Raw genomic sequence first — 144,179 nt, 5'->3', positions numbered from 1 at the left:
AGGGAAGTTAATGTATATTGCCGAAATCTGAAAAACAAAGAAACAACAATGCAAATATATTATTTGCAGATAAACAAGTTTTTTTTTATTGGTTTGCTAGGGAAGCCATAACAAAGTATGACTGACTGGGTGGTTTAAGAATAGAAATTTATTTGCTCACAGTTCTGGAGGCTAATAGTCCAAGATCAAGGTGTCAGCAGGGTTGGTTTCTTCTGAGTCCCTTCTCCTTGGCTTGTAGATGGCTATCTTCCTTCTGGGTCTTCACATGGTCTTCTCTCTGTGCCTGTGTGTATCCAAATTTCCTCTTCTTATTGACACCAGTCATATTGGATTGGGGCTACCCTAATGCCCCAATGACCTCATTTTAACTTAGTTAGCTTTTCAAAGACCCTATCTGTAAATGCAAACACATCCTGAGGTACTAGGAGTTAGGACTTTAGCATATGAATTTGGGGGGGGGTACAAATTACACCTATAACATATCAAACAACTCACCTAAATGATTTAAAATTTCTTTTGACTCAGGAGGAAAATATAGGATAGTGTTGTATTCTTAATAAATTTTACTTATCATGTACAACTTTGATAAAAATAAATACAAAAAAAAAAAAGAGAAGAAGAGAATCCAGAGAGAGAGAGAGAGAGAGAAATTGGAGACAGTAGGTAGACTATCCTTTGAGGGAGGAATGTATAAGGGGAATGGAGAACAGCAGTAACTGGAGAGGTATGTAAGGAGAAGTCATAGTTATTTCTTTTCTTCTCTTTTTTTTAAGATTTATTTATTCATTTGAGAGAGCGAGAGAGAGCACAAGCATGAGGGGCAGTGGGAGAGAGAATCTCAAGCAGACTCCACACTGAGCACAGAGCCCGGCACGAGACTTGTTCTTAGGACCCTGAGATCAGGACCTGAGCTAAAACCAAAAGTCAGATGCTTAACCAACTGCACCACCCAGGCACCCCCATAGCTGTTTCTTGATAGTAGTGTGTATATTTATGGGAATATTCCAAGAGAGAAAGAAAGTTGATGATGTAGGTGATTGAGCCCTCCTCTTGAGAAGAGAAGGGAGCTGGTTGGGTATAGAGTGACTGGCTTCAGAAGACTCAATGAAAGTGGGTCCTGATGCAGAGGGCAGATGTGGGGATAGGAACTTGTAGAAAGTCTTTTGGATCACTTCTATTTCTCAGTGAAATAATATGCAGATCACTTCTATTTCTCAGTGAGATAATAAGCAAAAATAATAATCATCTGAGAATGAAGATCAGAGATGGATCTTGGTAGTTTGAGAAGAAGGAGAAATTGTGAAATAGTCACTTAGGAGAGAGAGTGAACTGACCGGCTAGATGCTGTAGGATTGCTAAGAGCATGCTGGAGTTTGGTGGTCATGAATCCATAGTGAAGCCAGTCAGTATGTGATAATTAATTAATGCAAGGGATGAGAAATGTGGAATGAAGAAGGGAAAGCACCTGGACTGGTTCCCGAGTTTTGCCTTGAACAGTGGTTAGATATTGGTGTATTGAATCGGGATGCAGTTGGAGACCCAGGCGTGGATTAGGAAGTAGAGATGGTATGAATTCAGTTTTTAAGATGTTAATGAAAAAGTGCCTATAAGATATGCATATAGACTGGTATTCAGCCAGAATTTAAATATGTAAGTTCTTAAAAGCAAAGAAAGATTTTAGGCTCAGTGATATCAGTTCACATCAGCAACACATGTAAACATGAACTGAAAGCCATCGGTCAGGTGTAGTGTTTAGAATGAGCCTAATTGTGATGTTTGTTGGTTGTAAGATGTCTGTTGAGGAGGCTGAGTTATTAAGGAAGAAGACATGAGGAATGGGGAGGCACAGAGAAATTTACTGTGGAAGCTGCAAACACAGAGGTTTGTGTACTATCTGACTGATGAGCTGTGCCCAAATATTGGACTGACAGCACCATGGCATTGATTGGGTCCACTAATCTGACAGCTACTCTGTACTTGTGCTGCTTTATTTATTTTTTTTAAAAGAAACCTATATTTATTTAGAAAAAATTTTATCAGAGTCAGATGTCAATTGAACAAATACATAACTGAATATGCTTCCAGCTTACAATACATATAAAAATATTTCTATTATATAGAAGATACTTAATATACATGTGGTAACTGATTGAATGCTTGAAAGTACTAAGAAAAATGTCTACCAAATCTGTTATGTTAAAAGTCTATGACTTTATTATTTTATTTTGAATGAACTATCTCTTCTGAGTGTTCCATTATAGATGTTTAAAACCTGATTCAAAAATATACCATTTCCCTTGTTTGTCAGATTCTTATATTTATTTTCACCTCATTTTTTAAAAACATCAGAATTAGAATAAGTTACAATTTATAAATACTTATCCAGTCTAATTACGGGAACATTCTAAGATATCTAACAGTCATACAGTTTAATTGTGTATCACATACTTAATAAAACTAAAATCTTGAAATGTTTCATAGTTAAATAATCCAAAAAACAATTACAGAAATCAGTAGTGTCAAGATAATGTTTAGAGAATAAATTAAAGCATTCGGTCATATGCCCAATAGCAGAGAAAAAAATGTTTTAAAGGGAACTATGTTAATACATTTTTAATAGTATTCTACATCATAATCTGTAGTATTATGAAATTGATCAGACTGACTTCATATGGTAATGCATTTTGCATACTTTTATTAAATTATATTCAAATTCAGTGCCTTATAATCATTTAAAACAGAAATGTCATTTTAAATTTTATAATGTGCTAAATAGTTAAATAATTTAATATGAAAAATATAATGTACCATTTTGATAATGTATCAGGATTTACAGAAAATTAGTTTCTTTTATCTTTTATTCCCGAATCCCTAAAATAAAGAGTGTCAGCATAGGAAATTCAATTTGTATTTTCTTTTATAAAGATTAATCTTCAGTAGATTTAGGATACAGTACTTTTGGGGATTAAATAAATTTGTCAACTTTGAAAATTAAAATGTGTGTGTTTAATTATCATTTTCTGATTGATATATACATTTATTCTTTTGTGCCATATTGAGAGAGGGACTTTATTCAACCTCCAGGGTAGGTCATATACAACACAGTATTGAAATAGCCTGAAATTCCTTGCTTATTTGTTATGTGTTTGCTTGTGAAGGCTTTTTTTTTTAAGATTTTATTTTTTTAAGACCCAACTTGAGGCTCGAACTCACAACCCTGAGATCAAAAGTCACATGCTCCATCGTCTGAGCCAGCCAGGCGCCCCTGCTTGTTTATGTTTGTTTATGTTTGTGTGTGCATAACTATGGTTAATACAACTTCACATAATCTAATTTGTTTACATGTACTCCTTCACTATTATTAGACAGAGATAACCCCTGCTGTATTTTGTATACATTTTTTTTCTTCCTCCTGACCTACCACCTTTGTACTACAGACTCAGTGTATAATTATTGGACAAATTCTTTCTTTCGCATCTGTATACCGATACAGCTGATCATCTAGTAAATTTTGGCTCACTCTATATACTCGAATAGCTTTGCTGTTAACAAGGCAAGATTTTTAGCAGGTCAGAACACAAAACAAACTTTGGATTTAGGTAATTTTTAGTTCACTCTGCCTTTTTCTAACAATGTGATTCTGAGTAAATGAGTTAAGTTCCCTAAGCCTCACTTTCTCATTCGTGAAATGGAATAATAACACATATAAGGATCCCTACCTCACAGGATTATCATCAGTATGAATTAAATAAATAGGTAAAACATCTAGCAGCATGCTTTGCTTATAGTAATTGGTTATTATATTACCATTATTTTAATTAAGTTCAGTTGAACTAGTTTCTGAGACCTTGTCATGTATATCTACTTAGATGTTGTGGACATGACTTGGAGTGTCTTATTGGCAAAGTGTAGTATCCTCCTTTCTTATAGGTCCAGTTAGTCAGAAGTGCATCGTGATATGGCTTCTTTGATCAGAATCAGTCAGACTAGGAATAGGACCTACCTGATTCAAGTGATACCAGACAAGGTCCCAAAGTAGACGTTTTCAAACTAAAGCAGAAAGAAAGACCTTTATTGAATCTGTCTCTGAGGGCGAAGCTAAAAGCTGTGATGCTCAAAAAGTCCTGGCAGTTTGTACCATACCACATGATGGGATCAAGTTGTTAATTAGAGAGAATATGATTCAAATCAGGAAGAAGCATTGCTTCAGTCTTTTATTCTGTGTTTGTTGAGCACCTGTTTGCTGGATAGTGATAAACATTAAGGGCACAATGGTGAGCAGAACCAGTCAAGTCTCCTGTTTCTTGGAGGGCATTAGCTGATGAAATGTTCAGTGTTGGAGGTAGGCACTGAAGGACTAAATACAACCATGAGTGACTGATTATACACTCTGAAGGAAGGAATAGGGTCCAATGGCAGGATAGGACTAGAGGGTTAGGAACATCTTCTCTGGGTAAGTCACACTCGAGCTGATACAATGAATCAGAAGTGACTATAGAGGCAAAGATGGAGAGGAGCGTGGCTCAGGTGGTGGAGGGGGGAGATGTATAAAGAAAGTGAAGAGGAACAGGCAGTATTTAAAAAACTAAATGAAAGCTAAATTATGGAGTGGTGATTCAGAGTGTAGACTATGGACCCAAACTACTTGGTTTTCAACAAAGAGCTACCAGTAACTAGCTGTGGCTATTTGAGCAAATTATTTAACCATGTTCTGCATTAACTTTATCAAATGTTTAAGGGGATCACACAAGTTACGTAGCAACCTCAGAGTGGTCGGTGAGGACTAAGTGAAATGATATATATAAAGCACTTGGCACAATGTGTTCAGCATATGCTAAGATTCAAATGTATATTTAGAGGGTAAATATGAAGAGGGTAAGTCTAACTCAAGAAGAGGCTGAGAGGTAGCCAAGAGCATGAGAGATCATCTGATTCCCATTATGGAAAGGTCTCCAAGTCTTAGAGTAGAAAAGATATTTGACAGAGATATGATTAGATGTTGGGAAACAATTCCTATGCTGCAAGCCTAGGTGATAGGAGCTTTGATGCAGTGGTGGCAGTTGTGGGGACAGATTTTAGAGTGTTTGGGAAGTGAAATCTATAGGACTTGGACATAAATTGGAAATGAATGTAAAGGAGAAAAAAGTGTCAGGAGTAGCAAGGAAGTTTTGAGATGAGGAGTTAGAAGGACAGGAAATACACATAAGAACAAAAAATACAATGCAGGATAGTAAGTCTTATTGGTCAGATAGGAACAAATTGCTAAGATTGCAGAGGAGGGCATATATTTGTAAGCAATCTGATGATCTTTGGGAATTTGCATTGTAGAGTTTGGGAGTTTGATGCTCTTTTTTTTTTTTTTCTTACAAGCAAAATAGAGAGACTGAAAATAATATAGGGATTATTTTCCTATACTTTCCTCTGAAAAATCAGGTCGTTACTCACACAAAGCACAATTTTAAAATAGCTGTTGAATGGTTTATCTTTGTTTTATTATTTTATCAAAATTCTCCTATACATTGAAATACATTACTCAGTGCTTATTTCCAAATACAAAATTAGAATTAGAAAAAGTGAACATTTCTGATAAGCAAACAGTAGGTATTGGACCCTCTGATCTCACCAAGCAGAGAAAACTCCTCTCTTCTTTGGGGGAAGTGTGCTGATGGGGAAAGGGAAAAGGGTATTCACTCCATGCTCTTTGTTTTCTTCTGGGAGAAAAGAATTTCCTTTCTGTCTATGGAAGCTTAAGGAATAGAGATGAGCTCCCTGGGGAGGCACAACAGATGATGTAGCAATTTGAAACTAAATAATTCATTGAAGTTTCTGGAAACTGAACTTCTGGATATGTGGGTGCCATATTTTATTTTGATTAAAACAACAAAGATGAATGGTATAAGAATACTTTCTTCTTTAAGAATTAGAGTATGCCAACAAAAATCAGTAATCAATGAAAATTTCTAAAATAAAAAAAATCTGCTAATTTACCGTTTTCAGTAAGGCTAAAAGGCAGCACATAGAAGCAAAGGTGAAGATCAAAGCAGAACAAATTTATAGCAAGTGTGTTAAATGAGAACATTTTAGTCATAAAAGAAATCATCAAATGGATAAAAACCATGCTATTATTTAACTATCATGGCTATAATGGCATTATATATATATATATATATTTATATATATATATATATATAAATTTTTGAGAACCTACTAGGTGCTGGGCTAATGCTTATAGAATATAATAGGACAAGAAGTTCTTTCCGTGCTGTAAGAGAAAGAACATGCTAGGAAAGATTTTAATACTAAGTCCATAGTAACTGGCTGTATGACCTTGAGCAAGTTAATAAACTCCCCTGAACCTATGTCCCCATCTGTAAATGGAGTATTAATACCAAACTGTAGAGTATTAAAAGTTATTGAGATAACATATATTAGATATTATGCTTTTAATAAATAGTGGTTATTACTATTATTTGGTCTTCACATTTTATTTTCTGTAAGATTGCATTACAGTCATAGAACTCACATCTTTGGTTCAGAGTGAGCCTACAGTTAATTAAAACTAGACCTTTTTCACATGAACTGATTCAAGTATTTCTTAAAATTTCTTAAAATTTATTTAGAAATACATATCATTGATGAATAAAGATAAGCTATAGTATTAAGCTATAGTTTTATTAAAATGATAAAGTTCTTTGGAGGAAATAAAAGAGAAGAGAGCAAGATCACTCAATCTTTACTTAGGATAATGAAAAAAAAAATCACACTGTGGGCTCCCTTGTTATAGTTGAATATGCAAACCCCTGCTTTCATTTTTTTTTAAAGCTGTGGATTTTTTTAATTGCTTACTTATTTGTTTAATATCATGAGTTAAGATGTCAATTCTTAAAGAATTTATTCTCTAAAATTTTGGAATTTCAAAATTCTAGTTCATATCGATACCATGAGGATCTACAGTGAAAGTGAATTTTCATCATTTTAACATTCACTGACTAATAAGTATTTATATTGTATATATAAATGCAGTATAGTATTAGTTTCTCATTGATGCCTTAACAAATTATCACACACTTGGTGACTTAAAACAATGCACATTTCTTATCTCACAGACTTATAGGTTAGAAAGCCAACGTGGTGTCCCTGGGCTAAAACTACAATGGCAGCAGAGTTGACTTCTACATAGGCTGCTTGTTGGGGGCAGTGGGGTGGGGAATCTGCTGTTTCCAGGCTCATCTGAGTTCTTGGTACAATTCAGTTCCAAGCAGTTGTAGGACTGAGATCACCATTTCATTGCTGGCTTTTGGCCAAGAGTCCTTTGCAGTTTCTGGAGGCTGTCCAGATAACCTTCATCTTCAAAAACCAGCAAAGGTGGGTGGGGCCCTTTCGTACTTCTCACCGACCTCCTCTGTGGCTTCTTCCCTTCTCTTTATTCTTCTAAATTTCTTTGACTTCATCTGGAGAAAGTTTTCTGTTTTTAAAGGCTCATATGATTAGATTGGGCACACTTGGATAATCGAGGATTATGAGAATCTTCCTATTTTAGGATCCATAACCTTAATTACATCTATTAAGTCCCTTTTGTTATGTAACAATGTTACATGTTCACAGGTGCTAGGGATTAAGGTGTACACATTTCAGGTGGAGGCATTATTCTGTCTACCACAAATATGTATTCTCAGATAGTTTTTGGTGTGAATTTTTGATGTGCCCATAGAATCTTAAATTTTTTACTAGTAAACAATTAAGAAAAATATGTAACATACGTACTGCATTTTCATAAGGAAATTTGTAAATCATACTTATATTAGCTAACATTGTTTTATTTCTTCAATTACCATCAAATTACACAAGTTTGGGAACTCCCTTTGAAGTAAATGAGCACCATTTATTCTCAATAAAGCTTCCATTTTAACTAGGCACATTAAATATCATTAGCACAAATTCATTATAAATTACATTCCAGATTTCATACAGGGTTTATTTACCCAGCACTTGTTATATAGGAAAAGTTAACTAAGATAATATTAATATTAGTTTTAGCAAATGCCCTGCAGTTAACTAGAATCTATTCAATATGAGAAGAAATTCTTGCTTTCTTTTGTAATGTTCACAATGGACAAAAATCTAATCCATGTTTAGTTTATACTTATTAATCTAACCATTCTACATTTATTTTTGTTCTAATGATACATGTAAATTCAGAAGCAAATTTAAAATAGATGGACTTTAGATTTCAAACTTCAGTGTTTTATGTCATTGATTATGTTAAGAGATACATAGATTCTCTATAATTACCCAGCTTATCACTATTTTTAATGTAACATTTTACAAATATAATTTGGATTTTTGGCATTAGTCCTTGATTCTCATTTTATCCAATCACCATAGTTTGGATATCCCCTGCAGAGATGGATCCATTCCTAACAAGGGTTTTTTTTTTTTTTTTTTGGAACTTGGTAGTGATTATTATACAGATGACAATCCCTGTCATTCTTTTTAGGCGGTAGCTTTTCAAGGCAGAGTGGTGCTCCCTGATCCTTCTTAAGCCCCTGTTTAAATGTAAATTAGAAGAGACCAGTTTACATTACTTATTCCAGGCATCCATATGCAACACCAGATTGAAAAAAAATATTTGTAAGAAGCTATCCTTATATTTATCTTATGACACTCATCACTATGACATTTTAGTGCTTAAGCTGCCAAACTAGAAGCATTTCAATTATCTACCTAAGGGAGAAACCATCCAAAACAGACAGACCTTTGTCTGTTTCAGAGCTACATTGAGCAAGTGGAGAGCAAGTGACTTTTTAGTGCTCTTGGTCTAATTAGATAGCAGTTTGGTCAAAGGGTTATTTGCATCTTTTCCTGAATAAGAGAAATTAAATGCCCTTAACTGGATTTTGAAAGGCAGATGGGACCTTACATGACCTAATATCACCTTCTCCACTGGAGATTTTAATTTTAAAAAAAGTTCCATCTTTAAGTAAATGAGAGGACAGTAACATCGGCAGAAGGTAATTATTAGCAGCATTCAAGGGCACAAAAGAAAGAAAAGTAGCAAGTACCTCCCTTTAGCCTTTTAATGGAAGGTAAAAGAAAGTGAAAAACAAAAATTAAAACAAAAACAAAAAAAGGAACTTTACCTGTGAAAGGAGAAACGTCCTTCCTCTAAATTTCCATTGAGTTTTCTACTTAAACTTGGTGATTTGGTGTCCTGTTATTTTAGCATTTGGCTGTGGAAATGTTTTTCTTATCAGCAGAAGTGCAGTTATTATCGCCAAATATCATTTGAAAACAAAGAGGCTAGAAGAACAGAACACTCTCCTTGTTGGTATTCAATGAATATATAAAGTCTCATTCATATCACCTACATAAGATGTCACTTAAAATCCTTGAGATCAAATCTCTCTGCTTTCCCATTTATAATCTGTGGAATTTTAATTCCTTTGAGCCTAACTATTCTCAGCTGCAAAATTGGATCAATATTGCTCATTTCATCGGTTTGTTTTAATGGCTAATTGAGATAATACTTGTGAAATCTTTTGCATGTTTATTATCTAAGTGCTCAATAAATAAAGATGCTGTTATTTATTTTACTTGATGCTCATGGCAAAGCTGTGAAGCAGGCAAGGAAGGCATTATTATTATCATTTCACAGTTGAAGAAACTGAGACAGGACTAGTCAGAGGATTTCTTGTACATAATGGAATGTTCGTGATTCTTTCCACTACTCAGTGCTGCTTCTTACCATGCAGTTGCCCATCTAGATGTGAAGGATGCATAATTTAGAGTGTCTTCTTCTTCTTTTTTTAACATTTATTTATTTGAGAGAGAGAGAAAGAGAGAGCACAGGGGGGAGGGGCAAAGGGAGAGAAACTTAAGCAGACTCTGAGCTCAGTGTGGAGCCCCATGACCCTGAGATCACAACCGGACCTGAAACCAAGAGTCAGCCACTTAACCGACTGCACCACCCAGGCGCCTCTAGAGCATCTTCTTGATTTGAAGATGTGCAGTAACCTGTCATGTGCACAGCACACCGTTACACACACTGAAGGAAACAGAGAAGCATAATTGCTTTACACACTTCCTGTTCAGTAGACAAGAGGTCTGTGCTACTTGGTTCCTGGTCCTTCTTGGCTCAGAGAGTTGACTCAAAAGCATAATCATGGGGCTGAGGTCACCATAAATATAATGCTGCTGATAGCATGCATTCACTTACATGTTAAGGACGTGGTGTTAAAGCTGGCTTCCTTCTCTATTTGATAATCACTTTTCATTGCCCATTATTTCCCTCCCCCCTTTCTTTTTCATCTAATAGACTTTTACTGGAACACAAGCAATGAAGCCTGACCTCTCTTATAGATGAATGCATTATTTTCTTCATGTGTTTAGTTTAGTGTCTCTAAAAAAGAGATTTTTTTTTAAAGTGATAGTTTAAATTAAGGGGATGGTAGATGGCTTTCTTATAAAATTTTTCTTCTATAGTTTTTACAACACTTAAAAGAAGCTAGCATTGTCTTTTGAGTGACGTGAGGACATAGCTGGAAGGTCCCTGCAACCTGTGTACATTGCCTCAGATCACATAACATGCTGACATGTGATGACTGGTCTCAACAACATAAGGATATAGGGAATAAGCAGGTAGATTGAATGAAACGTTTCTATGTTGGAGTGTCTTCTGTGTATGTGTGTGAATTAGGTGAATTAGAGCAAAGGGGGCTAAGAGTGGGAGAGAGAATAAAATCAAGATAAAATGGCTCACACAAAGAATCCAAATGCTCCAAAACCCTAAGCCCTGATTTCGGTCAGAATCCAAAGGAGCACACGCTTTTTATGTCTCTTGCTGTGCTTTTCCTTGCCCTGCTTATCATCCTCCTGCCATTCCATTAGATTTGGTTTAAATCTGTTGGGTAATAAGACAACTCTACTGAGCTGTATTTTTTCCTCCAGTTTTATTTCAGTACGAGGTCTATGTAACTGGAAAAATCTGTTTGGAGGCAAATAGCATGACCCATAGCATGAGAATATTTCTGAATGATAGAGAACCGGATTTGTTAGAGCAGATTCCAACAGCTGTCTTTTCTGAGTTGGTTCCTTATAGCTCAGTCTTAAAACATTTATCTATTTGCCAAAGGGACAAGGGCTAGTTGTCTTCTTGTTCTCTTTTTTTCAAATTGAAATTGAATAGGAATGAAACAGGAAATGGCTAGAATGCCCATTCAGCATGTAAAATGGGAACAAAACATCAAAACCTTTTGAGATAGACCTCTGCAAATTATTGTGAAAACCACATGAGATCGTCTTTATTCCTAATTCTAGATGTCTATTGTGTTTTACAATCCAAAAAATCAGACAGAACGCAATGTGCTACTTTGTCGGGATATCTCCATGGGATCATAGGGAACGTTTTCCTCTCATGATAAACTGTGACCATACATCTGGATTTTAGAGTTGGAAGGTGTTTTATACACCACCTAGTTTAACCCCCACTTAATAGATAACAGAGACATGGTAACTTGCCGAATTTTGCACAGCAAGTTAGTGGAAAGCTCTGAATAAAGACAAATGTAAGTTTCTAGCAACTGTATATATTTGAAAATGCTAGGCATTTTGAGGGGGAAAAAACTTAATAAACAATCCTAAAATTATTGTTGAATGGATGACAATGCAGATGCCCTAATTTGATTCATCTAACCATAGAAGCAATCCAACTATTCTTTTCAGATCTCAGTGATGAGTGGCTTTCTGATAATCCAGTTCTTTCAGCTGTACCTCCCCAACATGCCTCTTTATGGTGAATGTCACCTCACAGCTGAAGCAAGTTTATGGGGCACTGCCGTTCCCCGGGCGCTCTTTGTTCAGTGGAGAACCAGAGAACTTCAGTCTCGGGGACTGTGAATCCACCAGCTTTCATCAGTCTGAAATGCATTTTAAATCAGTGTCAGGCTAGCTGCAAAATTTATGTCGCCAACTTCATAGTAACTCCAGCTGTCCCACAGTCCTGTGAGTACCTATACTAATTACATATGATAAAACCCAAGAAATGAGCAAAAACAGTGGTTTTATGCTATGTTTGAAAAGAGAGATGAAAATGCAGACTCAAAAACAGTAATCCTAATCAGTGCCCTAGAGAAAAAAAAAAACAAACCTTCTGGGTATATTATCATGGATGCAAAGAAAATATATACATATAGAAGCTTTATGGTACTATACATACCAAAGTAAAACTATTAAATGTTGGTGTCTCCCCTTGAGAATACTGAAAACCTTTCATTTTCTTTTGTCTGGTATTTCTGAAGCCATCTTTTCTCACATCTGAGTTTGGTTAGTCACTATTTCAAACATTATTATACTGAAAACGTTATTATACTGAAAATTCAAATAAAATGATTTTGCCTTTAGGTCTCAGATTCCACACAGGATTCTTTAATTATTAGTGAAGAGGGTTTGATTTTTTCCATATTGAAACCAGTCTCCTTAGTGCTTCTAGGACTGAAGTATTTTTGGTTTTAATTTCATGTCACTAATGTAGTCATCAGAATTGGTACATTTTTTCCTTCATGATTTCCCTCATTGGCAATTACCTGACCAAAAATGGTAAAGCACTTCATGAAGTAGTGCTTATCAAAAAATTTTCTGAATGTACAATTTTTCTAAGTGTGGTTTTGCTATATATATATATATTGACAAATTGGAACACGACTTCATGGCCTGATAATGTCTGTTACCTAACTGGAATTGTTGGGAAAGTTACAGACTGTTTGGTGTGTGGGAAGATGCTTTAATATTGTCCTAAGTGAAGGGGAAAGTAAGTGCTGTTTATAACCAGAGGGGAAAGTAATAAATAAATAAATCAAGAGGAAAAAGGAAATGTGACTATCTGAGAAAGGGAGTGGAAGCCTAGTTTCACATCACTTGTTCAGTCGCTTGGGAGACAAAGGGAGGTGGGGAATGGAGTGGGGAATGGAGTTTTGTTCAAAACATCAGGAGCAACAGAGGGCACTAGTTAAACATGTAGGTTGTGGAGCCAGAATTCCTGGGTTTAAAGCTTATTTTTAACACTTCCTGGTATGGGAATAATGGCAAACTGCTTAATCTAAGCCTCACTTAGTTCTGCATTGGGGCTAACAAAAGCACCTACCTTATAAATTCATTGGGAAGATTCCATGAGATAAATTGTGTCTTGATCCTTAGTCCAGAGCATGACCCATTCTAAATGGTAGCTGTTATTGTTATTAAACCTCAGGAGTTTGGTATGGTTTTGTATGGGGGGAGCTCTAAGGAAAACTGTAAAGCCAGAGCCAAAGAATATAAAATTAGTTTTGTTGTTAAAAGCGATTTGGTAAGACATATATGCTACTATAGCTACAACGTAAACTTGCTGGAAATAGCTTTGAAAGAGTGTGGGATTGCGACAGCTGATTTTTAAGTTGGAAGAAAAGCAGAGTTATTATTTTTTAGGTCCAAATAGAATTGCCTAATGGATTCCATACATTAGTAATGCAAGACTCTATGCCTGACTTACTTTCCCTGGCTCCATTTGAAGGGAAGGGAATGAGAGATCTAGTAGAAGGTGACTTGGCATGCAGAGCAGCACAATCTTATGCTCATTGTCTCCAAAGATCCTGGTGAGACAAAGAGATGCGGAAGTTTCTGGAAAGGAGACAACAAGTTTTTAATCCATTCCTCTTAGGCCAGAAAAGTCTTGAGGCCATGATTCATCACCAAACTTGGCTTAATTTAAAAGCAACTTTGGTGCTTTGGTGGTCAAACTGTTTTGTGGAGACTAAGTGGTAACATGCAGGGACACTTCAAATAGGGATAGATGAGCAGATTTCCTTATAGGTTACAGTTTCTACATCTTTAAAATTGTTATAATCACAACTTTCTCACAGGCAGGTTGTGAGAATTAAAAGATATGACTTATTTAAAAAAAAAAGCTACCTAACACAATGTTTGGTACACAACAGTTGTGCTACAATTGTTAATTTCCTTTCCTTCATCTATTTTAGAATTTCTTCATGATTCCTCTAGATGCTTTCTTGCTTCTACCTACTGTGACATCCAGTTGGGAGCATGATGACTTCTCATTCATTTTTCTTGCCTGTTTAGTTGATAACCTATTGCTTTTCCTTGGACATTTTACATTTCCTTTGTCTACTTCCTTCCTTGGTCCTCTGACAGGTGTCCTTTTCGATTCTCTTTTGTGCTTAATATCTTCTTTTGGCTCCTCTCGATTCATTTGCCTTCTTCTCTACTCTGCTCTGCTTTAATAATGGGCTGCATCAATGATCCGCATGTTTTCTGGCTTCTGTATGGATTTGGCCAGTGAGGAAAGGGTGCTGATGGAGATCCTTGAGAGCATGTGCTACTGCTTGGCCCGTGAGCTGGATCCCAGCAATCAGAAGCTCCCTACCCCCTCCTCTGTCCTTTCCTGTGTGTTCCACTTGCTTTCCCTGTTCCCAGAAGCTGCCCCAAGGAGATAGTGGTGTGGTATTAAGATCACCATGATGGTATATGTGACTGAATCCAGTTAAGGGCTCTAAGAAACTTTCTAGATTTGGTAGGTTGGTGTGACGATCTATTCTCTGTGGCTGCCCAAGACAAGCATCATATGTAAGTTCCCTTGCTTATTAAACCTGTCACCTACCAATCTGGTGTGGTCTGCTCCCCCACCCCCTGTTTTGGTCTCCCTTACCCTCTGCACAAAGGGGCTGATTTTAGAGTATATGAGGTGAGCTCCCGAGGCAGTTGTATCCAACAAAGGGAAAAGTGACTGAGGAGTTAATTTCCTCAGTCCCCTTCCTATGGGATCACCACGTCTGGTTGCATCAAGTTAGGTGGTTCCCTCCACATGGCTCTGTCTCCTCATTCAGGCCTAATACCTTCTCTCCACTTCCCATCAGATCTAGGGATAGCTCCTCACTGTTACTAGCCCAAGATCTTTATAAATGTCTCCCTTTTAAACTCTTCTCTAATTACCCAATTTGAATGTGCTATCTCTTTCCATCTAGGATGCTTGGAAGGATGTAATGTCTCTGCTCTTGTATTCTACCACTCTTAATCTTTTTTTCTCTATATTAATATAAGCACCTGTGTTACATCTAGAAAATTTCAAATTTGTAAGAAAATCAAAGCACATTTAAATAATACATATCTCAGTTTGGATCACTCAGGTTTCCAGGTTTCACTGGTCTAATTATTAGGTGCCTGAGTGGGTAATCTGTAATTAGACATTCACATACATTTTTCATGTCTTAATATATAAGCTGGAACCTGGCTAATGAAATAATACATAATACAAAATAAAACATATTTTGGAATTTGGAATTTGATATAAAATGGTTTTCTTTCAAGATCTCTTGTTTAGATAGTAGTGGCCATTGTCAATGGACTTTATAAATACGAGGCTCTTAGTTATGGACCTCCAGGATAGAACTATAGTGAGGTTTTATGTTCCATGTGTATTTGTTTAACTATACATTTATATCACTAACCCAAACATTAGATAAAAGGTTGGGTTATTTCAGTAAATTTGGAATTTGTTACTGTTTTAATTTTTTCATCACTTAAAATTCCAAAGATCTGAAATCAACACCTGAGTAGAAATATATTCAAGAACATAAAACATACAAAGAAAGAAGGTTTATTAGAAATTAAATGTACTCTTTAATTAGGTCTGGTGTTCACATCTGAGGAAAATCAAATGGCCTTTAGCAAATATTTTACAAGCATGGTTTTTGTATAAGGAAAGGTAGGTGACATAATGATCAATTATGAGACTGACATGCTATTCTCTTTTATCTTTGGCTGCTCTGCTAAAATTCAAAGTACTGGGTTATACTACAGCATATCTTTTAGGAGAGCTATTAGATGTGTATTGTATTTGCTAATTAGTGTTGGTAGTTCCTCAATTTGTAACCAATAGGGCACTAGGCATTGGATCAGAAAGATATCAGACATGCACTGACATGTACTCTTGTAAAGCAAAAACTAAATGTATTTTCTATTTTTATAGAGAGTAAAAAAATTTTTTTCTTTGATTTATATGTATTCTCTGGGAAAGATAAATGTTAAAACAGAGTCTGACACTCTGGCATACAAAGAACTGTACATCCTTGCCTGTATGATCTCTAATAACATCAATATAACAAATTTAGGTAAAATTCCACAAAGGTTGTCCAAGTGCTATCTTGTTTGTAAATGCAATACTGCATATGTAATATGATATTTGTGTTATTCAGTTATGTGGTAAATTAATGTAACATATGTATGTTATGTTATGCACACATATGCATCCTATTTATTGATTTATTCAGCAGATAGGTATTGAGAATCTCTAACCTGGGCACTAGAGCAGCAGTAGTGAGTTCAACATGGTCTCTGCCCTCATGAACATTACATATGATTAAGCATTTGCTGTAGATGTGAACAATTTTCGCCACAAAGAACGCACCCACTTAGAACAATTTAAAGACAGCAATGGAAAAACAGAAGAACTCTTGTTAATCAAGGACTTTTTAACACAGTGGAGTGCCTCTTAAATGTAGAAAGAAACTAATCTCAAATAAATTTAAATACCATGTCTCAGGGCGTCTTTTTTTTTTTCATTCGTATTTTGAATCAATATTGTTCTCTCCTGCTAACAAAAGTTGAACTTCTCCTTTCTGCTGATCCTTAATTTATAATTTTAAAAATATATTTCAGCTGCACTGTTAACGTTATTACCATCTCTAGCATTATATGGTTTAGCTCTATTTAGATGTCATTAAATAATATCTTTGAGGTATTTAGTTTTCACATATTTCTTTATTTTTCCTAGAAATAATATTGGCCTTTTTAGGTTGCCAGGAAAAATGGTTTCATTTTCTCAATACCATTACCTGGCTGTTAGATTTATATATTATGTACAGTTAAAGACAAACAAACAAACAAACAAACAGTGAATTGGCTGAGTCACCCATTGTCCACTGCTACACATGCAGGAGATGCCCAAATAGGACCTGAGCAAGGTATGCATAATGACAAGCTTGCAGAGGGCAATTCGTGAGCCTTCCGGACCTCCCAAGACAATGTCAAAGATTTTATTAATTTTACAACCATTATAAAAAGAAATGAGAAAACAATAATGGAAATGTAACAATTATTATAATGTGATAATGAAATAAAAAAATAAATTTTTAATGGCACAATAAAAGGAAAACATGGTAGAAAAATGTAATAGAACTACATACGATATAACCCATAACCATACATTTAAAAAGGCATTAAATTGCAACTCTTCCCAGCATGGTCACCCAAGTCGAATATCATGAAATGGCTAATGGTTCACTTGATACTTCCCAAAGTTTAGAGAGCAGCAGGGGTAGAAAAATTCATTTGTCATTTGAACCTTTATGAACGCCTAAGAGAATTACGTTCTCCTCCACATTCACCATGCTGCGGCAGGAAGAGTGGGAGGCACACAGTAGAGCCTGTGACATCCAACGCGAGAACTGAAAGATGTACAGCTGTTGGTGAAGGAAGGGAATGTTGTCATTTAGTGTTGGCGGAGAAACACTATCTTCTGGAAGGGAAGACAGGATCCTGGCAGGAAAGAATTTTAGATCATATAATACTGAAATCACTGATGCTGAAAATAGTACAGAAGTAGCTTTGAATCTGCTCTGCAATAATCAACCCAACATTGGTTCTCCCCATTCCTCATGCATATGTTTGCAAAACCACAGTGCCACAAGTAGAAATTGGTTAGCACATGTGGCTGCGCATAACCATTCACAAGTATGGGAGAACAGATTTCCTCTGAAAGAATTTTGCTTCACTAACCTGAAAGATTGTTTTGAAAAACTTTACAGGCAAAAAAAAAAGTTACAGATATGATTGATAACAACTTTAACAGAATTTTCATAAAGCCTTTAAAGATTAAATAGTGAAAGAAGATCAGAGGTTGAAGGTATTGTTAGGGATTTAAAAACCACTTATCGAAGAAAAAACAAAGAATAAGACACTATGGGCCACTGTGTATATGATGTGAGGTAAATGGATACTCTGAAGACTGTACTGAGAGTAGAGTGGTTCAGTATATTTATGATCTGGGGCAGGGGATGGAGAGAGGAGGAAGAAAGGAAGGGATGAATTGCAAAATCTGCTAGTGATAAAAGACTATTTAGACTGAGGATTGGTAAGAGCCTAGAACCTAATTTCAGATTTAAAATATATATATATTTTTTAATTCTTAAAATATGAAAAGAGTTTAAAAATTCTTGAGAGTGCATACACGTAAGAATAATTTTACTGCTTACCTTATTCGGTAGTTATTATATTCAATCTCAAATAGGCCAGGGTTTTAGTCACTGGCCAAGAAATTTCTGCAAAGTTTGTGAGGTACAGAAATCCTTGGAATGTATTTTACTGGGTGCTTTAAATGTAATATATAAAGCATTAGCGAGGAGAAATTATAAAAATTATAACCCTATAGCCCTTTCAATTTTAAAATGAGTTATCTGTATATTAAGTGCTGATGGTGTAAGTTAAAAGTACATAGAGCTTAAATATATGAGGAGGGCACAGAATGAATGAGTGCCCTTATTTTTCATGTTCTCTGGCCACTTTCAGGCATAATACAGATCAATTAACTTTCTAATCCATTAATAAGGACAGGTTCTCATCTGAATGTGCTCAAATGAAAGTCTAAAAATATCCCAGTTCAAGACTGCAGTGGTTTCATATTTTGCCTATTTGCGTTGACTCACAATTTATTGCTGAAATCAAGTCATACTCTATCCAGGTGTAACCCTTGTGTCCTGTATTCGAGGGCGTAAACTTTGTGTGTCTTCTTGAAAGAAAAAAAGTGTTGTTTTTGTGATTATGGACTTTGTGACACTGGCAAATTTATCCAAAAAGTTTATAGTAAAAAGCCTGCACAGATTACTGGGTGTCTAATGGAAACATGATGCAACATGGAGTGTTAAATGTGCTGGAACCTGGAAGAATCACTTGCTGAATGTGAACGTTGCAATGTCGGTCACATTCCAGAACTAACTTCTGAAAATAAATTACTTGTATCCATTAGAAAAACAAAACAGGTGATAATGTACTAGAGGGGCGGAATTGTCCAATTAAACGGTGTTATTATGAACAAATGATGAAAGAATTCTCTAATGTGCAACTTCTCAGGCATATCTGCCAGCCGTAATGGAAGAGTAACTTGAAGAGATCATGTGATACTCTTTGAAAATAGGAATCAGGGGCGCCTGGGTGACTTAGTCTTGAAGCGTCTGCCTTCAGCTCAGGTCATGATCCCAGAGCCCTGGGATCTAGCTCCGCATCGGGCTCCCTGCTCCGTGGGAAGCCTGCTTCTCCCTCTCCCGCTCCCCCTGCTTGTGTTCCCTCTCTCGCTGTGTCACTCTCTGTCAAATAATTAAATAAAATCTTTTACAAAAATGAAAATAGAAATCAGTTTTTAAAAAGGAAAAAATAGAGAAGAAAGCTAGGAGGAAAAAAAAAAGCTGGGGACTAGTACTTTTAAGATTTAAGTGTAGGAGCTAAGCCTTGTCAGTTTTTATTGCTTAGTAAGATTGAGGAAATAGTTGACAAGTATAGATGGTAAAGAGACTATATTCTGGATACAACCCTAACAGCCTTCAGAGTGTATATCTTTTCATGATATCCTTTTTTCCCCCTCACTTGACACTTTCTCAGAGGATTTAGTCCAGTGTTTCAAGTTTAACTTCCACCTGCGTCCTGACGACGTCTAGACAAATATCTCCAGCCTCAGTATCTCTCAGAAGCTCCAGTTCTGAATTTGACTGGCTATTTGCACCCAGATGTTGTAAAGGCATCCCAGACCTAACCTGTTTGTTGCTTCCCATTTCCTGTATTTCAGAAATTCCTGCATTCATTAGTGTAATTAATGCACCTGCCATACACCCAGTAGCCCAAGCTAGAAGTCTCTCTTGAAGTCAAGCTTAACCCCTTTCCTTTCATAGTTCGCTAAATCCAGTTTATCAGCAAATCTTTTTAATTATATTTTCATAAAAATTTACCAAGCCGACTCTTTCTGTTTTGTTTTGTTTTTTTCTGACGACATTGCTCTAGAGACCTTTATCATTTATTTTCTAGACAATTGCCATAATTTCCAGTTAACTATATTGAGTCTGTCTCTTTCTTAGGTCTGTGTTCCACATTACTCCCAGGAATATTTCTTAAACAGACGCATACATGTCTCTACCCATACTTTGCAAAAACTTTTCATGGTTCTTAGATTAGTAGAGAAGTAGTCCAGAATCCTTAGCTTGTACTCTACACTCCAGGAACATTGGAGTCAGTGGTTATTTCATGAGAATGGAATTAAAAGATTTTATGCCTCATTTTCTTGCTCTAGAAATTCCCTCTGCTTAGAATTACCTTCTGTCCAATCTCTTCTTATGGAACTTGTAAAACTTATGGTTATCTTTTAACTCTCAAACCAAATACCACCTCTTCTGTCAGATTTTTCTGACTCTTCCCTTACAGAGTTCTTTATTCTTCTGTACTCAATTTGCTTAGTACCTTTGTTAAAACATGAACCAAATTGTATTAGAGGTTGTTATTGTTTGTTTGTTTGATTCTGTTTATATTCTTCTCTGTTCCACTATTTCCCCTTGATTTGTTCTTTTAATCCTGTTCTGTTCCTTTTGTGACACTTTGAGATCTTTGTAGTCAAGGACCTTTGTATAACTAGTGCCAACCACAGAATTAAGCATGCACCAGAGCCTCAGTAAAGGTAAAATAGTGAACTCAATAATCTTAGAATGAGAGAGAAACATGAAAATAGGAACCTAAGAGATTTGAGCAGCCACTGCAGACTATGGGAAAAAAATTGTTGAATAGAATCGGTAACATAATTTTTGAGTGATACTGAAGTTCACCTGAAATTAGAAACCTTTATTGTGGGTGTAGGCAGTGCTGGAGTAAGTGTGGCAGAACAAAAAGGGGAGAAAAGAGAATTTAAGGTTTTGGTAACAATGATTTGGTCAAATGATTGTCCAAGAGGTGCTAGATGAATCAAGATTGACCAATTGATCAAAGTGAGCCTGAGAACATGAGCATTCTCCACTTGCATCAGTTTCTGGAGAAGAGGCACCATCTTGGGAAAATTAGTCCTCATGTAACGTTAAGGGATAGAGGTAGTGTTCTAGGAGAAGATTCTCATGATTTCCAAATTTGTTAGCAAACAGATGGGGGTGCTTGTAAAATTGGTGGCAGAGAAGCCAGAGAAAAACATGCTTTGGATTTGGACTTTTGATGATTGGACTGAGTAAATTAATAGGTAGATAGGAGCAGCAGTAGAAATGTAGTTCACAGGGGAAAGATAGGCTCAGTGGTTCAAGTGGGAGTAAATGTTACTGATCTCTTATTTTTTTTTTCCAACTGGACCCTTTCCATTAGCATAAAAATATCTTTTTCACAAAAAAAGTCTAATTTGTCCTTGTTTATTTTAAACTCTCCATCTACCACCTCATTTCTTTCCTTACTTTTATAACAAAACTCCTTGAAAAAATTACATTCACTCTGTTTAATTCTTCTTTTCCATTGTCTTTTGATCCCAAGATTTTGTTCCTATGACTTCATTGCAACTCATCTTTTCAAGTTCACTAAAGACCTTTCAGTTACTAAATCTAACTCATAATTATTTTTTAAGATTTATTTGTTTGAGAGAGAGAGAGAGAGTATGAGTGGGAGGGGCAGAGGGAGAGGGAGAGAGAGAATCTCAAGCAGACTCCATGCTTGACTCCCATAACCCTGAGATCACCACCCCAGCTGAAACCAAGAGTTGGATGCTCAACCTACCCTGCCACCCATGCATCCCTAACTCATAATTCTTGGTCCTCTTTTTAACTAACCTACCTGACGAAGATGATCACTTGATGAGATGATCACTTCCTCTTTCTTGAAATGATTTTTTTCACTTGACTTCTAAGACACCACATTCCCTTGGTTTTCCTTCAACTTCACTGACTGGTCCTTCCCAGTCTCCTATGTTTGTTGCTCATTTCTATTGTAAACCTTTGAGCACTCCAGGGATCAATCCTTGGATGTGTTCTCTATTTCATTAAATTATGCTCATTTCCTAGATTATATTATCTATTCTTGTGGTTCTAATTGCTATTTATCACTGGTAACTCCCAAGTGTATATTTTTAGTCAGGCTATCCCTTTTAATTCTAGACTCAACTGTGTACTTTACATCTTAACTCAGAGAATCAATTGACATCTCACACTTATATCAAAAACCACATTCACAATCTTCCTCCTCAACCTATGCTTCTTATAAATGGTTCTCATCTAATTTAATTATAATTCTACTTTCTAGTTGCTTAGGCTAAAGTTATTATATAATCCCTGGTTCATCTCTTTTCCTCACACCTCACATCTAATCTGACAGCAAACTATATTGACTCTAATTTAAAAATATATCTAAATCTTACCACTTGTTACCATTTTGCCATTCTCTATCTGATCACAGCCACCAACATCTTTCATCCGATTATGTTGCAGTGGCTCATAAATAGTTTCTTGCCTCATTTCAAATTATTTTCAGTATCATGGCCAGAATGAACCTGTGTAAATAACAATCAAAAAGCCTAATACCCCTGTGCCCCAAACCCCCCACCAGCATTTTATCTCCCTCTCTTATTTCACTCTGATTTGTCTAATGTGCCTCTCACGCTCTCCCTAGATACACTGACCTCCTTAGAGTTTCTCAAATATACTAGACAAACTCCTGCTTCAGTACTTTTGTACTTGCAGTTTTCTCTGCCTAGAATGTTCTTCCATAAGATATCAAAACAGTTTGCTGTTTGACTTCTGTCAACTCTCTGCTCAAATCTCACGTTCCAGTGAGGCATTCCTTGGCTACCTGATCTACAATTCTAAAACCTCATGCCTTTCCGTCTTCCCTGCTTTATTGTTTTACTTAGCACTTATCTCTTCAACAAGGACTTAGGCAGGATTTTCTATGAGCAAGGCACTGTTCTAGGCTCTGCAGAAAATATTAGCTTATTTAATGATCATAACAACCCTTTGAGCTTGGCAATATCATTAGTCCCATTTTACAGATGAGAAAACTAGAACCCGGATTGGTTAAGTGACTTGTCCATTGTCAAGGTGGATTCAAACTCTGGTCACATGGCTCTGTAAGCTGTGCTCTTTACAACCTTATTAGGCAGCCTCTTGCCATGTATACATTCTCTCTATATGACTTATTGATTTTTTAGATTCTCTATCTCACCGAGTGTTGGCCAATATGATGTAGGCTCAAAGTGATGGGTACAGCTTCCAAGCTGGGTCCAAAACAAAAACAAAGCAAAAAACACAAGGAAATACAAAATTCCTGATAATACTTTTTGTCCTCTCTTTTTCTCACAGAGGATCTAGTGAAGAATTCTGAGTTCTTCATGGATGGTATGGGACAACTGTGGGAGAGCTGACCTAGAAAAGTGGCTGACCAGGAACATCTGGGTGGGATCATAGCATGAGCAATCCAGAAATTTAGGGGTTTGCCTTCCATGAATAACACAGGAATTATTCCTATAGAAGGGATGGTTGATGATAGTGATTAAAACTATTGAAAGACTCAGAAGGAAAATTGAAGAATAAAGAACTAAGGGCAGAGTCATGAGAAACACAGCTGAGGAACATAAGAGATTGAAAAGCCAACCAAAGAGGAAAAAGTAAAAATAACTTAAGATTGTTCATTGTCACTGAAATCAAAGCATAAAAGAATCTCCAGAAGGAGTAGGTCAAGATCAGTCAGAAAATGCCATTTAGAATTACTAGAAAGAGGTTATTTCTAAATTAATGGAACATAATTGCTAGAAATTTACTTAAAACAATAGTAACCTTTTTAAATTGGATTTTTTGGGGGTTTTTTTGGTGTTAAATTGTAGGAGTTCTTTATATATTTCAGATATTAACTCCTTATCAGATATATCATTTGCAAATATCTTTTCCTATTTCAAAGGTTGCTTTTTGTTTTTGTTGTTGGTGGTGATTTCCTCCACTGTGGAAAAGCCTTTTAGTTTGATTTAGTCCCAATTGCTTGTTTTTGCGTTTGTTTCCCTCACTTGGGAGGGAGAGACAGATCCAGAAAAATATTGCTAAGGACAACATCCAAGAATTTACCGCCTATGTTTTCTTTTAAGAGTTTTATGGCTTCAGGTTTTAAATTTAGGACTTTAATCCATTTTGAATTTATTTTTTGTGTATGATGTAAGAAAGCGATCCAATTTCATTCTTTTCATTCTTTTGCATATAGCTGTATAGTTTCTGCCAACACTATTGAAAAGACTGTCTTTTTCCCATTGTATATCCTTGCTTCTTTGTTGTAGATTAATTGACCATATATGTGTGTGTTTATTTCTGGCTAGAGGACTTGAATAGACATATCTCCAAAGAAGATATATAGATAACCAACAGACATATGAAATGCTCAAAAATCACTGATCTTAGGGAAATGCAAATTAAAACCACAACAAGATATCACCTCACACCAGTCAGGGTGGCTAGTATTGAAAAGAAATAATAGATGTCAGCAAGACTTTAGAGAAAGGGAATCCTTGTACACTATTGATGGGAATGTAAATTAGTGTAGCCACTATGGAAAATAGTATGGAGTTTTCCTCAAAATATTAAAAATAGAAATACCATATGATCTAGTAATTCTACTTCTGAGTATTTACACGAAGAAAATGAAAGCATTAATTAAAAAGAGATGTGTGCACCCCTATGTTTATTGCAGCATTATTTATAGTTGCCAAGATATGGAAGCAACCTAAGTGTCCACTGATAGATGAATGGAAAAAGAAAATGTGGTATTTACAATGGAATATTACTCAACCATGAAAAAGAATGAAATATTTCTATTTGTGACCACATGGATGGACCTAGAAAATACTATACTTAGTGAAATAAGCCAAACAAAGACAATTACCATATGATTTCACTTATATGTGGAATCTCAAAAACAAAACAAATAAACAAAAAACAAATAGACTCATAAATGCAGAGAACAAACTGGTAGTTCTGGGGTGGGCAAGGGGCGAGTTAGATTAAATAGGTGAATGGAATTAAAAGGTACAACTATATAGATATTAAAAACAATAAAAAAAGCATAACCTGAACCTTTTTGAAGATGGAAGCATAACAGCCAATATAAAGAGGTTAATTGAAGAAATAAGGGAGAGGGCTGTGCTATTAAATTATCATAAAAAGTGGGAAGGAACAATGTTTATAGTCTAGGTAAAAGGTGTAAGTTAAAAGAGGAAGAGAGAAACTTTGAAGGGAAAGAGAAGAGAACAGAGAACCATCTTGATGCAAAACATGTCTTATGTTCCATTTTTTTCAAGATAATAAAGAAGCAGTGTTCTGATTGAATTTGGGAACGGAAAATAACACTTACATTGGTTATTATGGATTGGAGCTATGCTGTGAAAGGGTCATGAGAGAATTCTAAAATCTTGATGTGAACTCAGACAGTTTCCAGTTACAAACAAAAACGTAGAATTGAGGAAGAAAAAATGTACACGTGCCATAATATATTGTGGAGCCATTTAAAATACATCCATCTCCATCAAAAACTAATGATGTAATGTATGGTGATTAACATAACAATAAAAAAATTTTAAAAAATAAAATAAAATACATCCACCTCTTCCAATTATAATTAGGTAAATAATTTCACTTGGTTAGCTCTTTTGGTGTGAAAAATTGTGGACAAGTAATACAAAAGACATTTTCTCTTTTATCAAGTGAAATGTCCAATGAATGACAATGATAAGAAAAGCAATTCTTAACCTAATGTGTTCTTATTCAGGCATAATTAGTTGATGAACAATAATTGGCCTTGTTTATCACTTATTGTTGTATCTTTCTTCTCGGAAAACCTCTTCATTAAGCTGCTAGTAAGATTAGGAAAATCATGTTTTTGATAAAATAAAGGCAGAATCAGACAGAGACATTTGGCTTCTGGATCTTAGTTTACCAGTGTGGATTCACTAATCACCAAGGTCCACTCAAGGTATGAAAAACAAAAACAACAACAACAACAAAAAACCACAACTCTATAATTCTAGAAGTAGAGCACTTTTCATTTTTTTTAAACTTAAAGAAAAGATTCCTCAATCAGACAAAAACAGGTAAGCAGGTGCCCATTCTCTGATGTTAGAGGAAAGAAGTATAATACAGCGTATTTTCTAGACTAAGATAAGCATGAGCATCAGTAAAGTCTCCTTCTCCTCTATTCCCCCAGACAAGGACTAAAGGCTACTTCCTTTGATTCTTAAAATGTCCAGCAATAACCTAAATGCTAATCCTGACTTTGAAAATGTTATTATTTTGTTTTTCTGGTTAATACTGAATGACATTTAGGAAAATGCTGTCGAGAGGAAAGATGCAAGTTCTTTGTTTATAGACAAGGATCAATATGATAAATGATGTCGCATTTGTTTTCTAAGTAACCCCTGCAGTGTCTTGAGTGATTATACAATCTGTGTGCAAACTTGGGAACTAATAGTATTGGTATTCATAATACAGCACAATGTCTACTTAAAGCCTAATAGAATTTCCAGTAATATTTTGCATGTTATAAGGAGCGTCTCAGAAACTGACTTGTCTTTTACTGTAAACTAGCTATGTCAACTCCAAGACTCTTGTTTGTGTTGATATAGAGGTCATACCATCTTAGTACAAACTAGAATTTTAATTGTAATCAGTTCACATAACTGTAGCAATGCATTTCAGAAAAAATATTGTGTAGCCTAAATAAAGGAGCATTTTGTTAATAAACTTTGTAACAATAAGCAGAAATAACGCTGTGATTTATTAAATAGAAATCTTACAAGATTTGGTTTAGCAGTAAAAAAAGTATGTCAAGTCAGGAAAAACTGCAAAGGGGATGACTTCAGCCTTGATCACCTTGTTCTGTTCTTTTTGTGGTTTTGAGGAAATGAAATAAACCCTGGTAGGGAGCAGATCAAAAGGTTAGCAAGAGGAGATAGCATCATTCTCTTTCCTGATTAGTCTATGAGGCAATTAAGCAAGAGCTATAAAGTAGAGTTTTTCTTTTCCTCTTTTTTGGGGGGGAAAATATGGCATGTTATATAATCACAATCCTTTTGAATGCTGTTTTACATGTTGAGATGCCTAAGGTCCCTTACTAATTGGGATACCTTTGCATGGGACTCATGTTGGGATGACATAGCTTGCTGATGGGACCATGTGGGGCAGTAAGATACTTCCTTACTTTTATAATTTCTCCGTGCACTCTAAGTTTTGCAGAGGTCAATTAACTCCTCCATCTATTATTAAGCATTGGCCAGATCTGATTTTATTTGTTAATTGTACTTCGTATCTGACATTATAGATCATATGCAAGGAGTGGCTGCCTGTCAGATGCATGAGTCTGTCTTTTGGCCTGGTGCCGTGGGCGAGGGACCCACATGGGTAGGACACAGGAATTTTTTTTAAGACTTATTTATTTATTTAAGAGAGAGAGCAAGTGGGAGGAGGTACACAAGTGGGAGGAGGTACAGAGGGAGAAAATCTCAAGTAGACTCCTCACTGAGTGCAGGGCCCGACTCAAAGTTCAATCTCGCGACCCTGGATCCTGATATCATGACCTAAGCCGAAATCAAGAGTCAGACACTTAACCAACTGAGCCACCCAAGCACCCTGGGAATTTTTTATTCATCTGAAAATTACTACATCAAGCCAGGGGAGAAAACCACCTCTGTTTCAAAACGTGTTTAGGCTTGGTCTGAGTCATTCCATTTCCATATCATAAGGTGGAAAAACATTGGTTTGGATTCAGGAGACCTAGATTCAAATCTTGGCTCCATTATGTAAAAGCTAGACAAATCACTTAACCTGCCTGTGCCTCGGTTTTCTCACTTGTAAAGTGAGGATCGAGTCCTTAGAGTTGTTATGAAAATTAAAGGAGGAAATCTGTAGAAATTTAATTAGCACCATACTCATCCAAAAGATGCTCAATCTGACTCCTGAGGAATTCAGACTGAACTTCCATTTTCTGGAGCATATATAATTATCTGGTTCACCTAAGACACAGGCAGAGTTAGCGTGCCAGCCGGGGACCCCATTTATAGAGCTGGAAAAAATGTAGTCTATGGGATATAGATGGGAACGGCTGAGGCCAGAGTGGAAGCCATAAGCAGATTTTGATCTAACGAAGCAGGGTTTGTTCACCAAGTACGAGTTCAAACCAGGCCAAGAGGACTCTGACTAGGAGCCTGGGTACGGATAGAACTGACACCGATTCAGTGTATCTGTAAAGATGCCGAGGTATCACTTGTGTTGAGGATAGGGGCTTTCTCACCTTTGTTCTGCTTATGAACAGCTCTTGTGGGGTAGGGAGGTTAAAGGCTATGGGTCTGGGCTGTGCAGACAGAGATGGGATCCTGCCAGCACCAATCACAACAATGAAGGCTGTGTACTCTGAGTGGTCTTCCCAGTTGACACAGGCTTGGCGGGGCTCTCCTAGTTTTCCTGGGATCTTACGTGACAGAGATTTCTGAACTAGGGGGACTAATTCTGAATTAGAGGCAAATGACCTCTGACGTTGTCTCTCTGGGAGATCCTCTTTTCCCTGGTGTTAAGTGGTGAGTGGCTGCATCTCAGGAAACAGTTTGGCATAAAGCTTGAACAATAAGCATTAACTGAAGCAACTACAATCAGTAAGTATTAACTAATACAGTTTGGAAAGTGGAACAGACATAAACAAAAGGTGACTATCCATTTAGTATCCTCTCTTCTTTGGATTCTACAGTTTGTCAGGATAGGATATAGGCATCCCAAGAGCGAGAAGATGCTTTCTCAATTGTTCAGGGTGTATTATTTAATGATGCATAATATGTGATCTCAACTGTATTTCCATTTGCCTTCAATAGCTCGGTGTGTACTGCATACAAACATATCTATCTAGCTAAATTGTCCTTGTCAGTACCGACATTATTGAAATATATTTTCAATGCAATTAATATTGTTTTCTTACGAAAAAATGGATTGGTTACAATGGTAAGGGTGAAGTTTACTGACACATTTGCTCTCCTCTTTTCCTTTCTTCCTTCAGAAATTTTGTAAGCATTCCTATCAGCATGAACCAGGTTAAGGACCCCACGGGGCACAGGGTAATCCTTGCGGATAAAGGGTACATATCGAAAAATCTGTTGACTTATCATTTAGCAACAGCTGCCCAACTAGCTTTCTGCGTACTGTGAGAGTCACTGGCTGAATCATCAGAAGTTGATTAATAATCAAAAAAGTAGAATCTGCTAGGGTGTAGGAAATAGGCACTGTCATGCACAGTGCAGATGAGAACAGGCACCAGTTTTTTCTGGAGAGGAGTTGGTCTATATATTAAGTATTTAAATATGGTTAATCTTTAACCTAGCAGTATCACATTTGTGACATTATTCTAAAGAAACAATCAGCTAAATGTGCAGATTTATAAGTGCAAGGATGTTCACTGCAGTATTGTTTATAATAATGGAAAGTTGGAAACTATCTAAATGATCAATAAAAGGGACCCGGTTATGGTGCTTTTATTATGACAAAATAATATGTACACATTTAAAATCTTTTAAAAATGGCATAATGATACAAGAAAATATTCATGAATTAATGTCAAATGAAAAAAGCAAAATAAAAAACTGTATGTTTAGGTAACATTCTATTTTTGTAATAAATATTTATGTTTACAAACTTACAAAAACCTATAGTAACATGTATCAAAAAGCACAAGAATTGATTAGTGCTGCTAAATACTTCTTATGCTTTTGTGTCATAAACATGTTTTAATTTTGTAATCATTTAAAGGTAATTGTGATATCTAAAGCATCCCTTTTTTCTAGAATTGTAAATGACATCATCAGGGATTTTTATCTCTTGTTCATTGCAATATGCTCAACACCTAGAATAACTAACTATAATTAGGTGCTCAATAAATATCTGTTTAATGAATGAATATTCTGTTCTGTTATTCTCAAACATTACTGTACCAGAAATCTAGAACCTTCTTAGGATAGTTGTGTTGAAATGAATAGGAGCTCAAAATGAGCCAGCTCCCCAAAGAGCCTTAATATCTAGAACAATCCCAGAGATTGAAGGTAGTATTTTAATGCTCTAAGATACCCCAGCATAATGCTCTAATGCCCCAGTTTAGTTTATATTACTTGTGTAGTCTAAGGTGGGGACTAGGAGTCAAAAAAAAAAGCAATAACAAATGGCTGTGCATAAAAATGTAGTTCCTCATTCATTTGTATTTTTTATTCGACAAAAATAATTACATGCTTATTTGTATGGTGTGTACTGAGAAAAGTTTTGGGATTATGACAGCAAATATATAAATACTTGTAGTTTATGTTCGTTGCAGTATTGTTTGCTCACATCTCCTGGGTACCCTTTTTATGTTTAGGGAATCTCTCCCCTTATGAAATCTCAATCTCCAAGGTGGATTCCAGAAGCTTAAATTTTAAACTGCTTTTACTACCAGAGCTCAAGAATTTGATGTAGATTTCTCCTATCAAATGTTTCCTAGCAAGATTTTGATTAGGAGACAAATTGCAGGAAGAAGGAAGCAGAGTGCAGTACCTATTTTTTTTGGTGACGGTAACTGAGAGATTACCAGTGTCTTATGGGTTCCAACGGTTGGACGTGGGGATCTATAGGCAGTAAAATCTGGGGTTCCCAGCAGCAGTGGAAAATGATGTCCTGTGAGCAATTGTGTCATTGTAATTTGGCTATTGTCCTGGTTGGATAGCCCCCAATGATTCTTCAACCTTCCCAAAGATCCTGTGAATTGCCTACTATTCCATACTGTCCCACAGTATGTTTCTCCTTCTAAGAGGAATAGAATACCCAATAAAATGCTTCTTTATTTTTTAATTTTATTATGTTATGTTAGTCACCATACAATACATCACTAGTTTTTGAATTGGTGATCCATGATCCATTGTTTTCATACAACACCCAGTGCTCCATGCAGTACATGCCCTCCTTAATACCCATCACCGGGCTAACCAATCCCCCCTCCCCCCTCCCCTCTAAAACCCTGTTTGTTTCTCAAAGTCCATAGTCTCTCATGGTTCGTCTCTCCCTCCAATTCCCCCCCTCATTTTCCCTTCCTTCTCCTAATGTCCTCCATGCTATTCCGTATGTTCCACAAATAAGTGAAACCATATGATAATTGACTTTCTCTGCTTGACTTATTTCACTTAGCATAATCTCCTCCAGTCCCATCCATGTTGATGTAAAAGTTGGGTATTCATCCTTTCTGATGGCTGAGTAATATTCCCTTGTATATATGGACCACATCTTCTTTATCCATTCATCTATTGAAGGGCATCTCGGCTCTTTCCACAGTTTGGCTATTGCGGACATTGCTGCTATGAACATTGGGGTGCATATGGCCCTTCTTTTCACTACACCTGTGTCTTTGGGGTAAATACCCAGAAGTGCAATTGCTGGGTCATAGGGTAGCTCTATTTTTAAATTTTTGAGGAACCTCCACACTGTTTTCCAAAGTGGCTGTACCAACTTGTATTCCCACCAACAGTGTAAGAGGGTTCCCCTCTCTCCACAACCTCTCCAACATTTGTTATTTCTTGCCTTTTCAATTTTTGCCATTCTAACTGGTGTAATGTGGTATCTCAATGTGGTTTTGATTTGAATTTCCCTGATGGCTAAAGATGATGAACATTTTTTCATGTGTCTGTTAGCCATTTGTGTGTCTTCTTCAGAGAAGTGTCTTTTCATATCTTCTGCCCACTTTTTGACTTGATTATTTGTTTTTTGGGTGTTGAGTTTGAGAAGTTCTTTATAGATCTTGGATACCAGCCCTTTATCTGTAGTGTCATTTGCAAATATTTTCTCCATTTCTCTGGGTTTCCTCTTTGTTTTGTTGACTGTTTCCTTTGCTGTGCAGAAGCTTTTTATCTTGATGAAGTCCCAAAAGTTCATTTTTGCTTTTGTTTCACTAGCTTTTGGAGATGTATCTTGAAAGCAGTTGCTGTGGCCAATGTCAAAGAGGTTACTGCCAAAGAGGTTCTCCTCTAGGATTTTGATGGAATCCTGTCTCACATTGAGGTCTTTCATCCACTTTGAGTTTATCTTTGTGAATGGTGTTAGAGAATGGTCGAGTTTCATTCTTCTGCATGTGGCTGTCCAATTTTCCCAGCACCATTTATTGAAGAGACTGTCTTTTTTCCATTGCATGTTTTTTCCTGCTTTGTCAAAGATTATTTGACCATAGAGTTGAGGGACCATTTCTGGGTTCTCTATTCTGTTCCATTGGTCTGTATGTCTGTTTTTGTGCCAGTACCATGCTGTCTTGGTGATCACAGCTTTGTAATATAGCTTGAAATCAGGCAACGTGATGCCCCCAGCTTTGTTTTTCTTTTTCAACATTTCCTTGGCGATGTGGGGTCTTTTCTGATTCCATACAAATTTTAGGATTGTTTGTTTCAGCACTTTGAAAAATGTCATTGGAATTTTGATCGGGATGGCCTTGAAGGTATAGATTGCTCTGGGTAGCATAGACATTTTAACAATGTTTATTCTTCCGATCCATGAGCATGGAATATTTTTCCGTCGTTTTGTGTCTTCTTCAATTTCTTTCATGAGTGTTCTGTAGTTCCTAGAGTATAGATCGTTTACCTCTTTGGTTAGGTTTATTCCGAGGTATCTTATGGTTTTTGGTGCTATTGTAAATGGAATCGTTTCTCTAATTTCTCTTTCTACAGTTGCGTTGTTAGTATATAAGAAAGCAACTGATTTCTGTGCATTGATTTTGTATCCTGCCACATTCCTGAATTGCTGTATGAGTTCTAGTAATTTGGGGGTGGAGTCTTTTGTGTTTTCCACATAAAGTATCATGTCATCTGCGAAAAGAGAGAGTTTGACTTGTTCTTTGCCAATTTGAATACCTTTTATTTCTTTTTGTTGTCACAAACAATTGCTGTTGCTAGAACTTCTAGTACTATGTTGAACAGTAGTGGCAAGAGTGGGCATCCTTGACGTGTGCCTGATCTTAAGGGAAAGGCTCTCAGCTTTTCCCCATTGAGGATGATATTCTCTGTGGGTTTTTCATAGATGGATTTTATGAACTTGAGGAATGTTCCCTCTATCCCTATACTCTGAAGAGTTTTAATCAGGAAAGGATGTTGTATTTTGTCAAGTGCTTTTTCTGCATCAATTGGGAGGACCATATGGTTCTTCTCCCTCCTCTTATTAATGTGTTCTATCACATTGATTGATTTGCGAATGTTGAACCACGCTTGCGTCCCGGGGATAAATCCCACTTGGTCATGGTGGATGATCCTTTTAATGTATTGTTGGATCCTATTAGCTAAGATTTTGTTGAGGATTTGGAATCCATATTCATCAGGGATATCGGTCTGAAATTCTCTTTTTTGATGGGGTCCTTGCCTGGTTTGGGGATTAAGGTAATGCTGGCCCCATAGAATGAGTTTGGATGTTTTCCTTCTGTTTCTATTTTTTGAAACAGCTTCAGTAGACTAGGTATTATTTCTTCATTGAATGTTTGGTAGAATTCCCCAGGGAATCCATCAGGCCCTGGATTCTTGTTTTTTGGGAGGTTTTTGATCACTGCTTCAATCTTGTTACTGGTTATTGGCCTATTCAGGTTGTCAATTTCTTCCTGTTTCAGTCTTGGCAGCTTATAGGTTTCCAGGAAGGCCTCCATTTCATCCATATTGCTCAGTTTATTGGCATATAGTTGTTAATAGTAATTTCTAATAATTGTTTCTATTTCCTTGGTCATGATCTCTCCCCTTTCATTCAAAATTTTATTAATTTGGGTCCTTTCTCTTCTTTTGGGTAAGTCTGGCCAGTAGTTTATCGATCTTATTAATTCTTTCCAAGAACCAGCTTCTAGTTTCATTGATCTGATCTACTGTGTTTCTGGTTTCTAATTCATTGATCTCTGCTTTAATTTTAATTATTTCTCTTTTATAGTGTGGCTTAGGCATCGTTTGTTGCTTTTTCTCTAGTTCTTTAAGGTGTAGAGTTAATTGGTGAATTCGGGGTTTTTCTGTTTTTTTGAGTGAGGCTTAGATGTCTATGTATTTCCCCCTTAGGACCGCCTTTGCAGTATCCTGTAGGTTTTGGACCAATGTGGTTTCGTTCTCATTGATTTCCATGAATTGTTTAAGTTCTTTGATTTCCTGGTTGACCCAAACATTCTTGAGCAGAGTGGTCTTTAGCTTCCAAGTGTTTGAATTTCTGCCAAATTTTTTCTTGTGATTGAGTTCCAGTTTTAAAGCATTGTGGTCTGAGAATATGCAGGAAATAATCTCAATCTTTTGGTATCAGTTGAGATCTGATTTGTGACCCAGTATGTGGTCTATTCTGGAGAAAGTTCCATGTGCGCTCGAGAAGAATGAGTATTCTCTTGTTTTAGGGTGGAATGTTCTGTAAATATCTATGAGGTCCATCTGGTCCGGTGTATCATTCAAAGGTCTTGTTTCCTTGTTGATTTTCTGCTTAGATGATCTGTCCATTGTTGAGAGTGGACTATTGAGGTCTCCTACAATTAACGTATTGTTATCAATATGACTCTTTATTTTGGTTAACAGTTGGCATATGTAGATGGCTGCTCCCATGTTGGGGGCATAGATATTTACAATTGTTAGATCTTCTTGTTGGATAGACCCTTTAAGAATGATATAGTGTCCTTTTGTGTCTCTAATTACAGACTTTAGTTCAAAATCTAATTTGTCTGATATAAGAATTGCTACCCCAGCTTTCTTTTGAGGTCCGTGGCATGGAAGATGGATCCCCATCCCTTCACTTTCAGTCTGGACGAATCTTTAGGTTCAAAATGAGTCTCTGGTAGGCAGCATATGGATGGGTCCTGCCTTTTTATCCAGTCTGCCACCCTGTGCCGTTTTATGGGAGCATTTAAGCCATTCACGTTGAGAGTGATTATTGAAAGATATGAATTAATTGTCATCATGTTGCCTGTGAAGACCTTGTTTTTATAGATTGTCCCTGTAAATTTCTGTTGTATATCACTCTTGGGGTCTTTCTCCTTTTATAGAACCCCCCTTAATATTTCTTGCAGGGCCGCCTTAGTGGTCACATATTCTTTCAGTTTCTGCCGGTCGTGAAAGCTCTGCATTTCCATCCATTCTAAATGAAAGCCTTCTTGGATAGAGTATTCTTGGCTGCATGTTCTTTTCATTTAGTACCCTGAATATGTCTTGTCAGGCCTTTCTGGCTTGCCAGGTCTCTGTGGATAGGTCTGACGTTATTCTGATGTTCCTCCCTCTGTACATAAGGAATCTCTTCCCCCTAACTGCCCTTAAGATGGTTTCCTTGGTTCTAAGATTTGCAAGTTTTACTATTACATGCTGGGGTGTTGCCCTGTTTCCCTTGATCTTGGGAGGGGTCCTCTCTGCCTCTAGGATGCGAATGTTTGTTTCATTCCCCAGATTAGGGAACTTCTCAGCTACGATTTGCTCAAATACATCTTCTAGTCCTCTCTCTCTCTCCACTCCCTCCGGAATTCCAATTATTCTGACATTGGAACGCTTCATGGTGTCACTTACTTCTCTGATTCTATTTTCATGGATTCTGAGTTGTTTTTCCCTGGCCTCCTCTTTTCCCTTTTTATCTATTAAATTGTCTTCCAGGCCGCTTATTCGTTCTTCTGCCTCAGTTACCCTAGCTGTTAGATTATCTAGATTCGATTGGATCTCAATGATAGTATTTTTAAGTTCTGCCAATTCAGCTTTCATTTCTGCCCTTAGAGACTCTATGTTGCCATTAATTGATTTCTCCATTCTAGCTATTGTCTTCACAATTGCTAGCAGAATTCCATCTCCGACATCTTGGGCATATCTACATCCATTTGTAAATCTGCAGCATAAGTCATAATCTCTGAGTCTTTTCTATTTTGGGGGCTCCTCCTCCTAGTCATTCTGTTGATGGGGTTTGAGGGAATGTGTAGAGTCCAAATTATTGACCAGAATCCAAGCAAGATGCACCTGTTTTCTTGGGACCTTAGGGTTGCTGGCCCCTTGTTTTCCCAGCCTGTCTTCTGGGGGAGGAGCCTGTTGCGCTGTTACTCAGGTAACCCTGTTTGGTCGGAGTTGCCCTGCCCCCCTGTGGCAGGGGATGGGCTCAGCGGGAATCAGTTTTGGGGGCTTTTGTTCTCCTGCGGCTTTCCCTGGTGGCTTTCCATGTCTCTTCTGCAAGTCAGAGCAGAAGAGACCGTTTCCAACCCTCTGCCTCAGAGCAGAGACACGGCAGTCTGTTCTTCAGTGAGCTCTCCAGGCCACACCGTCTCCGTTTCTGTCGGTGCTGCTATAAACTGCAGCGGCCTGGGTTGTGCGCCCCTCCGCAGTGCCCCTAGTCCTGCCTCCAGGTCGGCTCACGTCTCTGCCCTTTGTGCTTCTAAAACCGCCAGCCACCCCCAGATCGCATGCATGACCCCGCCGCTCTGAGTTTCCACCCCAGGGGCTGCCCTAAAGTCCTTTCCCCGCCGCTACTGGTCTGCGAGTCTGTGCCCCGTCCCCAGCGCGGAGGCTGTCACTCACCGGCAGTGTAGGATCCCCATGGCCAGGCTCCCTCCCGCTGCCGTTTATCTTCCAATATCTGCCCATGGAATCATGCTCCCCACTTGTACCTCGAAAGCAACCGCCTGCGATGTTCTGTTTGTAGAGATCCAGATCTTCTTACATCTCAGGCTGGTTTCATGGGTGCTCAGAGTGGTCTGGTAGATACCCAGCTCAAATCGGGGACTAGTTGAAATAGGGTCCCCTACTCCTCCGCCATCTTTCCTTCCCTTCTGAATCCCAATAAAATGCTTCTTATGATCTTGTCTTCTGCCTCACTGCAGCTACCCACTCCCATGGTCACACCAAACACTCTGCCACCACCAAAGCCTCAGTTTGAGGTGTCCCATTCCTTACTCACCACGTTTTTCTCCAGGATACTCCTTTAAGTTCGCTGCTTCAATAATTCTTTGAACACTTGGTGCTACCCTTTTCATTGTTTATTGCTACCACTATGTTCTCACTTCCTTCCTTTATTGGTTTATTGTATAGTTCATAATTATAAGAATCATTTTCATTCATTTTTACACATGTTCTTGCTAATCGATCTCACTTTATACACAAAACCTAGAATATCAAAAGTTCCCTTAGTGCTGCCCAGTTAGCCTAATATGTCTTTGTTCAGTCAATCACCTCTTGCACATCTGAGACGATTTCTTGCCACATCTCTCTCCTCTCTTCTCCCCTTCTAGAGGATGTCTATATAGTTATACCACAAAATCTACCACCTACCTGTACCTGCAGCCAAATACTCTGCATCCCTGGCCACTACTGTAGTTGAACTATCAGTCCCTGGTCCACAAAGGCCACCTCATTTTTTTGCATCCTGGATCCCACCATCTCTCACCTACTAACGGACATGGCAGTTAGCTCCTCTCAACCCTACATCATCAACATTTTCTTCTTACCTACATCTTTCCAATTGGTGTAATGGGTTCTGTAATATAGCATAGTGAAACTTACCCATTGATCTCACTACCCTCTCCAGGGAATTAACCATTTCTTCTCTCTACTATAACAAACTCCCTTAAGAGTTGCCATTGTGCATACTTTTCACTTCCTGCCTCTGCAGTCATCCCAGGACAATCTGCCACCACCAGTTTCCACTTGGACCAATGCAATAGCCTCTTCTACGTCTCTTCGCTTTCTCACTGACAAGCAGCTACTCCACTCAAAGCAGCCAGAGTGAGATTTTAGAAATAGAAATAAAGTCAAGTCACATCTTGCTCAAAAATTCGCCATGCTTTTATCTTACTAAAATAAAAGTTGCAAGTCCTTGCCAAAGCTTACAAGAGCCTGAGTTGGCACCCGGCTACTTTTCTTGACCTTATCTCCCATTTCTCTCACCCTCTCCCACTCCCTCTGTTCCTTGTTTTTTTCTTTAAAGCTTACAAATCTGCTTTCACTTCCAAGCCTGTGTGTTCACTGCCCCTTCTTCCTTGGATACTCTTCTATGTATAGTCACTATCTCCCTCATTTGCTTCTGAAATTTGCTCAAAGCTCCGCTGTCTTGGAGGATTTTTGTCCCCACTTTATCTGCAGAAGCAGCCTCCTACCCCCAACACTCTTTCTTACCCTGATTTCTTTTTCTTTAGAGAACTTAACTACCTCTTCTATATATCATGTGCTTACTTGCTTATTATCTATCTGCTCCCACTAGAATATTATCTCCATGAGAGCAAGAATGTTGTTTTGATCTCTGCTGTCTTCCCAGTGCTTAGAGGCATTAGATAAATACTTGTTGAATGAGTGCCTGGGGTCTTACGAGAGCAAGGAGGAGGGAGTGTCTTCTTTTTCCTAGGGGGTTCTTCTCAGTGGAGGTGATTTTTGGAACAAGTATTGAGTAATGAGACATATGCCAGGCAACAAGTAAAGGAGTGAGGAGAGGACATTGTAGAAGAGGGATGGTATATTCAAAGGCACAAAGAAATGACAGTTTTAATTCTAGAGAGAAGAGTACTTTTTTATAGCTAGAGCCTAAGAGTAGATGGAGTAGGGGGTATGACGGAGTTTTCAGAGATAAACTTTGAGTGGTAGACACTATGATAAATGTGTTAGGCTTATTCTTCCCAAGTTTAGCAGTATAACTTCATGAATACTGTACCATTCCAAAGATTTTCTACATTTTTCATATGCTTATTTTATTGAGTATTGGAAAGAAAATTAAACCACTCTATACTGCTGTGGATGAAATGAGGCAGAACTAAAAATCCAATTGCCTAATTTTTGTCTTCCTTTCTGAAAAAGCATCAAATGCTTTTAGTATTTTTCAGCCTCCACAAAGTGGTGTAGCCTTGTATGTAGTCCGTGTATGTGAGCTATGCGTATATGAAGTGGCAAGCAGAGATGAAACCATTCTTTATTTGAATGAACGTTTGTTGGCTTGTGTCAGTCTGATTCAGAAATAGTAAAGGAAAGGATTTATTTTCTCATACATAGTAGCTCTTAATCCTTTGACACTGATAAAAGTTATGGATAGTCTACCTAGAAAAATATGCATAAACACACATAAGCAGTTTTGAATAAAATTTCAGATGGCGTCAGATGCAACCCTGAGGCCATTTATGTATCCTTTATGTCCATCGGCTAGGTTACTATACACCTTTTTAACACATATACCATGTTACACATATGGTAGTTAAGTCAAATAACTATGAAATGAATCAACTAAATATTTTCAAAATTAAACACTTTGGAGAGATTATTAACATATGAATGCTTTTTATATATTGGATGTCATTATTTATCTAGTGTGTTTCTGAATGGTTGATAAAAACATTGGAGTCTCTAAATATATAAAAAAAATCTTGGAAAATAGTCCCTCAATTAAAGAAAAAAACATAGGCATAAAATAGTATTTTAGATTAACTGGATAAAAAAAAACATAGGCAGGATTAGAATATTCCTAAATTATTGGTAAAGTGGTAAACAAAAATCAGTTAAGTGGAAACTTAAGGTATTTAATCTCAAAAGTTTGCCCTATAGATCAAATGGGGATTTTTATTGGTTAGGATATGTTTGGCTGCAAGGATCAAAAATATATCTCAAAATGCCTAACTCTAGAGAAAGTTTATCACTTTACATGTAAGTCATTTGGATATAAGATGACTCCAAGGTCAAGTAGTTCAGCAGCTCAACAATGTCATCAGAGATTAAGGTTCTTTCCATTTTCCCACTGCCACAATTTCAGGGAGCTGCCTCAGTCCTCAGGCCAGCTGCTATTATGGTTGCAGTATGGGTGCCACAGATCCAGCAGTCACATCCAGATATGTTCAACATCCAGTTGAACATCTTCTTTGTGTTTCTTTTGATGAGTCCCTCCCCTTAGACTTAGGAGATCTCTCTTTAGAGCTCATTGGCCAGAATGGGTCATATGTCCATTGTAAACCAATCATTGTTAAGGAGAATTGTATAAACTTGATAGAGGTAAGATGTTCAGGATTTGCTCCTGAGCTGAGAACAGAAATATATTTTCTAAGGTATAGGTACATGGATAAAATTGGGGTTTCTTTGACAAATAAGAAGAGGAAATAATGGGTAGATAACCATTAATTTCTCTTTCAAGAGTTGAACAAAAATATGAAAGAAAAATATTTTCTCAGCATAATAGGTTTAGAATATGTGTCTACAATATTGGCTTCAGTGGGTGGTAGAATAAAAATGTCATGAGATCATTAGTTTGTAGGCATTGATTAATATGATTATTGAATACCAGTGGAAGCAATCATTTTTCCCCCCAGAAATGTTTATTAATATTTAGGAAGTATTATGTTGTGGGGCCCCTGGGTGGCGCAGTTGGTTAAATGTCTGACTCTTGGTTTCCGCTCAGATCATGATCTGGGGGTCCTGAGATCAGCCCTCATTGGCTCCATACTCAGTGCAGAGTGTGCTAAGGTTTCTCTCTCCCTCTCTCTGCTCCTCCCCAAGCTCTCTCTCTCTCTAATAAATAAATAAATCTTTAAAAATCCTTTTCGGTTGTGAAAGAAATAGTAGTTTTCCATTATAAACCAGTACATGTGTGCATATGCGTGCACACACTCTACACATGTATCTACACAAATACATATATAAAACAGATATAAAACAATTAAGAAACATACTTATTCTTCTGTGTGCAGTTCTGATTATTTTTTGTTAAATTTCACTAAAACATTTATTGCAACCTATTAAAGTGATTTCATGAGCAATCAAAAGGTTGCGACATAGTTTGTAACACACTATTGCTACTACTAGTATAAAAACAGTGAAAAGGAGGTAACCTAGAGACTTTGGGGCTCTATCCAGCAGAGATCCTACAGATGTGTTTTGTTAGGGTGGGCAGTGTTTTTTGTTGTTGTTGTTGTTATTATTGTTTTTTATTTTTTTATTAGCCTAAGCTTCACCTCAGAAGTACTGAATTCTGATATCTAAGATAAGGCCTGGACATACATATTTTAGAAAATTCTCACAAAATAAACACAATGTTTTAAGTATTTTGTGAGTAATTGCATCCAGTCCCCTGATCTTCCAGACATTCTACTGGACTGGATATATCCATCAAACTCAACATGTACTAAATTCAACTTATAATCTCCAAACAAACTCATCCAGCCCATCCCTCCCTTTCCCTTCAATGTCCCCATGCCTATATATACATGTTTTGTTCTAGAAGAGTTTCTAGGTTCTACATGCCTACCAGTGGAGGACATCACCATATACTCAGCAGTAAACTGGTTTCCTTTCTCTCATCTCCCTTCCACAAATGAATTAATTAGCATTACTCATTATTTCTGCTATCACTGCCCCTGTTTTAGTTCAAGGCTTCCTCATTCTTTACCTGGACTATTGCATAATCACTCTTAGCAGGTTTCCTTATCTCTCCGTATTCTCTTCAAATCAGTTCCTACAAGCCAGAGAGATCCCCAGAGTCTTTGCTTAAAGTGTTTAATGGCTCTGTTTCCCAATAAGGTAAACTCTAAACTCTTTTTGGCAGCAAAGAGCAAGGTCTTTATGACTATGCTTCCATTTATTTATTTATTTATTTCTCTCACTGTAATCCCTGCAGCTCCCCTTTTTACATATCTTTAATTTAGACTGTTCGCAATATGTACCGGGCTATCTCATGCTTCTGCACCACTCTGGACCATGGTCAGAGCTCCCTCATTTGACCCCCAGCTCTGGTCTTTCCTTTCAATTCGTATTCTGCACATCCTGCCTGTTTTTGGGGAGACATACTTGCATTCTAATTCTGTCTCTGTCCCCTAATCTTTGTTGTGATCTTAAGCAAGTTACCTTCCTGTACCTTAGTTTGGCCTGTTGACTTCCAGGGATCCTGCAAAGTTTAGACTTACATGTAAATTCCACAGCACAATTTCTGGACATCTACGCAGGCATCTTCTAGCCCTTAATTTCACGTTTGTGAAGTTAAAACTAAGTTTTATATAGCAAAATTAACACACTTAAAATTATTTGGCTCTGAACAAATAATGTATTATCTAAAAATACACACTTAATTCTTCTGTGTTTATTTACTGAATATCTGCTTTATGCCAGATCTGGAGGTAAAAGTGAATAAACTTTTGGCGCTTACAAACTATATTTTTTTGCATCACTGACACAAACTCTAAAACATTTACTAGATATTTATATACTTCTGATAATAATCATGACTTGTGTAAAATATTTTGTAGCATGGTATCTTTTTCCCCCCCTTCTTTTGAGTGGCTTCAAAGCTAACACTTGAAAACTGGCTTAGCTTTGTAAACAAAACATCGCCATGCTTTAAAATGGCATGAATTGATCAATTTGAAGGGGTAGTTAGTAAACTGTCGCATTGACTTCACTCGCAGTGAAACAATCTTTAATGATCTATAAAGGAGAGTAAATAGCATTTTAATGAAATTTCAAGACAATGCCATATTTGCAAGAAAAGAAGAATCATAAAAACGGACCACACTGTCTTAGAACAGGAACAGGGCTTACCTCTAAGTAAGATTTAAATGCAAAGTAGGACAAATCCATCAGAAACCTAGATGTTCAATAGGTAGAAATGGCTTCTGGGGTGAAGAGAGATAGTTTCAGGGGCTCATGGGCAAATCTGTCCCTAGTTTATTTTTTTTATCTTTAAGATTTTATTTATTTATTTGACAGAGAGAGACACAGCAAGAGAGGGAACACAAGCAGGGGGAGCAGGAGAGGGAGAAGCAGGCTTCCCGCCGAGCAGGGAGCCCGATGTGGGACTCGATTCTAGGACTCCGGGATCATGACCTGAGCCGAAGGCAGATGCCTAACGGCTGAGCCACCCAGGCGCCCCAATCTCTCCCTAGTTCAGCGAGCACTAGAATCAGGGTGGCTGAGGAGAGGCGTTGCCTTTTGCAAAGATCTGGACATCGTCCTAATGTCACCGTCTTGGGAAAGCAGTACATGCACAGCAGTTGGCACAAAGGGAGATATATACTTGCTATATAGAACCAGCCACTGGATTTAACTTGGATGAGTAATAAGAACCAGGGAATAATCCAAGGAATATTAGAGTAATATAAATATACACAGCAAATAAATTGTTTTATACAGGATCCAGGGAATTTGAATGAGAGAGAGGTAGAAAAAATTAGCAAAGTCAGATTTAAGTTCTGCCTTTAAGGGAAAACAACTAGCGTCTAAGAACTCTGCTATTTCAGAGATAAACTGCTATGAAAAGCGGTTGAAAGCTATGACACAGAGAAGGCACTAATTTCCAGATGACAAAACCTAAGACGTATTGCTCTAGACTGATCCTCTGTCAGAGCAAGATTGAATGGATAGCCTATTTGGTCTTTTCCATCTCTAGCTCTTTTTCATTTCCACTCCCATTATTCTATGAATATACAAGAAAGGGAGATATAATATTGTTAAAGCTCAGGTATGATTTATTGACTCACTGTATCTTTAAGATAACACATGTACATTATGTTGTTATACTTGATAGCACATTCGTTTTCATGAATAGTCGTGAATAGAGTAAACAGACTCATAAAGCCCATTTAAAGTGTCAGCATGTGAGTTACTGCCCGTGGTGTCTTGGGGCTGCATTAACTTATACACGTAATTTCTCTTCCTTCCTCTTCCCTCTCTCCTCCTCCTTTTAATTAATAGATTTTCTCGTTCATGAGCATTTAGCATCAGCCTGTTTGCTTGATGCAATTCCCTTTGGGGTTTCCCCTGTGGATGTAGTAGAAGGACGTAGGGGAAACAGTTCGATGAATCACAATTTGTTGAAGGCAGTTATGGTATCAGCAATAGAGAAATAGAATATTTGCAAAATGCCAGAGGTGAAGGAATAGGACACACATGATTAAAGTTGCCATAAAATCAAAGCTGTCAAAGCAACAAAAGCCGTAAAAAAGAAATATTCTGGCAACGCCAATCTCCCCACGTATCCAAGGGTGCCATGAAGCATATTACTAAAGAAAGTCCATTAGGAGTAGAGGAAGAAATTTTTCCCATTGACTATGAAAACATGCGCTGAACTATAAATGTTCTCTGCCCCAGGTATTTTAGCTTGAGCATCTGGGGACTGCAACCTTAAAACACCACTCAGAGAGCAAACACTGGCAGCACTATTTGAAAGGGCTGAAAAAAGAAGAGGGGAGGAGATGAGGTAGGAACGGTGAATTGAGGAAGGAGATTCAAAGGTTGGGGCTCATTTGGGAGAACTGCGTTAGAGGATCCGGAATCTTGCACTGAAAAGCACCTGTGTTGTCTTTTCATAAGGATAGTATTTCCATGGAGCCAGAAGTATGGAAGATGCCTCCCTTTCCTTCCCAGAATCCACAACTAGGGACCAGGTAGAATCTGCTGAGTGATGTGTGAAGTGTATGTTTAGAGAACAAAATGGTAATTATTCCTTACCTGATGAGATCCAAGCTACTTTGGTGTAAGTGGTTGGTTAGAAAGGGAAATGATCTGTAAACGTCATTGAAGAACCTAAGGACCTAGAGGGGTACAGGGAAGAGACTGCCATGGCTTTTTTTACTGCCTTTGATGGAAAAGCACAATCTGCCTGATTGTGAGGTAGACTCCTAACATGAGAAATAAGTTCTAAAGTCATGGTCAGGGTTTGAGTGGGACAACAGAAAACTAAGCAGCTAAGAAAAGAACAGATTTGTAGTTTGGCTTTAAGCAGAAGCAAACTGTTTTATAGCTCCTGGCGTGCAAAGTATATATATAATTTTTATAAAATTGCACTATTTCTGCCAGGCTATTAGTGGTATAGTTTAAAATACTGTTGTGAAGACATAAAAGTACAGTGGTCCTCACACATCCACGGGGGATAGGTTCCAAGACCTCTGGTAGATGCCCGAAACTACTGGTAATATATATATACTATGTTTTTTCCTTACATATACACACTTATAATAAAGTTTAATCTATAAATCAGGCACCGTAAGAAATTAACAACATGTAGTAATAATAAAATAGAACAACTATCACAGTAATACTGTAAAAATGTCAAATGAATGTGTTCTCTCTCAAAATATCCTACTGTACTGTTTTCACTCTCTTGTTCCTGTGATGGTGTGAGATGATAAAATGCCTGTGTGATCAGATGAAGTGAGGTGAATGATGCAGGCAGTGTGCTACCATAGACCATCCGACCATATGTCAGAAGGAGGATCATCTGCTTCCTGACTGCAGTGGACCACAGGTGACCGAAACCAAGGAAAGTGAAAACATGTGTAAGGGGGAACTACCATATTCCTTGGATGCTTGCTGAACTTCACTGCATTCAGAAAACGTTTTTGTTTGTTTGTTTGTTTTAAAAGATTTTATTTATTTATTTGAGAGAGAGAATGAGAGATAGAGAGCACGAGAGGGAAGAAGTTCAGAGGGAGAAGCAGACTCCCCGCTGAGCAGGGAGCCCGATGTGGGACTCGATCCCGGGACTCCAAGATCATGACCTGAGCCAAAGGCAGTCGCCCAGCCAACTGAGCCACCCAGGTGCCCTCAGAAAACGTTTTTACACTATGAACCCATGACCATTTTCTAATGAGACACTCATTTTCCTTTCCAAAAAACTTTTTTGAAATCTCCAGTAGGAACAGTGATGAGGGAGAGAGGGTAAAAATGCAACGCTGGAAGAAATTGAAAGACCCACTTGTGGTTCATGTGCTCTCCTCCCAGAGGGGTATCCCAGAAGACTGAAAATCCAGGAAACACTGCTGAAAACCAGTTATTGGGACATCAGATATGCCTTGAAAACCCTCAAAGGCTTCAGTCCTCTGCAGATTCTTTCTGTTAATCGCTGTCTTAAACTTCCCAGGAAGATTTCTTTTACTGACACCTATGACTACTTGGGACTACTTGATTGCTTCAAATCTTACAAATAGTGGCCAAAATATAATAACCTTTTTGAAGACTGGCTTTATTCCTAGTGTGGAGTTCGTGAATCCGAAGAACCCAGCTGCCTATGCAGCTTTCTGTATATGGCAGTCAGGGCGAAGGGCTCACCACTTACTAGATGTTTGATCTTGGGAAAGACACCTTTGATTTGATCATCAGCTCTCTTCTTTGCAAAACAAAGGAACTGGCACCAGACATTTTTGTAATGCCTCTTCTCATTGAAAAACTTAACAATTTTAAGTAAATCAATTTCTCTGAATTTGTTTTCTTATCCATAAAATGGGGATATTAAAATTAGTCCATCCTGGGGAACCCTCCTACACTGTTGGTGGGAATGCAAGCTGGTGCAGCCACTCTGGAAAACAGTATGGAGGTTCCTCAAAAAGTTGAAAATAGAGCTACCCTATGACCCAGCAATTGCACTACTAGGTATTTACCCCAAAGATACAGATGTAGTGAAGGCGACATGCACCTTGATGTTTATAGCAGCAATGTCCACAATAGCCAAACTATGGAAAGAGCCCAGATGTCCATCAACAGATGAATGAATAAAGACGATGTGGTTTATATATATATATATATATAATATTCCATTATATATAATATTCCATTATATATAACATTCCATTATATATAAATATATAATATTCCATTTATATATATATAATATTCCAAATATATATAATATTCCATTATATATACATATATAATGGAATATTACACAGCCATCAAAAAATGAAATCTTGCCATTTGCAACGACGTGGCTGGAACTATAGGGTATTATGCTAAGCAAAATAAGTCAGAGAAAGACAATTATCATATGATCTCACTGATATGAGGATTTTGAGAAACAAGACAGAGTATCATAGGGGAAGGGAAGGAAAAATGAAACAAGACAAAACCAGAGAGGGAGACAAACCATGAGTGACTCTTAATCTCAGGAAACAAACTGAGTGTTGCTGGAGTGGTGGGGGGTGGGAGGGATGGGGTGGCTGGGTGATGGACACTGGGGAAGGTATGTACTATGGTGAGCGCTGTGAATTGTATAAGACTGATGAATCACAGGTCTGTACCCCTGAAACAAATAATACATTATATGTTAATAAAAAAATTAAAAAAATAAAATTAATCCATCCTTCTTCCTACAGTGGTTGTAAACCATCCTGTTGCAAACTTTTATAATATTACATAATAATAAGGAATCATTATCATCAGTATCACAGTTATCATCACCATTGTCACATTGTCTTTAACATTTTCCTGTAAATATAAAAAGTTCCATTTGGGAATCTCTTCACTTTCTCTGAATGGATTAAAAGAAAGCAACACAATGAATTTAAAAAAAAAAAACATTTTGTAAGACTTTGCTTTAATTTTTTTCTTTTTGAATATCTGAACTCATCTTGCAATAAAATATGTACTTGTGTGATTGCAGTCATTTCCGTGGTAGCAGATCGGAGGTCACACCCAAAGGTCCGAGACTTGAGTATAAGTTCAAGCAGCAGGAGAAACTGGTTTGGGACCAAATAAGCTCTTATTTAGTAAAACTGTCGAAAAACACTGCCAAGGGAATACAGAAAATAACTGGGGAAGGAAATTGCTTTTGGAATAAATGTTCTGTTCTTTCAAGTTTGCTCTGGTAGAAAAGTGCCCCTTTGAAGAGACTTAATAGAACCATTAGAAGGACCAAACATGAAATATCTCATGAAATCTTTTTGTTTGTTTGCTTTTTGTTTTGTTTTTAATTTTTATTGTTATGTTAATCACCATACATTACATCATTCGTTCTTGATGTAGTGTTCCATGATTCGTTGTTTGTGCATAACACCCAGTGCTCCACGGAGAATGTGCCCTCCTTAATACCCATCACCAGGCTAACCCATTCCCCTACCCTCCTCCCCTCTAGAACCCTCAGTTTGTTTTTCACAGTCCATCGTCTCTCTTGGTTCGTCTCCCCCTCCAACTTACTCCCCTTCATTCTTCCCCTCCTGCTATCTTCTTGTTTTTCTTTTTTCCTAACATATCTTGCATTATTTGTTTCAGAAGTACAGATCTGTGATTCAACAGTCTTGCACAATTCACAGCGCTCAGCATAGCACATACCCTCCCCAATGTCTATCACCCAGCCACCCCATCCCTCCCACCCCCCACCACTGGGATTTAGGGGTTAGGCAGGAGATGATGCAATCAGCTTTGACATGAAGTGTTTAAAGCCCATAGAACATCTAAATGGAGATGTCTAGATAGATATGTAAGCCTGAATCTCACAAGAGAGTTCTTGGATGAGAACAGTTTGAAGATATTTAGGAATATGGGCAAGAGTTAGAGTGATAGAGAAATTACCTAATTAATGTAAACTGTGAAGACAGCAAAAAACACCTCACACGAATATAGAAAGGTAGGAAGCATTGTCATTTAAGGTGTGAGTTGAGGAAGACAATTCCTTCCTTCTCGTTGATGGATATAAAAATGTAATTCAAATAATACCCTAGTTGTGAATTTGATTCAATTATCCAAATAAATAGCAAATTATATTTGTATTGCACAATTTACATTACAAAGATTTATTTCCATTGTACTTAAATATTTTTATTCCCTTTGATTTAAATTTAATCTGTGATTTGATCTTCAGCTTAAAGTCTTTGAAAACTAATCATGGGACGCCTGGGTGGCTCAGTCAGTTAAGCGTCCGACTCTTGATTTCAGCTCAGGTCATGATCTCAGGGTCGTGGGATCGTTGCTCAACATAGATTCGGTTTGTCCCTCTCCCTCTGCTCCTTTTCCCACTCACACACTCTTTTTCTTTCTCTCTCAAATAAACGAATAAATGAAATCTTTAAAAATAATGAAAAAACCCAACTAATCATTATTTTGGTTGCAATAAGTTTCCTAATCTTCCAAGTAGTGCAAAGATTAAAACCTAAATCCCTATTGGAAAACTCCCTAATGGAGTTTTGAAATTTTGGGTAACGCCCATAATACATTCAAATTTAGGAAAATTTGGCTATCTAAACATGGCATCTTTGACTTCAAGTTGCATAACTCTAACAGCTATATCTTAAAAGAGTGTCTGGAGATGCTAATTCATATTCTTGGCTGGGATATTCATCACTATTGTGTTCCATTCATAACAGTCTCACACACACACACACACACACACACACACACACACACAAACACACGGTATATCTGCCCAAGGATATTTACTGTGGTTGTATGGTTGGCTTCAGGGAACTGGTGAGACTATGAGGAAGGAAGAAACCCAAATAGCTGGTAACAGTGATTCTTGAGCCTTGGTGCATTCTTTGTGCATCTCTTTACTGTTTCAGGCACTGTCCTAGGAGCAGTGAATACAGAGACTAGCAGGAAACAGAACTTACACGAGACCTTGTTCTTTTAGAGCTTACAGCATATCTACTTGTGAGTGTGCCTGAAAATATTGCTATAAAACCCTTTCCCTACAATATAAGAATGGGATGGTGCAGCACTTTTGCTGCAGCTCTTTATGGAGCCGTCCATGATAACTCGGCTCTTTAATTCCATCACCTGTTGTTGAAGGTAGCCATTCTGTATGCCAGATGTTCCCTCTCAGTGGTGTAAGTAATGGCTTAGACCAACATCAGCAGCCATAGAATCATTTGTCACTGGGCCCCAGTAGGATAGGAATAAAGATAGTCCTTGGGTTTTCTTTGAATCGTTTTTGCTTCCAAATTTCTGTTCATGGCTCTACTTCTCCAGCCTTGAATATTCAAAATATAGGAGGTATGAGATGAGGCAGGAAGAAGTATGAGGTTGGTTTTAGTTAAGTAAAAGGGACAGCCTTTTGAACTCTACAGACTGTTCAAGTGATTCACCCCCACTTTATTGATTATTGATTTCCACAGATTTTTGCATCATTGTTTTAAAAAGCTAGACTAACTTAAGGTAAGCAACATTATCTATACTACATACTTGTCTTTAAGGAAATGTAATGGTGTTGACACATAAAATGTAAAAGACTTTTAAAAATATGTATTTTAATGCAGTGGTTGAGCTATTAAATAACATTTGTTGTGCCTCCATTTAGAATATTTGGACAAAGAAAAGCCTATAAATTTTTCATATTAGTTTTTCTTTCTTAACATGGGAAGAGAGAGAACCGTTAAGTAAACATACAACCATTTTAATGAAAAATATTTCCAAATATCGAATGAATTTTTCATTGTCTGTTATTTTTCATTTTTACCATGCAGTAGACTGAAAAAAAAAAAAAACACACTTAGAAAACTTAGAAATGATTGAAACTGGAAATGCACATTCTTATTATACTGGCCTACGAATGTCATGATTTCTCCTCAGGGGCTCACCAGCACACTTCAGTACCTTGATAGATCATAGATGTTAGGTTATTATCAAATGCTGACAGAAAAGGCTGTGATTTGAAAGCTTCCTTAAGAATTCTATCTATAATTTCTGTTAACATTTGACAGAGTTTCATGACATTAGAACCACCAAGTTCATTGAAATTCAACATTGGCTGAGTTTCTTGCATACGCTTCTCATTTAGAGGTAACACTTCTGTTTCCTGACACAGAGATTCAAAATGAATACCTCAAGAAGGAGAAAAAAAACAACAAAACAAACTACAAAAAAACTCATTTCAATATAAAATCAAATGTACCAGAACAAGTACCATACTGAGAAACGTTTTTTTTTGGGGGGGTGGTGGGGAGGAAGGAGCAGATTTAATTGGTAGAAAAGAGACTTACATTCAACTTCAAACAACTTATCTTTTCTGTCCTGTCAAGGCAGTACCAAATATTTTGGAAAGTAAATAGTAATAACTCAAATTGCCCTAGGACTGTTTTGTCAAACTCAGTAGTTCTAAAATTTTGATTAAAACTGTACCTATCTCACAAATATTAGCCTTTCCATAGCTTTTGCCACTTGTTTCAAGATACATATATGTAAGAATTTTCCAATCTATTGACTTTCCCCCCTTGCTGTCCCCATATGGGCATATTTATTCAATTTATATAAGCAACCACTTTAAGGTAAACTGAGAAAATTTGATTCAATTTGACAACTCCTAAGTATGGTCTTAGGTACATTTGATATCAGGCTGAAAAATAATCAGAAAGCTTTCCCCCACCCCATGGGGTTTTGGGGCAGAAAAAGAAAGAAAAAAAATACGTATTTTAGATACTACCTCTTCTGAATTAGTCACATGGCCAGAAAAATACCACGAAAACTCACTGGACCAAGATATGAAGTAGACAATGTGCCTGTTGATTTTTAGAAATTGTAGTTTGTTAAAGATGGGCAATATTATCCACAAAGCTAAGCAAATATTTATTTGATGGAGCTTATGAAGAATTCTTATATGAAGAATAAAACATCAATAGTTAAATAAGGTCCTCTTAATGAGATTCTACCCTTTAAAATTGCTCAGAACATGTAGAACATTTTAATCCGTATCGTTATTTTTATACTTCCTAAAAATGACAGGGTTTTCTCTGTTGGGGAGAGATGAAAATTTATACAATGAATACATACTGCATGCCTATTATGTGTCAGGCATGATGCTGTTCTTCTAAATAAAAATTTAAAACTGGATACATAGTCTGGGAACAGATCTTCGTGCACTTTCCATGGTCTTGCAGTTTCCCATATATCAGCTATAATCTCCTACCTTTAAATATGCAATGAACGAGAAGTTAATTTTCAGGTTACAGATACCAATTGATGGTTGTATTCTGAATGTCAGACTTGGAAGTTCCAGATGAAATAATGGTTTATATTACGGGAACAAAACGATAGACCATTTGCAATTGTGACTGTCCTACACAAACTGAAGACCTCATCCCATTGAACCACCAGAAAAAAATGCCCTTTAAATTAGAGTGCGCCCCCCCTCCCCCATCCCTTTATGAATGTTAGAATTGTAACAGAAAGGCCACTGCACCTTTGAAGTGTCTGATGTGAAAGAGCCCCGTTTCTGGTTTCTATTTTGCACTTCTAAGTGTTTTCTAGATCCTTTGGAATGCTTTGCCTGCAATGGCTGTGCCATTCTTGCAACTTTATTTCTAATTAGTTGTTGCCTTCTTAGAGATGAAAGCCCTTTTGCACCTTGAAGGGCGATGTGAACTTAATGAAAATATGCTGATACAAGTTAAAGATGTTTCCTTATGCGAGTAAGGGCGTTGAAGGTTAACCCTGACCTTCTCAGAGGAAAATTGCTGTACTATGTTTCAGTTAAGATTATGTATTACCATATTTCTTTCAGCTAAACCAGGCACATAATTTCAGGGTGAAAAGAGTTGTTTTCTTTAGAATCACTTAAACACAAGTTGGCTTAAATGGATAGCTGCAAAAACAAATCCTTGGCAGCAATAACAATACTAAAAGAGAATATGGAGTGTTATCAAGAGTCACATCGGTGCAGAGGATCCGCCTTCCCATTTGTTTTTCTTTGGCTGGGGAAATAACGTCCCCTCTGGCAATAACTTCTGAAGTTTCTTTATGTATTTTGAAGCATTCAGAGTGGACACTGTGATGTGCTGCCCAGATGCCCCAAAAGGGGCGCTTGTTAGCCCAGCTGCTGGGAGTGCTGCAGACGAAACGCTTTCAGGAATCCCCTTTCGGGACTGCCTCAGGTAGAGAGTGACCCTGCTCACGCCATGCTTTTTTAGGTCAGCCCCCATAAGATGACTGATAATGTGGATGGAGGGACATGAAAGCCTGGTCACCTTAGCCCAGCTTGGAGCAATTTCTAAGGGCCATTCTAGTCTTAGAGCTGCCTGAGAAGAGATGAAAGAAAAGTACAACGAACAGGCATATAAGCATCTCTTAAATTCACCCATTTACTACGTTTATCTTTGTATATATACATACATGTGCAAATTGCTAGACTTCAGAAGAATGTCTCAGGCATTATGATTCATCACCCTGTAATACTTCAACAATTATTTTCCAAAAAAAAGGACATTCTGTGTAGCCATAATAATATTGTCAGTCTCAAGGGATGTAACATTGATACTATACAACTGTCTGATATACAATCCATATTCTAATTTTCCCAGTGTCCTAATAATGTCTTTGATAGCTGTTTTTTCTCACTGAGAATCCATCAAGGATCACAGATTGCATTCGTCTCTTTAAGTCTTCTTTAATTAATTTACAACAGCTCCCCCACTTTCCTCTTTTTTAATCATATTTTTTAATAGTTCAGAAAATTGTTTTGTGGAATGTCACACAATCTGGGTTTGTGTGATTGTTTCCTTATGAGTAAGTTCATATTCAGCATTTTTGGAAATAATACAAAATAGGTGATACTATTGCATTGCATCAGAAGTCCATAAGGTAATTTTGCCTCTTTCCAGGTAACATTAAGTTGATGACTTAGTTAAGGTAGGGTCAGTGAGACTCATTCACTATTAAGATATCTATTATCCTTTATAATTAATACATAACCAGTAGGGAACTTTGTTTCACTGAAGCTTTAAGACTTTGGATTTTATGTTCTCAGTAATCTTCTCTAATGGTTTTAACATCCACTGAAATCCTTGCCTAAATCTATTTTTACACTGGCGTTCGCAAAATAGTGTTTTTACATTTTTCCTTCTACATTTATTAGCTGGAAGTCTTCTGTAAAGACGAGCCTTCCTTCTTTCCTTTTTTCTCCTCTTTTTTTTTTGGCAGAGGGTAGAATTCATGGATTTTTAAAATTTGATGTGTTATAATTTACTAAAATTATTTATCTGTATATGCTTTAATTTCCCTAAATGTAGTCAGTGGAAACCTCTTAAATCCTTTGATAGTTTTGGGGCACTTTCAAGCATAAAAAGCTATTTTATTTCTTTGCCCACATTTGTGATCAGTTATTTCTTCAAATGGTATTTACAAAACAAAATGGCATTTACAGACCAAGATCTGGTGCCAGTTTGTTTATTGTTACTAGGATTCCATTTCTAGGGCTTTTCTTTAAGCAGAGCCAGGAAATAAAAATAAAAATCATGTGTTCTTATGGAGACCTCCAGTTTTTTCCCATCTTTCTCTCATATTTTCTTCTCTCAGTGAGAACTCTGGTTCTAAAATAACATTAATCTATTTACTCACTGGCACTCTGTTTATTTATCTATCTAACTATCTATCTATCTATCTATCATCATCATCAGTCATCTCCTCCTTCTCATCCTTTTCCATCACGATCATCATCTTTCACTTATTAATTGAAAGACTTAAATTCTGCAAACCACACCCTCACTTAGTAAAGATAAAGCTGTTTTTGCTGTCTTTGTAGTTAGAATATATTCAGGATGTATAACTGAAATATTAGGGTCAAAAGATATTTAAATTCATTCTGTTATTCCTATGTAATTATATTGTCCATTTGATATGATTGCATCCATTTGTTTCTGTGTGTAATTAATTTTGCTCTTTTATTACATCTTTATTGATTTATTTTTGAAAATATAAAATGTTTTCGTTACTCAAACTTTATTTTTCTTTTTTTTTTTAAAGATTTTTCTTTTTAAGTAGTCCCTACACCCAATGTGGGGCTTGAACTCACAACCACGGGATCAAGAGTCTCATGCTCTTCTGACTGAGCCAACCAGGCACCCCTAAGATTTATTTTTTCTTAATCCCTGTTCCTTCTATTATTTATTTAAGAATTGTTGTTGGTGGTTTATTTTCAATTTCTTTTTCTTTAGTTTACATAATATTCAAGTTTGACTGCGATTGTGTTTGGGAGTAATTAACATTGTCCAGAAATGTATATCTATATAATGAAGACTTGGTGTTTATCCTTTTAGGGGAGGAGAGAAGAGTCATATTTGAATGAAGGATAGGTACATAAAATGTTAACACATTTTATCAAATTCATGAAAGCCTAAAAATGTTACTTCATTACATAAGATTTCACATGTGTTTAGAAATGTGTGTATGGCTGTCGAGTAGCCAAAGAAGTGGGCTGTGCTGGCTATTGTCTCTTAGCTCCAAACACCCCTTCATGTTCTCTGTGATGCCGGCACTTTCTAAACCATATGTCACCCTTGCCACTTTTTGTCCTATTAGGTTCTACTATAGGGTGTCACAGGAGACTGGAGAAAAGAAGGAAGATGGAGAAAGGGCTTGTTTCTTCTTGTTTATTTTTTCCTTTCTGAGTTTCTCCAGCAACAACACTTTATCCAGACAGTGGGAGATCTTTCTAGTAATAGTTGTTTCAGCTTATCCCTTCTTCCAGTACTTTTAGACTAACCACGAAGAACACTATTTTTTCAGGGGTCTGAGTCCCTTTCATGATGCCCCTCCTCCGAGCTCCTGAGGTTCTAGCACCATCTGGGGAGTGCCCTGTGTTCAGAAAAATGAGTTCCAACTTCGCAAATTTCCTCCTTCAGTTTCCTTCCTTTTCTCCCAGTTTTTTGGGTAGGAGCCACTTCAGGCAGTTATAATCTCTATGTTACCTCAGTGTTCCATGGTTGCCTTTTCATTCTTCCAACATTCATCTAGATAAGCTCCTAAATTATATTGTCAGTATAGTTTACATGGTTTCTGTTTTCCTGAATGGATGCTAACACATAGGTATATCAAGAATATTCTTACTCATTCCCTAGCTTTTCTATATCCACACACACCTGGAGGTAACCGATTTTCTACATTTCGGTATATCTTCCCTATATTTCATTTGGAAAAACAAAAAAGATGTTTATCTGTATTTATAATTAAATTACTTGGCAACTTCTAGATGCCCAGATATTTGGTTAGACATTATTCTGGATGTTTCTGTGAATGTGTTTTTGGGATGAGATTAACCTTTCAGTCAGTGGACTTTGAGTAAAGCAGATTGTCCTCCATCGTGTGGGAGGTTTCATCCAATCAGTTGAAGGCATTAATAGAACAAAGACTGACCTCCCCCAAACAAGAAGGAATGCTGCTAGCTGACTGCTTTGGGGCCCAAACTCTAAGTCCTCCCTGAGTCTTCAGCCTGCCAGCCTACCCCATCAAATATTGGACTCACTAAGCCTCCACAATCACATGAGTTAATTCCTTAAAATAAATCTCCCTCCCTGTTGGTTCTGTTTCTCTGGAGAACCCTGACTAACACACAAACCTTATCCATTTGGAATTTATTATGATGTTTGGCGGTATGCATCCAGTCTTATCTTTATCCAAAGGGTTATCTAATATGTCAACACTATTTATTAAAATGTCTATCATTTCTCAGTGATTTGAGAGGTCACCTTTATCATATATAAACTTTCATAGGTACTTAAGTCAATTTCTAGATAGTCTGTTCTGTTCCACTTGCATATGTATTCTTGCAACAATAACACATTACTTGATAAATTTTAGAAGCATTATAATATGTTTTCATTTCTGGGAGGGCTATTGCCCTTCGCTCTTCTCCCTTCACCCCCAATTTTGTCACCTTATCATGAAAACATTTCAAATGTTAAGAAGAGTTGAAAAAATTCTACAGTGAACACCCATATACCACCACACATATTCTAACATTAATTTTCTTCTAAGCTCACTTTATTACATATATTTATTCATCTATCCATCCCTCTGTCTATCCATCAGTCCATCTTATTTTTTGGGTGCTTTCCAAAGTAAATTGCAGACATCACTATTATCCTCTCAAATACTTCAGTATCCATAACATCACATAGAATTAAATATTAGTTAGAGTTTTCTCTTTTTTTAATAGTAAATTTTCATACATAAATCATTTGCATAAATCATTTGCATACATCTTTAATATAGCATCCAATAAGTTCTCACAAATCCGTATACCTTGTGATACAGTAAAGTTCTCTCATTCTCTCTCCCAGTAAATCCCCAATCATACTCTAAAAACAATTACTATTTAGATTTTTTTCCCCACAGTAAATTAGTTTTGCCTGTTTTGGGGATTCAAAAAATTGAAGTAAACTTTTGTTTCAAGTTTCTTTTACTCAGCAATATGTTTTGATAGTCATCCATGTTGTATGTATGAGTAAATCATTTCTTTTAATTGCTGAGTAGCATCCACTGTATAAATATACCACACTCTGTTAATCTATCTTTTACTGATAGACCTTTGGACTGTTTCCCGTTTTGGACTATTATGTATAAAACTGTAATGAACACTGTTAAATAACTTTGGGAGAACGTATGTTTCATTTCTCTTAGGTAAATACCTAGCAGTAAAATTTGGGGGGCATGGGGCAGGTGAATGTTTAGTTGTATAAGGAACTGCCATTCTTTTACCTAATGTGTGTGAATTTCAGTTGCTTAAACTTTGGTTTTGTTAGTTTTTAAATTTCAGTTAATCTAGTGAGAGTGCAGTAGCAGTCGGGTTCTTCTTTGTTAGGTTTTATTTTTATTAGTTTTTCTTACATTTTTTTCCCAAATGAATTTTAGAATAAAGTTGTCTAGCTTCCAATTAAAAACAAAAACTGTCAATATATTTTTGAGAGATCATTTTAAATCTGTATCATTTGGGAAAGATAAATTTGAAAAGTAATCCTTTCTAATGATGAAGAATACTTTCTATTTGTTCAGGTCTACTTTTGTGTCTTCAGGAGTGTTTATACAGTTTTGTTCTTTTTTTCCCCACACTTCTTATTAAGCTTACTCCTAAATATTTAATTTTTGTGCTGTTATTATAAATGACTTTTCTTTTCAATCAGTTATTTTCTATCTCTCTCTCTATGATTTTGTATACTAATATGTAGTATTAATTCTCTTTGGTTTTCTAGATATATTATCATGCCATTTGTACAGAGATAATCTAAGAGCCTTATTCCCCCCAATTCTTATGATTTTTAATAGTTTTCAGTTTTCTGATTTGCATTGGCACTTTTTTTTTTTGCCCTGAATGTCACCTTATCTGGTATTAAGATTGTTAACCCTACTTTATTTTTCTTTGCGTTTTCTCTGTATGTCTTTCCCTATCATGTTATTTTCAATCTTTTTGAGATACTTTGTTTTCGTTTGTGTTTTTATAAGCTTTGTTCAACCTGAGACTCTTTTTTCTTTTAATAGGTGTCCTTAGCCTATCTGTATTTATTGAGGTGACAGATTTGTTTGGACTTAGTTCTTTCATAGTCTTTTATATTATACTTTCACTTTTTATGGCTTCTTTGATTGTTTTTGTATTATCATATGGCAGTTTTTCTCCTTGGCTTTGTCTTGTGTTTAGATTCTCTCTGATAAATTGTAAGTTGTATCTTTATTGTCAGTTCTTTTAGTGATTACATTTATACCATAATTTTATATAATATACTTACTACTCTGTCTTTAGGTAGTAACTATTGAATTTCCATTTTGTGCAATAACAAAATTGCTATAATTCCCCAATCTCTTCTTTTTATTTCCACTTTGAAATTACAGATAAACAGCATCTTTTTCTTAGTCTACTCTGTACCTTTACATATTTAAACACAGTTCTATTTCTATTATATTTTTATTCATTTTTATAAAATATGTTTTAATCACCAACTTAGGAAGAACTAAAATACTTATATTACTCTCTATCTTATTTCTTCCTTTTGCTTCAAATTTTTTGTTTGTATATATTTGCTTTATTTTTGTGGCTTATGACGTTTTCTTTTGATTTTATAACCATAATTTTATCAAATGTTTGTTCTTATTCCTGCAGTTGAATGAATTCAAAGTATTAACCAATCATTTCCCATAGTTTCTTTATTAATCTTTTCCTTGGCTCCATTGGTTTCCTTAAGGAAGGACTCATGGGAGTTGGAATTCCTGCACATGTAAAAATGCCTATCTTCTGCCTTTGTTTTCATCCACAGTTCATTGATTATAAAGTTTTTGTGTTGTACTTTCTTTCCCTGAAAACACTGTAGCCATCTGCCGACCTCAATTACCATTGAAGAATGCTGAACAGAAGTCTCTAAGGCTGACCTGAATCTTCACTTTGTTGGTGACTTTATATTTTTGACTTGAGGCCTAACAGATCTTTTCTGTTTTGTTGTGTTTAGAGAAGACTGGCAACCGTATGGTCTATGTTTCAGCATTGATTATTCTGTATCCATGTTTTCCTGGATACTGTATACCCTTTTATTCTGTAGGTTAGTCTTACGATTCTAGAAAATATTTTTGAATTACATTTTTGAATATTTTTCCATCCTGATCATTGCTACTGCTTTTAAAACTCATTGTTTCTATATATAGTGTGCATTTTTTCTTTCTCAATCTTGAAGTCCATTTACTTGTTTTGTTTGTTTAGCATGATGTTTTCCTTTGCATTGTGATCAGTGACGCTTCAATGGTTTTTTTTTTTTTCTACTCAGCTTCTTTCCTGAGCTCTCTCTGCTCCTTTTTCTTTGTACCCATCATGTATGTTCCTTAAGCCCTATGTACTGTACTTGCCTTGAACTCTTTGGAGATTTTATTGATTTAAAAAAATTATTTGGCATTGTGATTATTTTTGTTTTCTGTTTTTGGGGGCTTTTTGTTGTTGTCGTTGTTGTTTTCTTCTGGTTGTTGTTTCTACCCTTCATTTATTGCTTTCTAGTATTGGGGTGGGGGCGGAAATTCTCTACTGGTTCAGTCTGATTGTTTGAGTTCTTCCTGGCCTGGCTTTTTGCAGGAAGTTTTTGTGAGAAAGGGATCATAGCAGTCTTGTGGGGTGGTAAGAATTCACTTTAGTACACAAAGAAATCCAAGATGAATGTGTGAGAGATTTATTTTAGTCATGACTTCTCCAGAGCCAGTAAAGATCAACAGTTACAGGAGGCTCCCAAATCCCCAGTTTCTCTTCTCCAATCCATCTCCAATCTCTCCAATCGTGCCAGATATGTTTGTGTGTTTCCTTGTGGAATTCCTGATACATCATGGTGCCATATGGCATTTTCCCACTAGCCTGGCATTCCATTTTTTTGTTGTTGTTGCTGTAAACAGTAAAAATTTTAAAGAAGATCCTTGCTTTTGCTCCTTTGATGAAGTTTTTACTTAGGAATAACTGTACTTTGTTGGCTTCGTTTGGGATCTGCAGACTTTCTCATTTGGTGTTTTCCCACACCTGTCCCCTCTTTGCTACATTTGGCAGTTCTTCAGCAAATATTAAGGTTTAGGGTTACAATGTTCTGTAATTTTGGAAAAACAAAAGTATTTATACTTCTATTTCCTCAGTCATGCTCATTGTTTCTCAGTGATTTCTAAGAGGAGGTAGAAGCAAGACTGTAAGTACTCTGTTCCTTGACTTCTTAATCCTAGGGGACTACAATAAATGTAATGAATCTTCACTAATATAAAGAATCCAACAACAAGGATGATGCTGAGATCCTGAGGTATTTGTAGCATATGATTCTGCTGTCAGCCTCAGAGGTGCTTGAGGTATGTAGATAGACTTTGAGGAATAAACTCAATCTTGGCCTCTTGTATATGTTTGTGAGATGTAATTTACATACAAGAATATTCACCAGATCCTAGTTTTATCTTAATCTTTGCTCCTCACAATTTTTCTTTATCTCTCTTATCTCATAATCCCTATTTACTTTTATCTGACTTGCTACTGTGTGTTGTATCAAATAGGAAGTTTTGACCACAAGTAACAGAGACCTCAACTCAAAATGACTTAAACCAGTAGTTACCAATATTTAAGGGTCCATCAAGGTCACCTGCCCAGAGTTTCTGATTAAGTAGGTTTGGGGTGGTGTCTGGGAATTTGCATTTCTGACAAATTCCCAGGTAATCCGGATGCTGCTGATTTGAGAATCATACTTCGAGTATCACTGAGTTAAACAATTGGCTGTATTATCTTGCTGTAAAGGATGGTAGGATGCTTCAATGGCTCGCTAATGTGACATTTCAACAATAACATTATTCTTTCTTCTCAGAAACATGGATCATCTTCCCTCATGGAGCAAGCTGGTCATAGCATCTCAGGGCACACGAGTCAGTGTTCAGAGTCAGGGGAAAAATAAATGCCTAATCTTCTTGTCTCTTTCAGAGCTACCTTAACGCAAAGCCCTCTCATAGGTAAAAATTAGGCAACACAATCTTTTTAATGCCTATTTACTACAAGGAGGCTGTAACTCATATTCATTGTTAGATTGGACTAACCAAGACTTACCTCCTGGATCTGGCCCCAGTCTAGATAGCCAAATCAGACTAGAGCTGGGGGCTGAAAATGGTGGAGGTTAAGTTGCCTAGATGGGGAAAGTGGTGATGCTGAAAATTAGTGCATGCACAGGTTCGCCGAGGCCTTTTTACTAATGTTTGGGCCCAGTTTTCCCAATGTATTTTCATCTGTTCAGGGGCTAAAATCTAAGTGTTAAATGCCACATTAACACCTCCTTGTTAATTAGCATGAACAACCATGTCTCAATTGATTCTTTTGAATTCACCAGTTCTATTCTTCCTGTCTTCTAGAGGAATCAAACTCTGTACAGTTTTTATGGTATAGTTGTCTTCAATATTTACCTTACTTTTTATTTTTCTATCCTGTTTCTGTAACAAATATAATTTTTTTTTCTGATTCTGGAATAAACTTGGAATAACCTTTCTTCAGCTGAAATTCTATGTTGCTCTTTTTGTTGTTGTTACAAATATTTCACAACTTCATTTGCTCATGATTAATTCACAATGACCTGTTCTCTCCAGATCATATGACTCATTGACTCATTTGTTTTAGAATAAAAGGGCCAGAGAGTTATGTAACAGAACTCAACATATGTGAAATAACTATCATATCTCATTATATTGGCATTTTACTGAAATACACACAAGTAATTAGCTTGATAAAAAGTGAACATACCCCTTTTACCACCAGTCAGATCAATAAATTGAACATCACATGAATCCTAGAAGCTGCTTACATATGCTCTATTAACCAGTATCTCTTCTTTTCTATGCCAAAGGTGACATAGATTAGTTTTGCCTATTTTTGAACATAATACAAATGAAATGCCATAGTATGAACTGTTTTGTGTCACGCTTCTTTTGTCCCATCTTATGTGTGAGATTGATCCCTGGGTTTTCATGTGGCTAAGTGGTTGCACAAATTTACACTCCCGGTGGCAAGTGGAAGTTCCAGTAGCTCCATATTGGGTGAACACTTACTATTTTCTGTCTTTTTAATTTTAACAGTTCTGTATCTAGTGTGGATAACACTAATTTTGGTTTTAATTTACATTGTTCTAATGGCTAATGAGGTGAAGCTTTTCATTCCAAGTTTAATGTCTTTAATACATATAAAACTATTCAGATTTCTGGGTTTTTTTATCAGTTGTGCTAAGTTATGTTTTTATAGTTATCTATCTTTTGATCCTAATTTTTATATATGTTGCCTTAAGGTTGTGTATAACTGCTTCTTTTTATATTTTTAATCTCTTTAAGTTCTATATTGATGTCTCTTTTTCCCTCCTAATATTTATTATTTATATTTGTGTGTTTATTATTTTTTGCTTTTTTTTTTTTGCTAGAGTCTTGCTATTCTTATTTGTCCTTCAAAGAACATAATTTGGATTCATTAATCTTTTTCTTTTGAGGGTTATTTTTCTCTGTTTCACTTTCATTATTTTCTCTTTATTTTCTTCTTTTTACTATCTTTGGGTTTAAGTAACTGCTTTTTTCCTAACTTTTTGTGGTAGATACATATATAGTTTATTATCAGCCTTTTTTTCTTCTTCTTTGAATATGTATATTTAAGGTTTAAGTTAGTTTTGATTTTCATTTAGTTAAAAATATTTCTAATACTCATTAAAATTTATTCTTTACCCATGAGTTATTTAGAAGTGTAGTGCTTTATTTCCAAACATGTCAGGATTTTTTCTTTACCTTTTGTTATTTATTTCTAGCTTGATGCCATTGTATTACAAAAACAAATGATGTATAATTTCAACCCTTTGAAATCTTTTGCACTTGCTTATGTCCCTGCATATGGTCAGTTTTGGAAATGGTCTGCTGTTGTAGGATGCAATGTTCCATACAACAATTATATCATTTGTGATTCATGTTGTGCAGATTTCTATATTTTCACTGATTTTTATTTGCTTGTCTTGTTATGTAGTGGGAGAAGTGTATTAAAGTACCTTTTCAGGATTATATATTTTTGATTTCTTCTTTTGTGTGTGTCAAATTTTGTTTTATGTATTTTGAGATCATATTTTTAGGGGAATACAAATTAATGTTTTCTATCTTCCTGATAAATGTAATATTTTGTTATTATTAACTCTCTACTATTACTGTTTCTATAAGAATTTGCATTCTGCATGCCAAATAATTAGGCTATAAACAACTTTCAATAAAGAATTTGGGTACTATTCCACAATTTTCCAGGATTATACACAAAAGAATTGTGCTCCAGCTCTCTGGTGATATTCAGCTATTTGCTGGACTTCCTGATTGCAGAAGTACCTTAAGTAAAATCTTTATGGTGAATATTTGCATTTGAGACCTTCAATTTCAAATCAGTCGTGTCATCTCATAAGCATCTCTCTTAGTCTACTTGGACAGCCATAACAAATTACCACACACTGGGGGGCTTAACAGAAATTTATGTTCTCACAGTTCTGGAGGCTGGAAGTCCAAGTTCAAGGTGTCAGCAGGTTTGTTTTTCCCTGAGGCCTCTGTCCCTGGATGACAGATGGCCACCTTCTCACTGTAACCTCACATGGTCTTTCTTCTTGTGTGCATGGATCCCTCTTCTTTCTTTGTGTGTCCAAATTTCTACTTCTTAGCAGAACACCAGTCACGTTGGATTAGGTCCCATCCTAATGGCTCATTTTAACTTACTCAAATCTTTAAAGGCACTATCTCCAAATACTACTACATTCTGAGATACTGGGGGTTAGATCTTCAACCTATGAATTTTGGGGGAGCACAGTTCAGCCCACAGTAGCATCATAGCACACTATATCTACTTCTTAAGTTAGTAGAAAGAAATTTTATCATGCACTTCCTCTGTTGTTAAATGTCTTATAAGCTAGTTTATATGATATCCTTTCTTATGTAATACTTTTGTGTAATTAAGAAATTTCTGTCTGTATTTTAGGCGCATTTAAAAATTTTACAGTATCTTACATCTAGATATCCCATTAATTTACTCTTGTAATATTTAACAGCAAATTTTTTTCAGTAATCCACATGTAAAATTCATTGACAATATTGAAATGAAATATTAAGATAGTTGCCTGTATCAAGACATTAAGACAGACCTAAATAATTAGAATATTTTCTTAAATTTTAGATAGTTTAGAATCCATGTTGTCACCCATGTTGATTTAGATCTACTTGTTAAAATAATGAAAATTATAGGGTTTTCTTATGAGGCTAATAAGTCAATTCTCAATGGGAATAATGCATGATTAATAATACAGACATCAGTTTTCATCTCTTATTGCTCATATATTATGTTTATCAAAAGTTGAGTGCTATAAATTCCAGCCTGAATGAAAAAACACCTTAGATGGTATGGCAGATCACTCTGTGTTTTTTAAAAAAAATAAAGCACCTTTCTTTCTTCCCAGCCTCCCTTTCAGTTGGAGGGGGCACACGTGATTGAATTCTAGCCAATGGAGTTTAGACAAAAATGATGGACACTGCTTCCAGCCTTAACCAATTAAAACTTCTATAATAATCCTCCTCTTTGCCTGTTCTTTTGCCAAATGGAGAGTGCCCTATGGATCCAGAGGAGGGCAAAACTGTAATAACAGGAGTCTGGCTCCATGATTGACAATATGGAAGGCTGTTCACTGACCAGGAACACATCATTTATGTGAATAAAAAATAAACTTTATTGTGCTAAGCCACTGAGATTTGGGGTCTGCTTATCACAGCAGCAACCATTTACTTAATGGGTACAGATGGTCAAAGTGCAATTTGATATAACTCATGTAACATTCACTGCTGAAAAGCTTTCTTTTTGAAAGTCTTATTACAAAGCACTTCAGAGCACTTTTCCTTAAATTCTTTCTACTTGATTAAAATGCCATCCATATTCTATGTGATGTTCATGAAAAACTAGATATTTCTCCAACTGCCCCTTCTCCAGTCTTAATGTTCTTCACTTTGTTTTACATTATTTTGCCTCTAGTGTGACCAATTTTTTTCCATTTATTATTCTTCAAATATTCGAATAATTCCCTCCTCTATACATTTACTTTCCTGATATGTCTTCTCCCACATTCTTACTAAAGCCCTGCGTTATCTGGGAAGTTTTGTCACTCTCCTAAACCTCAATGAATTTTTGTGATCCTTATTTTCTGAAAGGTTATTTTGGCACTTACCAAACTGATGCATGTTGTTAGGAGAAAAGAATCTAGTCTTTATCAAGTGCATCTAATATACTACTAAGTATTTTAAATCTATTTAATGGCTACAATCAATTGAGTGCTCACCATGTGCCAGATGCCTGGTAAACAAATTCTCATTCAATCATCAGAATAACACTATGAAGCAGATGTTTTTCACTCCCATTTTATAGAGGAAAAAACTGAGGGATTAAAGAGGTGAAGAAATGTATAAGCCAGTTGGAAATCTAACTTCAAAGATTAAGTTTCCCCACTACATCCCATGCTACTTATCTTTTATCAATAGTTTATTTTTTTAAACTTAAAACACGTCTTTTTTTCTGTAATCAGAAAGTGTGCTGTGCACTTAAGATGCTCAATAAATATTTGGTAATTAGTAATTCATACCCGTTCATTTCAGAGCGGGTCTTTATTTGAGGAAAATGTACTAAGACTTACCCCTTTACTTGACCTCTGGGTCTGCTTTAGTGAACGTCAGTGTCCAGATGCACAATACTGTAATTCTTTAGTCTGGAACCCTAAAACTCCCACCAGGAAGTTCTGTATATTGTAACCCAAATTCCAGATCAGGTACTGGAAAATAGAGATTTCTTGGGATTATCCCATTTTTTAGTAAAGGGGTCAGTATGCACCCGGAACAAATCTAGACCTGGACTACACTTTGTTGAAGTTCAAAGCTCATATATCAATCCATCTCAATATTCCAACCTCTATGCAATAATAAAGCACCGAATTTGCCTGGTTGATTATATAATCTTACACCAATTTCTAATCTATGTTTTTCTGTAAAAGGGAATTAGAAGATGTTTAAATGAAGATCAAAATGAAGAGAATCTAATTAGGCCTACATCCAATTACAATCCTACTTTACTTATTTAACATTATTTGAAAGCTCATCTCATATATTTTGGCTGCTGAAAATACTGAATTATTTTAATTCTTAATAATATCATTACATTCACAATCTGTTATCAGGTTTTCATGAATTTTACATATATTTATTATTTTATGCAATTTATATATTTTATGCATTCCAGTTTTCAGCAGAAAAAATGGGTTGTAAATAAAGTAAGATAATTGCTAATATATATTCCATGACTTTAATGGCCTTTTCTTCCCTGTGGACCATTATTAGTTTTCTCCTAAAACCCTTTTAATTAATCAAAAGAAAATGGGAGATTTCCATTAATATCTGAGCATCTTTTTACCTTAATTCTTTCTGAAGTGCATCTGTGTGATGAATTGTGAGTTTCTGGGCTGACAGGGAAAAAGGGAACCTCCATGTTTTCTTACATAGGTAAAAGATGGCCATTTCATGATCTGAAAGATTATAATAGTGTTTTTGGCCTTTCTTGTAGTAAAATGTTTATCCAGGCTTCTTTGCTCTTTTGCTTGATAGCCCTTGGGAACAGAGTGCTCATACATGTAACAATAACAGATTCACTGACAGATTTTTAAAAATTATCTAAACCAAAGTCCTATCATTTGAACATTTCATTTGAGTGTCAGGAAGAAAGTAAGCATGCATCACCAAGAACTTCACTTTCGAGTGTATACTCAGCCTACGGAACTACAAATAAAAAGAAATGAATGTCATTAACCTATGGATTTCAGAAAAAAACAATAAATGGTCTGTGGGGGTTTTGTTCATGGGAAGGATACTTTATTTAAAATTAATTCCTTCTCCTGATGCCAGAGTTACAAAAAAAGATATAAGGAACCCATTGAGATACTTGAGAATATTGAAGATCCAAATGAAGTAGCTACACTTACATGTGTTTTTCTTCTTTCTGATTTTAATTTGTATCGTTCCCCAAATATAAGAGACATTATCACTTAAAAATGTAAGTGTTCAAGTGAAACAAAATCCCAAATGAGGAGAGGTTATGGAAACATCAGGAGAGTAGAGTCCATTGTCACTGGGTATGGTGCAACCCACAAACGAAATTACCACTAATGTATCTTATATCCCAAACTGAATTCACTGGAATAGCGAAGACAAGTGATAGTCTTTCTGATTTCCTGACTGGAAAGATGAGTGTGAGTCTGTACCTGGAATCTAATTACAGGCAAGCCACTAATAAAACCACAAGATACTTGACAATATGAGAGGGAAAATTGTACAAACAGAAAATTTATGACAGTGATCCACAGCACCGCTGCAATAAAGGAATCTAGTTTGAGTGACACTTCCTGAATAGTAATAAAAAATTAGAAGCCCATTCAACCATCCGGGATATTATCAATATTTACTTCTTCTTTGGTTGTCAGTCTCATGTCATGCCCCCAAACTTCCTTTAAGGGAGAGAAAAGAAATGTAGGTTCTCCTCCCTACATAAATTTAAAACATAAGTCTTTAGCCTTAAGGACTTTTTTAAAATTTTTTCTGCAGGCAAAGGCAAGGGATTTGCTTTTGTTACTCTTGAGTAAAGCTGCTTTGTAGTTAAGAACACAGTTTTAGAGACAGATAAGCATACATTTTTATTCCAAATTTTCTATACGATAGAAGAATGTGATCCTACTTGTTTACGTATTGATTTTCTCACTTTTAGTATGAGGATAATAATTACTTGAGGAAGTACTGAGAGAATTAAACTAGATATTATATTAACTGTGAAGTACAATGTCTTACAAATAATAAACACTCAGTACATGGTAGCTAAAAGAGACAGAATCATTTAATTCTGGTTCTGCAGCAAGTTTTCAAACAATATGGTCTAAGCATTAACCAAAAGATCTGGTCTATTTAAAGCAGAAGTAATGGATTACTTTATGAAAAGTTATATGTAAAATATTTATTTTTCTACATAGAATTCTAATTTACTACTGGTTTAATTGCATAGTTTTAATTTAACAACTCCATAATTGAAGATTGATCTTTATTGTTATTGATCATCAATTGATGAGATTCCTAAGAAGATTTCCTAATTCTAACAGGAATGTATAAAAGTAAAAAGTTAGATACACTGGATGGAATACTATGTAAAATACCTGTTTTGTGCAATGAATAATCATTTCTATCATTTTGTTAAGAGCAGTTAATCACTGGTTAACATTTTTGTTCTTCAGTTACTGAGAAAAATTTTTTCCCCAAGTAGATTTGTGAATTCGTATCTCTTCCCATTCTTGGCCAAGGTTGAGACCAAAATCAAACTTCTTCAAGAAAATGGCATCATATTAGGTATTGGTAGAATTTTAGAAGACTTTACTGACTGCTTAATTTTGGGAAGTAGTATCACTTTTGATAATTGATTGAATTTCAGGAGGCTTTTTTGAGGACTAATATCATGGGGTGTGTGGAAGTGCAAACCTCTGGTCAGCAGCAAAAATCTAGAAAATTCCAAAGTAGTCTAACTGCAGGCTGAAGTAAAGGTACTTCCTGATATACATGGCATTTAGCATGTAAAAGCCAAACAAAACAAACACGAACCAAGTGACATAAATTAGATCTCATCCTCCACTTAAACATAAAAGCCATTCCTCCAAACTTTCACATGACATAATAGGTAGATATATCAATTAAGTAATAAGCAAATAATTAATAACCAATCACAACTCCCCCCCCCTTCTATACTATACTCATCGTGCTTGGCTAATGGGAGGGAAGAATTATAAAGAGGAAGGAAAGACTCTGAAAGAAGAACAGCAAAAATTCATAATTCTACCATCTTGTTTTTCCTTTTTTCTCATCGATGGGTGGAGAATGAGGCCCCACAAAATGATCACTCAAGGAATCTAGCTAAGACCTGACTTAGTCCTCAATTGTTAGATATGAAATTAGTTGTAGAACTCTATCTCTGGACCTCTGCTTTCCTCCACACCATCCTTGCACCTCAAGTGGGCCACAGTTATCTTCCCAACCACGTGGAAAAATAAAAGTAGTAAGTCATGTATTTAGTTCTTTTACCAAATGACTTGCAATTCCATACACTATTATTCCAAAGGAAATTGGGCTATCATTCATTCTACTGTTTGCTATTGACTTGATTTTATTTTACTTCTCTGTAGTTCTTTATTAAAACAGAGAACACTTTACATTCCCCAACTTGGAATGTGGGATGTAAGGAATAGTTTGGAAACCACTACTATAAAATTTCTTGTTCTTCTTTTTCATGTTAGAGGGGAGAAAATTTCACAGTGTAGATTGACATAAACCAATCCCAAATTAGAGGTATCTCTAGAGATCTAATCTCTAACTAGATCTACTTATACTAGATGGCCCTTCTCTGAAGACAGAAGGATTCTGGCCTTGCCCTCCTGGCCGTAGCTTATTGAGCTGGGTGGAAATCTGACCAGGTTAGATCAATCAGATTTGATTGAGAATATATTTGGAATTAGGATTCGGAGACTTTAGATAGGCTCTGGTAGTGCTAGTTCAAAAAGATGGTCTTGATAATTCAGAAAAGTAGGAAAGGGCAGCAAACTATTTTTCATTAGAGCATGTGTCTTTACCTTGCGTATCTAAAACTAGAGAAAATAGGGGCACCTGGGTGGCTCAGTCGGTTAAGATGCAACTCTTGGTTTCAATTCAGGTCATGATCTTCGGGTTGTGAGATCGAGCCCCCTGTAGGGCTCTGTGCTCAGCATGGAGCCTGCTTGAGATTCTTTCTCCTCCTCTCTCTCCCCCCCTCCACTAATCTCTCTTTCTCTCTCAAATACGTAAATGAAGAAAATCTTTAAAAAAATAAAATAAAGAGAAAATAATCTTAAGAGTTTTGGAAGTATTTATATTTTGGTAAGAGCTCCCAAATTCTTGCATGGATAAAACAGAAAATGGGTGTGTTTCTACATAATAGCCATGGCGTCTGAATACTGAAAATGGCTAATGTCAGTCCACGGGAGGGAGGTGTGATCATTAAAGTGACACACCAGAGTTCTGTTTCTATTTGAATTCTTAAGAGTAACATATTAAAGAAAGGTCTTTTGCTTTTTTCTAGTGGCATTCACAGCTGAAAAGTGCCAGCGCAAAAACAAACTGACTTTTATTTACAAATAGTCAAAAATGGTAAAAAAGGCAGATAAAGCCTTCTAAGTTAGGGAAAGAAGTCCTCAAAGGCTTACTTGAGTTTTATCTTCTTATGCCCAAATCCAGATATGAATGTTAAATAAAATATGGGCCATGAATTTGATAATCATTCAGGTCATTTGCCTTTGTCTCTGATATAGCATAAGATGATATAAACTCTGATATAGCATAGATATTAGTAATAGCCTGTATTATATATGATACATATACACAGGAAAATAGTTGTATAGATGTGTATATGTATATATATATATATATAGTCTGTATATTAATGTGATACATATATACATGAATATAGATAATATAGATAATAATATAGATGAAACACATAAATATAGATAATATTTAGATATGTTTCTAATCTTTTTCCCAATAAACGTACAAGAATTTGAGATTTCGGTGTTCTTTTTATTTGTAAAATAATATTTGGGAAGTCCGTAGGGTAAAGCAACAGAAGATGAAATATGTTATCCTTTTTTAAGAATAGCAGACTAAATTGCCATAAAAAGTTTCTATGGCATAGCCTGATTCAAACTGATATAAGCAGATTGATTCAAATAATTCAAGATATACAATGATAAAAATAAAGATGCCCCAACATTGTGTTTTCTTCAAAAGTAAAGATACCCTTCTCCCCTCCTTAACACCTTTTGAAAATATGGTATTTGAAGAAACATAGCCTAGTGGCAGATCGATAAATTCATCAGTGGAATTCAAGGTGAATGAAAAAATGTAAAGAAGACATGGAAGCAACAAAGGGGAGCTCTGCTGGGAAAACTGCCTTGTTGAGAATCCTGACAGAATCTGGAGGTTCTCTTCTGAATATGGGGCCTGATTACCAATCCATTCAATCCCACCTTAATCCGCCGCCGCTGGGTTGGACCTAGAGCAACACAGATTTTTCTGTACCCCCTGCCAAGAGTCTAATAATCCACATCCTTTCTTTTGAAGGGTAGAAATCTCAATAGGGTTGAAAACAAGTCAGGAAAAGGTGCCGGCAGGGGCCTTGTTTCATTATAATAACAAACCAGCTCCTGTTCAAAGAGAAATCACACTGAATTCCTTGCTGTCTTGTCCTAGTTGATTCTTTTTTTATCCTAAATATTTACCTTAATCCCTTTAAACCAAGGCCTTCCCAGAGGGATAGCTACACTTCTTCAGTATCTGGAGACTATTGTCTTTAGTGGTTGCTATGGGTTCACTCTTCTCTTCAGAGAGGTTTTTGTTGCTTCTTTACTTCCTGGCTCTACATTTAATTTTCATTCTAAACTGTTAACTTGAATTTACTTTTCTTTTCCATGTGGGCTTTTTTCGAAACCTGAATATGGAATCCTTCCAATATAGACCATCTGAAATAGCTAAGTAGGGTAAATAGTTATCTATTTTATTGATGTAGATTTTGGTCAAACCCTGAGAGAATAAGACATTCACACTGGGCTTTCTGCTTATGTCATCCTTGATTTAGCCACAGAATCGTTGTCATCCTCATGCCAATCAAGTAGCAACTGATTCTAGTAGTTCTGAATATATAGCATTCTTTTGGGGACCCTGCTTAGACCAAATTGTCCTTCTGTGAAGATGAAGTGAATTCTGGCTTTGCCATACTGGCTCCCAGCTTACTGAGGCTGGTAGACATCTGACCCAGGCTGGATCAATCAGAGTAGATTGAGAAGACCTTTGGAATTGGGATTCAGAGATGCTAGTTAGGCTCTGGTGGTCTTTGAACTGAGTGGGAAGGCTGCCTTTCTGGACAGCTGTGTTCTGTGCCTGGTGAGGCAGTGAGAACTGATCTAAAAGGAAAGAAAAATTAGGCTAATATTCAGAAACTAGCAGGGAAGAATGCAGGGGGGCCCTCAGAGACACAGAGGAAATCAGTTATAAACTTGTGATGGTACCAGTGTATAGTCCTAGTTCCTGGTGAAACCCCCACACTTCTTTACTTTGGGATCTATGAGATAGCCTTGTGTCCCTATAATAAATCTACCTATTTAATTACACTTGCTTGATTGGGTTTCTGTTACATGAAACGAAATACCTAGGAATAAGACTGGGTTTCACAATGGTCGTAGAATCATACTATCTCTTAGCTAGACAGACAGTAGATATCTCATTAAGCTCACTCATTTTGCACCTGAGAAAACTGAAGCCTATAAGTAGAGTCATGTGCTTATGGTTGAAAAAGATAATTAATGGTAAAATGGAGAGTAGAAATACAGATGAGTGGTAAGAAGGACTGGCAACACACAATGCAAAGCATGACTGGGGAAGATCCCTGAAACTCAAGTCAGAACGTGAATGCTAGACCTTTCTTAGAGACTCACTGGCTGTGTAAGCTCGAGTTTGTTTTTGGAGCTTTGAATTTTTATCTGTTAATTAAGGAGGTTGGGACACATGTTCTATCTGGTCCTTTCTAACTCTAAAATCGTATGATTCTTAGCCATGTCCCCAAACACAAAGTGATTTGGGTATCATAAGTAATGATCTAGAAAATGTGAATATGAATGTGGTTGCTTGGGGAGGAACTAAAGCAGTTTACACAGGTGAGTATCCGAGTATTGAAGTGGTAGCACTATTTTGTAGTTCAAAACTTCTGCTCAAGTCAGTCAGGGTGTCCCCAAAGTGGTAGTTTTACTTTTTGGGTTTTTCATATCAAATCAAGTAGTAAACTGATTATATGTGCATTTAGTGGGTTTGTATGGAGAATCTGTCTGGAAAGCATCCAGAATCAGATGCATGCCAAAACGACATTCCTTCTTCCAGATAGTAGGGAAATTGAAAGGTTAACTGTAAATGCATTTGGGCTCCTTGCTCTTTGAAAAAATAGAAGGAACAGTTATAAACCAGTCTTTCTCTCTCCCCACCCCTTCCTCCTTTCCTTCCTTTCTCATTTCTTTTTCCTGGCTAACGATATGTTTGTAGAATGAGTGAATGTATGAGAGCTTTTCTTATTTTTACTTATGAAAGATAAAGAACATAGAGATTGTCAACAGGGTGAGAATTTTCCACCTCCAAAATTTTAAACTCCTGACAACACATAAAATACATGCTCATCAGCATATACATGGGTCCTGGTACAGCATAAAATTACCTCCATAATATATACCGTATACCTTCAAATCCCCTCCTCTGGCATATTGAGATAATTTCCCAGTAGGTTACATCTCTGTCTGATTTCCTCTCCCTGCCCCTTCCTGAGGCCCTTCTCATCTGGCTCGTGCTTTGACTAGTCTACTGAATTGTCTCATTTGTCAGTCAGTAATAAATCTCTGAGTTACCACATTCAGTAACCTTTCCTCACGTCGAATTTGCCTCATCACGTTTGCCAGTTTGGTACATTTGACACTTTTCCTTCTTAGAACTCTTTAGCTTGTGCCTCTTTGCAATTTCATAATTCAATTAAATCTGACTACTCCTCCTTTCTGTCTTCATTGATCTGTCTTCCTCTTCTTATTCCCTAAATATGGCCGTTCTTAAAAGTTTCCCCTTGTTCTTTTCTACCCCTATTAAGCTCTTTGGCTGCTTCATCAACTCCTATGATGTATCTTCACTCTTCAGTGAAGTGTGGAGCAGACTGGGTGTACCTGGGAGAAAGAGCAGTGAAGAAAATTCTGCAGACCTAATATCTTACTCTTGAATTTAAAGTCTTTGGAAATCTTCTTTCAGCTATCTTTAAATTGTATCTCCTGCTACCTATTCTCTGTTTTAGAAATTTTATCTCCCTTTTTCATTTCTTTAATATGTCTTGTGTTCTTACACATATTGTGCTTCCTTAGAGTCCCCTCTCTGTCATCTGCCATCGAGAAGTCCTACCCCTTCTTGAAGACCCAATAAAAACAGGTTTCTTAATCATTCTACAAACTCTTTAAAAAATGTTCTGTTCTAGACTTTGTGCAGTGTGCTGAGGAAACAAATTAATGGCAGTGTCCCTATTAAAACAGAAATATACTATGTGATATAAAAATAGTAGGTAACATATAGCTATATACTACAAAACATATTATCATAAGGAGCTACAGCAGCAGACATCCTAATCCAGCCTGGGGCAGGCCCTCTAGAAGCATGACACTGAAGGAAAAGTAGAAGTCTACCAGATTGGGAAAAAAAAAGCGATTGGGGGGGTTGGAGATTTTTCCATGCAAAGAGACAGCAAGTCTATTAAAACACATGAATTATATGAGAGAGCACAGAATTCGAAGAGTATATTAAGCAGTTTGCTCTAGGCAGAAATGATCTTTTCCCTCTCCCAAGTATTATTCATGCTGCACATGGGACATTTTTAACATGCTCCTTGCATTTTGGTTTTGTCTGTTTCTCTCTAATTCTCATAAAGGCAGCAATTATGTTGTATGTCATTATGCATGTTTCTCTTCCCAACAGAGCAACATACACTTCGTAAATGTTCAATATGTGACAAATACCAGTTGAATGACTAAAAGGTGGCATCGACTGAGTAGGTTACTTATCATTCACAGGTGTAGTTTTCCAACTAGTCCCCCCATAACACACACACACTAAGGAAAATAGAAAACTGACCTTTCCAGGGGCACTGTGTCACTCAAAGTAAAGTGTGAAACTATAGGCAAACTTCACAAAAAGAAAAGGTAGAGGATTTTGATGGATTTTTCACTTAAACAAGAGGGCACATCAGAATCTGAGGATTTTTACATGGAGCGTTTTGGTTTTTTCAGTACAGGAAATTTAAAAGTTATGTAGAAATTTAAAAGTTACTGTGACTGCATCTTGAAAAAGAATGACACCTTCAGGATCCTCTTAAGTGTAGGAATGTCATAATAAAATTTCTATTACCGGAATGCTGTAATTTTAAACTTCTGAAGTTCTAAAGTTTAGGAAATTCATATAGAAGGCTGACCAAGCACCTTAATTCTGCCACTTTGGCCACTGTTTGGATTACTTATAACCCACCTTTGGAGAAGTCAGTGCCTATAAAGCTTATTTTGGGATGTTATGAAAGTGAACTGAGGTCCTCCTGATATATTGTTTTGTTAGGTATCTGACATTTTCTCTTCAGACCAGAAGAACAAAATATGATGAAAGCAGAACAAAAATGGACATTTTATTGTGTTCACATTTTTCTCAGTTCTGCCACCAACCCTCTTTACCACCACCCCACTGAAGCTGTGATCCCAATGTCAACGCAGAACCATATCCTTGTCTTATGGCTGGTGTTTTTTAAGGCTTTCAGGGTCCTAAAGGCCCCAGTTATTGGTAATTGATGGCAGCTAACCTTGAAATCAGTAATTCCTTTCACGGAGGAAATATAACTTAAGAATTACTGAATGGGAAGAAATCAGACAGGGAGACAAACCATGAGAGACTCTTAACTCTAGGAAACAAATTGAGGGTTGCTGGAGGGGAGGTGGGTGGGGGGATGGGGTAACTGGGTGACGGACATTAAGGAGGGCATGTGATGTGATAAGCACTGGGTGTTATATGCAACTGATGAATTATCAAACTCTATATCTGAAACTAATGATGTACTATATGTTGGTTAATTGAATTTAAATAAATAAAAATAAAATTCATGGACCCATGAATTGGTAGGCTAAAACCCAAAAAGTCAAAGAAGGATATAAATGGAAGTTAAATTCTGTAAATGATAATCTTAGACTATTTTCCTCACATACATACAGAATCTGAGCAACTAATAGTATGACTGCCTTAGATTTCAAGTCTGAGAGGTGAGTGTGTAAGAATCTGAAAATGTATAATGCTATTTTATAGTGTGTCTGCTTTTCAACATCATATAGCAAGTTTTATTGCTGTTGATTTTTTAAAGATACTATCCACATATTTCCTGCCCTGCATTTGCAGTTATCAAGAGCTCATTCTATTGGATTTTTGATTGTTCATTAAAAATCTCTCTTCTGTCACATAAATTAAGAGCAGTGTGTGCAAGTTTGTCAATTTTACTTGTATCCTATTTGTATTCCAAGTCAAGGTGTACACTGATCAGCTGCCATCACTGTTTACCTTCTCTACTAGGCTAAGTTGTCAGGTTATTACCATCTGTTAGTCTAGGATTGCCATTCCCTAAAATGTTTTGATTATCTAAGACTTAAGTTTAAGGTAGTGTGAATGGCAGGAGGGCCCTACCATTTCCATTCCAGGTTGCTAACCATGGAGACTCTAACTGTTCAACTCCAGTTCCCTAATTGCTTGGCATATTACAACATTCCCTTTATTTGTTATTTAAAAATCAACCCTCACTGATCACACTGGAGTTTTTCTTATAATAATATTATTCATAACTGTGGTTGGAATGCAAAATAACATAATCATATTTTTGTCTGTTTTTTAAAGAAATACTAATCTATGAAAAATAGGGAGAAAAGGCCACCAAATAATTGATAGAGTAAATTATAAAGGTTTAAAGAGAATAATCTTCTTTATGTCTTAAAAGATGATAAGAAATAATATCCCTTCAAGTGTCTATTGTGCGTCATCTACGTCATCTCTAATCCTTGCAGCAGTCCTGAACATTCAAGGATAATTATGAATGAAAAATGCTGAAGGGTTAGTGGTCTGTAAGGGGTTAGGGCACAGAGCTAGTATATGCCAGAATCTCAATTTATTCTCAGGTATGCCTGACTCCAAATTTTGTTCTCTCTCCATCATGGCATACAGCCTCTGTATGTCTCATTTTCAGTCAAAAGGACCTTAGAAATAAGGTCAGGCCCCATCTAGTTGGGCTCTGGGTTAAGGGCACGTTGACTGCACACTCTTCTTTTTACCATTCTCATCATTACCATTAGTAGACACACAAAATTTAAGGTTCCTTCTTATTTATTTGGAATTCCCCTTCTTTCTTTGCAGAGTATTTAACAATTCCAAATTAAAATCAACAGCAAATGCTGTTACCTCTGAAGAAAGGGTGGATATTTGGGAATGGTTAGAAATATTGTAATATTTACAAAGGAAATAAATTCATGTATTAGTTTGTAAATAAAATGTTAAACATAAAAGAAAATCAACAGCAAAAACAACAACTTTTGCAGAGAGAACTTTGTAGTTGAAGTGATTTGTTGAGCATATGGCAAAGTAAACCCCTTGGGCTATGAGCAGTTATTACAAAAAGGAATAAATAATTTTTTAAAATTATGAGCACAAAGGCATAACCCTGAAAGTAGCATAAAATGTTTCATTAAGTAGATTTTTTGAGTAGTAAGAAACCCAAACAGTAATAGGTATTTGGGTAATCCACAGGAAATGGAAATATCCATGTACTAAAGCAAGAATAACTAGACTTAAGACTTCACAATCTTTATTCCAGTTGTTCAAAAACTAAATCTGTATAATCATTATGAATAAAGTTTTGCAACCTCTTAAATAAATAAATATATAAATACCTTTAAGTTTCATAAATTAATTTTTCATTAATAAAAGCAAATGGTGCCAGAGAGGAAAAAAAATAAGAGAACTGAAATTCTGTCCTATGACTTATATTAAACTTAGTAAAGCATATTACAAAACCCTGTGTAATGGAATCAGGCTACCTTTGGTATGTTTAGGGATCAAGGTCAAGATTTTGACAGCATAAAATTATGAGACAACCATCCCACTTGTCTAAATCAGACTTTTTTTTTCCACAATACAATGTTTCCATCTATGCCTTCAGGGATCAGAAGAGTTTCATGGCACAGTCAGGAAATGACATCAACTGTATTCAGTGAGAGGGGGTCATGAGCTAAAGAAAGAAAAGGTTATTCAAATTATTCTCTCTTTTCTGAGTTTAGCACAGTGCCTAGTGACAGAGTAGGTACTCCTTAAATATGGACTGAATGAATTAATGAATAGTGGACATCTATCATGTGTCTGTCACTGTTCTAGGAATTGAGACAAATTAGAAAGACAGTTACTGACTTCAAAGGGCTAATAATCCACTCTAGGGAATAAAAATATACCATAAAATATGATGCAATATGCGATTTATGATAAAGTTACTCACAGGATACTAATGAAAGAGGAAATTTAAGTAACCCAAATTGCAGAGGGAGTCTTGGAATGGTTTCTCTGTGTTTGAGCTGAGTCTTAAAAAAAAAAGTGTAGGTATTAACAAAAGGGAGGAAATGGGGGAAAGCTGTCCAGATGGAGGCAAGAATGATCAGTGTGTTTTTGTGTGGCTGGGACATAAGTGTATGTTAATGAACGGCCAGAGATAAGCTTGAAAGGCAGTCAATGATTAGATCATGAAAGAAGTTACTAAGAAAAAAAAGAAAATGATTTTACTTTCAATATGATCGTGTAGAATTGAAAGATGTAAATTTTGTATCATACCTAGATCATTCTCTAGGCCATTTGTGGTGTTATGAGTTTAAGACTCAAGAGTGAGACTTTTGAAATGACCTAAGTGAAAAATCATATGAGTCTTCTCTGCTAAGGCAATGGCAAAATATAGAGTGGAAAAGCTAGATTTCCCCCTATAAAAAAAGTGAAAATCATGTCATCAGTTATTGAGATTTTGGGGGTAGTTTTGATTCAGTTTAAACTAACGCACACTGAATGCTCCAGAAGTTAGTATGAAGAGTGGAGTGCTCCGGAAACAAATAAAAAATTAAGATCTACATGGGATTAGTTTGATGTGGGGCCGGTTTGCAGGTGTCAGGGAAACTGATATCAAGGCTGGAAGAAAGGCAATCCATGTTTTGTGATGATGGAACTTTGATAGTATGTTATTTGGGATGCCAAGGGAAGGAAGATAATAGACCCCATCAGTTTGCAGCTTTAAGGGAAAGAATTGGTATTAGAATGATACGTTGACTGCTTTTGGTGGCATCTGACAGGATGGTATGAGAAAGAGACAAGCTTGGAAAATAACTGCTCAATTTGCAAATAGGACTGAAAGAATATAGAGAGAGTCCAGAAATTAGAAGAGACAATTCTTTTTAAACTGCAAACTGTAGGTGTGCCTGGGTGGCTCAGTCATTAAGTATCTGCCTTTGGCTCAGGTCATGATCCCAGGGTCCTGGGATAGAGCCCCACATGGGGCTCCCTGCTCGGCGGGAAGCCTGCTTCTCCCCCTGCTTGTGTTCCCTCTCTCGCTGTCTTTCTCTCTAATAATAAATAAAATCTTAAAAAAAAAACTGCAAACAGTAAAAGCCAAAATTGAGAACCGTTTACACTATAAATACCTATTAAAACTCATCCTAGAAACAAGGATAAAATCAAGGACATGGTTATCAAATCTATGGTTGAAACTTCTAAAGGGATTAAGAAGTGCCCGATAAATCTTTTCAGTTTTGAACTGAAAATCATTTCAGGAAAGGAGATTAGGGTGTGGCTCTATCACCGAAGCCATACAACTTGCAGATATGTGCAACTAAGTCAAGACAGTAAGACATGCCTTGAAGGGAATTGTTGGTGCAGCTGTTGGCACATGCAGCTATTGAGCAAAAAAAAGAGAAAAAGACACCAATGAATAAGAAACTAGCACCTGGATTAACATAATTTAATGACTGCTTGATACTTAAGATGACCCTATGGCCTCCAACTTTCAGCAGGTAGGAAGAGGACCAGAGAAGCTTCTTGGCCTACAAGTGTGACCTGTTCATTGATGCCTACTTAAAAATGGCCCGAGAGTATAATGGACAAAAATCAGATCTAAGGGCCATGGAGAACCCTGAATTAGAGAACCTTTTCCAGGGGAAGAATTTCGGCCTGATCAAGAAGTATCCCCCTATTCCAGGGTAGGGGCTGTAGATCAATGAATGTCTGGTGTGTGTCTCTCACTTCTCCCCTTTCTGAATAAGAGTGTTTATTGCCATTATGTTGTTCCTGTTCCAACATTTCCTATTGGCTGTGGAAGATGTGGATAACTTGATTTTTCATGTATAGTTCTTCAGATAAAGAGAAGGCCAGCCTGGATATGACACACGTTCTTGCATATAACCCCAGTGTAGAAACCACCATGTAGAGCCCAGAGCTTGATGCCATGACTACATGGAATTTGGAAGTTTTCTCACCTATACTGAAGATGAACATATTTTTCTGCAGAAAGAATGATGAACCAAGTATTTGGTGACCCTAGAAGGGTAGATTGTAGTGGACACTGGTGATATTTGTTAAACATTACAGGTTCTCTTTCCTTCTGAGTACATCCTGGCTCCCTTGTGATTGCATTGCCCCACATGACCAGTCCTGGCTAATCAGTTGTGAATGAAAGAGTAATATATCATTTTTAGAGTGAAGACCCTTCTGAAGACATTTTTGTCCTCTGACACAGTAAACAGGAATATTCAAAGTGTTCTCTATTTTATCAGCCTGAATCCTAGAATGAAAAGATCCAGAGCCTCCAGTCATGGTGGAATTTTAGCATGAACGTGCAATAAAGCTTTCTTGTTCTAGGTTACAGAGATTTGGGGATTTTTTGATACCACAGCATAACTCATCCCATCATCCCTGGCAGACACTGGATCACCAATACATGTATTGATTTCAGTTCTTTCTTTGAGCACATAGAAAGGAGCCAACAAATACCTGTTTGAAAGAATGAATGAATGATGACATATGGTTGCTCTCACATTCACTTTACAGGGTTTGATATTTTTTATATTTTTCTGTGGAATTGTGTTTAGAATTACAGGTTCCTTCAAGGGAATGTTTCCTTTAGTTGGTAAGTCCTCTTGAAAAATAGGAACTGACCCATCAATTTTTTTTATTATGTTATGTTAATCACCACACATTACATCATTAGTTTTTGATGTAGTGTTCCATGCTTCATTGTTTGAGTATAACACCCTGTGCTCCATTCAGTACATGCCCTCTTTAATACCCATCACCAGGCTAACCCATCCCCCACCCCCCTCCCCTCTAGAACCCTCAGTTTTTTTCTCAGAGTCCATAGTCTCTCATGGTTCATCTCCCCCTCTGATTTCCCCTCTTTCATTTTCCCCTTCCTACTATCTTTTTTTTTTGTTTTAACATATAATGTATTATTTGTTTCAGAGGTATAGGTCTATGATTCAACAGTCTTACACAATTCACAGCGCTCACCATAGCACATACCCTCCCCAATGTCTATCACCCAGCCACCCCATCCCTCCCACTCCCCACCACTCCAGCAACCCTCAGTTTTTTTCCTGAGATTAAGAATTCCTCATATCAGTGAGATCATATGATACATGTCTTTCTCTGATTGACTTATTTCGCTCAGCATAACATCCTCCTGTTCCATCCACATCATTGCAAATGGCAAGATTTCATTCCTTTTGATGGCTGCATAATATTCCATCGTGTGTGTGTGTGTGTGTGTGTGTGTGTGTGTGTGTGTGTATCACATCTTCTTTATCCATTCAATTTTTGAGATAATATTTGACACAATGATGTCTGTTTGAATAAAACATTGTCCCCTATTTTTCTTCCTCATTTTCTTGTGCATCTGACTGATGGAGGCTATAGCACATCTAGAACACTGGCTGAAATGGAATGGGAGATGTGATTTTAGCTGGCTCAGTGATGAAGGTACCAAAGTGAGGCTTCTATATAGTTGAGTAAACCAAGCAGCTATATCGGTGCCAGTGTGAAAAGGCACAGGGTAAAAAGAGCTCAGTATGGCTGAGAACTGCACAGCTGCAGATAAGAGGGAAGAAAATTGGTGAGGGATGAGATGGAGAAGCATCAGGGGTGATAATGTGCGTTCGGGAGTTTCATATTTGTCTAGAGGGCAACAGGGGTCACTCAAGGACTTCAGGTGGAGAGGAGTGGCAGGTTTCAGACTTGCAATTTAGAAAGATGATGCTTACAGTGCTCTGCATATTCAGCACCTTTTCTACCTTCCAGACACCACCTCCTCAGATTTATTTAACACATTAACTAAGTGCAAACCTCCTGGAAAAGGAGTAAAGACGATGGGCCCTGAATCTGCTTCTTCAGGTATAGTATCCATTAAAAGTGCTACTGCAAGTCTCAATCTGGATTTTAATGGTAGCTCTACCTTGATTCAAAGTCACAGTTGAACAATTTGAGATTTTGTTATTTTCTCTCATTTGTCAGAAAGTGAAGCATCTGAGCTATCTGCAGCCAACCCTTGCAAACAAAATCGCTCTTTTATTTTGTGTAGTCATGACACTGATTCTGACACTGTAAGGACTAGTTTACAAGAAAAAAATGGATCCTGTGGGATAGGGTCAAGGATGTCTCAATAATGTGCTGCCTCTTTATCATGTTACAACGTGGAGGCAGAATATTATAAACTCATTGCAAATCCTACATTTTTGGATTGACTTGTTAAGGGTCATCCAGAAATTTAAAATTTAAGGTTGTGGTTTACTTTCTATAAACTGTAAATTGTGCCAGAAATCTCTTCTACATGCCAAATTAATTTGACAGTGATTTAAAAAGCAATTGAATCTAGACCAAGCACCTGAATATTTGTTCATAGAAATGAAATTTAAATAGAATGCCATCAATTAATTTGAATACTGGTTCTTGGCATATGGAAACTGGCTTGGGGCCTTTTGAACCCAAACCCTTTTAAGGCAGTAGAATGAACTGAATGTTTGTATCCCCCCCCAAAAAATTTCATATTAAAATCAAATCCGTAGGGTGATGTTGCTTGGAGGTGGGGCTTTTGGAAGGTGATTAAGCCATGTGCCCTTATAAATGGGCAATAGTGCACTTATAAGATACTCCAGAGTACTCCCTTTCCCCTTCCAGCATATGAGGACAGAGGGAGAACACAGCCATCTATGAACCAGGAAGCAGGCCTTCAACAGACACCAGACATCTACTGGTGCTTTGATCTCAGATTTACCAGTTTCCAGAACTGTTGAGAAAAAAAAAAAAATCTCTGTTGTTTATGAGCCACCCAGCCTATGGTAATTCGTTACAGTAACCTGAGTGACTGAGATAGTACTTATAGTTTCTTATATGCAATGATAGAAAGAAAGGAAAGGAAAGGAAAGGAAAGGAAAGGAAAGGAAAGGAAAGGAAAGGAAAGGAAAGGAAAGGAAAGGAAAGGAAAGGAAAGGAAAGGAAAGGAAAGGAAAGGAAAGGAAAGGAAAGGAAAGGAAAGGAAAGGAAAGGAAAGGAAAGGAAAGGAAAGGAAAGGAAAGGAAAGGAAAGGAAAGGAAAGGAAAGGAAAGGAAAGGAAAGGAAAGGAAAGGAAAGGAAAATTATCCATATTGCACAGCATTAAATAATATAAAGATGTTACCTGTCAGAATGGATGTGAAGGACAGTGAGTTTTGGGCAGTCTTGAAGACTGAGAATATCTGGGGAGTTGAACTATCTAGGATGGAGAAAATTGTGCATATGCTGTTGACAGATAAGCCTGTTCACTGATAAGAATACTTTGTTTCTACAAACTGGTGTCTGTGGAATTCTCACCGTAATTTTAACCCATATGAAGTTGCTGGATGAATTCCAGAAAGACCCATTTATTACCTAAGCCCTGATGTTCAGTGCAAGGATTAGAGCTTCTGCCATAATATAAAGTGTCCTGGACTAGGAGAGGGGACCCATGTTCTATTATTCCCTCTGCCCAGTATCACCAGTGCATGAATTTGAGCAAAGCTTAAACCAACCTGGACCCTAGGATATCATTCTGGACTCTTTTTTTTTTTCCTTTTTCCTCTCTTAGCCCTTTCCTCATTCTTTCTAGTTCGTATTTTGAGTAGCAGCTAGGAAAAAAAGTGTTCTCGGCAGGGGTTGGCATGGCAAGGTTCAGCAAATCATCTTTTCTTCTCACGATTAAAGTCCTGACCTTATGCAAGTCGCCTCATATTGTCTTTTTTCTTAAACTGACATAACCAGTGCTCAGCCCCAGAATAGCTTAAGATATTGAATATGTCTCTTTCTCCTCCACTTAGTGCTGTCAGGACAGAAGTTCAGGTCTCACTGTCCCTTGCACAGTTTCTGGCCCAATTAGCGCAGCACAGTGTAAAGATTACAAGTCCCTGTCCTGCTCCAAGTGTCAGTGATTTAATCAACCTCTTCAAGTGGAATGCAAAACCACAAATTCAGTGGCAGACGGTCGTGGTGGTGGTGGTGGGGGAATGCACCCATTGATTTCCACTTATAAAAATAGTTTTCTTTGGAGAGTGACTCCTTAATTACTCTGTGCCAGTGTCTAGTAGACCAGCTTCCTCATGACAGATTAAATTTACCACATTCTGTTTCGATACCAAGTGAAAATTTTTGAGTCATTCTGATTATCTTTCTCCTTCTTTCTCCTGTGACCCTTCATTACCCCCTGTGGCCTTTCCTTCTGTTCTGTTTGCAGGTGCTTCAACTTTCTTTTCCTACAATTTTCAATTATGCTTCCACTCTTTTTTTTTTTTATGATGGAGAAATACAGATGTTACCCACCAATTTCTCTGAAAGCTTGACAGGACAAAAATAGACAAGCTCTTTGAAATAATCTCTTAAAAACATGTTTAAAGTTCACAAATCCAAACTAACTCTACCCTAGCACAACTTTTAAAATAGTAAAGAAATAAAAGTTGGTACAGAACTGTTATGTTGTTGAAGCATCAGTTAATACCGTCCTCATTGGAGAAAGAAGAGCTTTAGAAAATTGTGTTTTGTGAATATTAAATCAACTACAGGCTGAGAGACTAGCACCTCTCTTTTTACTCTCTTCACTTCTTTTCCATTTTTCTTTCCCGTTTGGACTAGGAGCTCAAAGCGACTGCATCCGACTTCTGGCTATGTCCCAAGTGAGACTTGAGGAGATCACTAAACCTTTCTGGGCTCCCTTTTCATGGTTTATAAATTGAGAAAGTTGGAATAAGTCATTTCTGGCATGTCTCAGAGCAGAAGCATTTGGATTTGAAAGAAAATTCAGATCACAGCAAATAGTTTGTCCCAAGAAGCACACAGTAGGCCATGACATGGAAGATTTTGATATATAACAGCCTTGATGTAAAAGTCTTTTTTTCTATAACAACAGATCAACAGTAGTAAAGGTATATGAGGTTTTAATAATACTTTTCCCTTCTTGAATTCAGTGAACTATATGCTAAATAACTCTTGAACTGTTTCTTGTTTCATTCCACTTTCATGCAACAGCAGGCTCATAGTAAATTTCACATTATTTGACTTGCTCGCACAGTAATTTATCACATTGGGGAAAACTGCATCTAGCCTCAACAAATTAAAGCCAAATTTGATTTAATCATTTTCATTTTAACAGAAGCCATTAGCATGGCAGGATTAAGAATAAATTCTTTGTTTTGATTATTTGTGTTGAATAAATTTATTGGATTCCTTACCAAATTACTCTTTACGTTCTTTGCTGCTCTGGCCATGATTTGCTTATTAATGACTGAGGTCACCACCCAATTTATGAACAAAAGCATCTGTCCTACTCACAACACCTCTCATGAAAATTCTTGGTGTTTATTACCTTGTAATGAAAGCACTGCTGGTGATTAGTGTCAAGTAAGCCTCTAAATATTTATAGATTTGATTCATAAAAGTATCCAAAGGGTGGGTTTTGTGAAATTTGAGCTCTTGCAAGCGTTCTAGTTATGTTTTTCATAATAGTTATTTTCTGATGCCCAAAATGCAGTTGGGGTATACTGGATGTTGGAATGGACCTAGAGTGGCTATCAATTCTTAAAATTCATTGAGCATTTATTATATGCCATGCATTATTCTAATAAATGGTATAGGTGCATTAATGTATCGGATTGTCACAGTGATCCTGTGAGGTATGTATTTTCTGATGCCCGGTATATAAATGAAGAAACTAACACCCAGGTTAACTCGAATAATGTCAAATAGTCAATGAATAGAGAGCCAGCAAGTATTGTTAGGCAATTTGGTAATAGCACTTGCTCTTAACCATTCTACTATGCTGCCTTTGACCTAGATAAAATCCTAGCTGTACCCTTATAACTCTTACTATGTGCCGGGAACTCTTCAAAGCCCTTCAACTTTAACCATCACAACAATCTCTAAGGGAGGTATTATTATTATCTTTATAGATAAAGAAACTGAAACATAGAAAGTTTTGTTAACTTGCCCAATGATATACAAGCAAGTGATGGAGCTAGAACTGGTTGCATCTAGTTCATCTTCTGAGCTTGTGTTTTTAAATACTAATTTGTTCAACTTTTCATAAGATACAGGTGTTTTTTAATTTACTAGTTATGTGTAATTTTGAAAAGTGTTTTCTCACATATAAATGGTCATAAAATACTTTGTTCACAAGGTTGCTATGAAGATTATTAAGTCATCATTGATATATTACAGGATTTTGGAAAGTATGGAATGAGATAGTGAACTTGGAGACCTCTTGGTTCCACTCCTGGCACCCTCTCCTTCTATGTAGGTGACCATTATGAGGCATCCAGTCCAACCTCTCAGGCCTCTGTTTAGTTTGTTTGTTTGTTTGTTTGTTTTCTAGTGAGAGTGCTTTCTTTCTTAATGTTTCTCTGGGTCGTCTCCAATCTCATGACTGCAAATACCATGTGTACATTGATGACTCTTAGTGTATAGTTTTTGCCTGGACCTTTCCTCTGAGCTCCAAAGCATGTCTACAGCTGCAACTCAGTATCTCTGCTTGGATGTCTAATGATCCTCTCAAACTGAACACTTCCAATACTGAGCTCTTGATCAAATGTGCCTTGTTCACCCCTCACTGCCTCTCCCTACCTGCACCTGACACCTGCCCCTTTCCCAGGCTTCCCCATTTAATCAGTGACACCTCTACTTACTTAGTTACTTAAGCCAAAACACCTAGAAAGTCGTTCTTGACTCCTCCCTTTCCCTCATACCCAAGTATTGATTGAGCACATTTTCTCCCCCTTACTTTCAACAGATACACTGCCTCCAATGACCACCGTTGAACAAGTACAACCACACTTGTCCAAGCTGCCATCCTCTTTCTTGCACCTAGGCTACTGAGCTATTTTCTGTTTTTGCTATAGAAGAGTCAAAATGTTAATTGAAGCCGTCGCTTTCTTGCTCAAACTTAGACCAGCTTTCTTATCTACATGGCCTTACATAATCTGAACCCTGCTTCTCTCTTCGACCTCATCTACAACTCCCTGCCTTGCTCATTCTGCTCTAGAAGACTGGTCTTCCTGTTTATGCTCAAACATGAATTTATTTGTTTTTCATGGGTTTTCTCCTTTTGTTCTATTCCCATTGATATTCTCAGGTCTAGTTTTTTTATTTTTTATTTTTATTTTTATTTTTTTTTAAGATTTTATTTATTTATTTGAGAGAGAGAGACACAGCGAGAGAGGGAACACAAGCAGGAGGAGTGGGAGAGGGAGAAGCAGGCTTCCCGCCGAGCAGGGAGCCCGATGCGGGGCTCGATCCCAGGACCCTGGGACCATGCCCTGAGCCGAAGGCAGATGCTTAACGACTGAGCCACCCAGGCGCCCCGGGTCTAGTTTTTTTAAATTTCATTCCTGTCTATGCTTGAATGTCTCTACCTCAGAGACATTCTCCTTGACATTCTCCTCTCAAAGTCTCTAAGCTTCCCATTCCAATATTTTCAAGCATTGCTCTTGGCACTAACTACCATTGAACAATGTTTCATATATTTATTTTTCTATTATCTGTCTTCTGTAGCAAAACATAAGCCTTCTGAGGTCTGGACCTTTGTCTTATTCTTCACTGTATGTGTAGCAGCTAGAATACAATCAGGATACATTTGTTAAATTATGTGAGTTCTTTGTAAGGTGTAGCATAATAACTTAGTGTTTAGCCCAGGATGATTGTGTACTCTATAGGCTGTCAGGGGGAGTGGGAAATGCCACTATATTTGTCTGGTGTTCTTAGAGCACTCTCATTTGCCAACTTTCACATATTCTCTAGAATCATTCCTGATTAGTAGTTCTGGTTTCACTCATGGATTGGCTATCTTCCTGAGTTTCAATTTCTGGCTGTGTTTTCTGGCTTCCACTCCTAGTTGTCCATTCGTCCATGGCATCTCTGTGGCTGATAGAAACCTCCCTATTGGGTGTAGCCCCACCCCTCCTACCTGGAATATTGATTGCTCGCACAGGCAGCTCCTGCCAAGAATTACCTGCCCGTCTGTATATCTTGAATTGCTAATCTTTTGACTTCTAGTAAAGAGGGTTTACTAAATCTTAGTCTCATTTTTTTCTGGATTAAGATAAATTTTTAAATGTCTTTGTATCAACACGTGCCAGTCTTTATCTGCTTCATGTCTGAAGTCTCTTCCCTAACTGATGTTTGCATCACTGAGAATAAAGTACATTATCTTATTAGGAACTTTAATCCTAACAATATGTGTGCTCTGTTACCTTCCCCTAGTATTCAGAATGATTGTTTTTTTTGTTTTGTTTTGTTTTTTTTTTTGCTGTTTCCTATTTATTTGACCTTGGGAAGATCTCATCATTTCAGTTTTCTTGTCTAGAAAATGGTGATTAAAAATACCTATCAGGATGAGTGTAAAGATTAAATTGAAATTGACATATTAAAGATGTTTATAAAGGTCAAAGTCATGGGCTGTGAAGACAGAAAGATTGGGGTTTTAGTGCACACTCTGTCTCTTACTAGCTGTATGTAGCTAATATTCAGCTTCATAAGTTTACTACTGTCCCTCCCCCCAATATTGTGAGAACCAAATAGGAAAACTTACACAGAACACCAAAGTGATCATCAGACTTTCACCCCATATGTCCATGCTCTGGCCCTATTTCTGATTTGCAATCTGGTCCCCTGGGAAACCTCCCCAGGCAATTTATTAGACCCTTGCTATTCTCCTTCTCAGGGAGTTAGACCCTGCTCATATATCTCCAGCCAACTCTTGGATCTTTTTTAATTCAGTCATCCTGGGCTGCCTCATAATTTAGCAAGAATTTTCTTTGTCCTTAAATCCCTACTTTTGACTGCTTTCACAATACTGAACTCATATGTCATTGTTCACTCATTTCATTCTGAAGTTAGCTATATCCCTAAACTTTGTGGTTTTGAATATTCTCCACCTTTCTCCCCTAGCCACAGGGAAAAGGTCATGTATCAGGTTCTTTCACAACAACCAGGGAAGCCCAGCATGCCACATGGATGTACCTATAGGAGGCATAATTAAAACCAGATATTCAAAAGATATCCAGGAGAAGTATAAAAATATCTATTTCACTTTAAATTTTGCTTAATTTATTACTCCTTTGTGCAGTGATCCATAACATTTTAAAATTGTGCCCATATACGTTTGAGAATAAAGTTCTTCTCTGGCATTGTAAAAGGAACCTATTGGTAATTTATACTTTTGTGTATGAGATTTAGAGCAATTATCTAGCTAATCACTTAGTTTTAAAAATCTAAGATTGCATTAATTGGATACTTCCCTTCACTGGAGCAGGATGCCAAAGAGCTACCCCTGAAAACCAACCCTGCAGATGCCTACTTTTCACATCTGTTTTTTTGTTTTTTTGTTTTTTTTTTCCCAGAGTTACTACCCCTTCAAGCCTCTAAGTTTGGAACTGTTTGGAAATCATGTCACTGCCAATTACATATAAACATTATTGTGGTTAGTCTATAGAAAATAAATTGATGACAATGAGAATGTAGTGTTTATAATAAACATTTTACTTAGAAGTTTAACTGCTGGAAGGTGTTCACAATTCTTGCAGATGGGGTAAATGAATCAGTGGCTTTGGGGGTTTAGAAGTATGGGTAAAAACTTTTGTTTTCTCTGAAGACATTTTCTTTTTCTTTCCTTCTCTCTCTCCCTCTCTCTCGGTATATTTTATTTTTAGGTTAGTTGGCAAATAATATGGATCAAGAGATAGCCTTAAAAAATACTCAAAAGAGGGGAGTCTGGGTGGTGCAGTTAGTTGAGTATCCGACTCTTGGCTTCAGCTCAGGTCGTGATCTCAGGGTCGTGATCTCAGGGTCATGAGATCGAGCCCCACTTCAGGCTCTGTGCTCAACACGGAGTCTGCTTGGATTCTCTCTTTCTCTGCCCCTCCCTCCCCTCAAATAAATAAATAAATATTTAAAAAAGTACTCAAAAGAATTTAAATATATTTCTGAGAAAAAAATTATACAGAGAACCTTGATTATTTCATTGTATTTATGCATTTAATTGACCATTTTCATAATTTGTTCTAAGTAATCCTAAAATCAGTACCCGATTTTGGTGTACAGCTTGAAAAAAAAAAATAGACCTTGGAAATTACTTGCAAAGAATGCCTTAAGTAACATCAAATTGGATAAATTTCACTTAAGATCTATTGTTTTGAGATTATAGTCGCATTGGTACTATTTACCAATGGCAAAACAAGAGGTTAAATCTTATGTAGAAAATCTCTGCCATACTTCAATTTGACAAATTCAGAAACTAAATAGAATTACAACGTAAAAGAACTAGATGCATATTTTTATCTATAGTTAATCTCAAAACAATAAAATATAGGAACAAAATGAATTAATATGTTTGCTTTATGGGGAGCGTTTTAAAGATTTAAAAGAAATTATTGAGTAATGCTTTTAGAATTCTCATGGGAACTATAAGTCATATGAATTACTCTTTGAAATACTACTATCATTAAAGAATTGCAAAGATAGTATTGTTATCTTACAGAGGAGATAATATATGGAATAAAATACATACCTGTCTTAATGAATAAGTTATTCAAATTAGCTTCTTATAATTATAAGAATCTCCTTAAGTGTTTTTTTTTCTCCTTTGACCTTAGTTTTTCTAGTACCACTCACTTTCATGAGATGATGATCTTGTCTTCCTAGTGATGAATAGATTATTTTGTGCTTACATCATTCCTTTCATCAGAACATCTCAAAGTCTATTTAATTATCCCATTTTACAGATGGAGGATCAAAACTCTTAAAGTGTAAATGGCTTGCCCAGGCTTACAGAGAGTCAGTAGCAGTCAGCTGAAGAATCAAGAGTGGAAATTTGTTGCACTGGTCCAAACACAAGAGATTGTTATCATTCTCAATAAATTTCATGTACTATACTTAATAGGGCAAAATGACCCATTGTGTTTGACAAACTGCAATGCACATATAATCAGTATTCATTCACAAGAATTATTTGGTTGTCAGTAGAATGCTGTTCTATTTGCATCTGCCAGAATCACAGCTGTAACATATGTAGGAAACAACTAAAATTTGAATCAATCTATATCTCAGACGATGACAGATCTAGTATCATTTAAGTGGACAGGAAAGTATAAAAAGGAACACATTTTTTTCAGGGCTGAAATGCTCCCACTATACATCCTGAAAATTTTCTGTAATCTCAGGTTAGTTAAAGTGAAGTCATAGTATAATTGACATAGGGTTGTACACATAGATTTTCTCACACTACTGTTAATGTGCCTACTGTCCCTCTTCAGGGACTAACTTGGCCAATATCAAAGGGTAACAATAGCCCCCATCTCAGGAGGGATTAGTCTGCTTGGTGGAACTTGTTTAATTAGTTTTCTTCCATCATGGAAAGGATAGCACTTTGACATAACTTGAATTAAAACTTCTGAATATGGATTTGCTTTTGCTGCCCACAATCCTCCCATAATCACCATCATCCATTGATTGTTGAAATGTTTTATTCAATATCATCATATCTTGTCCAACATTACTTAAGACCAAAAGTTATATTTTACATTAAAAGAAGGGTTAGCAGCAAACTATAGATAAAAGGGGGATGGACAGAGAAGAAACAAAAGAATGTAAAAGAAGACATTACTACATATTTAGAAATATTCATATCAAAGCGAGGAGGAACTACTCATAACTATTACAGCCCTCATTTATGGCATTTATAACCTTTCTTTTCCACTCCATATTTCCTTTGACCTTGGCAAGCACCTCAACTGGTTATGGTTCCTTGACTATTGGGTAACTCAAAACCTTCACTTCTGAATAGTCTGTAACATTAGTGTTCTTACCTATTCTCCTGCCTGTTATTGAAGTTTTACATTTACTTTTATCATAAGACGCTGGAATGCTTATAGGTGCCCAAGATGTTCTGCTTTCAGACATACTCCTCCATAGCTTCATTATGTAGAAACGACACCATTTCCTATTAATAGTCAGAACCTATTACCAAATCCAGCATAATAACACCCCTTTTTCCCTTGATTCACTAACGTCAGGAGCCTACAGGTCCCAGTTTAATGGAATCATTGTTGTGTCCCCTGGCAGAAACATTATCATTCCTGGGAACTAAGACTTCTAAACCAAACAGAGCTGTAAACTGCAAGAATGAGAAGTACACATGTCTTTAATGGATAATTAAGACTGATAGTGGAGAGTTGCTCCCATTTCTATTCTTTGATTCCCAGACATGGGAATCTGAGGTATGAGCGAAATTCATACTTTGGTTACTCATTCAGAGTGTAGACCATGTCCTGGAGAACATTACCCTAGCTCTGCAAGCTACTGTCATCCATTCGGTGCTGTAACTAATTATTCAAGTGGCCAGTTCATCATTCTGTCAAGTTAGCTGCCTCCGGGTGATGGGAAACATGGCAAGAGCAGTGAATCCACGAACATGAGCCCATTGCCACACTTCATTTGCTATAAAATGAGTTCCCTGTTGGGAAGCAATGCTGGGTGGAATACCCAGATGGTGAATGAAGCATTCTGTAAGTCCACAGTGGTGGTTTTTGCAAAAACACTGTGGGCAGGGAAGGCAAATGTATCCAGAGCATCTATTCCAGTGAGAACTAAGTTTTGTCCCTGCTATGATGGAAGTAAATGGTCAAATATAATTTGCCTGACACTTGGTAAATAGCTTGAGGATCTCTACCCTGTGGGGGAAGTTGCCATATGGGGTCTTAGTGTTGACCTCTGATGTTGGCCAGATAGACACTCGGCAGTGCCTTTAGCCAGATTGGCCTTGATAAGTAGACATTTGTGTTTCTGAGCCTATGTGTAGCCTCCATCCTTGCCACTGTGGGTGCTTTGTTCATAATCCTATTGGGCGAGAACAAGGGTGAATGGAGAAGGTATATGATTGGTACTCAAACAGTTTACTGTGTTTATTTGAGTATTAAGACTTTCCTCTGCTAAGTTGCTTTTTGGAACATAAATATCTTTATATTCTGTGACAAATCAGAGAAATCTGTGCTAATATCATTCCCTCAAAAACTTTCTTGCCACTAATTTTCCAGTTGTGTTTCTTTTAAGTTTCTGACTACTCAGCCATTATATGTGAATCAATGTAGATTCATACCTCTTGCCATCACTCCTTGCAAGCAAAAGTAACAACCAAGTACACTACTTGAAGTTCTGCTGACTGGTGGATTTTCTTTCACAATTCTCCTTCCAAGTCATCTTTGAGTGGGACTACAGTGCTGTGGGCATCCACATTAAAGTAGTGCCAGCATATCATGTCGATCCATTTGTAAAGCAGGCCTGAATTTTTCTTCTTTTGTCATTTGGTTATAGGAAACTCCCCATGAAGTCATAGGCCTGGCTTGAAAGAGAAGAAGCAATGCAGTAGGGAGGGACTGTGAAAATCTGAGACACTTATGCATGTAACTTTATTGTGCTTTTGGGATTTGCTTAAGCTCAGTCTTACATAAAACACCTCTTCTTGAGGGTGCTTGCCCAAATAGCTGGTTGAGTGAGACAACACTGAGTTCATAATGGGGATCTCACATTGCACTGGAACTTGGTGTCCCATGTTCAAGTATTGAGTTTCTACTACATCTCAGTAGGAAACCAGAAGCTGTTTCTTAAAGGAGAATAAGTATGTGCAGAGTGTAACTATGCTCCAAAATCCTAAATTTGTGAACTGTGGTTTATCTATAGGAGGAGGGCCAAAAACTTAGTACCTTATTGCTATCTGCCATAGACACTTCATATACCTTCAGATCTGCTGGATCATATGTGACACTCAGAGATGTATTAAAAAGCCCAAGCTCGTCACATAGAAAGAACTACATGAGAAAGAGAGACAGAGACAGAGAGAGACAGGGAGAAGTAGATACCTCTGTTTTCCATCCACTTCAAGGCACTGGACTTGTAGTGAAGCCATTTTGGATATTTTTTTCCCCAGCCACCAACTGACTATAACCTCATGAGTGACCCCAGCTAATACTCTATGGGACCAAAGAACTGCCCAAAGGAGTCCTACCTGCATTCCTGGCCCACAGAATTATGAGAAAATGAGGGTTGTTGTTTTAAGCCACTAAGTGGTAGTGCAAAAATTAGGGCCTTAAGCTAATTTATTTTTTGGCATGTTGATGGATTCCATATCCATACAACAAATACCTTATAACAAATTTTACTCATATGATATCAGCCAAATCCTGATTTTTCCTATTTACTCCTACTATCAAATAGTCTCACACATTGTGCAATGCGTCTGCCTGTCCGCCTGTCACCCTGTTTTAGTATTTCTTCCAGAATATATGCTCCCCTTCAACTCTAGTTTTAAATGACTTGATAAGATAGTAAAATGTAGTTTATTAGCTAATCATTTTAAAATGGAATTGATTATTAAAAAATGTCCAAAGTATATTTTATTTAAATAAAGCAAGTATAGTAAAATGATGATTCAAAGTTCAATTCATGATAACTTAAGTACATATTTAAAAAAAAAACTCCCCTTGCTTTAATACATATTTTCAGCAAACAATTCAGAGAGACTCTATATCCTCATCTTTACCCAGGTATAAATTGTTCTCTACCCAATCAGGTGTCTTAAGTGTTCTAAGTATACATTACTTGTTTGTATGAAAGTGACTTAAAGACACTTTGGATAAGCACAGTTGCACACTTAATAAAATTAATTTCATCAAAAGCATTATTATGAGAGTGTGGCCTGTTCACATGAAAATTAACTTACGTAGAATTTCTTCATCGTGACACATAAGGCTCCACCTATTTTGCTGAGCTGCATCCAGACACAGTCTTTATTTACTTAAAAATAAGAATGCAGTAGTGTTTCCCTGTGGTAAAATTATGCATGCCTGTGATAATTAGTTAAGAAATTTTTTTTTAAGAAATTAAAAATCACCTACAATCTCTCCAGGGAGAGTTAAGTAATGTTAACATTTCTATAAGCCTCTTTTTTTTTGTATCTATGTTTATGCACACAGAATGTATGTGTGTACACACACACAATTTTACATGCTATATATATTGTTCTATAACTGCTGTTCTCACATGTAAATTTATTAAGAACCTGTTTCTTTTCCTTAAAAATGTACATTTTATTTTAATTGCTGAATAGTACTCTGTTGATTTGATATACTATTTATACTATATTTTATTAATTGATTCCTTATGAATGATATTTAGGGTGTTTTCAGATTTTCTATTACCCAATTGTTTCAGTGAGCATTGTTATAAACATGCACACGTACACGTGTAAATATATAGATATATGTGTGCATTTGTCCAATTATCCTCTCAGGATGTATTTCAAGGAAAGATATTGGTGGTTATTATACATTTAAACATTGACATATGTTACTAAATTCTTTATCGAAAGATTGTGCCAATTTATGTCCCATGGAAATTTCATGAAAATGGTGTTCTTTTTAGAGTAAGACATTTATTTAAATTAAAAGGATATTAAAATGGAAAGCTTTTCAAACCTTTAAGAACAGAATTGTTTGCTCAGCTTCTTTCTTTCTTTTAAACTAAGAATTTCTTTTAAATGTAGAAAGACAATAAATAATCTTATTCCCTAAATGGCTTTGATATGTGGCTAGAACCGGGGTAGATTCAGCATGTTTCAAACATTTTTTATATTTCTCTATTTTTTGGCACTCTATAGGGATTAACAAAACTTTTTAAAATGTAATTGCTAAGTTTCTTTTCTTGGAGAAAGAATTAACTCTGATTTTCTGGTAAATATCTGAAGCTTATCCATCTATTCCACATCATTTAATAATACTAAGAGGCACTCTTATCCATAGATATGATGGAATTGGATTTCTAAGTCAGCAATAGGGAACTTTTGAGATAAACTTCTTTTCCTAGAGCTGAAACCTGAAAAAAAAAATGCCTACGATTGTGAGGATGTACACATACTATGGAGAGGGATAAGTGTGTATAGAGAGTAAAACCATAAGAAGTACCCTGAAACTGTCAAGAGGGAGTAACAAGGAAGAAGAGTGAGGCGGAAAAAGTCGCCTTGCAGACAAAGGAACAATGTTTGCATAATAAAACAGTGAATTTACCTGAAGTTGTAATAAAAGAAGTGAATACATTTTCTGGAACAAAAGTAAGAACTGCATGTTTTTCAGATTTGTCACCATTGTACTCATTCAAGACGAGGCTGCTAAAGATACTTGACCAACTCCTATTACGATCTCCATTGGTCTTTTTCTTCCTCTCATGATTTTGTAGAAACAAAGTAATGTTTTCAAGCCACTGCTCACTTAAAAAACAGTAGAATATTTTGTTACTTTTAGCTTAAAAGATCATTGTTTTAACATGGAATAATTTATACTGGCAAAAATGGGTGCCATCCTGCAGTGGTCTTGGCAGACTGTCCCGAGTCCTACTTTCCCTAGACTCTTCTTGCCGAGGCTCCATTTCCTGAGAACCCAAATGTCGTTCTGCCTGCCAAAAAGAGACCCCCAAGGCTGGTGGTTAGTGATCAGAAAATATGTGCCTCCATAATCACTATCTCAGACACTTCTCCCTGTTTCTCTTTTTCTTTTTTTTTTCTTCTAGAAGGCTGTCATTTTGAAATACTTAAACCCAAGCACAGAAAAATGGAAAATGCTTGGACAAGGAAACAGGATGACTTGGGCTGGGACGGCCTGATTTCTTGTCTCTCTTTCTCTCTGCTTACTATTCTCTGTTCATTCCTCTCCTATTTTGCTATCTCAGTTCTCCTTCCCCCAACCTTATTTGTATCTCCAAATTTGACTCTCTGTGACCTTTCAGCTCCAGAGCTTATAAGAGCAGACTAAATACGGTCAGTATCTGCAACTCTACATTCATTTTTCTCAAGAGAGGAATCCCATTGGGCTGACTTCCAAAGTAGAAACTTCCCTGTTGCTGAAAGAATTCAAGCAGAGACAGGTTGGTCATCAGTCAAAGTAGTAGAGAGAGTTCTAGTTTGGGCATGGAAGATGAACCAGATGACCCCTAATTCCTTTCAGCCCTAGGATTCGAGTAATATATCTTTGCTTAAAACCCTCTCCCTAGAAAATATCTTCCAAAATAAACACCTACATCATTACTCTTTCTTCAATCGCTGTCAGAAGATTTGCTACTGTCATCATTGAAAAACGATGTAGAACATTCCAACAATTTCAATTCCTCAAAATGCCAGATGTTATGTTATTAATCATTTATACATAAATACATATGCATAAATATATATGTATTTACATATGTGTAGTATGAGACATGCATGGCTCTACAGTGCTAGATAAATTCTTTCAGAGATAAAACTTTGTAGTGTGAAACATTTCCATTACAAATTAGTAAAATCCTACATGTAGTCCCCAAGTAATAATCTAGGCAATTTAGCACTCTGTCTCTGTGGCTACTATCATAAGTTTGAACTGGGGGCTTAATACATAGGGGTAGCATTGCTAAGGAAACCATTCCCTTGGTATCCATGTGTGATTAGCAAGCTTTGTTTTGCATTTCTGTCTGAATTAAAGGTACTATATAATTAAGATAAGATTAACACAAAAGTTTAAAAAATAACAAAAGAAAACAAAACCCCAAATACCTTTCTTTTTAATTAACTACCCTTTAAAATGTAGATTAGTGCAAAAATTTGAGCAAAAATTTAATGAGGTTGCTTCTGTGTGTCAAGCTTCTGTCCCTTCACCTACAATCAGCACCAATTGATTAGACATGTTCTGTTTTGTTTCAGAGAAAAGTAGTTCTACTATTTTTATTCTACCTTTTGCCTCTAGAGGTAAAAGGATGATGTCAAGCAGTGTGCCATATTCTCTAGCGGTGAGGTTGGGGGGGGTAGGGAGCCAAAACCCTCTTCAGTCTTCTTTTTGTTCTCTCTTTCTAATCCAAGACTTTGGGATCTGCCTCTATAAAGCAGTGAAATGTTTCTTCAAGAAGCTGTTATGCAGCTTTAAAAAAACATTTACTTATTTATATTTTTTTTAATTGAGAGATAATTCACAAACAACAAAATGTAGAGACCTCGAAGATTCAGGTTGATGCATTTTGACAATTGCATAGTAAATCAACTTTTTTTTAAGTATCCCTTTTGTTCTCCTATATTAGTTTTTTGCTGTACATGTATTCTTTTTAGTGATTTCTCTAGAGATTTGAATACTCATCTGCCCTTATCACAGAGTACCTGCAAATAGTATTTTATTATTTCACAAACAAGGTAAGAGCTTTGTATCCATACACTTTCCTTTTTCCTCTTCCTACCACTGTTTCCCCTCTGTTGTCATTTATTTTTCTTATATACCCATTGTTATTATTTTTACTTGAACTGGCCAATAGTTTTTTTAAACAAGAGTCCTATAATTTTCCCATATATTTACTCTTTCTGTTGCTTTTAGTTTTTCCTGATGATCAGGTCTTTAATGTGTCATCAATTTCCTTCATCCTGAAGCACTGCTTTAACATTCCATGTAAGGCAGTTCTGCTGCGAATTCTCTACGCTTATTTCTCAATATTTAAAAAAATACTTCTGTTTCACTTCATAACAGGTGGATATTTTTTGCCGTTTGTGTAATTTTAGGATGTTTTTTCTTCCTGCTCTTTTTTTTGTGTTGCTTAGCTTTGTCCCAGCCTCACTGTTTCTGATGATAAGTCAGCCATCAGTCTTCTTGTTGTGTCTCAGATACAATGTATCTTTGTCTTTGGCTGAAGTTTTTGCTTTCTCTTTTACTCTGATTTTCAGAATTTTGATGATGAAGTCCCTAACTAACTTTGGTTTTCTTTAAATTTGTCCTGCTTGGTGTTCACCTGTGCTTTTTGGATCCTAAGTTGATACATTTAATCAATTTTGGAAAATTCTCGGTCATTTCATTCTCAAACATTCTGCTCCACTTTCTCTTTCGTTTCCATCTTAGATACCAGTTCTTCATATATTGGACCATTTCGTATTTTTATATTGTCTCACAGATCCTGGACACTCAGTTCTGGTTTTTCATTTATATTTTTCCTTTGTATTCTGATTTGAATAATTCCTGATGCTCTGTATTCAAGTTCAGTGATTATTTCTTATATTAAACTTATATTAAACTCACTGAATATATTATTCATCTGATAATGTATTTTATATTTTTATATTTCTATTTGTTTTTTTTTTCTTGTGTGTGTGTGTATGTTCTTTTGCTCAAATTCCACAGCTGTTTATGCATGTGGTCCACTTTCCCCCCAAGGTTCTTTAACATATTTAAATATAAGAACCTAGGATTTGAAATCCCTGTCTCATATTTCCAACATCTTTGCCATTTCTGGGTCCACTTCTATTGCATCCTCCCTTAATTGTAGGTGACATTTTGTTGATTCTTCACATGTCTTTATACTTTTTAATTGTGTGCCACATGGTGTGTGTAAAAGAACACTAGAGACTGAAGTAAATAATGTCCATTTCCCAGAAAAGGGCGCAGTCCCTTCTGTCATCTGCTGGAGTGTCATCTGCTGGTGTGAATCTAATCAGATAATTGATCTGGGCTTGGGCTTTGTTGCAGCTTTAGGTAGTTGGACATCAACACCAGCTTCAAATGTTTGAGGAACTCCAGAGATTTCTTCATGTTTTAGGGTCCTTCTGCTGGCTTTCCAAATTCTAGATGTTCTCTCTCCTGTACACGCAGCTGTTTGTTTTGTTAGTCACTGGTGAGTTCTTTTCTCCATCCAGTTCCACCCCTGGCTTTCTGTACCTCAGGAGTACTTTCTCCACTCTGTTTTCCTGCACTAACCTTTGGGAGACCTCTGCATTGCACTAGGTCAAGGCTCCAAGTGTCTGGGAGGAATTTAATTTGTTTTCTTCAGTCCTCTAGTTCTTTCTCAAACCTTTCGTATCCAGTGACTACACTAGATGAAGGCTCTGAGTGTGTCCCAGAGGGATTTCCCACTGCTCTCCTCCACCGCCCTGCCATTGACTTACTCTAAGGGAAGGTCCTACAAACCACAGTGGGAAGTCTCTCTCAGAGTTCCTGCTGGGCCCCAGCCATTGGCATATCATAGCTGTGTGTTTGGTAAAGTGTCATGGAAAGAGCTGGCAAGTAGATACAGACCCCCTCTGTGGTAGTAGTGATTCTCGTCCATCACACCAGCCCACATGTGGTCAGCACAAGTTTGTTCAAAGTTTGGCAGGTTTACCCTCCTACTCTAACAGTGCTGAAAGCAGCCGTAGTTCTCTTCCAGAAAATTCATCACTTTCTGGAATTTGGTTTATTTTTGTTTCCCCAGCTCTCATATTGTTTTTTAAAAAAAAAATCTATGATTTTGTAGTTTAACTGGCTCGTTGTTAGGGTAGGAAAGTTTGTACCTTGCGACTTCCTATATCCTGACCCAAACTGGATGTTCTCTCTTGGTCCCTTTTTAATGTCACTAAAGAAATGGACTAGTTATTTGAGACTGTAAGCGACCATGATATTTACAGTGTAATTTTATTTCTTCTCTTTGTTACCTAGCTGTGGGTATTATGAGGTGTAAAGCTAAAATAATGTACAATGAGGTGATTAGAGGCCATCTGCGATTCATGTACATCTGTGGGTAAATGTTCAGCATGTCTCTTTCTATATAGTAGCCCAAGCCAAAAAACTCTCAAAACATAACAAACACACCTAATGAGTGTAGAGCAATTCCTAAGAAAACAAAATGAGCTATAAGCATGGGGTTCTTGTCCCCAGTGATTCTTGTACAATGTCGGATGTTATCACCTGTGCTATAATCCACAGCATAAGAAGTAAGCTGTTCTTGCTTGAATAATGGCAATGGCTTTCTTATAAACAGTCTTGCCAGTAAAATAAGATGTCACGGCGACTTCAGAATGGCCCTCTCGGAGGAACATCTTCTCTTTGTGTGAATTAGGAAAAAAAAGAGAGCATAGGTTGAAAGCATATGAATAACAAAATCTAAAATCTGTGATTTCTTAAACATAAACAAAAAAGACAAACGAAGCACTGATGTTACAGCTTGAAAAGTTAGGGAAACATAAAAAAGGATTGGGTCACAAACAAACACTCCACTGGCACACAGGAATCAAAAGAAGTGAAATATCGCTTCTACCACTCTGTCAGTCTAAATAAGAAGGCACAGAGCTTTGCATGTGTAGAAGGGTGTGTAGAATGTGGGCCATTTCTCATTGTCATGGTTTCAAAGAGATTGGAGATAATGTATACTTCTGAGGAAAAGGGGCAAAAATTTCCAATAGTAAATGGCTTAAATGAGAGAGCGGAAGCTGTGTATGGAGCCCATGGTAACAAGAAATCGTTTAAGTCAGAGAATATGAATCAAATGAGATGCTCGCAGACCTTTAACTATAGCAGTGCTAGCGAGTCCTCTATAATACTTAACACATAAAACAAATTATAACAATATCCTTAAGATTACCACACAAGTAATAGTGCTATATAAAAACTCATAAAAACGAAATGTATGACTACAATAACCATATTAAAACAACTACAGTTTTCTCTTAAATAACCATATAACCCATGCTTGGAGGATATTATGCTATTTAGTGATTAAGCTAAAGAAGCAATGTCTTCCAGCCATTTGAAACTGAAGAAGAAAACAAAAGGCCGGTTTCTTCCTTTTCTCTGGGCACGGGGATAATGACCTCAACCGGGGAGTGAAAGGATTTGAGGGGAGCAAGGGCAACATAGAAGAGCAAACTTCTCTTCCATCATTTCTTTTCGAAGATAAGAAAGAGCAATTCTTTTGATGAAAACCATAAACACACACACACACACCCCAAAACCAGTAGAACCATTTAAATATATGAGCAGGAAGACTTTTATTTTTAAGGGAGTGTACAGTGAAGGACTGCATAATTACAAAGCACAACAAATCTACATCATTTACTGAGTATTTAATCTCATTTTTTTTCTTTCTCTGAACTTTTCTGATGTGCTATTGGTGTAGAAGATTTGATCTCTAAAATGAAGATATTTCTGTGCTTTCCAGCAGAGAAAGTAAGCAAAAATCAATACACGTGATAGTCATTTGCAAGCACAACTCAAAGATATTGTGTGATAATTGCATTAATTTGCATTTGTAGAGGATGTTGGAGTTTTGAGGGAGGCTATTAATAATGTACCTCTTCTGTACCCAAGTTTGGAACCATATGAGAACAAAATAGAAAAATCAATAAGATAGAAGAAAAATTAAGTTTTGTTATGGCTGAAAGCTGAATATATGTGTGGCCACAATAGATTTGCTAATATTTTACCTTCTAATTAGACAAAGTTCCTTCCAAGTCATGGCATGCCTAGATGGCTGCAGGCCTCTGCCCACTGGGGCCTTCTCTTTAAACTTAGAGTATGGAGTAGCAGAGAATGTATGCATCTTATAATTGGCTGCTTCCAAGAGAGACAAGGAAGGATTGAGCAGAATGTGGTCACTTCTTTCTCTCAAACACCTCAACTGGGTAAATTACTCCTCCTTTCCGGGTATGGATGAGAGTGGGAGAGAAACAAGAGTGATATTCTAGAAGAAGTCTCTTCTCATGGAGGTATGGAGGTTCCCATAAACACAGGTCATTTAATACACAGAACAACTTTATGAACAAAAAAGTTTCCCCTAAGTTATATGTGAAGAAACTGAAGCTAAGAGACACAAAATGATTGGCCAGATTAAAAGACCTAGAAGGATACAGAACTTAGACTTGGGCTGAGCTATTTTCCTTCTACGCTCTTGAAAAACAATCATTTTTTACTCGTTTTCAGAGAGACCAACATGTCTGATGGCCTTAACTACACTTTCCAAAATATTCTTAATTCTCAATTTTAAAAGTGATACTTAATTTCTATCTTCTTAACACATCTTTTGTTCTATGAATGGCTTTGGATTCTGTATGCTATGTCCAAATATAATATGGAAATCATGGATTGGGGGAAATTCACCTTATATTATCTGATGTCAGTGAACAAAGGATCTTTGCCGATTTTGATAACTTTATCTAGCAAGAAGACGGTTTAATGGGGTAGAAAGCACACATGACATGCAGGTTTTATTGCTGTTCTTATGACTCTTAGATCAGCTACAGTTTCACAAGCAGCACTGAACACTGCAGGCCTCTCCATGTAAGGACCTGGCCCTCTTAAAAGTAATGGCATGGGAGAACAGAGCACATTCATCCAACGAGGAGCCTCTCAAAAGCAAGGGAAGAGGAAGAGTGTGGACTGAACAAGTGTAGTTTATTCCCATATCTAAGCCATCATGAAGTAAATTCCATCTCCTCTTTTGGGAAAAATGAGTAAAGGAGACATGAGAAGCCAGGAGTTTTATGTTATGTGACTTCCTCAACAAGGAAGGAGTCCTATGTGTAGGTATAACAAGGCACAGCTCTGATCACACCATGTCCCGACACAAAACCAAGCTCTGTCGGTTCACCAAGTGAAATTTGAAATCCTTATCTTCTGTATTGCAGATTTTCCAGGCTTATATTGCGAGGATCCATTGGTAAACTCAAGACTCTGGATCCCATTGCTCATTAAACATTCCATGGGCTTTCTCATGTTTGTGACCATGCTCTCATTAACAAATATTTATTGTGCATCTAACATGTGCCAGGCACTGTTTTCGACAGTTGAGATAAATCAGTGTGAAAAAACATACAAAAATCCTTGCCATTATGGATTTTATATTCTAATGGGAAATGGATAATAAACAATATATATTGGAAAAAGTAAGCTTACAGTATTTTAGAAAATGATACGTGCTATAAAAATAGAGCAGGATAAACAAAACCAGAAGTACCAGGGGCATCGGGGAGAGGAGGAGACATTTTTAAAAGGATGGTCAAGGTAAGGTTCATTGAAAACTTGGCATCTATTATTAGTTTCCTAGGGCTTCTATAACAAATTACCACAAAGCCAGCAGCTTACAACAACAGAAATTCATCCTTCCACAGTTCTGAAGGCCAGAAGTCCAAAATCAAGGTGTTAGCAGGATTGCACTCCCTCTGGAGTCTCTAGAAGAGAATCCTGCCTTGCTTTTTTTAGCTTCTGGTGGCTCCAGGCATTTTTTTGGCTTGTGAGCACATAACTCCAGTCTCTGTCTTCATCTTCATATGACCTCCTCTGTGTGTTTTCCTTCTCTCTCTCAGGCTGTCTCTCTCTCATCTCTCTCATTTTTTCCCTTTGTTCATTTGTTTTGTTTCTTAAATTCTACATATGAGTGAAATTACATGGTATTTGTCTTTCTCTGAATGACTTATTTTGCTTAGCATTTACTAACTCCATCCATGTCATTGCAAATGGCAAGATTTCATTCTTTTTTGTGGCTGAATAATATTCCATTGTGTGTGTGTGTGTGTGTGTGTGTGTGTGTGTGTGTACTACATCTTCCTTATTCATTTATCACTCGATGGACATGGGCTGCTTGCATATCTTGGCTATTGTAAATAATGCTGTTATAAATATAGGGATGCATGTATCCCCTTGAATTAGTATTTTTGTATTCTTTGGGTAAATACCCAGTAGTACAATTGCTGGATCATAAGGTAGTTCTATTTTTAACTGTTTGAAGAACCTCTATACTGTTTTCAACAGTAGCTGCACCAGTTTGCATTCCCAAACACAGTACATGAGTATTCATGGAAAGAGCTTACTTTAGATTCATCTTTGTATCCCCACTAGGATTTAATATGGTGCCATGTACATACTACATGCTTCTTGGTCAATATTCACTAAGTAAATAAATGACCCCTAACTATGGACATATGACCATAAATTCTACCTAAAAAACAGTTCTATCTTCTTTAGGTACAGAGCATTGTCAAGCTAAAGCAAACTCTTCTTTATTTTCTAATTTACTCACTATGGAACTTCGCTGAAAACTCTGCTTCAATATTATTATATTCAGCACAAATTTTCAAAAAAGGTTTTTAAAAAGAAGGTATTTAGGCATGTAAAAAAAAGAAGAAAAGAGATCCTTCCTTTTCATTAAATCTCTTGGGTTTTGTCTTATGGATGTCATAGCACCAAATCTATTCTGACCATTTTTACTACCAGAGAGGAATGATGGCACATTTCCTGACATACAAAATTACAATAGTTTTACTCATAGTGCATCTAACTGTAACAATCAAGCACCATTTGCTTATAGTAAAATTATTTGTGGTTTCTCATTGTGTGAAGGCAGAGTGTGATGTTAATGAAGTGACTGGAAGGGGAGTCCCTATGGGATGGTTCTGAATTTATGACAGTGTAGTCACTATCTGCCAAGCCAGGACAGGGAAGACCATTTTGGGCACATTCAATGACAGTGATGTCTGTGATGCCCCAAAAGAGAGAGACCTGGCGTTATTCTCGTGGTACTTACTTGTTAAATCATAAATCATGTTTGACCCTGTGTCCTCATTTTCAATAAAAAAGCTAAATTCTGCTTACTGTGTTAATTTTCCTATTCTATCAGAATAGAAACATTAGCAGAGATTATTCTTTTTTATTCCTTTGCCCATGTTTGTTCTCTTACCTCACAGCCTAACTTTAAAGACAATATAGACAAGTTTGCAGGTACTTTCTCTCTGATGCTGATTGAACTTCTATCCAAATAGAGTCTCGAAACAAAATCTTCTTCTACTGGGGGTAATGCTTGGTGAACGAGCATTCCTCTGTGCTGGGATGCTCTCTGGAACTTTGTCACTTGGGATTGTTACCTGTCAACTTTGCATTACTCCTCTCCTCTCTCTTCCCTCTGCGAGGAAGATCCTTTCTTCCCTCAGCTTACGCTACCCATAATACTCTTCTCTATATGGTCCCCAGTTAAAGTTTGACAACGAGAAGGCAGAGAGGAGTTATTCTCTGAAGTTATTCTCAGAAGATTGTGTCTATCAGATGGGGTGGTTTCTCAGTCTGTGCCAGGAGCTCAACATTCACGGTCAAGGTGGCCAGACATGGCAGCCTCTCGGATTCCTATACAAACTCCCATTTGTCCCATGCTTGTTGCAGCTTCTCAGAGTTCTGTTTGAGCTCCTGTACCTCCATCTGCTGCAGTGTTTCAGGTGAAAAAGTCCCGAGTGCCTGTTTCTTTAGTCTTCCAGGTGCAGGTGCAGCCTTCTAGAACTTCACGGCCCACATTCATGTTATTCCACTTGTTATATTTAACTCCTTTCTCGCTGTAATACCTGTCATTTCAATCTCTCACTCTTTCTCTCTTTTTCCTGAATGAAACACAGACTGATATACTCATCTGATAAACATTTTCTTAGTATCTGAAGTGTTTCGTATGCTGGGCTGGACTCTGAGGCTGCAGAGCTAAAGATATGGTCCTGCCCTCACAAGGATGAAATCTAATGAAAAGACTGAAAAATGAGCACAAAGTGCAAATATGATTTGTAGGAAACTGGTGCCCCTCTGGGTGGCAGTTGGTTAAACTTCCCACTCTCGGTTTTGGCTCAGATTATGATCTTAGGGTCACAAGATAGAGCACCACATTGGGCACTGGGCTTAGCAAGGAGTCTGCTAAGGTTTCTCTCTGCCCCTCCCTGCACTCTCTCCCTCTCTCAAATAAATAAATAAATATTTAAAATTAAGGGAAAAAATTTGTAAGAAGTTTACCTAATGCAGACTGGGGAGGTCAGGAAGCACTCTTAGGAAGAGGGAAGACCTACACTAAAACCTGTTAGGTCTCTTACTACCCATTATTCCCATAGCAGAAACTAAACTAAATTTTCATCTAAATTTTCAAAATCAAAATATTCTGATCTATCTCTCTGAATACAATTTACTTGGGATGACTTAAATGTAAATGTATTTGTCAGTAATAGCCAATAATAGCACTTTCTCTAAAATAATTCCAAACACAGAGATACTTGAGCATTTCATTTTTATCTTTGCATGCACAGAGTTTTGGAAAATTTCCACACCAAATGCCTGAATGTTTCCTTGCCTTGTTGAAAACAATTCAGTTTCCATCCAAGGAATCCCTGAACAGGGCTGCTTCAAAGTTCACTCGTGACTGAACACTCCCACCCAGGATTGTATCATCAGCATAACGATGCACACTACAGTCAGAACACTGCCTTGTCAGCTCATTTATAAAGATCATAAATAACAATGGTCCAAGGATTGATCCCTGAGGAACCTCCATAATGACATCCATTAAATCTGACATGACACTGTTTAATAACACAAGTGGTGTGTGCCCTCTTAAGTAGCTAGCACACCAATTAATTAAGGATGATGCCATACCTAGTCTATTCCATTTATCCAGCAAAGAAGTATGCACTACCAATTAGGAAATAAAATGACGTTTGAAGCAACACCAAGTTATTTATCTAAGAGACGATCTCTTGACTTGAGCTGTAACCCTATGATAAGATGACTATGCGCACACGCCCTCTCCTTCAGAGAGCTGTGGCTGGGTTCACATCTTATTTTAGTATGGAAAGAGAGGCATGATTTTAACTTGGAAATGACCCTTTGACATCACATCCAGGATCTTCTCAGTGAAGGCATACTTAGACATAATTGCAGGAGATGAAGCTTTGAAGTAATCATCTTGCATGCTCACTTAAATAGTTAATAGGACAATCTAGTCCACTGGTACTTCACAGGAAGTCATTTCCACATCTTTACAACATTGAATGAAACATAAAATGCTGTCCAATGCCAGCTCTCTTTGCCAATTTATTTTCAGTTGAGGAGCTGTAAATAATTGCTGGTAAAACAAATAGAGGGAAGACATGAGCGAAATTGCACTGGCAGTGTATGGTATTGGGGAACAGGGAGGAGAAAAGAGAAAATAACTTTTTCTCTCGTATTCAGACACAGGGAAGCGAATGGTGAGAATAAAGATCCTCTTATCTTGGGAGCTGTGGGAAAGAAAGAGAGGAAGGGAGGAACATGCTTCAGCATCTCCAGCCGCCCGAAATAATGATGATGATAATGCCACATGATTGTACTTAATGAAGTTGAATCAATTTATGATGATGATGATGATGATGATGATGAGTTTTAACTCAGATGATCATGTAATGTCCCTTTATTAGGAGGAAGAGAGAAAGAAGGGAATAGTAAAGAGAAGGAAAAGGAAAATGGAAAAAGAAAGCAAAGGAAGAAGAAACAAAGCAAGAGGGAAGAAGAGATAAATTTAGTATTGTCATTGTCAATACTTTTATTATCATATTAGCATGGACATATTTTTCAAACCTTTGTGATGCATTTGGTAAAGGAGATGTTTTTCTAGGAATCATAAGATTTCATTGTATTTATTGGGGAAAACTAGGAAAAAAAATAAGTAATGTCTTTATCCACTTGCTTTTCCTTAGCTAAGAGTCCAGAAACAGGGTCAGACTAGAGAATAAAAAGACTATGGCAGAAATATGGTCAAAATGTTCTCCTTCTTGCGGTAAAGGCCAACTGAACAAATGACTCTTTGCCTCCTGGGTCAGTTCAAGCCTGGTAAGAGTAAATCCCTTTTCTAATATCAGAAACTCTCCCATCCTTAGACACAGCTGCAGCAACCTCTTTACTGGAAGAGGGGGCTCTGTTGAGTGCTTGACATTTGCAAGCTGCTTATTTCCTCAAAAACTTCAGCCTTCACAAACAGAAAAGTCAAAAGTTTTCTGTAATTACTATCTGGGGGCAAGTGTGAATTGGCTATAGATTGCAGAATTGCTTCTGCTAGATTTGGTTGATATTACAGGGGTTTTAAAAATAATAACAAGGACGCTTGTGTGAAAGCACTCTCCATGTTAGGATTTCAAAAGGTTTTAGAACGTTAATTGCGTAATTAGGGACCTCACCCACCATTAAGAATGAACCTAATTATCAAGCTGTGCTAGAAAATTAAGGATAGCTATCTTAATGCCACATAAAGGGAAACTGAGGTGCATAGAGATTGAGAGATTGCTGTCAGATGTCTCAGCAAACCACTCTAAAATTAAGGTCCCTGGTGACCGATTGCTTGTGATAAACCTGCATTTACAGGAAACTTAAATGTCCATGATATGGTTTCATATTTTGGATCGGTGCTACTCAGGGCGTGGTCCATACACCAGCAGCATCTGCATCACCTAGAAGGTGATAGAAATTCAAAACCTTAGGCCCTGCCCCAGACCGACTGAAATCAGAACTCTTGGGAATGGAGCCAAAAAATCTGTATTAAGCCCGCTTTTCTGGTGATTCTGATGTTCACTAAACTTTGAGAGGCTCAGGACATATTTTAACACATATTTACTTACTTTTCTCTTTCTTACTACTATTACTTATTACTATTACTTATTACTCATACTTACTGGGTTTTTTTGTTTGTTTGTTTGTTTGTTTGGTGTGGATTGCAAGTTTTAATCTTTAATTTTTAAAAAAAATTATTTAAATTCTAGTTAGTTAACATACCGTGTGATATTGGTTTCAGGAGTAGAATTTAGTGATTCATCACACATATAACACCCAGTGTTCATCATAACAAGTGCCCTCCTTAATCCCCATCACCCATTTATAAGTGCCTATCCCCCACCCACCTCCCTCCATCAACCCTCAGTTTATTCTCTATTGTTAAGATTAGTATTCTCTAATTACTCACATCTAAGTCTCCCCTAGAATCTGAATTATCTGTTAGTGTTTAGGAATTTCATGGACACATCTTCAATATAGTCCCTTTTTTCAAAGAATTGGTTTCTGTTTCTGATATGTTTTTCTGCTGTATGTATGTATTTCTTACCTGCACCTCTACCTTCATTCAGTCATGATATGTACCCTTGTATATCTTCAGAAGTGAGTTCCGTCTTGGCTTCCCCCACCCCACTGGAGATTCCTAATGACAAACCTCCACATATTTAACAGACTTCAATCTGTCAGGAGCTTCATTATCAACTGTCAGTCTACTCTTCTCTCTTTGATTTTCAAGACTAGGATGAGACCTTCCCAATGATAGCTTACTTTCCTGTTAGCGTGCTCAAGTGGAATGCTCACACGCAACCTCTAGCTCCCACCTCATCCCTGTCCTCACCAGCAGAAGACAATAACGTTTCATCTTGCGGCTTCCACAGCGTTAGACACAGAGCTCTTGTAAAACCTCAGTAGCATTTCCTTCTTTTTTTCTTTATCACTCCTGATTTGCTAGTGTGTTTCTATTTCTTAAAATCATTCTTTCCGCTCGCATTACCGAACCGATCTGATGCCCTCAGCTGTGGGCAGAAGAAATGAAAAAAATCACCCCCAAGCTTTGGTGGTGGGTTACCATCCTGTGGGAGGCCTGTGACCTTTCTTTGCCATCGTTGGGGTCGCTGTGCTGCAGTAAGTCCCTCTTTAGAGATTTTCTTTAGTAGGTTTTCAAAGATTCACTCAGTGGACTGAAATTGTCCCTGCTCAATAGAGATTGATTGTGAACACTGATTCTGAAAGGCTAATACAGGAGAGAGCCCCCCTGCTGGGAAAGCGATGTCCTACTGGGGGAGGCGTGTTGGCCGCTATGATATCTGATCATTTTCCTTTCCCTTTTTGATTTCACAGAGGCAAATCCCTACACGTGTGAGGCTGCTTTTAAACTTCTTTGTCCACGGGACCTTTATCAGTTGTTTCACCTTTGCTGGTTTTACACGTGTCAGAGTTAACATGACTCCCTTCTATTTTCCATTCTTTTTCAATATGTCCTATATTCTTTTTCCTTTATTCCTTCAATCTGTAGCGAGGAAATATCAAAGGGCAAATATTTATATTTTCTTTCTCTTGCACTATATTTAAGGAAATTGGATCAAGAGGAGGATTTAACGTTTTGCTAAGCAGATGGGTGAGAATTCATGTGAGAAAAGTAAAGAAAAGGTGAATGCTGGCGTAGAAATAAAAAGGTGTGAGGTGGGGATAGACAGACCTGGGGGCAGTCCAAGCGTTCCGGTGGAGAAGAATAGGGGTGGCGTCGACCAAGAAGGAGTAGGACCAGGGGCGGGGGTTGGGGGGGAAGGGGTGCAGAGAGAAGGGTTATGGTGGAAGAGTGAGAGAGATAAACTGAGCAAAATGAGCAAAGGTTCAAGGAGGTGTTTAGGAAATCTTGTAATTGGATGTAAAATAATGGACACTCCCTACTCCATTCTGTGAAAAGGTCACTAAAAATTTAATTTACTTTTCAATGCTTTGGACTCAGGGAAGTTAATTTTTTGAAGAGAATATTGAGAACTTCCTCGGTTATATTTGGGTTTAAAATTTCCCTTTTTCGTGGAAAAGATGTGTAATTTAAAATAAAAAGACACAAAATACAAATTGAATGCATATAAAACTGTGTATAAAATGGTTTTAGATGTGCTCTTTCCAGTTAATTCTTTCTTCTTTTACCTTCCTGAGGTCTTTCCCAGGAGATTGCTTGTTCCTAAGACATGCATAAGTTTTAGACTGAGAAATCTATTATAAAAAAATCTAACATCACAAGCGCTACCTATACTAACCAAATAATTGTAAACTTCAGTAGTCTTGGGCAATATATAACATCCTTGGTGTCTATGTGAATGCTGTGTAACATTAGTCCCATAGAAGCCAATGTGCAAGTGACAGCCCTATGAATACCTATTAATGTTAATAAATTACAATTTTACAGTTCATATGACAATTGCCATAAGTGAAGAAATGCTGCTGAAATAATTCAACATTGCATTTTGGGAACAGTAGCATGGATGAGAACATGTGATTTTAGTTTAATTTTTTAAAGCATCACTGTTTTTATATAGATCATTAATATGAAAATAAACCAATATTTTGACAAATTGTTTATTTAAAATATCTATAGGTTTAAATTAAAAAAAAAAATTTAACCTTAACCTTACTCCTTAACCAATCAATTACATTGAAATATATGAAATCCACCAGTTTGGTAATTTTTGGAAAATACTGATGCAGATATTTCTAGATTACATTTATGGATTCCTTTCCATTATAGACTGGCAGTGTTATTTTTTTAAGATATTATTTATTTATTTTGAAAGAAAGAGAGAGAGCATGAGCACAAGTGGGGGGAGGGACAGAGGAAGAGGGAGAGAGGGTCCCAAGGCGACTCCGCACTTAGAGTGGAGCTGGCCCTGGGCTCTATCTCACGACCCTGAGATCGCGACCTGAGCCAAAATCAAGAGTCAGATGCTTAACCAATTGAGCCACCCAGATGGCCCTCAACTGACAGTGTTATTAAGATTATATGTTTTAAAATAAATCCTGATTTGTTCCTAATATTTTGATATGTGCTTTGATTGGAATTCTAACTGTTGAGAGCCATATTTCTTAACATAGGGCTATTAAAATTATCAATTCTTTTTTATTTGAACTCACTGTCGAAGTGACTCGCTTATGATACTTCTTTTTTAATCCTCTTAAATTTGCTGCCAGCATTTGCAGCCAGTTTAGCACTGGTGGCAGCCAACAGCAACATATATCGCCCTGTTAGTTACTACCCATCACTAAATGGTGATTCACTGGACCAGGTTTAAGGCCCCAAGTCATCTAGACCAAAGGGAAAACAATTGCATCATATGAATTGTTTAAATATACTAGAATTGTATTTACTACGAGGTAAAGAAAAGAGCATTTTATTTTTCCAGGTCTGAAAGATGTCTGCATCTTGGCTCTGCCTTCCCAGCTCCCTAAATAACCTTGTCAAAGTCATTTAACCTCTTAGTGTTTGTTTTCTCAGCTGTAAAATGAGGATAATTATAAGGATGGTGTTCAGATTAACTAATTAATGATTAGAAAGTGCTACAAAAAAGCTCGGTATTATTAAGGAAAAACGAAGTATTTTTTTGGTGCCCTTGGGTAAGAGCTCTACTTAGCAGAAATGACTCCCAACGAGTGTTTGATAGCCGGCTAAGCTGCTAGCACCCTCCCTGAGGAAAGATGACTGGTCCTGGGACCTTGTCCTTCACTGCTGCCTAGTTAGCTGAAGAGCACAGAGGCTGCCTCTGTAACAAAGAACGCTGGGGTCAATGATACGTTTCCTAACTCTGACACGTTCAAAGAGCTGCCAAGTGATAGCAAAATATGCCACTTCAACCTGAAGAAACCATCTCTAACTACCTATTCAGAACACAAAAATGCCTGTGGGATGTGGTTATAATTGCAGCTTGTACTATACCCTTATACAAAATGCATTCAGCTGTGGATTTTCTTTACTGGTTAAGAGATATTTGTTTACATCTTTAGAGTTTACCTTTTGCCAGGCAGACTCATCAAGCAATGGTTTTATAGGGTGTTTCTTATTACATTTTTTACATAGGCATTCGTGGCACAATGGGCCAAATTGCCTCTTTCACCCCATCTTTCTGAAGATTGGGTCTCCTGGCACTAAAGAGTGAGAGACATCCCTCAGGGCTTTGCCTAGTTCTTTTCTTGATCTAAGGATGTTTCTAGATTCTATGCACCCCTTTCTTCGCCCATTTTCAGTCCTCTATTTGGTGTTTCCCTCTCTTTCATTGGTCCTCTGTGCCGTTGTCACTAACTGCTCTCCCTGTTTCCAGTCTGTTCTCTATACAGGCACCCAGTTTGTTTTCTTTAAAAAAGCCTATTGTTTTACTCTTTTGCCTCAAATGTAAAGTGCCTCTTAAGTGGCTCCCCTTATCTTTTGGGACAAAGGCCAATCTACTCAGGATGACAGCTAAAGTCTCTCACATACAGGCTACAAGCTACCTTTCAGCATCATTGCCCACAACTCCAGAATTACTGATCCTAGAACCTTCCATTTGTGGGAACAGCTCTACACAACTAATGGTGTTTACTTTGTCTGAAATGTTCTTTCCTTCTGAGTTAAATGCTATTAGTCCATGAAGAATTTGTTCTAACGTCAGGTTTCTATGAAAACTTATCATCTTTTTCACTTAGGAAGTGCAAGATCCATTTTTCTTGCAAGATCCATTATACCTTTTAGGAGAAATTTCACTGGACTTCAGTCCATGTCTTCTGTTCTCTTTAAAGTGTGTGGTGTTGAGCACTCTCCTTGTCTCACCTTCCTGTTATATTAATTGATGGTGTCAAGGATAATAACTTACCTACTAAATGGGTTTGTTATCAGGATGAAATGAAATGAAAAAATGCATGTGAAAATTATTTGCAATGTATGAAATGCTATACAGATGTAAGTTATTATTATAGTACTTACCACTTTGTATTGCAGTTAGTTGTATAGATGCATGCTTCCCCAGTGGATTATATATAATCACATCAGAGAGAGGAAATTGTTTTGTAATTAAGCTTTGTATTCCCCAGCAACTATAAGCATGCCTGGGATAAAGTAGTTGTTTGATAAATATTGGCTGAATGCATGAGAGGAAGCAAGAAAGAAAAGAATTCTGTGCTTCTTTACAGTTTTAGGGGGATTCTTTCCGTTCCACTGCCCTCACTTTTTCTTTTTCATTTATCCATTCCCCAAATACAGTGTGCAAAGCATTATCTGTAAGGAAAGGAACATTGTGTCATGTCTTTAACAGATGCTCACTTTACCTTGTTACATATCTAGAATAAAGAATAGATTTAAATTTTTTTTACACTGAATCATTCTTGGGGCTGTAATGACAACTGGTTTTGTGGCTTCCTTATTTTCAGGGTATAATTAACCTATAAAAATTATTTGATCGAAAAAAAACCTGTCACATTGTTGGAAAAATAAATATTCACTCATCATCAGATATAATCGACTGAGCAAGTCTTAACAATGCAGTGAATAAGACTGTTTAGGTCTTAGGAGAATTGTTGATCTTGTTCCAATATCTAGTGGGCATAAAAAAATCCTCTTGGCAACTATACTTTTCAAATTACCAGAGAAGCTAAGGGAGAAAATGACACTAAAATAGAAACTTCCTTTTTTCCCCCCCCTGGGTTCTATTTACAAGCTTAGCCTTAATCATAGCACATAAATGCTTTAAATTTTAGGTGGTAGCAAATGGAAAAATAATTAGAATATTCCATATGTGTAACTGATTGCTTTTTTCTACTGTTTTGGGTTTCTTTATTTGCAGTATTAAATTTTTTAAGTTGTCAACAAATGTGATTAATATTTTTGACATCAACTTTATTCAAAAGCTTGTCATGTTTTAGATAATGGTGACTTAGTCAACATATCATGGGAATTATTAAAAAAAAAACTCAGAAAATAGGTTTGGCACAAGGGGAAAAGTTACTTGGAAATGTGTTTCTTAAAACTTAAAGAATTATATTTTGCATAATCCGAAATGCTACTGAGTTCACCATTTGTAGGGCTACTGACAAAGCATTTTTTTAAGATGGAAGAGTAATTAAAACTTTTCATTAAAAGCCTTTTCAATCTCAACTGAATAAAGCCAGCTGTTCTTTTCACTTCCTCTTCTATAGCAGCACATCATAAACATTGAGACCAGAGTTCTGGATGACACCAAAACTGCTTATCCACAACTGTCTCCTTCCCAGAAGTCTGACAGACGATAGGAGCTGGCAAAAGATACAGACTTGTCTGTATCTTAATCAGAGCTCTGCCAGTTGCCGAATCTGGAGGAGTTTACCACCTGTGAATAACAAAGCGGTACTGTTTTAAAAGCAGTGTTTACTTGGTGGAGAAAAAAAAAATAATCCTGTATAGCAGTAGCTCTAGATGCTTCTGTGTTCTTCTAGAGCCTCTGGAACTACCAAAAACTAAATCTAGAACCCACAATTACACCCCCAATGAGAATGGCAAAAGTTCATTTCCTATCCTCTCTTATCACTCCTTTTGTCTGTTCCTTCCTTGTCCTTCTCTGGCTTCTCTTCACCCATCAATCTTCCTAAATGAAAATTTTCTTTACGAATCCACCACACTGTTCCTTTTAGTGGACTCATCCTTTGCAAGCCTTCAACTGTGATCCCAGAGAATGCAACTCCAGAAATTTTTATTCTCTCGACCCTGATTTTTCTTTTTGGCCTCAAGCCTTGTCTGATTCACTGTCTTTCCGATCTCTCCTCAGTGTCTCCTCTGGTCTAATCCATCTAACACCCTGCTGTTCAGTGTAATCACCCTGAAAAATATCTCTGATAGCTGTTCTTTTCACTTCATAAAGTCACTTCCCTGCTCAAAACCTCAAGGTCTCTTCATTGTTCAAAGAAGAGAATCCAAATGCTCTAAGAGAAGATTCAAGATGCTTCTCAATTTGTCTTCTGCTTTTTACCTCCAATCATACATTTTCTCTTTTATGTATCCTCTAGGACAATGCTGTCCAGGGGAAATCTCATATGAGCCAAATATGTGACTTGGAATTATTTAGGAGCCACATTAATATAAAAATAAATATGAACAGGTGAAAATATTTAGTAATCTATTAGATTTATATAATTTACATATATTGATATGTATATAACTTATTATATCCATGTTTTATATTTACATTTACATTTATTTTATTAAATATATAAATGATGCAAATCATACAGCCAATATCAAAAATCAATAGTATATATATATATATATATATATAAACTAGCCGGCTTCCAAGATAACCCTTATTGATCTCCAAGATCAATGGCTCTAGATTACCTCTGTGTAATTACCTTCACACTGTAGCAGGGTTGGTTGGTATGACCAATAGAGTATGCAGATGGTATGTTACCTCTCAGGGTAGGTATATAAAAAGCCTGTGGCTTCTGCCTTGCTGTCTCTTGCATCATTCATTCTGGGATAAGTCAGCTGCCATGCTGTGAGGGCACTTAGGCCGGTCTGTGGAGAGGCCTATAAAGAGAGGAATTGAAGCTTTTTGCCAACAACCAGCGAGGAACTGAGGTGTCCTGCCAATAGTCGCAGAAGTGATCCATCATGGAGCAGATTGTCCAGCCACAGTCAAGCTTCAGATGACAACAACCCCAGCTGACAGCTTTATTGCAAACTCATAAGAGACACTGCATCAGAACAACACAGCTAATTCACTTCCCTATTCCTGACCCTCCAAGACTGTGCGATAATAAATGTTTGTTGTTTATAGATACAAAATTTTGCAGTCATTTAAGTTTAAACTAATGCAGATCTGGGTACCTGCCAGAGGAGTGCTGTTGTAAAAAAATAAAATAAAAATAAATAAATAAATAAATAAATAAAAACATTTAAAATGTGGGAGTGGTTTTGGAACCAGGCAGTGGGTAGGAGCTAGATCTTTAAGGACAGTATTACCAAAAGCTCAGAAAGCCTTAGAAAATCTTATCAGAAACATGTTATCCTTTGAGGAGCTGTGAATGAGAGCTTAAGGGAAATTGAGGAAAGGCTTGTTATATAATGTCAGAAAGTTTATCAACACTGTTGCTTCCAGTAACCTGGAAAGTAGAAATTGTGCCCAATGAATCGAATGATCTAGCTAAGGAGATTTTCAGGCAAAGTGGTGAAGATGCAAACAAGGTTCTTCTTGCTGCTTGTAGTAAAGTGAGAAGGAGAGAAATAAAATAAAGGAATTACTTAAACAGGAAGGAACAGGAACTTGATGCTTTTGGAAATTCCTAGCCTACTCAGAGGGTGAATGATGTGAAAGTTAAGAAATGTCTTATGAGTGAAGATCCAATCCAGGGTCCTGTCAAGAAAATATGGTTCAAAGATGTTGCTGTGGATGAGACTGAAATCCTTTGTGAAGACCTAAGAAAGATCACAGGTATTGCCTCAGAGGGTAGTACAGTTCAGTTCAGACCAAAGTCTCTCTCAAAGACTTCTGGATATACCCCATAGAGCCTCTCCAACTGCACAGCTTCTAACACCTAGGGATCTTGTCCCTCATCCATCTCAGGGGAACCACAGAAAAGGACTCATTTTGAAGGGTTTGTGGGCACGTCTTTTGTCTAATGGAAAGAATGCTAATAAGAATCCCAGGAGGTACACAAAGTTTTTTGTTTTTTTTTTTTTTACATTTTACAGTCTTTAATTAAGCACATAAAACTGTACGAGGTACACAAAGTTTTTTTTTTTTAAGATTTTTATTTATTTATTGAGAGAGAGAATGGTAGAGAGAGAGCATGAGATGGAGGAAGGTCAGAGGGAGAAGCAGACTCCCTGCTGAGCAGGGAGCCCGATGCGGGACTCGATCCCCGGACCCCAGGATCATGACCTGAGCCGAAGACAGTCGCTTAACCAACTGAGCCACCCAGGCACCCCGAGGTACACCAAGTTTTAAAGACAAGTAGATTCGAAGAAAGACTTCCAGCCTGGACTAAAAGATGCGGAGATAAAATAAAATAAATAGAGACCGTTCAACTCCTGGAATTCTTCCGGTTGGGCGGAGCTTGAGAAATGTACATGGCTGGGGGCGCCTGGGTGGCTCAGTCGTTAGGCGTCTGCCTTCGGCTCAGGTCGTGATCCCGGGGTCCTGGGATCGAGCCCCGCATCGGGCTCCCTGCTCCGCGGGAGGCCTGCTTCTCCCTCTCCCTCTCCCTCTCCCCCTGCTTGTGTTCCCTCTCTCGCTGTGTCTGTCTCTATCAAATAAATAAATAAAAAATCTTAAAAAAAAAAGAAAGAAATGTACATGGCTGAAAACACAGGCTGCTTTCTTGGAAAAGGAAGGATGAGTGACTGGGTAGAACCAAGAGGCCAGAGCATAGAGCTGAAAGCCATGGACAGTGATTCCTGGGAAGGAATGGGACCAAGTCAAGACACATTCCAAATATGCTTGGCTCAATTTCGGGAATGTTGTACTCATGACTTCTTTGTGCTTCCTCCTTTTAAACAAGAATGTCTCTCCTAGTGAAATTATGCCTGCCCCACCATTGTATGTTTCCAGAGTGGGGGCCATGGAACTTGTCTCTTGTTCACAGGTCTTCTGGTAAAGAAGGACTGCACTTGAGGAGCTCTGCTTAAGAAACTGGACCCATGTAGCTCTGTCGGCACCTACACATGATCTAGAAGACAAGAGTCTAAATTTAAGCTGCTACTGTGATATGATGAACTTTGCGGACCCTTGGGAAAGAGTGCACATGTTTTGCATGTGAGAAGAATATGAGTAATTTGTAACCAAAGGGTGGACTGTGTTCAACACATCTCTTCTTTTCAAGAGGTAGAGCCAAATTGCTCTTTGCTTGAGTGTGGACTGGACTTAATGAATAGTTTCTACTGGATAGAATAAAGCAGAGGTGATGATGTTCGACTGCAGAGACTAAGTCATAAATGACCTGGTAGAGAAGAAAAATTTTTCCTCCCTTTTAGGTTTTTTGGCTGGTCTAATAATTCAGTTGACATAAGACATGTTAACAGAAGAAAAACAGTTAATTTTGTACGTATGGGAGCTCATAAAAATATGAGACTCAAAAAAGTGACTGAAGCAGGCAGCTTTTATACCCAATCGCACAAAGAACAATACATTTGTGAAGAATTGACAGGACAAAGAAGTTGGGGTTGGTTTAACAAATTAATGAAGAAGTAACAATGTTTACATATATAGCCTTCTCGGCCCCGAATTCCCGATCGCTGGTGAGAATGATGCTTTCTACCCTCCAGGTGCTGGGAAGGTACCTTTCACAAGGGAACTTATTCCCCGCTTTCAGGGGGACAGAGAAGGGTCAGGATGTCCTTGAGCGGGCTATTTCTTAAGTAACTTTAATTCAAAATAATCAATATGCCAAAGCGGCATATTTCAGAGTGGCCTGTCCTGAACCCCGTCAGAGGTACTACAGCTTCCTATTTGCTTTCTCTCTTTGATCACTCACTCTGTGGGGAGCCAGTTGCCATAAACTGAGGATTCTTATCTATGGTGATGGTTGATGGGGCCAAGAGTTGACGTCTCTGAGCAACAGCTAGCAAGGCACCAAAAGCATTGCAAATGATCTGCTGGGAAGGGGATCCCCCAGCCTCACTCAGGCCTTCCCAAGTGCCTGCAGCCCTGACTGACATCTTGTTATCTCAGGAGAGTTCATGAGCAAGAATCACTCTCAAACTCCTGACCCACAGACCTGTGAGATGCTTAGCGTTCATGTTTTAAACTACTAAACGTTTCGAGTAACTTGCTATGCAGTAATGTATTATAATACATTTTATAGTCTTTTAAAAATACTTTAAAAAATCTCATGTATATTTTACATTTAAAGCACATTTCCATTTGAATTCATTTTAAGTGTTCCATAGCCATATGTTATTGGTGGCTACCGTATTAGACAGTGCAGCCCCGAAAGAAATAACTGTGTGTACATGACTTTACTACACTGAGAATTTTCACATTTCCAGATGGAGTCGCCGTCGTCGTTGTTGTTTGTTTGCTTAGAGTGTCCTTTTATTCCTTCTCCATCTGGTTACAATCTCCTCATTCGTAAGATCTCAGCCTGTTATTAACGTTTTTATCATTTCTTTCAACCACTCAGAATTAATTATTCCCTTCCACTCTCTTAGCACAGTGCTTATAATTGGTGACATGTGTCTCTTTTCCTCTAGACTGTGAGAATCTTGAGGGCAAGATTTATATATTTGGTTTTTTCAAAAAAATCTTTGCATGTGCTCAGCTGACTGCTTAAACTTGGTGTTTAGTAAATATTTGCTAATACATAAATGGTAGACGCTACACAACTACTTGGCAATGATGTTGCCAAGTAGTCTTGCCTGCGTGACAGATTGACCTGCAAGATTCCAAACAATTGTCAGTATCCTATAAAATGCATCATAGGGACATGTAGTTCCCACCTGAGGGCATCTACACAAAGGGCATATTTCGCTCCCCCAAATAATTGTGCGCAGGTTGGTTATGCAGAGCATAAATAATTGAGTGAAGAGGGTTGCCCATTAGTCACAGAAGATTGCCCCCATGAAGAAAGTCCTGTTGCACAATTTCATCCCCGTCTCCCTAGGAAGTGGCCCTAGTGCCAGAATAAAAATTGTGCTTCAGGTCTTCCTATGAGCGGAAGCCTCTACTAAGTATTTTCAATATTTTATTGTAGATGCTTGAGGCAGAAATCAAACAGCACAAATCGTAGGTCAGGAGAGAATTACTTCTTTGGTTTATGAGAAAAAGATCTAATTTTTGTTTTCCGTGGGTGAATATTCTTCAAATGCAAGGATAACTTATGAAAACAAGTTAAAGAAAATGAACCCAGTGTGTCCGATATAGCATGACTAAGCAGGATGTAGAAATTATAAGAATGTTACCAGGGGATTGTCTATCAGTAAATAGATACTTTCCTTTTCTTAATTTTGCAGAGACAGGAAAGCAGATGGAGGCAAAGATATGAGTCTCATCCTGGTGGGTTATTGTTCCAAACAGTAGCTTGAGAGCATTATCTGACCACTTGAGCCGTAAACTTCCTCTCAGCATTGTGGGATGGCCCAGATACTGAACTTTTGTCTCTTGCTTTTTACCCCTTTTCTGGAAAAGATAATGCACTTTCAACTCTGAGATGATAGTGCAACCTTAGGGGGTGTCATCAAATGGATTGATTTCCCTGGCAATTTTTACTAGTAAAGTACAGCTTTCAGATTTTTTTTATCTCCCCCCCAAAGGAAGGATGCCAGAAGCAGCATATCTTGTTCTTGTCATGTTAGTGAATCATAGAAATATTCGCATCCTGGATGAGAAAGCCATGAAAGCCAGGGGCCGAAAGTTCGGCGATCCATATGGTTTACAATATACACCCTTAGGCAGGGCTTGTGGATTGTGGTTGTTTAGAAGAAAAAAAGGAGGGGGGGAGAAACCTAAGCTAAACTAAACAAAGAGAGAAACATGTGAAAAGTGACCTTCTTATGTGGGAAATCAGGGTGGAGGACTCTGTTCTTTATAGCTGATTTCCTATGCCTGCAGTGCCCATAAGCTTGTCACCCAATTACTCATAGAAGGAGTCTGCACAGGCTCACGTGGGCACCCCCACAGGAAGGCAAGCTGCAAGCTATTTCCGCGTCCACCTCGTATTAATTTGTACAAGGGAAATTACTGTGGACTAATGGAGTACCTTCTTTCCATTGGTGGCTTCTCTGTCAGTTTTCAGCTGGGAAAGCACAGGACAGGAAATTTGCTTTATTTTAGGTGCTTTAACCACCTAAAACTTTTCAAAGTACTCTTAACTCTTAGTGCTTAGGAAATTAAGGTTTCTTTTTCCTATAAGTTCATGTTAGCTTGTTTTCAAAGAAAGTTCAAGTTTTGTTCCTCTCTCCCTGAAAGTTTACCATCGCGGTAATACTGAGTATAGTCTACTCCCTGTCAAAGTTAGGCTGTGATAGAATGATAACCTTGCATAGTGGATTATTCAATAAAACCATTTAAATTTCATATCATTAAGGTACGAATTTGTACTTGTACAAATAACATTACTGTCTAAATTTATGTGAGAAAGAAAAAGAAAAACATACTTAGATATTGCATAAGAGACCACTAAGAATATGTAGGTTCAATTATTTGGTCATACGAATATGATCAGTTTATCTAAATCTATTTATAAAACCCATCTTTGTTTTGGAGATACTAATACTCACTATGCTTCTTTCTAAAGATTATTTTTTGTTACAGTTCTTAGGGTAAATGAAGATTATTTATGCTATTGTTTTTCCAGACCTTTGAAATAATCAACATTACATGATTTTGCCCTTCAGTTTCGGAGTATCTTAAAAGTCCCCTTTTGTTTTTCTTTTCACAGTAGTTTTTCTTTCATATGTGATCTTGTTTATCTAGATTGGAAGAAAAATTAAACCACTGGACGAAAACGAATAAATACACGAAGGAAAAATAACCATGTATTTGCCAGTTAGTGGTCTCTTGAGATTCAGATAGCCCTTTGCTAATCTTGCATCTAAAAATTGGTTAAATCAGTCTGGAAAGTTCACCAGGCTCCTCTGTGTTTTCTGCTTGGTTTGTTTTAGGATAATTTTAAGCTACCAGATGCCTATGGCCTTCCAGGTCTCCTAGAACCTATTAGGTACTTAATTAATGAGGATCATCTTGATGATCATGAGGTTAATGAGAATTATAGGAAACTTCACATGCCAAAAAGGGAGTCCAAGACTAATGCACGACATATCTGATCTTAAAGATCTGAAAGCAGTTGCTATAAGGACCTGAAGCAGTGGGTGATATAGAGTCCTAGAACTAATTCCAAAAAATTCTGCCTAGTTCCTTCATCTTCAGAAAGAATGGTTATGCTTTTTGAAAATACATGCAATCCTGCTTACATGTGCATGCATATCAGTTAGATATGTGTCAATTCTCACATATGGGAACCAGAGGGAAAATATACTATTAACTGACTATAAAACTAAATCTGAGTCCTGGAAATTATTTTTTAATATGCATTTTAGTCTTACTGAGATTAAAAAAAAAATGTTTTCATTCATGTGCCTTGATTTTCTAACTTAAAATGAGGAATAGACCTGATTTGTTTGTTTGTTTGTTTGTTTCAGGAGCAAATTAACTTCTTAAGCGCGGAAAGAGAAATTCCCTTTTTAATTTTTGATATCTTGAGTCTTCAATATGACATAAATCTGAATTCCTCCCATATTCCCCAAATGGAACAATGATATTATCACTATCTCCCCAACACCTTCCCACCTATACCTGTAAAGTAAAGAAAAGTCACATTTGAATCAGTTGGTTAAGGGCCAGTTCCAGGCTCTGTAGTGAGCCTTGCCCAGTTGTGGGGAGAGAGATGCTAGAAGAACTCCAGATGCTAAAAGAGCTCCATGAGTGGGCAAAGGACTTCTCAACCCTGATGCTTTCAGTGTCTGAATGATATCTGGGCACTGAAAACCAAGGTTGGACGTCTTCAATTTTATCCCCCAGTCCAACTCAAAACAGGAAACACCACTTATCATATTACATTGAAAGAATTATAGGATTTTTGTTTACACAAATCGTACGTGTTTATATAATCATTTTTTAAAAAGAATTTTAGTTATTTATTTGAAAGAGAGAGAGATGGCAAGAAAGGGAACACAAGCAGGGGTAGCAGGAGAGGGAGAAGCAGGCTTCCTGCCAAGCAGGGAGCCCAATGCGGGGCTCGATCCCAGGACCCTGGGATCATGACCTGAGCCGAAGGCAGATGCTTAACCGACTGAGCCACCCAGGCGCCCCTATATAATCATTTTTAAACATAGCAGAGAGCTAAGAGTTTGCTGCAAAGTTTTTTTTTTTAAAGGTTTTATTTATTTATTTGAGAGAGAATGAGAGATAGAGAGCACGAGAGGGAAGAGGGCCAGAGGGAGAAGCAGACTCCCCACTGAGCAGGGAGCCCGATGTGGGACTCGATCCCGAGACTCCAGGATCATGACCTGAGCCGAAGGCAGTCGCTTAACCAACTGAGCCACCCAGGCGCCCCAAGTTTGCTGCAAAGTTTACAAATGATTATAATGAAATCTATTATATATATGTATAAATCTAGTATATATTTCTTTCTTTCTTTCTTTTTTAATGAATTCAATCCTATAAACTTTCAAGGAGTGGTGGAAACTTCCTCCCTCTCCCTATTGGTCTCTTCTTTCTGACTATCCTGTTTTTGAGATTTCTCTCCCCTAATCATTTACTACATATACCTGGAGTATGATTTGGGCTCTTACTAGTGAAGTTGGCTTCCAGGTTTTATAAATGCCTCTCACTCATTTTCTCCTTGTCTCTTTACAACCATTTTAACACTCTTGTTGGTGGGTAAGTAATGATGAAAGGTAGCAGGCAAGTGACCTCTTATATATTTCTGGAGAAGTAATTAGTGAGTTGGACCCCCAGAGACATGGGTGATATATTACAGCTTGTAGGTGGTTTGGCACTGCAGATATTGCTCCACCCACACAACTTTGATTAACTTACATATTTTAAAGCAGAGGTAAGACAACAGCAGCAGATGGAAGAAAATGTGTTTATAAACAATATATGTGTGCTTTCTGGGTTGACACAGAGAATCTATATACATTCATTACATACTTAATGTCACAGTGACAACTGATGGTGGAAGTAGATAGATTTCAGTAAACCCTTTAATGTATATTTCAACAAACACTGATAAGGAACTCTGAGCTTGGATTTCACAGTAAGAAAAAATAAATAATGCAAACTAGGCATACTCGCTCTTCACCTTCCCCTAAGGATAGCCAGACTTGATATTATCTCCAGAGACATTTACTCTGGCGTAAGTGTGACCAGAAAATTGAACTGCAGAGCAGTGTATTAGAATAGTAAAGGTAGCAGTGCTTATTTCCATGCAAATGTTCCATTTCCTGTTGACAATGTCAAGCTAAATATTTAATTGATCTCATTAAACATGTTAAGGTATTTTTATATCATAGGTTGTGAATTTAAAATGAGACCATATTGATTAAGATAAGGCACTAGAATAAAAATTCTTCTAACCCTGTCATGCGCTCTCATAAATATCTTGGGTGAAACCACTTAGCATTTCTATATCTACAGTTCTCAGGCCAATTTCCAAATTGTTAATCAGGAATGATGGACAGCATGTTTGGCCTGGGTAGGGAGCAGATATTGAGCTCCTATTCCAAAGAAATGTATTTCTTAATCCTATAATGGGAATGAATGGAATGCTAATTCAATCCCCCATACCATCTTCCTATCAACTTTCTGGTTTCTGAAGAGTTAATGCTAATACCTAACTTGCATTCCACCAGTACCCATTCAAAGCCTGACTCACATCACTAATTGATCATAGCACTCTTGGCTCTTTGACTCAGGTTTGGTGTCAGAATCCTTGGCAACATAGATCTTTAAGAAGCCACTCCTAAAAGTTCAGAACTGGCTCCTGAGATGAAATCTATTTCATCATTGCCATTTCAATTCTAAACAGCTATACTGCCTTCTTAGCTCCTTATAGACAGACCTTAAATCCCCATGATATATATAAGAAAAGCCCAAATGGACCTTCCTTGACTTCTGAATAATAGGAAGCAGATTATTGTCTGTTTTCTGTTTGTTTGTTTTCTTTTTTAGTAGAGGGTAGAGTCCAGGGTATCTATCTGCGCTCTGAGTACCAACCTGCTTCTTTGTCCAATTATTAGTACCGACAAAATAAAATAGAAAAGCTACTGTTAAAGTCCAAAACATACTCCTTGCTTTAACGTCTGTTTACCCTGATAACTAGAGTTATAATCACCCAGAGATCTCACTTCAGCAGAAGGTATCCATTGTCTACCGTATGCTTCAGTTCTCCAATGTTCTGGTCTCATTTTTCTTCTCTGAATAACAAAAGTCAAATAAACAAAAATCACCCATGTTTTGTGGGGCTGGGAAGGAGCATTTAGGGAATGAACAAGTGAAGAGTAGTGATGGCCTCAGCTTGGTTTATATTCATCCATCCACTAACTTATTTGGTAGCTATCAGGCATCTGTGATATGCCAGCACTGGTGAGCCTAATGAGAATGCAGCAGTGAGCCAAAAAGACTTAAAAAAAAAACTCAGGGTTTAAAATGGAAGGGGAAAATTAATCAAATGACACATAAATATGTAAATACAGACTGTGATAAGGCTGTGAAAGAAAAGGAGAGGGAAAACAGAACAGATCTAGTCTGGCAGGTCAGAAGAAGCTTTTCTGGGGAATGTAAAGATGAAGCAAAAACTCTGAAGACTCAGTAGAATGTAATCAGGTGGAGGGTAGATGTCAGAGAAATAAGACGACCTTTGCAGGCAGAGGGAATAGATGTGCCAAGTCCTGGAGGCAAGAAGATGTATGGTACCTTTGAAGAATTGAGCATAAAGAGAGAGCAGAGTGAGGGGGAATGCCAGTAGGGGGTAGAAGATGTAGCTGGAGAGTTAAGCAGGGCCTAGATGGGCAACAGAAGGCTCTGTGGATCAGGTCAGTGGGTGCAGCTTAAGTGTTTTAAACAAAGATGTCACACAGTGGGGTTTTGTTGTTGTTAGTTGTTTGTTTGAGATCACAACAATTTGGGGGAATGAATTGGACAAGAACAGAGTGAATATAAATAGCCAAGTTAAGAAGCAATTGCATTGTTTCAGCTGTGACATGATAATAGCTTGGACAAAGGTGAAGGTGATGGAGATGAAGAGAAGTAGACAGATTCAAGAGATACTTAGAAGGAAAACACAACAGGTTATCTATAAGATGCTGGGGGTAGAGGGGATGATTGGAGAAGTAAGGGTTAATGATGAATTTAAAATACTACTTTGCACCTTTGGATTGAGTATCTTCCTATTGGCTAAAATAGGATGCACGGGGGAAAGCCAGGTTTTGAGGATTTGGGGCATAGATTTTGTGTAATTTATGTGCCAGTGAGTTTTCCAAATAGAGCTGGCAAATAGACAGTTGGATACACTGATCTGGATCACTATGGAAGGAAATGTAAATATGAGAATCGTTGACATATATCCCTTCCTTTTCTGATTACTTCCAGAAAGATTCATCCAATTCCATTAAGACTTCTTGCCTAACTTACCATACATAGGTTTGGTTACCCTATTACAGATGGCTTTTGTATTCTGTAAAGGTGGGTTGGTTTCTAAATGATAAGATAGACATGGAGATGGCGGGAATGTGGGGAGATTTACTTACCTATGTTGAGTAAACTATGTGTCAAGTACTGGATTAGCTACTTTACATGTATTATCTCATTTACTCAATCTCACACCCAAGGAATATGCACCATTACACAGGTGAGAAAACTGAGGCTCAGAGAAATTGAAGTACTTAAGTCCCCTAAGCAATTAGAGTGTAATTCTCTTTCCACTGTGACAAATTCTTTCTCACAGGCTCTAAAACTGTAAATGATTGTATGACTGCACATAAGATATCCAAACGCAATGTTTCAGATACCATCATTTTTTCTTCTGCTTAGAATGTAACTTAATGTTGAATCATATTTTAAATAAATTTGCTACAGAATACAATTTATCTGAGTGCCAATTTAAAAATTTCACCAAACTTGTATTGAATATTGACTCTGTGCTAAGGAACTATATTAGTAGTGCACTGAGAATACAAATATAAACAATTGAGGCTGCGTGCTCTCAATTCACTCCTCATTTAGTATGAAAGACAGAGGAATATGGCAGTGATATTTATTAATAGCTATCTAAGTGTCAAGCATTGTGCTAATTATTTTACATGGTTTTTCTCAATTAACCCTTATTATATAATTATGTTCTCTGTGTTACAGATAAAGAAAATGAGGTTCAAGATCACACAACAAGTAAGTTGCCGAGCTAAGTTTTAGATTCAGTTCTGTTGGGGTCCATATCCCAAATTTGTCATTAGATTATTCTCCCTTTTTCTCTCTCTTTCTGTTTTTCTGTCTCTCTCTCCTTTAGACTAATAGTTGAATAGACCGTGTAGTGGGTTATCTTAGTTACCTGTACCATGTAAAACAAAACAAAACAAAACAATGAAAGATGGAGTAGTCATGTTAATGTTAATATCTGGAAAGGGAGAAAATATTGAGTTCTATTTTTTTAAATGTTTTAAAGTTTACTCTTATAGGGAGGTGATAAATGTATGTATTTACTAAATGTTGATAATAAAATCTTATACATTACCCATGAGATTGAGAACTGAAAACCAGTGTAAGAAAATGCGTTTTAAATGTACTTATTAGTTCAGAATCTAAGGAGGTTTCATATATTGCCTTCCCTATGAGGACCACAGTTTATTTTATAGGCTTTGTGCCACCTTCTATTTTAATTCAGGCTTACAGATTTTAGAATTTTTCCATATTTATTTTCTCCTGAAACTAGATATTGTCAAAGCACACATCAAATTTTAAGATGATTTTCCTTCTACTTATTGGGGGTAATTTTGAAACAAAAGATAGTCCAATTTAAATAGCTTATATTCTGAAGTTCGACTGTTGCTTTGTTTGGGATGTGAGTGGAAAAGAAGAAAAGCTCTCTTTATATTAGGTTGATCACCTGGCTACAATGAATTTGTATTTCTGAAATGCAAAGGAAAATGTTAGTAAAAGAGGCCAAAGTTCTTATAATGGTTTACAGATATGGCTTTTTATATTTAAAAAGTTCAACATTAATGCTTCATGAAATTGAGTGTTTATACTATTTAATCATAGTTTGAAGTTAAGGGGAGATTCTAGTTGCCCTTAACTGTCTTTAGAGCCAAAGCAACATATATTTGAAAGTAAAATCTTTCACCAGTAAAGCTTTCTGCTACCTTCTAATATTTTGAATCACATGCATAAATGTATGGATATGCCACATTATTCAAAACAATTTCATACTACAAAAAGGACCATTGTGCATTTATACGTTGTACAGTTGTGCGTTGGTACTTCACTAGGCACCAGACACTGTGCTGAGACAATGTCTTGTACAAAACGGTGGTGTGCAATCTGTGTTCCAGAAGCTCACAATCTACTGAGGGAGTGAGGCAGATAAAACGAGTACTCTGATACTGAAAGTTAAACAACCAGGCAAACAGCATGACTTAGTTGTGTATGATACATAGAAAGCAGAGAACTTAAGAGTAAAGAGAGGGAGAACAGAGGAGGGACAGAGGGAGGAGGAAGGTAGGCAGGAAGCTAAGAGGGAGAGAGACCTACGGAAGCACAAGTATTACTCCCACTCTTCCCTCCAAATAAGTATTTATTAAGCTCATTCATGATCATGTCTGCTTTGCACCTACATGTGGGTGTCTTTGAGGTGCATTCACAGAAGTTGAATTAATGGCTTTTAATATACAGGCGTGCTTAATTTAACTACCACCGGGTTGTTTTCCAAAATGACTGCCTCGGTTTGCAACCCAATAGCAAACACGGCAGCAAAAAAGTTCGTATTTCCCCATTCTGAGCAGCACTTGCTATTTTTATTATTATTTGAATTTTATTTCTCTTAATTCTTGTGCAGTTGCATAGCTTTTCAAACACAAATTAACGCTTTTTATTTTCCTATAGTCACTGGCCTATTCGCATCTCTTTGTTAATTTTTTTTTAAGATTTTATTTATTTATTTGACAGAGAGAGACACAGGGAGGGAGGGAACACAAGCAGGGGGAGTGGGAGAGGGAGAAGCAAGCTTCCCGCGGAGCAGGGAGCACAATGCGCAGCTGGATGCAAGGCTTGATCCCAGGACCCTGGGATCATGACCTGAGCCGAAGGCAGATGCTTAACGACTGAGCCACCCAGGCGCCCTTCTTTGTTAAATTTTCTGTTTCACATATGAATTCTTTGTCAGTTATGTGTTTTGGCATATTCTTCTCCTAGTGGGTCCCTCATCTTTTTTTTTTTTTAACTCTGTCTGCGGTAGAATGTACTTTATCATTTTGATTATATGTTTTATTCCCCCAATTTATATATTTTTATAGTTTCTTTTTCCTTGGTCTTTAAAATCACATCCTGTATTTCTTTATCTGTATTGAACAATTCTAATATCTGATGTCCTTGGTGGAATCTGAATCTGTTGCCGTTTTGTATTCAAGGTGGCTTGTTGCCTTGTGTTCTTGGTAGTCTTTGGTGCTGGGGTCATTGTTCACCTTAATCTGTAGGAATCCTGAGGGCCTAAGGAGATACTTTGCTCCAGAGAGGATTTCCATCTGCTGTTTTTCCATGATCATCATGCAATTGCCACAGAATGCAAAAATGTCAAAGGGTACATGTGTCTCCCCTCACATTTTGGATATTTTCACAGAAGCTGAATTTATTCTGATCATCTTAAGTGAAAATAAAATCTCTAGTGGCAGTTCAGAAATGTCTGGGAAATCTTTGAAAGGGCACTAAGAGTTCCCTGAGAGGCATGAATATAGAGTGTCCGTGGAAGCATGCTAAATTCCAAGTGTGTTAGCGTCTTTTAAGAATCGGTTCTTGTGGAGATCAGGTAGTATTGTGGGAAAAATGTTATCTATTGAAAGAGTTTGCTTGATCTTTGGAGTAATGTTTTCTAAATTCAGCGCTGGTTCTTGATGCTGATTTGGTAATATTTTCTGTCATTTTATACTGTTGTTTTTTTTAAAGTGAGATACTGAATTCCTACATTTATTTAAAAGTCATTAAGAAATTGGAACTCAGAAATTAAAGCATTCATAATAAAAGACTACCAGTAATACAAGGACCCATGGGAATCAAAAGTCAAAAGAGGACTGTGAACATGTATTTTTCTCATGCCATTTGACTCTTGTGACTTTGAGTGCCATGTTTATATTTTAGGGGGTTTACTTGGACTAAGGTTGGAATAGCTTTTCCTGTTCAGAGGGCTGATGTCCAAGTGACACTGAAAGTCAGGAAATCATGAGGAAGTTTGGAGCCAGTTCCTAGTGCTTGAGCATAAAGTCAAAAAGGAACTATAATTTGATGACATCGTTAAGTGTGATGACATAGACATAATGCTTAATGATGGGTGGGGGAAAAGGGAAAAGTGAATTAAAAACCTCCGATTTTAGGCCAAGGTAAAAGAAACATGTTGAATTGAAAATAACAGCTTGAACTTGTGATCACTGGGGAAAAATTTAATTCTCTGCTCAGTCACTACAGTGATTTAAATATTCTCTTCTCTGTGTTGTTCTATTTATTTCCAGTAGATTATTGCATGCAATATTGTGCATCCTAGCCTCCAGATCGCGACTCTAATACTATCCATTACTGAAAGGAGCTAGGGATCCTGGCAGAAGAGATCGTTCTATAATTGGGGCAGCAGTTTTTAAGAGGAACATTTAAATATGGTAGATAAAAGACACGTCTGTGTATCTGACAATATGATCATTTGTCTGGTACCCAGGAGTGCATGTGCACACATATCATACACACACACACACACACACACACACACAGAGGCAATAGTGGAGTCAAATTATTCAGTAAGTAAAGGACAGTGAAGGATTTTTATAGGTATACTTTGTTTTTTATTGTGCTTTGATTTATTGTACTTCATAGATAACTGTGTTTTTTACAAATTAAAGGTTTGTGGGAACCCTGCATGGGGGTATTTTTCTAATAGCGTATGTTCACTCTGTGTCCTCTGTGTCACATTTTGGTAATTTTCATAATATTTCAAAATGTTCATTATTATTAAACTATAATAATATAGTTTATGACATTATACTGTTTCACTATTATTATATCAATGCTCAGTGATCTTTGATGTCAATATTGTGATTGCTTTGGGTTGCTATGAACCAGGTCCGTATAAGATGACAAAGACTTAATTAATAAATGTTATGGGTGTTCTGACTGGCCCACCGAACAACTGTTCCCCATATTTCTCCCTCTTTCTCAGCCTCCCTACTCTCTGAGGCACAAGAATATTGACATTAGGCCAGTTAATAACCCTGTTATGGCCTCTAAGTGTTCAAGGAAAAGAATAGTCACATGTCTCTCACTTTAAATCAAAAGCTAGAAATGATTAAGCATAGTGAGGAAGGCATATCAACAGCTGGGAAAGGCCAAAAGCCAGGCCCCTTGTGCCAGTTAGTCAAGTTGTGAATGCAAAGAAAAAGTTCTTAAAGGAAATTAAAATTGCTATTCCAGTGAACACATGGATGATAAGAAAATGAAACAGCCTTATTGCTGATATGGAGAAAGTTTTAGTGGTCTAAATAAAAAATCAAACCAGTCACAACTTTTTTTTAAACCAAAGCCTAATCCAGAGGAAAGCCCTAACTCTCTTCAATTCTGTGAAGGCTCAGAGAGGTGAGGAAGCTGCAGAAGGGAAGTCTGAAGCTAGCAGAGGTGGGTTCATGGAGTTTCAGAAAAGAAGCCTTCTCCATAACATAGAAGTGCAAGGTAAAGCAGCAAGTGCTGATGGAGAAGCTGCAGCAAGTTATCTAGATCAGACTATGTTAATTAATGCAGGTGGCTACACAAACAACAGATTTTCAGTGGAGACAAAATCTCCTTATATTGGAATAAGATGTCATCTAGGACTTTCATAGCTAGAGAGAAGTCAGTGCCTGGCTTTAAAGCTTCAAGGAACTGGCTGACTCTTTTGTTACGGCCTAATGCAGCTGATGACTTTAAGTTGGAGTCTGTTCTCATTGACCATTTTGAAAATTTTAGGGCCCTAGGAATTATGCTAAATCTACTCTGTCTGTGCTCTAGAAATGAAACAACAAAGTCTAGATGATAGCACATCTGTTTACAACATGGTTTACTGAATGTTTTAAGCCCACTGTTGAGACCTACTGCTCAGAGGAAAAGAAAAAAAAAAATATTTCTTTCAAAATATTACTGCTCATTGACAATACATCTGGTCATTCAATAGCCCTGATGGAGCTGAACAAAGATATTAATGTTGTTTTCATTCCTGCTGTCATAATATACATTCTGCAACCAAGGAGTAATTTTGACTCTTAAGTCTTATTATTTAAGAAATACATTTCATAAGTTAGAGCTGTCACTGACAATGATTCCTTTGAAGGATCTGGGCAAAGTAAATTGAAAACCTTTTGGAAAGGATTCAACATTCTAGATGCCATTAAGAACATTTGTGATTCGTGGGAAGAAGTCCAAGTATCAACATTAAGAGGACTTTGGAAGAAGATGACTCCCGCCCTCATGTATGATTTGGCGGGTTCAAGACTTCACTGGAGGCAGTAACTGCAGATGGGGTGGAAACAGTAAGAGAACTAAGATTAGAAGTGGAGCCTGAAGATGTGACTGAATGGCTGCCATCTTATGATCAAACATTCATGGATGAAGAGCTGCTTCTTATGGCTGAGCAAAGAAAGTGGTTTCTTGAGATGGAAACTACTCCTGGTGAAGATGCTGTGAAGGTTGTTGAAACAACAACAAAGGATTTATAATATTACATAAATTTCATCGATAAAGCAGTGGCAGGTTTTGATAGGACTGACTCTAATTTTGAGAGAAGTTCTACTGTATGTGAAATGCTCTCAAACAGCATCGCATGCTGCAAAAAAATTGTCTGTGTAAGGAGTCAGTTGATGTGGCAAACTTTATTGTCTTATTTTAAGAAGTTGCCACAGCCATGTCAACCTTCAGCAACCACCACCCTGGTCAGCCAGCAGCCATCGGCATCAGGGTAAGGCCATCTACCACTTAAGAGATTACCACATGCTGAAAGCTCCAGTGGTGGTTAGCATTTTTAAGCAGTAAACTATTTTGTAGTTAAGCTACATATATTGTTTCTTTAGGTGTAATGCTACTAAACACTTAATAGACTATAGTATAAACATAATTTTTTTGGGAAGTGAGAAGCCAGTAAATTCATTTGTCTAGTTTTATTGCCATCTTTGCTTTATTGCGGTGGTTTGGAACAAACCTGCAATATCTCCTAGCTATGCCTGTATGTGTTTAAGTGATCAAATACTGTCCCAATTGAGTAGTTTGAGTTGCTGTTGATGCCTGCTTAAGAAGTAAAAGATAGTCTACTTGTTGAATTGACCCTCTAAAAATATAAAATTGAGGGAAGGTGACAGCAGAAGACTTCAAATACGTGTGAGTTTGAGCCTAAGTGAGCTCCCCCAGCCACTGGCATTGGTATGACCTTGTCGAGCAGCTAACACTCTGATATGTTTTGGACTTGTTTTGCACTGGTGACTGACTTTTGGCTGATGATAGGGCAGACCTGCTGTTAGGAGTTCCTTCTTCTTTCATTGGAGGCAGTAACTGCAGATAGGATGGAAACAGCAAGAGAACTTTGGCATACCTGGGAAGTTCTACTCCTGTAGAGGGCATACCCCTGTAATTTTCTGCATCCTTTCTTAAAAGAGACCCTGCTCTCTGCAGGGTGTCATCTTTGTTTGTCTACCACATCTTTGTCTCACTGTTGCATATACTACGTTGGATCCCCAAATGGATTATGTATTAAAAGATCAAGTTCAGAGGCCCAGTTTTAAGGTCAAAGGTGAAAAATAACATCATGAAAATGTACTTTGCATGTTAGAGTTAGATACCAAGTTCACTGAGCTAAAATTGTATAAAAATTGAAACAAGCAAATAAAAATAAACCCACTTAAAAATTGATTTATTTTAGTGCAGAGGTCATCTGGTCATGTATGGTAATTAATTGTATTGTTTGAAGTTATATAAATCTTTAGAAGTTGATAAGAAGAGTGTTAATTCTTATGAAAATGAAAGACATGTTTCTGGACAAGTAATACTGAAGAAAGTTAAGATGAAAATGGCCCACTAGAAAGGAATACCATAAAAGTAATTGACAAAGCCAAAGAACATCAAAGAAACAACAACATTTTATGAATATGAATGCTAATCTACTTAAAAACATTTTAGATACCTGAGACCTAAGAAGAGAGGCAAAGACATACAATGAAAAAAGAAAAAAAAAAAAAAACAGCCATTGAGGAAGGGATAAGGTTTATTTAGCTGAGAACAAAATGAATTATTTGCTTGAGTATTCCCCAAAGAAGAGGAAGGTAGTATTCTAGAAACTGAAATGCATTCTCCTTAGGGGGAAGTGAGATGTTAAAAGGCTTTACCATCACACTAGAGCAGATAATTAGGCAATTACAACTATTAAATTTGACAGAGCATTAGTTTAAATGCATTACTCACTAGAATTCTGAAGGAAGTAACAAATAGTATAATTTTTAGTGAATACTTTTGATAACTCATTGAGGACAACATCTTACCAGAGGGCTGAAGGGTGCTAATATATTCTTGAATTTGAGAAATGCACATATGTGCATGTACGTGCATGAGGGAGCGCGTGCACGCACACGCACGCACACACGCACACACACACACACAAGATCCTGGCAAAAAAACTCCCAGGAAAGCCTAAATCTTCTGAAGTCCTTTTCCTCTTTTATATGCAATTATTGCAGCATGCTTATAGATATTAACCCACCAATCATCAAAAGACCTTTCAAAAGTAGGCAGCAAATATAATTTCAGAATCTCCTACCTTGATTTATAATCATTAAAACAGAAACAAAAAGAAGTCACCTTGAAAACCAGTGGAAAGACCCAGTCTAGGATTTAAGTAATTGACAATTACCAAACATTTGGTAATGCATAATTTAGTAATACCAGAGTCAACTTAGAACACTGTCCTGATCACCTTGCTATAAAATCTTTAAATGGATCACTGCTGCATTTTTAAAAAGCATGAAATATTGCTACACTGAATAACAATTTAATATAATAATCACATAATGCTTATCACTTACTTTCCAAATTCCACATGTTTTACAGGTATCACAAGATCCTGCCAGTATTCATATGAATTATTGCTGCTTAGAATAAAATAAAAACTTTTGAAACAATAGTCCTGCCCATTGCATCAGAAGTCCCAAACACTTTGTTTCTAGAGCGGAGTGGTTATTCAGTGGCATCTTTGGCACACCTGTTTTCATCACCCACTCTCAATGCATGATTAGGGAGATGGATAGCCTATGTCAGTGACAGACAGATGGTGGTCACAGTAGCTCTTAGCATTAGGGTTAGAGCCCTCAAGGATCTTTGCTTTTTCTGACACTGTCTGTATTCCTTAAGGTGGGCTCTGAGGCTAGATTGAGGATTCAGTGGGGCATGGTCTTGGCTGGCTCATCTCTTACCATATCAATATACTAACTCTGTGTTAGTTCATTGCTGGTTGAAGAAATGGATGAATATAGGATCCTTCCAATAAGCTTTCTCTGACATTCTCCATGGATGAGTTTGGGGTTCTTTTTACATAATTCCATATTGGCTTCTATTGCAGTATTTACAATCCTGCTTTGCAATTTCTAGTTATAAGTCCGCTGTTCCTGCAGTCTGATAACTGCTAGTTCTCGCCTAGCCACATGGTCTGCTAATGATTAAATATTCAGTGCCAATCACATAGCAGATGCTCAGTAAATGTTTGCTGAATGAATAAATGCATGTGTTTCCCCCTCACCTCTATCTGTAAATATATACCTCTCAATAAACAGTACCAATAATGCACATGTCCATACATTCAAAAAATTTTAATATTATTTCAGATATGCAGCCACTATATAGTTAATGGCTAATGGCTGCATCTCAGAGATGTTTGTGATCTTATTTTAATTCTATTTCTCAAATCTGCTACCATATTTTTTTCTGTGAGTGTCCCTGTGATTTTTGATATGAGCATGAGGCTCATATAGTTCATGAGTTCATAAAGAATCCAGAGTGAATTTGTAGAAAGAGTAATGTGGATTTGAATTTAGGAGACCAATGTTCTTGTTTTGGGTTTACTTTGAGGAAATAAATTAACCTGTGAGCTGAACACCATCATCTCTAAAGTGGTGGGATTAAAGTGGGTGATGTCTAAAATATCCAACCTTACTAACTCTAAGTATCAATTATTCTAGGACAAATAAGCTGAATAAACATTTATGGATTGCTGTGTAATAGCAAGGTACTAAGAGAGAAACATTCAGAGAGAGAGTGTCCTTATTGGGGGTCTCTAGATTCTTTAGGGTAGGTCTGTCTAATAGAACTTCCTGTGATGGTGGGAATGCTCTACAATCTGCACCGTCGAACATGACAGACAGTAAGTACATGTGACTGTGGAGCTCTTCAAAGGTTGTTAGCATGATTGAAGAGTGTAATTTTATTTAATTTTAATCAATTTAAACTTAAAAGCCACCTGGGGCTCTATGGAACAGTGCAGACGTAGACAGACAGATACTGAAAGGATAACTGAGACTATAGTAAATTTAAAAACAAAAGTACAATAGGGGACAAAAGATTAAATTCAAAGAAACTTCTCTGTGTTTTCAAAAAGTGTATCAAACTTTGGGCACCTGGCTGGCTCAGTCGGTAGAGCGTGTGACTCTTGATCTCGGGGTTGTAAGTTTGAGCCCCACGTTGTGTGTAGAGATTACTTAAAAATTAAAAAAAGCAAAAAGCAAAAAGCATATCGAACTTATAAATAAATAAAATGGATTTAAAAAACTACATAATATACATTGAGATTAGTTGACTATTCAAGTGTTTGTGTAAGTATCTTTTTAGTAGTGTAGAAATGACCTTAGGAATTTTTTCAAAAACATCTAAAGCTGTTTATAGCACAGATTTTTAGCTAAGAATTAGAAAATACTGAAGAACAGAGTAAACATAATCATGTTTTGTGTAATCGGTTTATGGGATTCCAAATGACTGTTATGATCCCATATAACAGTAATGAGTACAGGATAGAAAACAATCATAGAGGCCAGAATGAAAGTTAAAGTACAACATAGACTCTGGCTTGAGAAAATGACAGGGGAAAATGATTGTGCAAGTGTATTGATATATTAAAAATCTCACTATAAAATACTTTGGTAAAAATAGAGTGACAAAATCTATGTTTAGAAATATTTAAGAAAGAGAAGATGAGCAGTCACAGCATGGATTCTAAGCCAATCCAAGTTATTCTGGCAGGTCATAGTGAAAACAAAACCATGTTTGGAATAGTATGCTAGGTACACGTCCGATCACCGTATTATTATTTTCTTGAAAGAACATCACTGAAACTATAGATGTAGGTTCGAGGGCAACACAATGAACTTAAAATTTAAAAGGATAGAGTATTATTCATGAAGACTGATTATCCAGTTTAGCAAACGTGGCCTTAAAAAAGAAGACGAGGAAGTGAACTCCAAAAGGTTTATTAGGGACAGCAAGGAAAAGCTGGACTGAGAAGGACCTGAAATTGAAAAGGGGGAAATGTAAATTAGGAAACACTTCCTAATTGAGAGAGTCAATCAGACAAAAAGAAAAGCTTGCTAAGGAAGAAGGTTGAAGTACCATTACTAATGATATTTTTAAAAATTGATCAAATTATAAATTTAACTCTTGGTAGTAAAACTTTACAAAAGAATCTAGCACTATAACAGTGGTTAACAGTAAGCTGAGTACCTTGGATATAGCCTATATATTAAAAAAATTAAGTTTTCCTTTAGTTCTGTCCTAAGCATAGGTAGGGCAGATGCAGAGGAAGCATAATATAGTAGAAGGGGCATTGACATTGGAGATGGAAAGACTTGTATTTGAATTTTCATTTTGCCACTGCTAACTCAACTTGAGTCAAACTGCTTTACCTCTCTGAATCTGAGTTTCCAAAGCTGAAACAAGTTTAATGAGACCTACTTAAGAGAGTTGTTTTGATGTTTAATGAAATAATATGTGGAAACTGCCTAGCATTATGCCTAGGTATTCTTTTGTTCCTTATAAACATGGGCCTCAATTCAGTCAGCTGTAATATACATGTACACACCAGTCAGAACAATTCCTTCTAATATTTATTGAGCATTACCCCGTGAGAGGCATTCTTCTAGATACCAGCTGTATAAATAGAGGAAGGAGGCTGCATTCTTTACCCTCAAGGAATCACAGCCTAATCAGGAAAATAGACTCATAAATAACAGTTACCTAAGTCAAACCATGAGAAGGGTTCTAAACAGCTGTGAACAACTGCTTTGGGAGAAGAGAAAGGAAAGATTTGAAGAAGATGTGCAGGATCACAATCCATATAAAATAGGACAAATTATTTTATCTTGGTGTTAGTGTGTCCTTGTCACTTCATTAGTTTTAAGAGTTCATTCATTTATTTCTTTGACAAATATTCATCTACACCTACAGCATTCCAGACTCTGGAACACAAGGATGTAGGAGGTATAGTGGTGCCCACCCTCACTGAAAATGTAATCTGGTCTAAAATGAATTGGAGAGCTGTGCCACCTTTCATTACGAGGTGGTCCATATGGGGTATAGGGAATCAGAGGTAAATTTTATTGCATGGCTCCATGTCTTACAATGCTTAGATTAGAAGAAGCCCCAAGAGCGGAATGCCTGTGTGGCTCAGTCAGTTAAGCATCCAACTCTTGATTTTGGCTCAGGTCATGATCGGACCGAGTTGGGCTCCATGCTCAGCAGGGAGTCTGCTTGAGATTCTCTCTCTCCCTCTGCCCCTCCCCCCTCTAAAATAAATAAATAAATCTCTTTTTTTTTTCTTTTTTAAGAAGAAGCCCTAAGAGCAAATCAGAAGAGTAAAAAACTTCCATAAAAAAACAATATACAGGAGTGCCTGGGTGGCTCAGTCAGTTAAGCTTCCCTTGGTTTGGGCTCAGGTCATGATCTCAGTGTGGTGAGATCAAGCCCTGCACTGGGCTCCATGCTCAGCACGAAGTCTGCTTGAGGTTCTCTTTCTCCCTCTCCCTCTGCCCCTCCCCCTGCTCATGGGCACATACACTCTCTAAATAAATAAAATATTAAAAAGCAGCGATATACAGACTGAAGGATGTATATGTGGAAAAGGAGAGCGTCAGTCCTCTCTGTTTGGGTTAGTGAAAGAGTAGAATGAATTTTGGGCATAAGGGAGAGTATTTGGCTTTAGAATGAGGATTAATCTCAGGTTTCTCTTAACACCAGGGGACAGAGTCAGCCTTTTCTCTCATCTGTTGTCCTCCTGGTACAGGACTAACCTTTTTAAACCTCAATGCCTAATAAATGTTTGTTTAATAAATTATAAATCATGAATACTTTCAAATTAAGAGGCTTAAATTTTTATTCTACAGTATACATTGTTAGTAATTTATATTTTATTAATTGTTCTTTTTGTTGAGGCTGACGTTTTGGTTGCCCTCCTCAAAGATCTGGTATTTATGAGGAAATTCAGAGTCATATTACGGCAAAAAGTAACTAAATATTAAACCTATATTATATTTTCTCCTTTCTCCAGACTCCCTCTTAACCTCTTCCACAGCCTGACTGAAACATTTTTGTCGAAAGATGGTATTTCATGGATATGAGGAAATGCTTTTTTTTCTTTTTTTGAAAATGCTTTGCCATTTGAAATTTGAACGCCCTTCTTTGTCTTCTTGTCCAGAAAGCCATAAAAAGCAGGTAGTGCTAACAGCCATTAGAATTACATAGTGCAGTTAAGGCCATATAAGCACTTAGCCAGATTTATTTGAACACGGTTGCATTTAACAAACCACCCAAATATGAGTTAAATTGATCTATGGATCAAAACTGTAAAATAGTCTAATACTTTGCTAGTGCTTAAAAATATATTGGTAGTAGATAAGAAGAATCCATCACACTCAACAAAATGTTCAAGGGGGTTGACCTTATATTTGAAGAGAACTAGAAATCAGATACAGGAATTATTAACGTTTAGGGATACTCCCAATCCTGGGTGTTTTAATTAAAAATAATGGTTTAAAAAATTGTAAATTGATTTACTAGATAACCTCTATAATCTGGATTAATTTTCCCTTTGTTTCTAGGAGAGTCAACACATATTCTTAGAATTTTCTCCAGCACAGGGCTTATGGTACTTATTCTCTGTCTCTCTATCTCCCTGTCTCTCTCTCACCCAGTTTCTAATTAACTTTAGAATGAAATTAAGGGTATTGCCTGTCTTTTTGGTCCCCTTAGAGAGAGAATATAAGATTTGAACTCAACTTTGGTTTACTTAGCTTCAGACTGTATGATGAGAAAGCAATACAAATTTTAAACCCTTTGTGATTTGTTTGGTATCATTTGTTCAACATTTTTGAGAAGAAAATCACAGATAACACTATGGGAGATAATAAGGACTAGATGTATTGGGAATAATTCTAGGTTTATAATAATGTCTTTCTCTTCTAAATATGATTATTTGTCAGGTCTTCAGAAATATCTTAAACAATGAGACTGACGGGATAATTTAATATCCCAAATTCAAAATGTGTTTAAATAGCGAATGGTTTACAATGAGTTTGAGGCACAATAAAAATTTTGTGTTTTAGAGACCCAGGTCATGCTTTTGCTGATAGACTGCCTCTCTGGGTGAGTCACTGAATTCTCTGATTCTTTTGTTGTCCATCTGTCACAGAGTGAATGACCTGCCTTATTCCTTGGCAAAAGGAATAAATAAACACTTCCTAGGTTTTGCAAGTGCCAATTTGATCCAAATGTTGAATGCAACTGAAAACAAATGCTGTAAGACAAAGAGGAAGGCTTTGTCATTATGACAGATGGAAAAAACAAAACACTGGAATACTGTTTGTCCCACACACAGTGTTAAATATTGTAGCTGATTTTCATTCATTGAATAGATGCTTTTTCTGGCATTATGTAAACAAAACCAATTTTAATTTTTTAAAATAAGTGAGGATTTTTTTGTGCATTGAAATTGCTAATAGATCATCAGCAGAGTGTTGACTTTTCATCTCTTTTACCTGTAGTGGTGATATGTTTGCATTGAATCAATAAACTATCTATACAGTCTCAACTGATCCCTATTGTGATTGAAATGTTTCTGAGACAGCTGGCCAGGATTATTGGAGGCATAATATGTGACTGAAGAACAGATGTCTTCTTCGTTTGAAGTTAACTGGTCTGCTTAGAACTCAACCTTTGACCTTATCCTTATGAATACTCAGAACTAGTCGAATTAACTGGCCCCACTTTCCTCATGTCATTAAACACCAGGGAATATTTTTAAAGAAAGAAGAGGATGTAACAGGTGTTGTGATCTCTACTTAGGTGCTATTGATCTTCTCAAGTTCACTTTTCCTAATTTGCAAGAACATAAAATCTAGTGAAATATTTTAATCCTGGGACATAATTTATCTTGCATTGTGGTTTGACTAGATAGGATTATTGTCTTTTAAACTTTCTATAACTGGGTGATGAATTGCCCTAATTCGATTTGTCTCCTATAATTTTAGATGTGATTCTGTTAGACAAATCAAATTAAAAGGGCCGAAGCCCTCAATATAACCATGGTATATTAAGATGTTTTCCCTGTGAGGAAATGAAACCCACCCCCATTGCACTGAAATACAAGAGGATTTCCCCCTTCGTCCTAATTCTGAGCTAGGGTAAGAGGTGATAAAGGAACCTACTTGATATGACCCGATTACACAAGTAGTATTTCCTGGGTTTAGATTTCTTATTAGGATGTTCCCTCTGAAGAGTGGGATTGTGAAAGAGAAATTAAATACCTTACTATATGCTGCAGACTGAATATTTGTCTTCCCAAATCCATATTTTGTGATGGTATTTGGAGATGGGGCCTTTGGGAGGGTGGAACCCTCATGAATGAGGTTAGTGCTCCTATAAAAGAGACTCCTCTACCTTTTCTGCCATGTGAGGGTAGAGCAAAAAGACAACTACCAACCGGGAAGCCAGCATTCAGCAGACAAGGAATCTGCCGGTGTCTTGGTCTTGGACTTCCCAGCCTCTAGACCTGTGAGAAATAATGTTTGTTGTTGAAGTTGCCCAGTCTAAGCTGCTTTCCTTATAGCAGCCTAAACAGGCTAAGATGCTATATATCTCTGGCAGCTGACATGCTTTAGAGTTATTCATGCTTCTATCCTTGAGACAATCATCCAGGTATCATAGTATTCCTGCTTTTATATTATTTAGTTTATAAAGATCAGGCTGACAAAGAGATGTTATGACAGAGAGTACCTTGAAAAAAAAAGTCTTCACTTTGATGGCCCTTCTCAAATACAATCAGTGAAGTTCAGATGAGGATAAAAAGCTAAGATTTTGACAATACTGATATCTTTCACACAAGACTCTTCTGCTTTGATCTACAACAAGAGGAAAATATACTTCATCTACTACGTGATGCACTTGGTAAGGAAGTGATCCTAAAATGTATTCTAGGATGGATTCATTCACATACCCTATTTCTGAGTATTCTTGCATAAAAAGTATGCAACTTTATTGGTTATAGCATCTTTTCAACTTTAATGTGAAAAAAACTATAATCAATATTGGATATAACTTCTGGCTGACATTTATCCAAACCATGTTTCATTTTGCTTAAAAGTTAATAGTTTAATATGAAAGTCATTATATGTTTTTCTATTTACATTTGAATACAAATAAGTACTTCTTTTTGTAAACGTGTATTATCTAGGCTTTCAATGCCTTTAACTTTCTTAGGATCCTATCGTCCACTTCAAGGTAGTATTAATCCCAGGCATTTCCATTCACCTGAAATAACCATGGAGGTTTATGCTCCTTGATGTTTTTATCCCACTACTTAGTAAGACCTGCTGAAATTGTTCTAATTGTCTCAGATTCCAAAGTTTGAGAGAATAATTTCTCAAACTTATAATTAGCTAGTGTGAAAAAACAAAAAAAAATTCTTTATCATGTATATTTTCATCAAAGATTAAGCTTATAAATGTAATAATCAATAAATATTAT

Source organism: Eumetopias jubatus, unplaced genomic scaffold, assembly GCF_037043125.1.
Source record: "Eumetopias jubatus isolate StellerSeaLion01/CBP00866 unplaced genomic scaffold, mEumJub1_p1.0 scaffold_4, whole genome shotgun sequence".
In the NCBI taxonomy this organism is placed as follows: Eukaryota; Metazoa; Chordata; class Mammalia; order Carnivora; family Otariidae; genus Eumetopias; species Eumetopias jubatus.
The sequence above is the reverse complement of the archived record's forward strand: the minus strand, read 5'-3'. Positions refer to the sequence as shown.